The following is a 144,179-nucleotide window of genomic DNA, read 5'->3' on the forward strand; positions in this document are numbered from 1 at the left end:
TTTGATGAATGATCCTTTTAAGAATATAATAAACCACAGCACTCCCAATTTATAGCTACCACTTGAAGTGAGACTCATGGTGGATTGATGTATGTGACGTAACTACTAATAGATTATAATTAAAGGTTAATCATAGGCTATTAATTTTAATATTCAGTAATTATTTTATTTAATTGATCATAATTTGGGGTTTAATAAGAGAAAGTGCTGCTGAAGCTGTGGAAGGAAAAGAATTAACCATTAAAGACACAATAGTCTCTAGTAAGGACTAATCAGACACAATGTGCTGTTTACACTGCTGACAAAAATAACTGAAGAAAATGAATAAATGTGACTTTGGACATTTTGATATGGATCCTGCTGCTCTTTGATGCTGCTGTGTTTGCAAACAAGCCTAAAGGAAAGACTTCTTAAACAGCTGGAAGCAACTTATATATCAGCTGCAGTTCAAGGTGACTCTTGTTCATTTAACCTGTTACAGTGTTTTTTAAATGCAGTCAGTTTTCAGTTTCTACCTAATAATTTTAAGATTAATCAATGCGGAAAAGCCTAACATGCAAGAATAAAAAGGAGAACCTTGTTTGAAATGATGCTGAAATGTGCAGAAAGTCATATTTCTAGCCTCTCTCCTGTGTACAGAATGTGTGCACAAAATATTTATTTTTAGGGTTTGAATTATTTCAATCACTATTTTAAACTGAAGAAGAGTCAAATTTGATTAGTAAGACTAATTTCCTAGTGTTAGCATATCTTTGCACAAAGTTGGGGAATAACATGAAAGAGCAGAATAGCTTTGTCTATAAAATATCACACTTTCAGTTAAATAAAATTTATACGGTAATCATAAAGAATTATATGAGAACTTAAGAATCACTCACTGCCCACTGCCTAGGAGAAGACTGAACAATGTTAAGTCAATTAAGCTACTTAGCTTAATCTGGCTTTAGCATCATACTTGGCACAGATGTGGACATGGCACCAAAACGTAAAACTATTTCTTAGCGTATTATTATTTATTTTAGTGATCTTAGATAATCTAGTGAGAATTAAGAGTTGAATCAAACAAATAAAAAAAACCCCAAAGAAAACAGTTCAATGTTCCTGTGACTATCAATTTTAATTCAAGACCTCACATTCTCCTTTTATAATGTTCCAACCAGCTCTAAAAGCTATGGCAGATAGCATGTAACCTAATTCTCTCTTTAAGTCCATAAACTGTCTCAAAGCTACATTCTTAGAGATCGTTTGACTTTTTCTGAAATATGTGAATTCTGTTTTAGGGTGGATTTAGATGGCACCCTCATTAATAATTAATACTCATCACAGTGAACCAATGATTTCAGTCATACCCACATTAGAAAGCGTAACTTTGCTAATGCTGAGAGACAGTCATCCGTGTTAATATCACATGGCAACTTTTAAAGTTGAGGTTTTAAGGTGCATTTTAAAGGGTTTCATTATCCTCTTTGTTTTCTAAGACTGTGAAGGAACATGGGATCATTCAGTTAAATACAATACAGGACAAAGTTAAAAGATTCTCTATGAACATAGTCACAACATTTTTGTCTGAAATAATACAGTGAATAAGACTAAAGATTATTCCAGTGGAAACCCAGCCCACGTCATCCCCTAATAACCGCATATGTTTGACAGTTTCTGTTTGGATCCCAAAGCCAATTAAAAGGTGTAAGATGCCTCCATCACTTCAGCTCTTTTAGATGTCGCTGTCAAACTGGTCAGCAGGGAAGACATCGGCCCCCAAACCACATCCCAAATTAATTGCACACTGGAACATTCACGTAACTGACACTTAACTCCATTACACGTTGAATACCCCAACCCCCACCCACAACAGTACGACTACATTCACACACACATATATATATAGCACATCTACACCACCAGTCTCATTACATAGATGGCCACTGATTCCCAGCAGGTATGATACACATAAAGTATGTGCTACTTACTTTTTTCGTTTGTTTGGGGGGGGGTAGGATACACAAACTGTAAACATCAGATGAGACTCCAAAGTGACATAATTAAGGGTTGTGAAGAGTAAAAAAGAAAAGTGCATAGAGCACATTACAATATGTTTTACCTTGCTGGAAAACCTTGGCCTATGTGAAGATTTGCACTGCAAAAATACACAATGTTTTTGGTTCATGGATTTTGACATAAATTGAGGTTACATTTTGACATTTAAAAAAAGAGGCATAATCTTAATGCTGTTTCTTAGAAAATGGCTCAAATTTCACGCAGAAAAAGGTGCACATAGTTCTCCCACGAAACCCTTCAAGTCATTTGAGCCTCTCCTTCATCAGATGGCCCTCCCTTTCACCTACAAAGCCTTTCTTTCCTGACAGAGCAGGAAGCTCCTCAACTGCCGGTGGAAGGAAAATCTTGCTTTCAAACATAAATTGCATGCTATTATCAAATTGCACCTCCAAAACAGAAATTGTACTCATTATTGCAGCCTGTGACAATGCTGGCACTCCCATTCTCCTCACTATTAATCCCCATCCTCCCCCCTCCCAGCTTCCTCTCTGATAATAAGCCACTGATTCGGGATCAGCTGCAGCCGCTTGGCACTGTGTGTTTGGCACTGAGGAAGATGTTCCTGCTGTTCTGTAATCAGACTGAGCTGTAACGGCACTGAGTGAAAAGGACCACCAAACGCTGCTCACATCGTCTCTAACCAAGGCCCTCCTGACATCTCTCTGACTCAAACTGAACAATCTGTATTCTCCTTAGAGCACCAATAAGAGGTCAGAAAAAAAACACGCATTTTAAAGGGAAGGTAGGAAACCCAGAAAGTACTGATCTGGTGAGCTGATGTTCAAAACAAGTGCTGATATGAAAATAAACATTCCTTTCATTGATTTATTTCAGATTTAGTGGTAAGTAAGAATGAAGCCTGTTGACACCTTTTTGAATAGTTTTCCCTTATATTTAATTTGACTAAAAACAGGCAATCCATTGTTGTGTAAGTTTCCTTAGAGCTGACCTATGTGGACAGTTCTCAAGCAGTAACTCATTTCTCTTTGTAATTGTAAATTTCATTTATACAAACAGTACCTGAAACTGTAAGCTTTGTTTATATATTTGCAGTGTCAGCTGACTTCTGCTACACTGTCTCAAGCAATGAAGTAAATAACAGCGTTCCACTTATTCATGGTCTGTATTTTGACTCTAATTAGAATCACATGGCAGAATTCTTTGAAATCGCTCATTAAAATCTGAGACCTATAAAATAAAGTTTTTAGACATTTTGTTCTAAACGTATATGAATGACTTCATTTCCATGTGAAAGCATGTCAGTGCTGCTGAAACACTAATTCAAGTGACTAGAATTGAGTACTGAATCTACTGTTGCTTTTGTTCCTAAATGAATAATCTCTTATTAAATCAAATACGTTTGTATTTTTTATGTTAGTAATGAAAATGTGCCTGTCCCCTGTTTGTTGGTTGTCTGCTGTGTAATGCAATAAAGTTACTTTTTACCACATTTACGTCCTTTGTTATAGCCATGGTCTGTAGCGCTCTGCTGAATATTTGAAGACAAAACAGCTCTAACACAAGTTTTACATCAATAAATTTGAATAAAACTGTGATTAAAAATTAAAAATGTAATCTTTGGTTTTAAACCAGTTATGACTTTTATATTTGTTAGGCTTGAGAATTCACCAGTAAAAATAAACATTAAATCAAATCAGAATAATTTGTTTTACTTTTGTTTATCTACCATTTGTTAATAGTTAATTTATTCAGAAATATAAAGTCTCACTATTTTTTTGTGCACTTTCACTTTGAAACATAAATATTGTCTTCTTTTTTAAAATAAATTTAGGTCACTTTAAACTCACATGTCAGATATTCTTTTGACATGAAACTCACCAAATCAGTGTTTACTGGAAAACGTCCACATGCACTTCTGTGTTTTGTCAGATTACCTGACCCTGAAACAGATTTAGCACCAGTGTATGAACTGAACATTAAATCTGCGTTTGGCTCAGCAGATCCTGATTCAGTGGCTGTGTTGACAAAACTTAAGGGAGCCATTCATTTCTTCTCTGCGCATACTGCATGTTACATGAATGAGAGATAGAACAGACGTATAAGAATAAAATCCTAAAAACTAACTTACCAGTCCAACAAAAAGTGGATGAGAAGGAGCCAAAGAGTAATAAAATTAAAGGAAAAATTAAACACCTCAAACCAAGGGGGTAGTGTTGGGAGGATGATTCTGGTACTGGGGCACTGTGGGTGATGTAGTCCACGTCACATGGCCAGAGCTCGGGCCTTGGCAGCTGCCGCCTGCGCCCGCTGCACAGCTCCCTGGCTGTTCTCTCTCTTCATCAGCTGGCTGGTCTCAAACAGACCCTCGTGGGTGCCTCCTCCGGGGCCTCCGTCCACAAACGCCAGCACTCCTGCACCACACAAAATTCTCATCATGCATTTTATCAAAGCAAACAGGTACGGAGGAAACTGACTAACAGCCATACTCGAGACACAACTCACTTCATCAAACAAGTGACACATGGCCAGAAGTGTCAGATCTGGCTGCCTTTATGGACTGTTTTGAATTTTCTGTCTCTGAAAATAACTGTCTGCTTTAGCAGGAAATGTAATTGCTGCCTGGATTAATGTTCACTGGCAGTGTGTCATGTTCTTATGCTTCACAGAAGTCAGAAGGAGGGGGTTCAAAGGGTGGATGGTCCATGTACACAGCACAGACTTTGACTCTGAAGGCTGCTTTCGCATCTTTGGGACAAGTTGCCTGGCAACTACTGGGGAGTCCAGCAGGTTATTTGTAGCCTGTCACATAACAGCCCCTAAAATGACAGACTGTCATCTTTACTCTTGAGCTTTGTACAGATGTAACAAACAAGAAACAAAGTGTTAGCTTTGGCTTGAAATAATGTGGTAGAAAGTTGTTTTTTGCTACCTTTGCACGAGGCCAGGAGAGCAGTGTTTATGCTAAGCTAAGCTAACCAACTACTGGCTTCATCCAACAAGCAAGAGATTAAATCAGTTTAGTTCCCAACATGTTAAAATATTGCCTCAGTGTTTAGGAGATCACATGACAAAAACAACGAAAGTGGATACAATACCAAAAAATTGCTAACAAAATTTAAAGCAGCAAAGAAAACGTATTAAAAGCCTTCATCAAATGAATTTATACAAGAAATGTCCGCTTTCCCTCCTTCTTCATATTTTAAATGTTCTTCCCTACATTACTTGTGCCTGACTAAAATAAAACAATCACACCGACACAATAATTCTGAACAAAAAAATGAAAACTTGTATATCATTTGTATTGTAGTTCATTCATTCAAAAGTCTTTAAATTTGCTTAGTAAGCATGTTCATTTAACTGTTATACAACCTTACGTCTGTTCAGCTTCTCGTTAACGCAAACATCTAATCAGCCTATCACTGAGCATCAGACACCGAGCGACAGAATGGGGAAGAAATGTGATTAAAGTGACTTTGAATGTGGCACAGTTGTTGATGACACAAAGAATTAAAGGAGTTCTGAAGGCAAAAAGGGTTCCAATTGGCAAGGTGTACCTAATAACATATCCATTGAATGTATATCATGTAGTCAAAATATCTCAACTTTATTCTCAACCCCTTTTTTTTGCCAGTGTTGGGGGGGTGGGGGGTGTTCAGGGTAGCTGAACACCTTTTGTATTGTGGCAGAGCACCCCACCCAAGTATCTGATGTATCATGTTAAGCTGTTAGAACTCAGCAGTGTAGCCAGGAGTTTGAGCAGTCACATGACCTTTGCTCTTTGAATTGGTTCAAGGCTGGTTAGGAACAGGAAAATATGTGACACTGATGTTTGGTGTGCTACTTACACCAAACACAGTATAGAACTGCTACTCAGACTCACAACAACTAAATTCTGGTCCTAAATGTGGCTATAAGAAACCATGGCAATAACTTCAAGTTAATTTTACATTAACTTTTAAATTTTAAGTTAATTTCTTCATTTGAAATACATCATCACCTCAGCTGAGAGTTGGGAACTCGGGATAATAACAATCAACAAAAAATTACATTTAAACCACCGCTCGAACCAGCTCTGATTTCTGGTCTTCAACTGTCAGGAAACTGGAGGAATCTTTATGTTCCATCTCTTTTTTTTACAAGCACAAACAAATCACCACTTGTCACACTGACACACTGATCCGCCCTCTCCACACAACAGCCTTCAAATAAAAAATGTGTTGATTACCTACAGAGACTCTGTGCCCAGACACACGGTAGCTTCAGACCAGACAATTAGCACCTTTCACTGTTTAATATAATTAAAAACACTTAAAGTAGTTGGAACCACAGACAGATAAACCACTGAGACTGGAGGGTTAGTTGAAAACATACATCTGAATTACTACCTTAATTTAATAACTTAAACAATCAAAAAAAAGCATAAACATTAAAGTCCAGCAAGCAACACAAGCCAGAGGTTTCCAAATTTAGATACTTTTAAGCTTTTCAAAATGTTTTTTCATAGACAGCATTGCAATAAAGCAGGCTTCCCTTTTAACTCACATAATACTGAAGAATTCCTCCAAATGAAATCCAAATTACCTGATACATCATATTTAAAGGTAGTAATAGAGTATGCAAAAACTAAGATGCTAGCAATGTCAATCTCATCCAAAATCTCTAAATAATCTAATAGTGAGTATCAGAATATAAGGTCTTACCATAGCCATCCACACAGCCACTTTTAAATTCGCCCTCAAACTTCATGCCATCAAAGCGAGTGAAGACGCCGACACCTTGAAACTTCCCCTGCACAAATTCTCCTTCATACCTAAAAAACATTCACATAAAAATGCATTTACATGAAAGACAGGGGCAAATTCCAGGACTGCAGAAGAGAAAAGGAACAAGTAGGTGAGTAAAGAAGGACATTTTTTTTAAAGTATGATTTTAAACTTACAAAAAATACAAAAGCTTTATTGACTCACTAATTCTGTCCTTGAGCATTTAAATTATGAGCGGTACAGAAGCACAAAAAGCTTTTGGACTAAAATGTAAAGCTGCACTAAAGTACCAAAGCTTTCCGTAAGCGTGTCATCTAAAGTTCATAGAGGCAGTGGAAAAATGTAGTTTTTCAGGGTTTCTTTTAAGAATTTAAAATATGAAATGGGTTTTTTTTTGTGGTTTTTAAAAAGCCAAATGTTGGAATCTCAACATTTCTTCCTATGGCAAAAAGAATGTTTTGATTAGAAATTACAACCAAAATAACTCCAGAGAAAAGAAATATGTGAAGGAACACAACAAAATCATGTAGGAAGCAATATGGATCTGTCACTATTGCCTGATGGTGTTGGGCGTAAGGCATTGGAAAGTGATTAGGGATAAGGAGACAGCATTAAATACTTTTTAAAAAATAAAAAACTATAATATGTAACATAAAGGATTAGTTTTACATTTCAGGTAATCAGTTATTCATGCAGTAACCTTTTTCCAATAGGCAGCTTGTTACTTCATTTCTCTTTGCCATTTGCTGTTATGAAAAAATAAATAAATAAATACAAAGATAAATCAAGACTTTTGCTTTTGTCTCTGTTTATCTCCTTGTTACACAGCTAGCTAGCAAGAGCAGAAAGTACAGCTAAAAAGAAAGCTAGTTTATTTTTCCCTATAGATTGAAGTAAATTCAATAATGTACAGTAATCTACACACTCATTTCTCTCTATGGGAAATAGAACTAACACGAACAAGCCAAATGCAGTTGCTACATAATGTAATCTGAAGACATGTGAAAGACTTCAAAATTAATGGTTGAATATACGACACCCCGAGGCAGCTGCTGTTGTCATTTGGCGCTATATAAATAGAAATGAACTGATTTCAATGACAAATTATACCATAACACAGACACAACCACCAAAATGTGAAAATATATATATTAGTGCTGTCGAAATTAACGCGTTAACGCAAATTAATCCGACATCAAGGTCAGCACAATTAAAATTTTTAATACAATTAACGCATCTGGAGTGTAGAATGACTCAGAATCCCCGAAAAGTTTCTGTCAACGCATTTCGGGCAGTTTGTCCAAGTAAAGTTGCCTTCGCACATGTGCAAATGGGCAGTTGATCTGGTAGTGACCAGAACCAATGAACCAATATGGAAGATGATAAAGGCACATTTGCCCTCTCGATGGGAAATTTGAGTATTAAAAAAGTAACAAGATGGAACAGTCGACCCACATAAAGTATTACGCACATTGTGCAAGAAGGAATTTTGTTTTCCCTGAGGCACTTCCAGGTTAAAATATCACATTGACACAAAGCTTACGTTAGTCGCGAATGCTGCTAGGACTTTGGCTAATACGTCGCCCAGCTTGCGACAAACCACTCACGGAGCATCGGGGACTCAATAAATCAAGTTTTTTGTTTTTTAGCCTCATAAACAGACCATGCGAAGTGTGATGTGGAGGACCCAAATGAGACAGATTAATCTTAATAAAAGGTGATTCATTTATTGAGCTAATAATCCACCACCATAAAAGCTAAACATGAAAAAAAAAAAAAACTAAAAACATCGAATTACATGAACTAATCCTGGAATGACAATAGGAGGTACAAGAAACTGGGAAATACACACAGAAAGGTGATGAGGGAGTGGAAACAGCTGGGAAACACAGCAGGGAAAAATCAGGCATAACAGGACAGGGAAGGCAATGCTGAACATGAAGCACAGGAGACACGGGATTATCAAAGGAAACGAGGAAGCACAAACACTGAGAGACTAAGCCACATGAGCTTGACACAGACAAAACATAAACTAAAATGGAGACACGACAGACTTGACATGGAAGATACTAAAAGACAAAATAGTAAGTAGACAGGAGGGGGACGATAAAGGGAACTAATAACCTTGAAAACAATATAGTTTTTATGTTAGATGTCAGATATTTTTCATCTTTTTTTAAAAACTGATTGCAAACCTTTTTACGACATATAGTCTATTACTACTAACCCACCCTGTTTAACTAAACCAGACAGTATTTCAGTGAAGGAGCCAGAATCAGATCCATGGCGTATTGTAGTCACTGCTGTACAATAAGCTTAGCATGAATCTAAGTGTAGAGTGTCAGCCTTTTTAACACACAGCATGAACACAATTACTTCAGTGTCAAACAGGCACAAATTAACAAAAGGCTGAACTGCAAGAGAGCAAAGTAGGGTTAAAAAAATCAACAGGATAAGAGGGATGACAATAAAAAGCTGCATGTGAAATCCGTCTCTAACAGTCTCTTGAGCGTTTTTCCTCTGCATTGTTTCTTTAAAGTAATTGCAACGTAGTGCGCAAAACACCGGCAGTGCAACAGGAGATTTGCTCCTTTTTCAAACAACACTGGGCTTCTAATTAAACTTATTGTAACTTCTGTGAATTCAAGCTGAGTACAAAGTTCATCTAAACTAAAAGGCTTCTCAGAACTCGACAGGCAGTAACTGAAAAGATATATGTTCTCTTTATTATTCATGTAACCTTTAAATATTATTCACTTAGCCTGAAATACATGTTTTAGTGTTTCCAAAGGACTTTGAAGGATTAATCAGTTGTTTTTTGTGCAAACAAAAATACAACAGATGGCATTGAACAGGCAATACGTTGCTTCTTTATCCTATGCCGTGCTCTACTTGAACACTTCACCTTCTCTTGAATTAACTGAATCTTTATTGGGCTGACATCTTTTTTTATAAATATCTTGGGTGACAAAGCCAACAGAGAGATACAGATAAAATTCATGTATGAGGAATAAATAAAAGGAAGCAGCCAACAATAAAATACTCAACATATTGAGGCCATGAAAGCACTCAAAGTATTCTGAGGTTAAAAACTTTTTTCTTTCTGGTTTTTCTTTTTCAACTGCACAGCTCATTGTGCTACAATCTGCTTTGTATTTTTTTTCTCTGCTTATTTCTCTTTTTTTCGAGACTGGGAAACTAAATATTCAAATTGTGCATTGACTTATTCATTGTATGTAAGGACACAAAAAAGACTGACCCCTTCAGCCACCTTCCTGCCGTTAATTTTAGTGTCTGAATTTTACAATTTGTGTTGGTGATAAAAGGTATGTGAAGGATAATTTGCAAACAGTCAACAGATCCTTATTAATAAAAAAACACCTCCTTACATACTCTAATTTTAGATGAATTGTTATTCAATCTGCAATAATTTATATTATTCAGTATTGCTCTATTTGGACCTCTCCATGGAAATTCTAAGAGGCAACACGAATAACATGACATAACATATATATATATGTATATATATATATATATATGTATATATATATATATATATATATATATATATATATATATATATATATATATATATATCTGCAGACAGTTGCTGACGCACACAACCCGCCGCCACCCCAGCTCCTCTATGTCATGTTATTCGTGTTGCCTCTTAGAATTTCCATGGAGAGGTAACATAGTACAGAGTAGGTCTGCACTAGAATATCTTCTCATTGATTTTTCACCTCAGCTTTTGTGTGTGACAGTCCTTTCCTCACAGCAGTGCTCATCATGCTTCATTTAGCTGCATTGTTCTCGATGTCTTTATGATTGGATATTTTTAATCAACAGAAGCAGAGAAAGAAACAAAATCTATCCTTCTTTCAGCTCTGTGCAGAAGCTTTTTCAGTCACATGTACCACCAAAGTTAGACTGTTGAGATACTGTTGTACTCTTCTACTGTTGTATAAATTTCTCACATTGATTATTTCGTATGGAAATAAAGCTGAAAACCAGCACAAGCATTATGTACATTATTTACATGACAGAAGTAATGAAGGAACAAATCAGACAGGTTTCATTCAGGAGGAGGCTGGGGTTGTATCTTCTGTACGACATACTTATTTGCAGGTTTTAAATTTTCAGGTGCAGAGTTTCAAGGTTTAACAACCAGAGTGTGCAAAAAGTGACTGACAAACCTGGAGCCGTCAGCAAAGACCAGCACCCCACAACCATTGAAGAGGCCATTTTCAAACTGTCCAGTGTAGCACGTCCCATCGCTGAAGGTCAACTGACCCAGGCCATGACGAAGACCTGCAAGAGGATAAAAATCACCTCACCAATCACTTCCAGCAAAATAAAAATCTAAGACACGAGCAGAGAGGGTTTTTTTTAGTTTTTTTTTTTACAAAATCACATAAACCACACAAAAAAACCCCAAACAAAAAAACCCCAAAAAACAGCTAGAAGTATTTGAAATGCCCACTGATTACTACACACTTTTGCACACATTTCGCCCCTTACATCTCCTACTTGAAGTTAAATATACTAACAAGACTCTCTCGGGATTAACTCTTTGCACCACCAGGAGGCTCATGGTCATGAGCTATGGTATTAGCTTTGTTAAAAAAGAACCAAACAGGGCTCATGGATGCCCTCTTCCAACCTCACAACTAAAATGCATTTAGGAAGGCTTAACTAAGCGTCTATGAATTAAAACAGAATGGAAAACTGAAAGCTTTTTCATAAATGAGTGAGTTTGTTGGTCTTCTAAGAGCTTCCAATTTGTTTATGAATGAATGCTACAATGTATGAAATGGCACACAAACCTTCAGGCCATGCTTCCTTCCTCAAGGATAGAAAACAAAATCAGTGTGAAAGGATGTTACTAAGAGGTCACAGACACAGATATTGAAAGGTCCTTTTATCCCTGAAAACAGGACAATTAAGGGCTCATACCACCTACATGAGATGATTGTATCGCGTGTGTTTATATCATCCTGTATTCTCTCTTATAAATGAGAGAAGATGACATTTCTTTAACTAAAGAAATGAATAAGTGGAACCATGACAGACAGGATTAAAGGAAAAGCATGACCATGAACTTCCACCGTGGAACAAAAACAGCATAGTTTCACTCATATCTTCACAGTTCTGGCTGTTAAACATAGTGGCCTTAACAGGATATTGGTTCATTTGTAAAACACTGGTTTGACTTCTGCACATGAAGACCCAGGTCAAGACGAATGTTTTGTTTCCTCTAAAGAAAGACCTAAATTAAATTTCATATTTTCAAATGAGTAGACATAGATATTTAACATTTTCTATCACACATTCCACAATAATCTCTTCTTGAATGAAAATAAGCGGTGATGGGAAATGGGGGACCTCATGACCTGGCACATGGATGCTGTTCTGATACCTGTAGCTAGAATTTCTCAGTGTTGTGTTTGTCTGTTCAAATATTGTTCAAATATTGTTGCAAAAAATCCATATCAAACTTCAAAAGTTGCTGCCCTAATGTAATATGGTTTTATGCATATCCTTATGTATCAATTTTAAATATAAGATTTATATAAGATTTTTACATTTACACCTGCTTCAAATTTCTTTAATAAAATGCAAAAACATTTTGTGGTGATCGTGGCTCAAGAGTTGGGAGTTCGTCTTGGAATCGGAAGGTTGCCGGTTCGAGCCCCGGCTCCGACAGTCTCGGTCGTTGTGTCCTTGGGCAAGACACTTTACCCGTTGCCTACTGGTGGTGGTCAGAGGGCCCGGTGGCGCCAGTGTTCAGCAGCCTCGCCTCTGTCAGTGCGCCCCAGGGTGGCTGTGGCTACAATGTAGCTTGCCATCACCAATGGGTGGATGACTGGATGTGTAAAGCACTTTGGGGTCCTTAGGGACTAGTAAAGCGCTATACAAATACAGGCCATTTACCATTTACTGATTTTCTCTGCTGTGTGTAAAAAGAGGAAGATTTTAGAAGGTTAAACATCATTGCCTTGTTGCACATAGTTAATCTCATCCAAATATGGTCACTTCTCAAAGAAAAAAAAGCAAAAAAATGCCCGGAATGCACTGAACCTTGAAAAGAGAGTGCAGAAACCAAATGGTAATCTCATAGTGGCTGTGCCCATCTTTTAGATCTATGGCATTTACTTTAAATCCAAAAGTTAATGAAAGAAATTAGATTGATAGAACTGTCATGTCTATACACTAATCAAAACACTATGTATCCAATTTGTTTAAATAAATGCAACAACAAAAATGTAGTTCATTTTTTTTCCTAAATTAAAATGCTGAGGCAGCATCTCAGCAAATAGTACTGCATTTGTTCACAACTACTGTTTTAAAACTGTTTATAGAACAACATGAAACTCCTCTGATTTTTTGGCACAGTCGCTGCTTTATATTCACTGTTTTCTTTAAGTATTTATGCACTTGGTCTGAATTATCTTGCACAAAACAAAAATATGTATTAAAAGCATTCAGACCCTTTGCACTATGCAACACTGAGGACTCAAAACCTGACTGGTACCTGTATAGTTTTCAGTAGAAGTCACTGAGTGAAGAAAAGAGAGAGAGCGCGAGAGAGATGGCAGATGTGTTATTATACTTTAATTAGATTTTGGAGTTAGCAGATTGGGAGATTCATAATTGGTGCGAGCAGACAAAAAGGTGAGCTGCTAGCTTTCATTTTTCACCTCTTAAAATGTTCCCTGAGAGGTGAGACCCAATTTTCCCTCTAATTCTCAGACTAATTTCCAGCATCAGGAGGATGGCAGTCGATGAAGAAATGGAGGGAAAAGGAGTGAGCATTTCTCCCTGCCAACCTCTATTAGCAAGCACAGTGGGAATTAGCAGAATAACTGGATGCGAGGCACAGTTGGACACGGGCAGAGGAGGTCCCGGTATGCTCATGGCAGAGGAAGAGGATTTAATGGGAGCTCAAGTGGTAAGAAACTGGTGGAGTGGAGAGAAGAGTGGAAGATTGGGGGCTTCATATATTGAAGGGGAAACGAACTGTTGGCAGGGGTGGGGCTAGTGAGTGTTGTCCCTTATTCACAGCTCATGGGTAAATTGGGCAGTCCATCTGTCAGGCCTGCTTAAAGTGCTGCTCTCTGCCTAATCTTAGCAGGGTTTTCATGGGAGATTTGGATGAAACTAAATCTGGAGCTCTGCATTCGATTTTCAAAAACATCCAGAAAGATCCAGAATCCATATATATATGTTGGTGTGTGTGTGCGTGTATTAGCTGGAGATCATAAAGCAAACAGTATGAATACAGAAGACGGCCAGCAGTAGTTTAAATCCAACTCTTCAGCCTCCATGAACCTTGACAAGCGAGTGAGACCCTGAGGCAGAAATTTCACAGACTAGCCGCTGAAATATAACAATCTGTTAGGTGTCAAAGAGGCTGCGGTGTGCCAACAGCAGCATCTCCCACCAAGAATTTCAACAGCTGTGTTATAGAATGAAATTGAGTGGTAGCAGTGTCAGTGTTTTGCTGACCACTATGAAGGTTTCTTTTCTTTCTTTCTTTTTAAATGAAGGTACAGATTATCAGCTGCGGCAAGGGACAGTAATTTCCTCTGTCTCCTCCAATTTGATCCCTCCAGACTCTAATCTGCTGTTCAGCTTCTTTGTAACGCCTTTCTCCAATCTTATGTTGGGTCATGGTCTCCAGCTAATTACGGTTTAGCTGAATTTGTCCGGCTTTTATGTCAATCAATAGCGGTAATGCATAGATGTTAAATGACCACATGGTCAAAGTACAGTAGTAAATGGCTTCTGGCTGTGCCTTGGCTGTTGTGTTGTGGATGCACCCAACCTACTTCCTGTAACCTGATAGCTCCCGGGCCTATGTTCAACCAGCGCACCGCTGAATTATTCATGTGACACCGTAGACCTCTGTCTGACACACGCCTACATGTTTGTGTGCAAACAGTGACTTTGCATGCATGGACGCAGAGACAGGATGCGCAACGTGCATCAGTCTGTGTTTATGACAACACGGCGATCAAAACCCAATTGCATCCTATTGCATCAATTCAGCAGGGTTAATAGAAATTTTCGAGTTAAAATAAATAGAATGCGCAAAGTGTATATGAAGTCTGTTTATGTAACATTGGTAAAGGTACTATCTTCATCTGGCTTATGCTGAAGATAAGAACGAGATGCTTTGGGTATAGTAGAAATATCAATAAAAACAAGGTGCAAGGTAATATTTTACTACAGATAAGGGGTCGAAAGGTCAAGGGTGACCATTCCTCTTATATTTTGCAATATGTTTTTGAATCTGAAGCTAAAAAAGAATGTGGACCTTGTGACCATGACTACATGATTTTCATCACAATCTGTGTTGTAAATATTAACTTTAATATTAACTATATTTTTAAAAGTGACCAGAAACTGAAGTGATTTAACACTCGCGAAGTTCTAAGAAGAACAAACTAGCTTGGGCAAAAATTAAATATTTTTTCAATTCTTGCCTTCCAGTAGAGTAGATTTTCAGGATTTACAGCTCAGATAATCCTTATTTATCCTATACTGGGCCTTGGTGCAGCCCTACATTTCATTCACTGTCTATTTATCTAAACTGTTTTAGCTCCTCCCATTTAGACAACTTTATTCGCATTGGCTGGCACTCACAGATAGAAAGTTTCAACAGCAGCTAGATGGCCCTCCTGTGCTTACAGTTTTAGCTGAGTTGACCATATTAGGAATATCCTCTCTGTGACATCATATATATTAAATAGTAGAAAAAAAATGTCTGAAATTGTAGTGTTTTGAGTTGTCTGGAGCCTGAGCTTTGGGCTCACACATTAATTATGGATGCAACTTTCTATAATGCAGTAATGTAACATATTGCTATACTAAATTCAGTAATTACATTACTACTTGCATTATAATGGTTCTTCAATTATCTGCACATTAGGCAAATAGAAAAAAAGTCATAACACATGCCTTTTTTTTCCTGCATGCTGGCGCTACAATCAACTAAATTTAGTTTCTGCGGTGGAAGAAGGAAAATTCATCTACAATGTATATAATCTCAAAAATGGACACCTGAATTTGTGTTACATGAAAAGACAAATGAAATGTGATAATAAACAGCAAACTGCGCCCAGGACAGCTGCTAATAACAGGTCAGTTGCATAGACTGTGTGCCAAACCAGTGATTTTAAAGCTGAGTGGATGCTGACACCGGCCAAGGAGCCAGAGCCTGATTTTCAACAGGTAACCAAAGCAGAGCTGGCTTGTAGAATTGTAATCCTACAAACCTGTTTCCACAGTAGAAACAGCGATCTCTATGCTGATCGCTGCGGAGTGCTCTTTTGGGCTGGTTTTCAGCTTTGCTTTCAACTTTGTGTTTGTACTTAAACATTAAAAGGAAGATCTCATTGATGTGTTATTCACTAGGATAGGGACATTTCTTCAAAGAAAGGAAAAATAATGTGTAATACATTAACTTATTTTGGTAACAAACCCCAAACCGTATATAACACATACGAGGTCCCTGCTCCAAAGGAGTAGAACTTTTTTGGTTTTTTTTACAGAATCAGCTGCTGCTGCCCTCTTTTTGAAGATTCATATTGAATATATACTTAGATATACATGTAAATAAAATGTCTGGAAGAAATCCGAGCAGTTCTTGCCAACGCAGCACTCCGTCTATTAGTGAACTAATTTTTTCTCACTTTGAAATGTCTGAGCTAAAAAAATTTTTTTAATCCACCCCTGCTGTTTACTAAAACCCGAGCATATCAGTGCATCACAGCCAAAACCAGTTTAACAGTTTATTGCTAATCATACGGAGAACATATGTTTCCTCCCGCAGCCTCATGCACACTTCAGTGCCAAACTTTTGTTCTTTGTTTAACCTTGCCCTAAAGGTTGTCTGACTGTTTTTGTTATAGTACAAGTGCTGGTTTAGGTAGTGTGATATCCTGTCTCTGCAGGCTCACTGGCACCAGATGGTCCATATGTGCATATGTGTGTAGATTACTTACTGACTTTAGCTTGACACCTTTTTCTGTGTTTTTCCCCTATTAGATACAATCTGTTTGGGTGAGAGTGCAGGTTCATTTCAAAAGTACTTTTGCTGTTGTGACTCACTTACAGTACACCCACTTCTTTCCAGACTCTCCATTCTGACATGAAATCCCACATTAATTAAAAGCTGCTGGAGTTAACTTTCTTTTATCATATTTTACTGACATCCCTATTATCCATTTAAGCTAATAGGTATTCTCAGGGGGGGATTCAAACTGAAAACAACAATGCATTAGAACAGCACATGGGGCTGTGGTGGTGGCGGTGGGGTGTTGTTTAAGAAGCCAGTGAGACGATAAAATGCAATGCAGGAAATCCAGAAGGAGTATAGGAGATTAATGCATTTATGAGCTTATTGAACACCCAAACTCAATGAACACCTGCTCTGTAGCTACACGTTTCATTTGTTCATCCATTACTGTAATGACTGTAAGGTAGTAGTACCCATTCTAGCGGGGCGATCGTGGCTCAAGAGTTAGCAGCTCATCTTGTAATCGGAAGGTTGCCGATTCGAGCCCCGGCTCCAACAGTCTTGGTCGTTGTGTCCTTGGGCAAGACACTTCACCCGTTGCCTACTGGTGGTGGTCAGAGGGCCCGGTGGCGCCGGTAATCGGCTCTGTCAGTGCGCCTCAGGGCAGCTGTGGCTACAACGTAGCTTGCTGTCACCAGTGTGTGAATGGGTGGATGACTGAATGTAGTGTAAAGTGCTTTGGGGTCCTTAGGGACTAAGTAAATACAAATACAGGCCATTTACCATTCTGTTTTTATGTCACACTGGGAACTTTTTAGATGGACAGCTAGGGTGATAGCCCAGATCAGAGTCTTATTTAGGATACAAGCCTGGAAAGGGAGTTTTTCTTTAAATAAGATACTCATGGGGCCTAGGTATGACTAAACTCAAATATGTGAGGAAAGGCATAAACAATTATGACACCTGAACTTGAAGCAGTTTCAGAACAATCGGGGGTTGGATATTGTCTACTTTGTTCTTTTTCCCATATAGCACACAGCATGAGATGGTTCACTTCCCCAAAAGGAACCGGCCCAATGAGCTGAATGACTTCCGACCGGTGGCACTGACGTCACATCTTATGAAGACTCTTCCTCAACCTCCTCCGACCACAGGTACAACATGCCCAGGACCCACTACAGTTCGCATACAAGGCGGATGTCGGAGTGGAGGATGCCATCCTGTACCTCCTACACAGAGCCCACTCACACCTGGATGGGGGAAAAGGCACGGTCAGGATCCTGTTTCTTGACTTTCCAGTGCCTTTAATACCATCCGGCCCTGTCTGCTTCAGGAAAAACTGAACAGGATGGAGGTGGACCCCTGCCTGGTCGCTTGGATCTCCGACTACCTCACCGACAGGCCACAGTACGTCAGGCTGAAGGACATCACGTCTGACACTGTGGTCAGCAGCACAGGAGCACCACAGGGAACTGTGCTGTCCCCTCTTCTCTTCACCCTGTACACCTCTGACTTCTGCTACAACTCTGAATTATTCCACATTCAGAAGTTTGCAGATGACACAGCCATCATGGGGTATATCTGGGATGATCAGGAAGACGAGTACAGAAGTCTGGTGAGGAACTTTGTCGCATGGAGTCACACAAACCACCTGCAACTCAACACCTCAAAGACTAAGGAACTGGTTGGGGTCCAGAGAAGGTCCACTGCCGGTTCAGATAGAGGGGGAGGAGGTGGAGGTGGTCAACAAGTACAAGTACCTTGGGCTGTGGGTGGACAATAAACTGGACTGGTCATGCAACACAGAGCACCTGTATAAAAAAGCCCAAAGCCGACTGTACTTCCTCAGGAGGCTGAGGTCTTTTAACATCTGCAGGAAGCTCCTGAGGATGTTTTACCAGTCAGTGGTTGCTGGAGTACTTTTCTATGCTGTGGTGTGCTGGGGGAGCAGCACAGCAAAGAAGGACTCATGCAGGCTGGAAAAACTGATCAGGAAGGCTGGCTCTGTGGTCGGCATGAAGCTGGACACTCTGGTGACAGTGGCAGAGAAAAGGACACTAAAGAAACTGCTGGACATTATGGACAATGCTGGGCATCCTCTGCACACGGCCATAAACAACCAGAAGAGTCTGTTCAGTGACAGGTTGTTTCTCCCAAAGACAAGAACTAACAGACTTAAAAACTCCTTTGTCCCACACGCCATCAGACTGTTTAACTCCTCTCTGGAGGGGAGAGGGAGGGGAAACAGGAGGACAAAGGAGGGGGGAACAACTAAGCTGTAGTGCCTCTTCAACTCACTGTGCAATACCTTTTGTGCAATACTTTTGTTAATAGTCAACGGTGCAATAGACTTCCATACTTGAAATGTGCAATTTCACTTGTATTTTTATTTTTATTCCTATTTATTCTATTTATCCCCTTTGTATATTTTATTTATATATGTCTCTGTATTTATATATGTGTGTATATATATATATATAATATTCTGTAACTCTGTAACTTCTGTCGGTGCTGTGCTTTTTTGGAAACCGAATTTCCCAGAGGAACCCACCCGAGGGATTAATAAAGTTTTATCTTATCTTATCTTACTTCAATCGTGTTCTTGCTACTGAAAATACTGTTTTGACCAGGGGCGTGCGAGAGGCCTGACATGTGATGCCCACTCAGAGGCTAAGAATTTACCTGAAAGCTATCTGGGCTTACTGTCACATGGCTATAAATCATGTGGACTTTGTATTTGGAGCATTCCAGGTACAAGTTTTGGGCTGCAGTTCATATGTAAACACACTTATACAGTACTGTAACTACGAAGGTAACACTATAAGGTTCAAAGTGCTGTAAGATTTTTAAACAAAAATTCAAAACTGAATATTTGGTGTGATTTAATTTACCTTTAACATAACACTAACTATAGATAAAACTTTGCACAGTTTATAATGTAAGTTGTTTAAAGCATCTTTTAAAAACTTGCCACATTTGTAGATGCTGAAATATCACTGCAGATACTTAGCATGCTTGTAAACCATCAAAGTTGTGTTAACAGCATAATGCATTTCTTTCAGTTCTGGGTGCAGTTTTCACTTTACCATCAAGCTCTCGTACTTTTGTGCAATAAAAATAAAAAATTATGTTCATATAGGTGGTGTAGACTGCAACACCTTTTTCCTCCTCTGGCACACGAACTAAAATCAGCTAATTGTAGAGCAAGTGCAAGTGGAACCGATAAACGAGATCGATAGGCAAGCAGACCAACAATTCCAAAGGAACTGAACTGGTTCTTTACAAGAACCAGTACTCATTCCCCATTCCTACCAGCATGGTGGTGGAGAGATGATGATTTGAGTTTTTTTTGCAGCTACACGACTTTTCAGTCATTGACTCAAAATCCACACAATGATGTGACAGCCTCATAAAGTTATACAGAAAATGATTACCTCAAGTTATTGGAGGTAAGGGGAGTTCTATAAGCTACTGAATCATGGAGCGTACCTAAGGTTTCCATACACTGCTTCTGCATTGTGGCTTAGTTTTTTACAGAAATGGTGTCACAGTAAAATATGGTATGTTTTGTAGTTCATTCACCGAAGAACCAGATGACTTTCATTATGTCCTGATATGTAAAATCTTAGAAATGAAAGAGGGTGTACTTTCTTTTTATCATGACTATAAATATCTAAAGAGGCTTAAACCTTTGTGCAGCACTGTGCCTCCACAGGACATCACTTAGACAGTAAAATGCTTCACAGTGGTAAGGCACAGGGGTTGGAAAGTTACCCTGAACTGCTGAAGGCTCTGGTTATTGTTGGGTTGTCATGGTTTCTTTGATGGTGCAGTGCTTTACAGTTTAAAAAGTGAACTGGAGGGAGTGCTCGATTATGTCACACTGTTCAGCCTTTCTACAAGCACATGAATGCTGGAGTGGAGGCTCCAACTGATTATCAAACTAGAGACACATTTTCTTTCTTTCTTTCTGTTTTTTCTGTTTCCTTACCACCACAAGATTTTCACTTTTAAGTCGTGTGCTACTTTTTTTCAACACGCTAGTTCTATAATTTACTTTTTTTTCTTGAATTACTATATTTTGAATTCTGTTCTTGTATTCTAATTAGATTAGATTAGATAGAACTTTATTAATCCCTCGGGTGGGTTCCTCTGGGAAATTCGATTTCCAAAAAAGCACAGCACCGACAGAAGTTACAGAGTTACAGAATATTATATATATATATATATATATACACACACACACACACACACACACACACACACACACACACCACACACACACACACACACACACACACACATATATATATATATAAATACAGAGACAATATAAATAAAATATACGAAGGGGATAAATAGAATAAATAGGAATAAAAATAAAAATACAAGTGAATTGCACATTTCAAGTATTGAGTCTATTGCACCGTTGACTATTTACAAAAGTATTGCACAAAAGGTATTGCACAGTGAGGTGAAGAGGCACTACAGCTTAGTTGTTCCCCCCTCCTTTGTCCTCCTGTTTCCCCTCCCTCTCCCCTCCAGAGAGGAGTTAAACAGTCTGATGGCGTGTGGGACAAAGGAGTTTTTAAGTCTGTTAGTTCTTGTCTTTGGGAGAAGCAACCTGTCACTGAACAGACTCTTCTGGTTGTTAATGGCCGTGTGCAGAGGATGTCTGGCATTGTCCATAATGTCCATCAGTTTCTTTAATGTCCTTTTCTCTGCCACTGTCACCAGAGTGTCCAGCTTCATGCCGACCACAGAGCTAGCCCTCCTGATCAGTTTCTCCAGCCTGGATGAGTCCTTCTTTGCTGTGCTGCTCCCCCAGCACACCACAGCATAGAAAAGTACTCCAGCAACCACCGACTGGTAAAACATCCTCAGGAGCTTCCTGCAGATGTTAAAAGACCTCAGCCTCCTGAGGAAGTACAGTCGGCTTTGGGCTTTTTTATACAGGTGCTCTGTGTTGCATGACCAGTCCAGTTTATTGTCCACCCACAGCCCGAGGTACTTGTACTTGTTGACCACCTCCACCTCCTCCCCCTCTATCTGAACCGGCAGTGGACCTGCTCTAGACCTCCCGAAGTCCACAACCAGTTCCTTAGTCTTTGAGGTGTTGAGTTGCAGGTGGTTTGTGTGACTCCATGCGACAAAGTTCCTCACCAGACTTCTGTACTCCTCTTCCTGATCAACCCAGATATACCCCATGATGGCTGTGTCGTCTGCAAACTTCTGAATGTGGCATAATTCAGAGTTGTAGCAGAAGTCAAAGGTGTACAGGGTGGAGAGAAGAGGGGACAGCACAGTTCCCTGTGGTGCTCCTGTGCTGCTGACCACTGTGTCAGACGTGATGTCCTTCAGCCTGACGTACTGTGGCCTGTCGGTGAGGTAGTCGGAGATCCAAGCCACCAGGCAGGGGTCCACCTCCATCCTGTTCAGTTTTTCTTGAAGCATACAGGGCCGGATGGTATTAAAGGCACTGGAAAAGTCAAGAAACAGGATCCTGACTGTGCCTTTTCCCCCATCCAGGTGTGAGTGGGCTCTGTGTAGGAGGTATTTTGTTTTTTCTACCAACAAAATAAAGTTTCTATACATCCCACTGAAGTACTTTTGATGCTATTGTATATAAATATAATGTGATTTAACAAATAACACATGCATTTTAAGTTATTACCATAATTTTGATTTAGAAAATAGCATATCATTCACATTAAAAAAATAATTACATTCATACCTTTATCATTCATTGAGATGCATAACATTTGCATCAGGCAATGTTAACAACCTCCTTAGGGACAGACAAGTGAAACCTGTGTAATTTAAACTTCTTGCATCTTCAGCCTGCTGTTCCTTTGACATTCAGAAAAAGGGTGTGAATGCATTTTTTAAAAAACTGCTCTAAATTAAATAAATTCCGCTGTAAGAAAAATATGCTGTGGATCCTATCGAAATGGTGTGTGTGTGTGTGTGTGTGGGGGGGGGGGGGGGGGGGTGAAACAGGCAGTGCATGCAATAAAAGCCTCAAGCATCTTCCAACTGAAGGAATTTTACGCTGAGGAATGGTCAAATATTTCAGCAAGCTGATGTCAGAGACTGATGTACTATTATGCAAAACGCCTACAAGAAGTTATTTCTGCTAAAGGGAGCCAGATAAGCTTCTGAGGCTAAAGGTGTACTTACTTTCCCCACGGAAGCATGTAACATCTGTTAATATTTTTATTGATTAAATGATTGAAAAAGGTAATGTTCCTCCTTTACCTGACAGCAGTGTTTCACTTAGAAACAAAAGCTAGCAATTTCCAAGGGATGTTTTCAAGATATCCACACGTGGGAAAATTGGTCCCCTTGATTTTGGACTCTCTTAAAATTGATGGTAGCGATATCACTGTACAACTGTACAGTGTGTAGAATCAAGAAATGTCCCTGTGCTGGTAAGATGTCAGAATAGATGTCTGTTATTCTGAATAGGGCATAAGTCAAGCACGCCACATATGTTACTGCAGATTATGTATATAATTATTACGAGCATTATCATATTATTATTTGGTTCTTCCCCTGCCTGAGCATCAGTCTTAATCACATTATAACAACACTTGTGCTGTTCATGAAATGTAGTCAGTGGTGGAGGATGGGTGGGTGACTGAGCAGGTGGGTCTTGCCTTCTTTCCATTCCCCGTGGTACTCCTCGCCGTTGGAGTAAGTAAAGGATCCTCGTATCAGGGTCATGGGTCCTGCTGCCACACATGACACAAGGAAACATTATCAGGAGCTTTGCAACTGTAGTTTTGGCATTCTGATACACACTGAGCTGGGAGTTTATTAAATAATACTACCACCTCTCAGTCTACCATGGGTTAATTGCTAGCATTTGAATACTGCAGCCAGCCTGCAGGGTAATCAAACTCAGATTATGCAGGCAGGAAAACTACACATGCACAACTGCCCCCACTATTAGAAACCTGCTCAATGCTCAATCACTGCTGGCTAAAAATCTGTGGAAACCTTAACTTTACACTCTTATGTAAATAATGAACATCTGATTTCAACCCCCCCCCCCCCCCCCCCCCCCCCCCCCCCCCTCCCGTATTAATCTGCTACCATAAGAGCCTTTGTTATTCTGGCATCATGTTTTCCATCAGACTTTGGAATTTGATTACAGGATTTACAGAAGTTAATTAGTTTTACTAAAATCTCACATTCTTTGAATGTCACGTATATCTCATATAGTTTCTAAAGTTGAGGCTGGGGTAAACCAGACCATCTTTTCTACACCATGTTTCTCTTTTTGGGACACACAGCTGTTTGAAAGCAGACAGTTTCTGCATGTTTTTCTTCAATCTATAACAACAAAAAATCTTTATTGCACTTACCTGCCTTAAGGTTTTATAAGAAACAATGGTTGCAACTGGTTTCACAAGATCATACATGCCACAAGTGTTTTTCTCTCTATACATTCTAAATACTTGGGGGTCAGGTGGTCACCATGTGGAAAGAGGTGTCCACTGTCTTCATCTCAAACAACTTGGTACAGGATGTTTCCTTAAATATGAGATTTCCATGCGAGATGACAAAAGTGTTATTTTTGCTAAACATGTTTGATACATTAACTCACACTGCACATTTTGTGGCTTCTCTGCTTACACTGTGTGGGTTAACTGATGGTTACCGCTTAGAGATCTAAAGTAAATGTAAGTTCCGAAATCCTGAACAAGACTATAGTTGTACAATAGGCTAATTTGCTGTTAAAAGTGACCGGTTATATCAGCTGTTATACTCTGTTACCTGTTATATACCTGTTATATTTTTGGATTTCTTTGCTGTGATAAGAGGTATTATTTGTCTACTGGTAGTGTTTAATGTAGCTATATTATTATAACTCTAATTTTACTCAAACACTACTACACGGCTGTGTTTATTGTGGTTCTCAGTGGCATGCTATTTTCTTTTTGCTGTTTCAAAATGAGTATGTAGACAAACGGCCGCTGAAAGGAGCATCAAAGAAACATTTGGGCGACTCCATAAAAGAGAAAACACCCAAGGTCCGTTTATTAAGCAAAACAGGCTAATTGTTCAATGCCAACAGGCAGCTGTCAGCAGGCGGGAGGAGGTGTGCGTATCCCTCCATCTAATGTTGCCACAGTAACGGCGCCCTAATCCCTTTCATCCTGCCGGCATGACGCTGTCAGCCTCCAAAACACACACGCATTCACACGGGGAGCGGGCCTGGAGACAAAAAAAATAAAATTTTTACCTGTTTTACTTAAGAGTAGCTCAGCCTCTTTTCTCTACATCGCTGAAAACAAGAGAGCAGTAGGAGGATAGCGACTATTTAGCCTTTTTTTCGTAGCTGTTTGTTTCCTGGTAGAGCTGCCTCAGCGTCGCTCTAAAGCACCGCTATACGATTGGCTACCTTTGTGTCACCTCGACTCAACGTGTCCTTTTATTGGTTGCTCTTCTGCTCCGGCCAGCCCTCAGCAGGAGACATCTTTGTCGAGGGCAACGGGTTCAACGACTTAATTAGCCGGAGTGCTGCTCCGTTAAAGCATTTGCCCTTGTCGGTTTTTTATGTGCTGCCCGGCGTCTCTGTAGGATTATAAAACGGCAGCGGGGTTCTCCTTAATGATACCCTGTCATTTCATGTTTCAATTTGGTTATTAGACCCGCGTTTTGGCAAGTTTTATGGGACTTGATTTATTGTTTTCTTTATGCCTTAAAACAGCTGCGCTAGGTGACGAGGGTTTGCTAAATGAGGTGATGTAGATTCAAAGCTAATAATAAGAAGAAAAGAAAAACAATCAAGGTGACCCAAATGAAGCAAAACTCCGCTAACCTCATTTTCGATTCCCTGAGGGGAAACCGGGGCTAGGATTAACCCGCTATTGAATATTAATTAGTCATGGCCAACAATGAAGCACGTGTGATTAGAAACTGATTATCATTTATCAATATTAGCCTAATAGAATAAAGAATACAATTATCAAGCCTTCAAACTCTAGACAAATAATGTAGAGCCAAACATGTGTTTTGGGTATATGAAGCTGTTATGGCTATAGAAGGGAAATGGAAGAGCCCAATTTATATTCTGCACAAAGTGTGAGATGAAATTTGTTCTGAAATTTTGGTCAATTTCTGCACAATTTAGACAAGTTAGAGAGACAGGGCAATAGACTTGCCTTAATCTCAGAAGCATGAAGTACACAGTGCCTGTTAAGATACAGACTAATTCAAACTGTGCATAAACAAGGTGCACACGTATATCTTATTTGCATTAATAGGATACCGTGTATTTAATGTAGTAAACCTGACTGTGAATTTTTTTAATTCCCTTCACTGACCACTTACTGGTTTTCTGACATTATAAATTAATACATTACATTCTTTTTTTCTTCAGAGTGACACAAAAAGTGGTGGACAAGATTTTTGAATCTTCTGCTATTTCTATCAGCTTTTGTTTTGGAGATGAAGACAGGCGTTAAGTGTCTAAGTTAGAGAAATAAATGATGTGAGTGAAAAATGAATGCATTTGTCATAAGGACAACAAGATAGAAAGCGTAATGAGCCTGTGGAAAATTACATAAATGCTTAAATCAAATTGTGCCTTGAAAAAAAAGATCATATTAACTTTGGATCATTGACTCAGCTCTTACAAATTCAGCAAGAAAGACTGAGCATGGCCAAGTGTTTGGCAGTATGTGTATGGTTTGTATTTTGTGTGTTTTTTTCCCCTGTCATACAGCATCGGTCCAAAATGCAGCTAACAAAGCGATATTTTGACTCATTTTTGCCTCTGAGCTCGGGTGTTTTGGTGGGAAATAAGCTTTCATTTAAATGAGATTAGTCAGATTTTCAAAATAGTACTGATATCAACATTTTAATACATGTAACTTTCTAATATCCCACAGTTCTTTGCATAATTTACTGCAGTCTGGTAGTTGTCAATTAATTAATTAATTAATATTTATATCTTGAAACAATTATGATACATTTTTTGGGGCCCAGGGAACTTTTAGACTCATTAGTAGATCTGAAGTCTTTGCTCCATCTTACAGAGAACATGAAAAATGCGCTCAAGTTGCAGTAGATGGGTAGGAATAGGCTAATGGTTGAGCCTTTATTAATTTAAGACCACTTAGTAGACTAACAAAAGGCAATACTATCCTTTAAAAGAGAAGTTATAGTAATGAATTAATTAGCTGTATCCTATGAACGTTTAATGTGTAACCTCAATGTTTGACTTGGCGCTGGATGGCCTGAAAGTTCCTTACAGGCACTTTACGGTCTCGTCCCACCAATGCGCTTATAGATGCCTTCAAAAAATAATACTGTATAAGTTTGTTTTTTCCTAAATAACTTCTCTTCTTACCCGTGATAACCCCGTTCCCCGTGTACCGGGGCAGCTGTACGTGTCTCACATCTGTTGATTGAAACAATGCGCATTTTGAAACCCTTTGACACACGTCGCTGTAAGCTATGGCAAATTTGGAGCGCAGGCGCCATGTGCTATGGGCTACTCCACACATTTCATTAAACGGCCAGTGCCAGCAGCACACCCTCGCGCAGAGAGATGCTGGGAGGGATGGGAGGGGGCGCTTTTGGTGGGTGGGACATATGAGCGCTATAGAAAGGGGGATGCTGCAGCCCCGTCCCCCTCATATCGCTCTCCACCCAGCCCTAGAATAAAAACCACCGGTGACGTGCGCGCAGGGAAGCACCCAGCAGTATGTGCGCGCCCACGGGAGGGGCCGATAGAAAATGGCGAGTCTGTGCAAAAGGCAGCAATGCACGATAGAGAGGCGCGGCTTTCGGCAGGAACTTGACTCTTGGAGGCACAAACTCATTCACTGTGTAGGTAAGCTCGCTTGGCATTGTGTGTGTGCGTGTGTGTGCCGCGGTCCGGACGCCCGGCGGGTGCCGGGAACTGTATGTTTTCGTTTTGGCTGAAGTGTGAGGAGCAAAGTGCCGGGTATGTAGGGCCTAATGTCCACTAGTAAGCCTATAGGGTCTCCATGAAGCTGTCATTTTTTTCTTTGCGCACGGCTGTTGCCTGGCGCTGCCCGCCTCCCACCGGACATATCCAAAAACGATTCAGCTCCAACTTTGAGCCGTGTTGTGGGGCCCTCTGTTCCACCTGCAAACTTGTGTGTGCGGATACTTTGCCTGTTATGAGTCTCTTTAACCGGGCTGTGAGCGCTCCGGGGCCATTTGGAGTCGTTTGAAGTATTATTCTATAGCTGTTTATTTATTGTAAGCAGAAGAAGTCACGTGCGCAGATGGAGCTGCTCTTCGGCCAATCGGCTGCCCCGCTATAGGTTGGCCCGTGCCCGAGTGCGCGGCGCCGGATGAGCTTTTTAATAGGGGAGGGTGGCGCGCGCCCTCAGCCTTCAAACATGACACCCCCCACCCCCACCCCCTCAACTGCCCTGGAAATCGGCTTTTGGGAGCGCGCTTTGCTGCATTGAGGGAAATGTCAGTGCGCATAATTTTGTTTTTAGGGGGGAGGAAATCTATAGGCGCGGGGGGGGGGGTCGACAGGGACAAACGCCTTAGTGTCCGCCTGTAAATCGGGTTTGAGACTTGTTGAAACGGCGCTCCTGGATGTGGTGGTGGTGGAGAAAGCTCTGTGCTTCAGGTTCGCTGTTTACATTAATAGTTACATTAACATTTTTTTAAATCGTATGATCGCATGTTGTCGCTCCTGCTGGGACAGCGGCAAAATTTAGATCTTATCTTATTGAAGAGCCGATAAAAATCAGTTTGAACCTATTCCCTTCTTTGACTTCGTTTCTTCTTTTATTTTGGATTTCATCGTCTATACATCTCTCCCACCCACCATCCCCTCTCCTGCCCCAGTCGTCCATTTGTGGTGTATTTCATTAGCTCCGTTTAATCCGGTTACATCAACCTTTCCCGATGTTACGGCAAGATTATCATCCCCCTCTTCGCCTCTGATCTTCTAACCTCCGCGGGTTTCCTCGAGTCTCTCTGGTTCCCAATCCGGCTTTTATTGGCGATTTATTAAAAAGAAGAAGAAGAAGAAGAATAAGCATCACGCACAGCGGCAGCGGAGGAGTCGGGGTGTTGCTGCTCCAGTTGTTTTTGGATGCGTTTCGGTGTCCAGATGTTGAGCGTTGACCTGTCACCTACTTACCCGTTCGAGCGCTTTTTAATAGCCTGGCCTGATTCCGAGCAGGCTCTTGGTGCCTTTTAGTGAGAAAAGGTCAAACCGAAGGAGTGCAGCTAGCGGTAAATTAAAAGGCTGGCTAATCTCTGACCTTCAGCTGATGTGTTCGGCGTAAAGCCATAAAGTATCACAGTAAACAGCAGGAAAGAAAAAGCAGAAACAAGACTTGGTTTGCTTTCCATTTGAACTTGGATTTCTCACTGACTTCATGTGTAGCTTTTACTCACAAACTGACTTTCAAAGTTCACACAGTAGGACTGGATTTTATTTATTTGGTTTTGGTGGCCCTTTTACTTTGTATAATGTATAACATTACTGGTTCTGTGGGTTTGGGGATGGTTTTGTCCCCACCCACTAAGTGTAACACAGTTTTTTTTTGGGGGGGGGGGGGGGGGGGGTGCTTGCAGTTACTTATAATGAAAAGATTTGTGTAACCTATAAAAAACTGGAAAAAAGGCAGTGCAGATAATTCAGTAAGGATTATATAAGGCGCTGTAGGAATTCTGTAATGATACTACATTTGATAGGGATACCTTAAGTATGATAAACACCCTGCAAGCTCCTGTGCATCTAGAATCTGTGTAGTAATATCACAGTGATACCACAGGGGACACAGATACCACAAAGCTCAATAATGAACTCACAGCTGGATATTACAGCATGCTTTAGCTCTGTATGGGGTGCTGTATGTGTGTGTATGTAAGTTCCATATTTCTTCATTTCTGCTTGTTGACATTCACTGGTTTGCAGTGCGTGGTGAGTCGTAGGGCTGGGCCAAGAGGCAGCAGCGGCTTCTCAGCGCTCACATTGAAATCTGCCATGTTCTTATCCATTTTTGAACTATGGGAGGCTGAGAATTAGTTTCAGAAAAATGTGTAAAAGAAAAAAATTAAATCGGGCTACTTTAAATTTATAGCTCGTTAACATTTGGGAGTTGGCACTGTTATTATATTGTGTTTGGATATTAAAATGTTACAGAAAGTGTGAGGTTTTCACACTTTCTGTTTGTCTTAGCAACAGTAAAACTGAAAGGTGCCAAACACTAAATGAAAAGCAGTGACTTTAGTGACTTACGGCAGGGTTTTCCAGCACAGAGGAATGTGCTGATAGAAACAGAAGAAAAAAAATCAGTAGTGTTGTAATAAAAATCGTTAAACTTGAGTTTCATGTACCCAAGCGTAATCATCAGAAACAACAAGACAAATGCCCAGATTCATAATGTAACACACACTCACTGACTTTACTGTACAACGAACTGCCATGCTTATTGTCATTAAGCCTCTAAGGTGTCATTCTGAACCTGAAAACAAAATCCCAGCTTAAAGGAAACTCAGAACTCTCAACTTGACACCTGAGAAGCCTCCAGGCGTCAGCCTTGTTATAAGGAACGTTTGCCGGCCTGAGAATTTGTACCTTTACGAGGCAGCCTTATTATTAACATATTGTTAACGGTGGCGGGGACATTTGGTTGAAGAGGGTCAGCCAAGAAAGATGGACACCTTACAGTTTATTACATTGCACTGCGACGTGCATGGATGCAACTTGTCGACACAACGAGCCTCATCTTTTTACCCTGTGCTGCACTGATAATAAATTAGGGCCTATATGCCACAGAAAGGTTAACATTATGAGTTGGGAGCAAATATAGCCCAACTGCTGATTCCTTTGACACATATTCTGGGGAAGGGAGTGTAGCTAATTTGATTGCTGAAAGGTTGTGCCAGTGCTGGAGAGAGACAGACTGTGTCGGAGATAGAGAGAGAGGTGTGAGTGTGAGTGGCAGATTGCTTTTTCCCCCCTTAAATCTTCCAACATTTCTAAGCGCGGTACTGATGGCAGCAGAGCAGTTAGTCAGCATAGTTGGTAGTGGTGTACCGATTGTGTCGTTCTGAGCCATTACTGAGGTTCCAAATAACAATTTGGCCAGCACTATTTTTTTGTGGTCATTTTTGATGTAATGTTTTTTCTATATCCTCCTTTCTAATCTACCGATATTGATAATTGATTGCTTTCTTAATTGCTCATACTGATATCAGTCATCAGGGCCAATATTTGTGCATCACTAATATCTAGTTTTTAAACAGTGGCCATTAAAGTAAAAAAAGAATGAGTGATTTCAGACAGGCTTACAACAGGCTTACAGATATACTGTATAAGGAGCACACTTCAGTGAGAGAGTTTGCCTCCTAATATGAACTTTATCAATGCAAAATGTAAGAAAAACTCAAAAAGAGTAAGAGACAACTCAAGGGTGATGTCTGAGTAACCTTTATTTAACCAAGTAAAACCCAATCAAGAGAGGATTGCAGTATAAAACACAAGGCAATCCAAAAGAAACAAGACCAAAAATATTGGTAAAGTATGGAGTAATGTTTGGCAATTTTAAGCTCAAAACAGAAATATTGACAATATTAAGGAAACAAAAAGTTACAGTTCAGCTTTTCCTTTAGGTGAAACCATTGCTGGTTAACATTCTGTGGGTATCTCAGTAGTTCACAGGTCTTTTCCACCTTTAAGTGCTCATCTCTGTCACATGATTCGTAGTCCTTTGAGCTGAGTGTTTCCGGGTAATTTCCTTTTGTTTACTGCTGATTAATGAATGAGTTTGAGGCGAATCGTGCTGATTTTGCAAGAGGATTTGGCAGCATGTGCTATAAAGACAGCAAATGTCTCCTGCAATTACAGTTAAATTGTGATGGGCAAGTTTATCCGTTTTGGTTTAGTGTGTCAATACATGAATAAATCCCAGTGATTTCTATTTATCTATCGTTCTATCACTCTATCTCTCTGCCTTTCCCTTGATTACCCACTGCGCTCCGTCCTTGTCTTATCAAGTCAACAAAATCCCTCCATCCCTCAATCACGCCTCCTTCTTCGAGTGGACAGCTTTTATTTCAGTAATGGACAGATGGACGCCCCAAGAGATCTGCCTGCTACTTTCTCATCTTGCTAATTCTTTTCATGGGCTTCCTGAAAAGGAAAACAAAACATGGCACATTTATCCAGAGCTGTTGGGGGAGAGTGGCAGCGGTCCACACGTTTGACCGGACCGGATGCCAACACTGTAAATCTCTACATGCACTCTTCATTATACATGCGTGCGCGCACACACACACACAAACACACACACACACCCTCTGCCACTGTAGTATATATGTGGAGCTGCCTTAGGGGCTGATCCATGCCAATCAGGAGTCCCGTGGGAGGAGGGCTGCTCTCTTTGGTGGGGGGTTACCATCGGTGGAAAAACAAAATGCTCCACTGGCACTAAAGAGAGTGTCGACAGAAGGTGCGTATGTGCGTGAGAACCTTTATTTATCCAGAAAACGGTTCAGCGAGCGACGCGCTCTTTTTACAGCGGCGTCCTGCCTCTCGTTCATACACGCCGAACTACCTGAAAGATCCCAGCCACCATCCTTTCTCTTACACGCCTGCGTCTTTTATCCCAGTTTGAGTTTGTTTCCAAGCACCAAAAGTATTTCATCTTGTTGTTGCGGTCTGTTGGAAAGTATGGCAGCTTTCAAGGACAAATTCATTTCACTTCTCAAGAGAGGAGGATGGCAGGTGACTTCCTAAAAAAAAGCCATTTTGCATGGCTGTTGTTGTTGTTGTTATTCTGTTTTTTTTTTTTTTTAGTCACTTCTTTGTTGTTTTCCTCCCCTGGGATCTTTGGCACAGAAACATAAAGCGATGGGGAGAGACTAATTATTATCTGTGAGTACTGGACCATCTTCAGCAGAAGTGTTGGTTACTTTGAAAACCACATAAGAGACTGGAATGCTTGTTACTGTAGTCTGTAAGCAGGGCTGGACACTCTGAGCAATTAGATAAAGCTACTGAGGCCATCATATGAACTTTATTTTATTCAGAGCGGTCCTGGTTACATTTAGAGGTTAAACAGTCAATTAATACATGAAGTGAATTTAGCTAATAGTTTAAGCAATGTTTCAATTAAGAAAACAAAACAAATTACCTGCTTTATGCATCTAAACTGTTGTTATGCTAGTTGTTACATCTAGTTCAAGCTGTTTCTTCTTGGTCATGTTAGCCTTCATCCATGGGTGATTAAATGTAGATACTTTTTTCTTTTGTTGTTTCATTATGGAAAAACTGAGCCTGCTGCGGGTTCGGGAGGTTTACACTTATGAACCTCTCTGGAGTTCTGTATATGCTTGAGTTATATCTGAAGCCTCTCAAAAGCACGTTTTCTTTTATTGTCTGCCCTTAATTATATATTGTTTTACTTTCTTAATTTCTTCAAGCTTGCAGATGAAGGTCAGTGTGACAATCCTAAGCTGGAGAGAAAGGAAGCAGCAATTTTGTTCTCTGTCTTTCTCTCTCTTTGTTTTTTCTTCCCTTTCCATCTTAGCAGAGGCCAAAGTCCTCTGCTTCCTTAAACTTTGTACACGGCGTTCGTTACTCAATCCAAAAATTTATGTAAGTGTTCCATTGTGTGTGTTAATGCATGTGAGTTTGTCTTATGTGAACTACCTGACCTCCCTGGTACAGTTCTTTGGATCTCCATGTGGGCTCATGCACTGTTTGGAGCATGTGTTTGGAATACACACACGCACACACACACACGCACACACACAGAGCGCTGGCGAGAGGTGCTGAGGCTTTAAAGCAGCAGGAATGTTTACCCGGACCCGCCTTTAGTGAATTCCTTCTGGTGCTTCAATAGTGGCTGCTTTTGTGCGGAAGGTCATATTTGAGCAATGTGTTTTTCAGAGTATTTGATTAATGGTGCGGAGTAGCTTAGGTGTGTGTGCTGTACTTCTGCCTTTGTAAAGGCAACTAAAGACCTTAAAATTGAGGCTATATTTGGGAATTGAGGACATTCTGTTTGTTTCTCACCTCTAAGAAGTGTGTGAGAGTTAAAACCTGCGCTAAATCATACAACTGTGATGATTAACCTTAAGAAATACTTTAATTGTTTTAAATCTCCTCTTCTTTGTAGGAATTCAGCATTAATGGAATGGAAGTGTGTGCCATTCAGACTGTCATTAACAATTAATTAATACAAAGTAGCACCTTGGTATTCCGGAACAAGAGGAACCAGCTAATGAGCTAATAAGTGGGGTGAACAGTCGGTTAAGCAGTAGTAAGCTGCCATGGTTCACAGTTAAAGGGACAGTGCACAGGTAACTGCATGTGCAAGAAAAATCTGCACTTTTTGTCATTTCATTCACAGACTAATATGAAAGAAGATCTTTGTCAAAAACCCTGCAGCAGCAGGATGTCATGTTTATATAATCAACAGTAGAATGTATTTACGGTAAAAAGAAGTGTTAACTCACTTTATGAAGGTTTTTTTAAGTACAGGAAGTTTACGTTTGTTATGGCCCATTAATAAAGGTGACACCACAATCTACAAACCTTAGAGATTATCGCTTATTTTATTTGTCAGTGACATTGAAATGTACAGCACCTAATGATCAAGTATATTAATCAGTAACCGCGGTAAAGTGATAACATATAACGTGGTCTTTTTTTTGCCACATACATTTTTATTGTTAAAAAATGATTTACCTGCCGTACTAACTGAAATACTGCAAAATGAAAGCAAAAGGAGTCCTCCACCTTTACATTTGTGCAGTCACCGCTAAGAACTATAATCAGCTGCTGTCTACCATGTACCACTATGTACTTTGTGTCAGTTTCAGTGTGACGAAGCCAACGTTTTCTGCAGAAGTGGATAAAATGGTGGAGGCAACAGTCAGTCGTCAAACGGCCCTGTTTCAGAATTGTTGAATATATAAATAAAAGCCCTAATGTCTATGATTTGGGACTCAAATTAGCACAGAGACGAAACGTCCGACGCGGGGAGGTACGGCAGTTTAGCATGCAAACTATTTTACAAACATGGCGTTTTGTTTTTTATTGTATAGTTTTGCATTTTCTTCGAGGAAAAAAACAAGATAGTTTTCCATTTGCTTCTGTTTATCTTAAACAAGGTCATACACAGGCAAGGTGGCTGACAAAACAACCAAGAATACATTTTAGTATTTAGTAGAGGTTAGCTGTAGCCCCTCTATAAATTATCTGCTACATGAAATAGTCGGCTACAGCAATGTTTTCTTTTTAAAAGACATTGTTAAAAGTATATATCTTTCTTTCTTTTTCTTTTTTTGTTTGTTTTTGGAATTTAATTTAATTTTAGAATGAACTTTAATTTAGAATGTAATTGCAAAGCCAGTATTGTCAATATGTATTTATTTATTTTCCTTTACCTTGTAATTTTAGTTCTTAAAATTTTTATTTTTATTTTTGCTGGTTTAATACCTTCTGCTCTTAAATGTTTTTGAGATTTAAATTCTTTGCCTTTTTTCATTTTTTTTTAAAGCACAAGTCTATACCTGTATTTATGTAATGTCCTATATAAATATTGCCTCATACAACATCCAACTGTAGCCTATTAGACAGTGATACTGTTATTGCAACTTCTAGTACTGCTAACAATATGAAGATAATAATGGTAGCATGATCGAACAAATTCTGATTTAAGGAAACATTGTAACATTTTTCTGTATGATAATGTAAAGTAATTGTTATAATAAATAATAGTTATTAAATATTACATTACATTATATTATATTATATTATATTATATTATATTATATTGTTGGCTTAAGTGAGCAATAATACATTTTATAACTTAAAAAGTTTTAATTAGGAAAAAGTTGGAACGGGTACAGAAAGATTTAATCACTGCAAACTGAAAAGATGATCATTTGAACTGAACTGCTTCTTGTATGTTTGCTTTCTATACATTGCTTTTAGTACATTGAAGTCAGCACACTGTGTGTGTGGTGTGTGTTTGTTGGGTTTAATCTTGCATGTTTGTTTAAAGACTCTTTACCCACCAGGCATGGCAGCATGCCCAGTGAGGAGAGTGTGCCGCTGCCGTGCACGGTTGCATCCTGGGAAATGTAGTTCTTGGTAGAGAGAACAAATGGGAGAGTACGAGAGACACTGAGGGAGAAGGTATGCAGAGGGAGTGTTGCTATGCTATGTCGCTTTTATACAACAAATCCTAGGAGGAGACATGATGGATGAGGTTTGCACAGCAAATGACACAGAAACAATGAGCAGTTATTTGCAATTCAAAGACTGAAAAGGACTTCATTATGATTTTGCGTTGGACATGAGATTGGTCATGGAGACAGACACAGGAAAATCTTCCACTCCTGAAAAGAAAGTGTTGAAGCACAGGGTTTCTTTTCAGGACATCCTCATGAATATGAATCAAAGTGATGTAATCATTCTTAACTTAAACATAAATTTATGCTTAGGATGAGCACCGTTTGGCATTTGGTAGTACTGATATAATAAATAACCTTAGATTTTCACAAAAAAGGCACTCTTTTTATTCTTTTTCAACTTTGACAAAAAAAACAAGTCAAATTTAATCAAAATTAAATTTTAAAAAAGTTTGATTTGGACAGTTTAAACAAAAACAGCTGAATTTCTACACTTGTGTGCATTCCTCGACCAAAACTAACATGCTGGACAACAAAACTGCTTCATTAATATTAGTTGCTTTGTGTTAGATACAAATGATTAACACACAGTCTCTCACCTCAGAACAAAGAAACATTTACAAAGAAAGTCAAGCTACACCATTTAAAAATATATGGATTGAATTCAACATGCAACAATTAGTGAGCAGGGACTGAAATAAGCCAGTTTCCAACGCTATATGCAGATATGTGCTGGTTTGTTTCATGCATGTTCAACACGTGCATGGTTGTGCATGGAAATAGTGGCACGCACTCGAACACAGACACACACGCCAACATGTCATTAGCGTGGAAGCTTTTTGATTTTAGATTGAAAGAAAAAAAATTCACTCAGTGGAGAAATAAGAACTAAAAGTGAAACAAAATAGCATTATTGTAACTTAATGGACACACGCATGCTTCTGTAACACACAAGTCACATGCTGGACCCTGAGAAGGTGCGTTTGTGTGCTAGTGAGCTCAGTTCCTGCTCAGTGTCTGTGAGCAGCAGACAATGTCTCAGAGTCTCAACATAACTGCTTCCATGTGCTTTTGTTACTGTAATACTTTTGTGGGAGTGTGTTTTTGTCAAGACAAACACGGGGGACAAAGGCTGGAGAAAAAGTGACTAAACCAACCTGAAGCCACGGTGCCACTCTTATTTTTGAACTCTTTTTTTGTCTGCATAGCTCACCATTTTTATTCTTACTTAATTGCCGATGCTAATAGGCTTAACCTTTGTGCCGTAATCAAGTGATGACACAGTCCCTGTGTCCTCATCTTCAGAGCTGTCATTGACCACTTTCATCAACCGTGGATGGAGTCTTGGCAATGTCATCGTCATTAAAAGTACATACCAGTCATTGTATGTAAAGCTGAACAGAGGGTCATCCCCTGCAATGGCATCTGAAGCCAGGGGTTTTAGGGTCTGACTCACATTGCTCAAGAAAGTCTGACCTCACTGTCATTCTGTCACACAAAGTGGTAATAGCTGAAGCTTCTCGTACAGGTGACCTTCTGTTTGGAACAAGGCATTTGGTGTTCTTGTCTGTTGAGCTAACGATGCCGAAGATGAAATGAGATTGTTCTTTGTCCTAAGGGGATTCATTCCATTTTTTAAAGTTTTTTTTAAATTTATTTTTATTTTTATTTTTTTTTTTTTTGGGGGGGGGGGGTAGATCTTTCTTATCCATAATGTGAAAACTTAAATTTATAAAGAAGATGTCAGATTTCGAGCCATATTAAATGTTAAATGGCTTAGCCCACTTCCATGTGTTCTCACTTCATTGTAGTACTCAGCACAACCCACGACCCTGTAAACAGCTCAAACTTTTCTTAAAGTTTAATTTAAAATAAAAATATTTGTAGGAAATTACTTACTCACTAATATCACTATTAATACTAATATTCTTTGGCTTCAAAATCTCTAAGCAGCAACAACACTAAAGTACACAATAGCATTATAACTACCTAACTCTTTCCTTTATTTAGTGTCTATAACAATAGGAATGAGCTCTGTGTAGTTTAGATTTATGCATGTTTGTTAAATGTATTGTTTGAGCCGTTAGACCTACGTGATAATTTTGTGAGGATTTTATTGGATAATAAGATTACTTTATAAGCACATTCATAATGTTTAGGGCTGTAGAGCAATTTGAAATAAAAAAAACAAAAAACATGACCTTTCACATACTTAAAGAAACTTGAGATATTTAGTACATTTTTAGCCTGTTACTAAGGAAAGTTAAAGTATTTTCTTTGTTCTGTCAATAGTCTCTGTGCTGTCAGTTGTAATGAGCATTTCAGCCTTTCTCTACTTGTGGGACCATAATTATTATTTTTAATTTTATTTATTTATTTTTTAATTTGAAGCTCACAGTTTTGATGATCATGGTCAGACATGTCTGGGAATCTGAAGGTTCAGAGATTCATTGGGAAACAAACAAAATACTGATAAAGCTATGTTAAAGCTTTATTGCGATAGTTAAGAAAAAACAAAAATATTAGTTGGAAAAAGAAGAAGACACAACAACAAAACACATCAATTTAAAAAAAAAAACCACACACACAAAAAGCAAAACAGTGTCTCCACAGCCTGAAGGAATTTGTCAGCATCACATAAAATAATGTAAATCTACCAGGAATACAGATGTGGGAGTAATGTTATGTACATGTGGAAGCTTGTCAGCAGTTTCTGGCAGGATGACAAAATTTACATTTTTGTGGCCCAGATGCGAGTTATGAAGAAACAACAAAGCAATGTTATTATTCAAAGGTCAGACTGGTGCTAGTCTATTTTTTATCCAATACTTTGAATAGTAAATCACTGTTAAATCACCAGAACCAACAACACATTAACTGTCTTTCAGTACAGTCTGTCTCCCTGATGCTCCAAGACCATTGGTTCCCAATTTTTAATCTTAAACAATGCAAAAACATTTTTTAAGACTCAGTAATCCCACGAAAACATTTGGACATTAGATTTTTCTGAGCAAATATTACTCCGACAGGAGGAAATGGTGCATTTATTTGGGATTATTTCAGTGGTGGATTAATCCACATTTGGTGCTTTAGTAAGTCTTTTTACAAGCAGCATCTTGTATGTTGGTGTTGTTTATGGAAAGAAAAATAATGTAACCCAATGCAACAGTGTGGAACAATAGTGTGCATAATACTATTGTATATATTCGATATTTGATTTACAGTACCTGTTTTGTAGCTTAAGGTATCTTTAAAAAAACTAATCAGATTTGTTGTTGTTGTTGCTTAAAGCTCGGTCTAGGAATGTATTTGCTCTGTAAATTCTTAACCTGTTCCTAAACTACTCAGATCACTTATTATCTTTCTGGTTAATTATTGATTACGTGGACTCTACAAAATCTGCGAGTTGTAAAAGTACGTTTTAAAGCTTCATTGCAGGGAGCAGGTAATCTTTCCTGTGAATTGATGAACCACTACGCTGATTTTCTGAGACTTGAGTCATTTCTTCAGCAATGCCTTAACTCTCACTTTTATTTGTCTATAGTTTACAGTAACTCGCCCAGTTTTCCCTCCTCTGTTCTCACATGGAGGTGTGCTCTCATGTATGTTTCTCGTTGTTTTTCAGACATGGTTACGTATAGGATGTATTGAGTTATTCATTTCTTTGTGATATTTTCTGGTCAACTGAAAAAAACATGTAGGGTTGGGGAACTGAATATCTTGGCTAAAACAGTTACAATAACACCTTGGACAGTAGCCACTAACAGATTTTTTTAATGTTTATTTTGTTGTTCTTCTATGCCAGCGACACAATAGAATCAACAGAAAGAAGAAGACTTTGCTTTTTTGCCTTTTTGCTGTAAAAAGCAGGAAGAATAGAAAGAGAAATGAATTAAGTGCTGTGTATATGGTATTATAAATGGCACTGCTTAATTTAGCTTTATTTGAGTTCTATGTAGCATGTCTAGTGGTTAAGTCGAGGACACAGATTATTCTCAGGAACTGCTAATGGCTGTTTTGGGGGGACTGGGGTTCAGCAGAAGAGCATAAGTATAAGCAGTGTTAGTTAATGGCCTGGAAGTGGGAAATGTATTATAAAAGTGTTACTGCTTCAGCCACCAATGTGTGAAAAGCATGAATGCATGCAGTCTGTGTTTTAAGCTGTGTAAAAACACAGAAAAATATGAGTTCAAAAGGCTTAATTAGCATTAGCAGGTTAATGTAAAAGCAGATGAAAAATACAGAGATGCGTTTTGTTTTTCTAAAATCAAGTTGTTTTCAAGAATATTAAGTTCTGGCTCTAAAAAGGTTTATTATGTTTTCCCATCACTTTTTCCATTTTTCATATCGAGTTCCACAAAGATAGAAATGGTCAATTATTAGATTTAGATTATTATCGCCTCCAAAAATAGCATCTTGCAGGTTTAAGTAAAAATATGTAATTTTTTCATGAAAAAAACTTGTGTTTTGTATTTGCTCTCTGATACTATTTGTCACATAACGCCCATTCATTCATGCATTAATTGCATCCGTTTGGTTGTCTTTACTAAACAAGTAATCCTAATATATTAATTTAGAATTACAATAAAAGTTGCAGTGAATTATTATTGTACGCCAGTCTACCTGCTTAGGTAGTCTAACTAACAACCTATTCAGATAACACTCAGTTGGAAAGCTTTCATATGAATCCATGAATTGAGTGCTCATAATTTATGAAATGATATTAAACCACAGTCCATGTTGCAAGTTCTGATGCTTTGCATAATGATCAGTGTTAAAGCTGCCATCTCAGCTAAAAGTTTAAAAAGATGTCACAGCTTCCCTTCTTGCTTGAACTCCAGCAGCAGCCAGCCTAGTAACCCTGGCTGAAAATGTACAGACACTGTTTCTTTATGGTTGCAGATTACAGGGGGAGAGCAAAAAATCATTTTGTGCACCTTAAAGCGCACAAGCTTTTGCATCTGGCTTTTACTCAGCACTGTACCGGACACACTGACACACAGCCACAGTGTTACTGTACACGTGAACTTGGAGCCTGGCAGGATAAGTGAAAGTGACAGAGCCAGCTGTGCCGTGCGACGACCGGGCAGGCTTGGAGAACTGGGGGCTGTAAGCTCCCCTCTGTGTGACCGTGTCACCCTCAGTTAGGCGTCGAGCCCACCAGGCTGCATAAACACACACACACGCACACACACACACACACACACACACACACACACACACACACACACACACACACACACACACACACACACACACTCCAATAAAGCTGAAGGTCAGGCAGAGAACACCACCGCCGTCGCTCCCGTCACCGTCAAGAGAAATGTCACTTGTATTTTTATCTGCTGCTCTCTCTGCATCATCAGCATCATCTCCTCTTTCTCACCACTCAGTACATTTTTGCTTTTGCTCCTTAACTCACATGGTTACTTTGTTTTCTTCTGCTTTGTTCATAGATGTTTTTTCCTCTGCTTCTCTTCAGGCATCATAGCGTACCAGCTTCTCTCTCCTTGCTTTATCTGTCTTTTCAGCTCCTTCCTTCTCTGCATCAGTCTCATTTTCTTTCTCACAATCACTCCTTTGCATTTTCAAACATGTTTTCCCAAGTCTAGCCTGATTTTTATTCTGCCTTCAGTATTTTGACATTTTATCAAGATTATGTCACAAACTGTTGCTACAGGCTGCGCTTTTTCAGAGGTGGGAATAAAGAAATCAGTCATCCATCTGTGCGTCTGCAGCTAGCTGAAGGAGCTCTCATATTCTTTTTTTTTTTTTCATTTCTGCCAAGAGGCACTTATATTCAGCAACTTTTTATTCTGGTAGATTTTCTGACACCCACCCTCAGAATGAGTGCGTGTCTAGACAAACAGTATTAATTGAGGCGTAGGCAGGTGGTTTTTTTTTTCCCTGCATATTTCTTCTTTGTTGGTGTATCTTTTAATGTATCGACGTTATTTTTTCTAATGATGTTTTACTTCTTATTACACGTACACACGGATATCATGGCACTGTGGTCCGTTCATGTAAATGTTTAGATCTCTGTAATATAAATGGGACTGAAGGCTACGCGCTGTTATAAATGTGCACAGAGACGCTCCACAAACATGTGGTTTCATTAGCTAGATGTAAAGTTGCACAATAGAGACAAAAAAAAGTGCAATTTCTTTGCATTTTATATTCTGCTTGGGAGATAAATTGTCATCCGTGTGGAAAAAGTATTTCCAAAGTAATCGCATTTTCATCGCTTAAAAAAAGATACAGAATCTGTTGTGATCAGATTTGAAGCACATGAATGAAGTAAATCTATTTTTTTTTTCACCGTGACTCTAATTTTTGGTTATTTTGCATGCTTTACTCAAATGACTGCATAAAACATATTTCGCTCTGGTTAATTAACTGTGCAGGCTCATTAGATTTCAGCTGCCAGTGTCGCAGTTTTTGACACAACAATAAAAGCGCTGTGACGTGCATCGCTGAGAAACCCAAAGTAATATAGTAATGAATGTAAGGGTCAAAACCAGAAGGACACATTCCTTTCAAAGTTCATCTAAGAGAAAAATGGGGTAGGGGAAGGTGGGATTGTCACAGCCTTTTGCGGCGTAGGCTACGGTTTATCTGAGAACTGTGTTCCCCAATAAGAAACTGAGGCCTGTATAGTTGGTGTAAGAGATCAAAACCACAAGGACAAACTCAGGTGAATCATATGAAAAGAAAAATGTTTATAAAAAGAGGATGCGATTAGTACCTAAGGACTAGTTCTTGTCTGTGACTTTGTGAAGTCTTGAATTTGAACTATCTTTTCCTTGGAGAATTAAACTATCAGCAACAAAAGAAAATACGTGTATTTAATTAAATTACTCTGTTAGCTATTAAGTGGAATAGATAAGCCAATAAAACTTAGGTTATGCAAAAATATGAAAGAATGATGTGATTTCTGATATTTATAAAATCCATTTGGGTGAAATTACTTCTGCAAGTTTAGAAGATACAACAAATTCTGCTGCAAATATCTTGAGACTGTTTTAACAGAAAAGCTTTGTGTGAGAAGAAAAAAAGAAATGAAGGCAAGTTAAAAGTATTTGTAATAGTTTTCTGGTGCTTTTCAGTTTGTGCTGGTTGGGGGGAGAAAAACAGCCTGTTCAGATAAGTGAACTTTATCTCGGTCACATTGTTTTGCAATGTGCCAGTTTTGGATATGGTTAATGAGTCGTGAACATTTTTAAACTAAGGTGTGTCGCAGCGTATCAGCAGCTCTTTGGACTGTCCACGTTTAGACTGCGAGTGTAAATTGGGCAAAAAGCTCTTTAAGGAACAGTTCAAGGATAGATATGGCTATAAAACCGTGACAAGGATAACTTCCTGTGTGTCTGTGTGTATGACTTTGTGTGTGTTGATATTCCTCATGTTATTAGGATCTGAATTGATTCACACAGTCAAGATATGGAGACCTGTCCTTTCTTTAAAGGGATAAAAAACAAAACAAAGGTCTTTATTATGTCGGTCAGGACAGATAAGGGTAAGGGGTAACCGTGGTTATGATTACAGGACGTTACAACAAATTATATGTAAGTCAGTGTTATATTCTCTGAAGTCATGAAAACATGAAATCGAGAGGAAGTGTGTGTGTGTGTGTGCTGTATGTAGAGCAAAAGAAGACAACATTCCTCCATATTAGAGATAATATCATCTAATATTAATGTGAGGAGGCTCCATTGCTGCTGTGTCAATATTGAACTGCTGCTCCCCTCTCCTCTCCCTCTTTTCTCTGACTGTGTCACTTACAATCTTACACACACACACACACACACACACACACACACACACACACACACACACACACACACACACACACACACACAGGCAAACTAACAGAGTCCACCAGACCTTTGATTTGCAAAAAGGGAAATATTTATGGCCAGTTGTTAAAGCCCTCCTGAGTACAGCGATGTGTGTGTGTGTGTGTGTGTGTGTGTGTGTGTGTGTGTGTGTGTGTGTGTGTGTGTGTGTGTGTGTGTGTGCGCTCAATGTGCGCCAGCAGTGACAGACGCATATTTCCATATGCGTCTGTCACTTCGGCGCACTCACAAATGGTAAAATCTCTGTATCTCTGTGCGACAAGTCGACTTAAAAGCAGACATATGGTCATATCGGTGTATGTGTGCATTGAAAAGTCGGTACGTATGTGTGTCAGCAATTATGTGTGTGCGCGTCACGTGGTCGCCCCCTATTAAACTCACTATAGCACTTAGCATCGGCTCCAAATGGCTGCAGTTATCAAGCTCTCAACACGGGGTGCTCCTGTAATGATGGTGTGTGTGTGTGTGTGTGTGTGTGTGTGTGTGTGTGTGTGTGTGTGTGTGTGTGTGTGTGTGTGTGTGTGCATGTAGGCAGTGCAGGTGAGGAGTTTTAGCTCTTGCTGTCTGTCTCTCGCTCTCTTTCAGAGGAAATAATGTTTTTGCTTGGCTGCTCTCTCAGGTCTGTTGTGCTTTCAGCTTGCAAAGCCTCGATGAGAGCAAATTAAAACTGTTGTACTCACAGCAGTGCTCCATGTATGTTATGGAAAAATGGACCTTCCTTTTTATCGGCAAAGGGCGAGTGATTTTGCTAAGTGACAATATTTTGAAAAACTTTTTTTTTTTCACACATTGAAACTTACTGCATATCACACTTTTGACTTGTGCAAATGTCAAATTCTTAATAAATGCTTCTCACGTGGAAACAAATAGGAGGAAAAAAACATGCAATCTCAACCACTCTGAAGTGAAATTGAAGATGAGAATTTAGGCTTTAACATAATGCATCACTGATGTTGACTGGATCATGTGAAGCACTGAGGTACTAAAAATGTGATTTCATGCCCCAGGCTTGACCTGTGTATACAGCCAAACATGCATTAGTAGTTTTGAGCCTGCCAAAAAGGGTTCAGCTTTCCTATTGTTACAATTTACATAAATGAAAACTCCAACTGTAGCAGTGATCTTTTTTCATTTAAAGTGTAATGTAATACGACGCTGAGCAGCTGGGTGTGGTCCAAAGCATTTCTGTTGCACCTGTAGCCACACCCAGCAGTGATATCACAGTGCGCTGAGACAGGTATGCTTTGGGGAGACTTCTGACTTTGAAAACATGCTGTTCAAACAGAAACCCCTCTAAACTTACAAACCAAGTTGCTCCTTTGTTTGCATGTTTTTTGATACTCAAGCAGATGGTTGATCTTTGGTATTTTAGAAAGGCTAATTATGACAGCAGACAACTGTCTTTGTGCGTGTGTGTGTGTGTGTGTGTGTGTGTGTGTGTGTGTGTGTGTGCATTTAGGGGAATTTCCTCTAATAAATGCAGACATTTGCCTTTATTTGTCCTCCTGTCTGTGAATTCTTTCCTTTATCTGTAAAACTGTAAGCATCTCAATGTCATGTGAAAATATAACAAGAAGCCCACACACAACATAGACCACAGACACACAGTTAGCTGTAACAGTTTTTTTTAGTTCCATCAGTTTAATCAGATTTCAGTCACATCTGGCCAAAGTTGAAGTCTTTATTTTTGTGTGTGGGTGTGTGTTTGCAGGCAGCCGAATGCTTGTTCGTGAGCAAACAGCTGTTGTTTGCTATAAATCCATTGATTTTTGCATTGCTGAAATTGAATGCTTGAAGGTGTTACTCGACCGTGCACCTGAGCACATCTGTGTTTTGCTGTAGGTTTAGTAGTTGCGTGCTTCAGCTCAACTTTGAAGCTTAATGATGTTCAGATGAACTGATACATTAAACTCCAGATTATTATCAAGGTGGTGCTTTTCTGTCAAATTAGCAAATTTCAACATGTCTCAGAAATAATTTTCGTTCCGCTTTCATGAAATTTCCCTCAGCATCATTTTTTTTTAATGAGAAAATAGCAATTTCTTTGTAACACATGGATAGTAACACATTTGTTCCTGCTTTATTTTGTCCCGGTGTTACTTCCAGTTGTGTCTTGTTATTTTCCCAGTTTTAAGATGTTCAGTATTAAAATAATTATACCTTTGATAAAGAAAGGAATAAGCAGTTTCACAATAATTTAATGTACCCCCCAAAACGTGTGTGCTAATTCTAGACATTTCTAATGCCCTGGGTAAGATTAGGATGTAGTGACCCCTCCACTGTCTGCAGCTGGGGGCGATTTTAGTTATTTAGTTTAATTGGACGTTAAACATTAGAGAAGGTAACATATTGCAAATCATTTACACAGTTCTGCAACCAAAAAACCTGCATAGGATTTTTTGACTGTTTCTAATAGATTTTACTCACTGAAACCAGGAAAGATATTAAAAAATTCCATCTCGTCAGGTTTTCTTGCAAAACCCATGTTTTTAGCTTAATGAAGCGTACAATTACCCTTTTTAATCTGAAATCTGGTATCCTATACTTGAGTCAAAAAGCCATATCCAATAATGAATTCTTACATGAAGTTAATATTTCTACGAGCACGAAAATGCGAGTAATTGAGGGGGGTCAGTGGGGGGGGGGGGGGGGGGGGGGGGTGAGGAGCTGAGGTGATCATGTGATCAAGAATTATACATAGTTATTTGTAATAAAATATATATTTTTATTATCGCTGTTATTCTTTTTTTAATGTAAACTTCTCATGTTTTACGTGATGGAGGGAAATGGAGATCATTTTTGGATTCAGCACCCTAAAAAACATCAAATTAACCAAAAATATCCCATGCAGCTGAAAAATCTTTTCTTTGCAGACCTGTGTAATTATTATCCCAGTAGTATCATCAATGTTGCTCACAAAATCCTTTCATTGGGTTGTTTAAAGTTTCAGAAACGCTTCAGAATCATTCTGTTTGGTGACCAGTTATTTAACAAGAGGAACAATAAAACAATATGTTGCCTGTATTTCACTGTATTTCAGTACAGTGACCATTGCTTTCAAACACTGACACTGAATTTAAGCAGAAAACTGAAGAAAATGAAATCACATTTACTATCCTAGTTCCAGACTGGGGCTCATTTTTCATTTTTAGTTAATCTGTCCTCTTCCTCTTTTGATTTTCTTCTGATGGTCTATTTCAGTGGCTCATTTGACTAATTGTTAACTGGAGAGAAGCTGGTGGATGGTGCACTCCTTGAAGAGACGGGCATATGTGCTCACCATGTACTCGTGCACTGGGGACACTGCTGATGTGTGGAACCTGTCAGCCCATTTCTGTTTGCTATATTACTCTTTTCATCGTGGGTGCTCCCGACGGGCAGTCTGCCACTTCTGACAATACAATAAAAATGTCCTGACAGTTGTGATTGACTTCCTGACTTTTATTGCAAACCTGTAACTGTGTTTGATAATTCAGTGCAGAGAAAGAGACACAGTTATATAAGAATACAACCAGTATCGTGTCTTAATGCGGAGAGTTATTGACAGTGCTGCCACACAGCTCTGTTATGCTGGACGTGACGCGACAGGTGTTTGATAAACTCTGCACACAAGCAGCAAACAAAACTTTATGTCCCTGCACAGTTTATCGAGGCCCAGATTACAGTAATTACATATAACAGTGTGTTGCATTAACAGATTATCAGATAGGTCTTTGCCTTCTCTGCACCGACGTCTCGTGTGCCGGGGTTGCTATTTCTGAGTATTCCTGAAAAACTGCTGGGTGGGGCTTGATGCAAATTTGTGAAACCCGATAAGTTCCAGCAATAAAAATTATTATACGCAAGACCGATAGCAGCCGCTCAAAGAGAAGGAGCAGTCAAGATACGCGCACACACACACTCATCAGCTCCTTCCTGTTGACTGATCGTAAAGTACAATTCATATTCAGCCTTCTCCTCTACTGTGAAATGCTGTTGATAAAAGGCTCAGATAAAGGTGTAATTGAAGCCATTAGAATCTTTTTCTTGTATCCATAAAAGAGCTCACACAGTGTCATGGGATCAGTTCTTGGGGCTGACAGGGCCGCTGCTTTCCAGTTGAGTCAAGCTGCTGTAAAGTGTTTGGGTCTGACCTCAGCGCTGCGTTAAAGTCAAGGACGATTTCCGTACAAATGAGGAGCTCTTTGTTAGATCTGTGCGCAGCGTAGTGGTTTTATTTCCTCCTAGTGTTTATGTGTTCATGCACAAGTCCAGTGTTTGGCTTTTAAAAAGCTAAACAGTAACTGTGAACATGAAACAGCAGCTACATGATGTTGTTCCGACCAACACCAAACAGGGCCGGGGGCAGAATTTGTATCAATGAGATGATGATGTCGTTTTCAATATGAAACCTTACTATAAAAATGTTTTTTTGTTTTCCTTTAATGTTTCATGTTCTCTTCACCTGCACATTCTTGTTCAGGCAAGCTTACCATCGCTACTTAAATACATAAAGACCTTAAATAAGATTTAGAGTTGCGCAGAGTGTACATAAAGCCAGAGTCGGAGATCTGATTCTGTCTATTGAATCAGTGCGGCCTGTGGGCTGTAACGACTCAGTAATAAACTACTGTTTCATATGTGATTATCTCAGACTTTCTAATCTGATTAATTTATTTCCACTTAAGTTATGAAACCTTTATGTGCAAAAAAACATTACTGCATATAGAGTTACATCCAAGAACTCCAGTTTATTTTCTTTTCATGGGAGAGACTCAGTCACCGTCAGAAAATCAACAGATAACTGCAGAACTCCATGTTTTGTTTCTTCTCTTTTTGGCATTAAAAAATATATACAAGGGATTATATAATGACATTTATTTTAAGATTTCATTATTTAAGATTGTAATACTAGATTAGGTTAGGTTAAAAAAGGTCAAATAAAATGAAAAAAAGGATAATTTCAACAAAATTGGGGGGGGGGGGGGCAGAAAGAGGGTTTTCTAAATGTAAATGTTAAGCTGGGCAACTGTGGTGTATTTTTAATGTATCAATCTTTTAAAATTATAGAATACACAAAAACGCAAGTACAAAAATGTTAGAAATTATTTAAAGCCAGCAAAGTTCTTTTTTTTTTTTTAGGTCCAAGATATAATCTGTGAGTCTGGATTACAGAATCTCACAAAATGATTAATTTAAGTGGATCTGAATTCTGTTAAGGACTTTGCTCTGTTTTATACAATTAGAGCAATTATGCTCTAATTAATATTAAATTCATGTGAATCACTGGTTATTTTACCTTCGTCTGATAAAAAGGGTTTTTGCTCGTAGCATGTGCAACAGCTTTATTCTGTGTGGCACAGCTTCAAGTTTTGTTTTCTCTTTAAAACATGAAATGATTTTAATGCTTAAACTGCTCAATTTTTGCTAATTTTTTAATACATAAAAATAGGGCTTTCCCCCCCCTCCATCTACAATTATACACAATTATAGTCATGTAGCTGATCATGTGGCTGTTTATGTTAGAAATATTAATCTAATCTCTTGTTCAGGTGGTTTTTTTTATAAAGAGAAATACCTGGTTTGTTTTTATTTTGAAATCAAAGTCAAGGGCATGTGCTGCTTAGACTTGTAGCTGGCAAATGTCTGAACACATCTTTTCAGCTTTTTGGGTGGAAGGGCATCTTTTACGTAGCGTTAGCTTAGTGGGACATGGATGACTGCATTAATCAGCCTCTTTGTAGGTTGGGCAAGTTTTTAAGATTTAACTCCATAATGGCTTCAGTGAGTTCCGCTCTTATCCCGGTCCGTCAATAGAGGCACATAAAAATAGAGATAGTCAATCAGCCAGTCAGCATGAGCCCCCAGTAAAAGGCTCCACTGTGTGTTTATGGCGAGCGGGGGAGGAGACCTCGCAGCGGGCAGCTTTTCTCTCTGTGTCTCGCTCCCTCTAGGCTCATGGAGGATCGCTGCTGCTCCGCCAGATCCTTTGTGTCTTATTAAAGAAAGAAGGCTTCTTTTCCCAAATATGTAATGAAATAATTGAATTCGCACTTACCTTATTAAACTGTGAATGTGAAACATGCAGCCGATTGTGCGACTAGAAGCTCGGACTCCATGGACTCTGAGCTCATAGACTATTACGGCATAGGTTTCCACTATAAGTAGCCGTTCCACGTTGGTATTTCAGCAGCAGTTTATTCTGTCACCCAAAGGAGACGAGCAAGACGGCGCTTAAGACTGAAGAAAATATCCTGACATTTATGTTATGTGTTGTTTATATCAACAGGTATAAAGAGTGGCTTTTAACAGAATTTTCACAAGGTCATCTTTACTCTACCTGAGCTTCCTCTATCTCTTCACCACAAATTAATGCCTTTGTTAAAATTTAATTATGTTTACAAATGTTCTTATATTACTTTGAGCTGTGTTATCATTCTTTGTTAACATTATTTTTTTTTAGAGCTTAAGCAATTACACAGTTCATTATTATTGTTGCTATTATTATTGGTAGTAAAAGTAGTAATATTAATTATTGCCATACATGGCTCCCATCTGTGCAGGTTTTCGAAATTACCATCTTATACTTCAACAATAGAAATTGTAATATGAAACAGAATGAAGTGAAATATAAACCACAACTTTAAGAATGTATTTTAAGAAAACTTAACAAAGGAAAAAAAAAACATCCAGTAGAGCGATTCGTCCACACTGTCAGAGACAACAAAGACACGATCACATCTTATCTTTGGTCAGCTAACAGGAACAAGAGGCCTCAGCCAGACGATCTCGTGGTGCTCATAAAACATAGAGCCTCTTTCTCTGTCTTTGGGAATCCCCACGAGGCGCTTTATAAGTAATCAATAACATTATCACTCTACAAAATTTCAGTCAGCGTTTTTTTAGTTTTCAAACATTTTATGGCCTAAATTTGTCATTCATTGTTTTCGCGCAAAGAAAATGTTAAACACCTACATTGAGAGCTTGAGATGAGCTGTTCTGTTATAAAAAACATTATTTTTAATTTGATTAAAAAATATGTAGAGGAGAATAAAAGTCTAAAGCATAGCAGAGAAAGAAGGCAAAAGTTAAAGAACTTCAAATAAATGACGAATATTAAAGCTAAAAGCAGAGTCTGGGAGAAAAATGCACATTCCTACTTCTTACTTTTAGTTTGTCAGTTTTGTGGATTTTGTACTGAACTGAATTTTGGATCACTGGTTCAGACATTTTATTGAGCAAATATGAATTATGATTACATTAAGGATGAAAAGAAATTGTTATCAGTCTCATTTATTTATTTTTTGTTACTTAAAGAAGCTCTGCGCCCTGCTCATCCCTCTCAGCTCTCAGATTCTCACCCCCTGTGTGTGCGTGGCCTTTGTGTGAGCTAAGTAGGTGTATTGTTGGAGGCAGAATGTCTTGTCTAGTCTCTCATGGCAGATAGAAGAACCAGGGACTCTACAACATGAATAATGAAGGACAGGAGAAACACGACTGTTTTATTGGAGAGAACAAAGAAATAATGAGGGAATAAAATGAGTAAAACCTTTAAGTGAGGGATTAAAACTATAGCACGTTAAAGGAGTTAACAAACGGCAAAAGGTGTGGACGTCTGAAGTGAGGGCTAAAAATGAATAAAGGTTTATTTAGGTTTTAGGTTGTCAAGAAACTGAACAGGAAGCAGGAGGGATGCAACGAAAGAAAATAAATAAATTGAAATAAAGATGAAATTGTGCAAGAGAAGATGAATTTATTTTTTTTTAAATGAAGCGAGATTAAACCAGCCTGGAAATAGAAAATGAGAACAAAACCAGCTTAAAAAATGTAATGGAATGAATTGGAATAAAAAGGTGAGGGACACAGACACAGACAGTAAGCTAATTATAAAGAAGAATAGAAAATATGAGTAAATCGAAGGAAAAAAAAACGAGAACGTGTTTTTCTCCACTTGAGTTATTGCCCATGTTTTGGGGCCTTTGCTGTCTCCAGCTGAAGGTCGCGTTCAATCCATCCCCCTCAGTGTGTTATTGTCTGTGTAAGACTCACACATAGTCAACAAAAATAACACTACAGTGATCACATAAGCCCCGTGTTAGAGCGTGTGTATGTGTGGCCCTCTCGATTTCTTTTCTCTCATTCAATCTTTAAATCTCATAAGGAATTTACCCACGTGCCCCAGTGGGTCAAGAGGAGAGGGCAGGGGTTGGGGCTGCCTAAAGAAATTTAGTCAAACCCAGCAGAAAGTGGGGCAAAATGTTTTAAAGCCATGGGAAATTTGAAAAAAAAAAAGGTTTCTTGGGTTGTGGATTTTTTTCAATTTTTAAATAAAGAAAGAGTAGACAAAACAGAAACGAGGCATCCCGATGGCTCAGCAGGCAAACGCTGGCCACACACTACACAGCAAGACAATACAATAGGCGATGGGGCACTGTAGTAGTGTTAAACAATGACGCACACACAGGAAGGGTCGGTTCACTCATTAAGATCCACCGCTCTGTTTGGCTTTTAGGACTGTTGATACCCCGCTGTGTTACCAAAACAAACTGTAAGGACTTTTTGTTTCCCTAGCTTTTATTTTGGCGAGTTTCCTTCACTATAAGAAATTAAATGAAAATGGTGATTGCAAAAGCAAGCAGAGGCTAAAGAAATAAGAAGATCTCAAATTCTACGGCTTTAAGTCCTTTCAAAAGTTCATGTGTTAAATATTATCCTTTTATTTAAATCTAAGTGCATAGATAAAGATAAGATTTAAAAAACGTAAAATGATTTGGCTCTATAGGACACCCAATATGTTCTTTTTCAGCTCTGAGTTTTTAGATTTGGATTCTGCTAGAGTTGTTTTGCATAACACAAAGTTCAAAATAATCCTCTTTTCATACAGGGCCTTGGAACTTAGTGCTCACAGCTGGAGCTATGTGCCTGAGATGACCATATTAGGAACATCCTCTCTCCAGCATCATACGGTTCACAAAACTGTCTGAAAATGAGCATTTGGACTACTTGCTTATATACTCATACTTATATATATATATTTATACACTTATACTGAATTCATTATTTGAAACTTTGGTCATGTTTTAGACCAGTGTGCACAATTGCAATATGAGAAAACATGAGAAAAGTCTTCTTTAATGCATGAACTAGTAAAGGTACGACTAAATTAAATGCATTAAAATTAAATTATATGGTGCCAATACTGCCAGGGATCAATAAAGTTTAATTGTAGCCACTGATAATACACCATCATTTATTTGTGTTAGTAATCCAAAGCTGGAAAATAATTGGTATGTTACTCCCTTGTATTGTAGTTAAATAAGTGGATCTTGTTACACTTCACTACGTTTAGCAGCAGTGTGCGCATACAAGTCTAGGCATGCATTGTACAGTAGATCTTGTCATGTTGTCTGTACTGTTAAAAGACTAGATGAACAAAAGCACCACACATCAGCAGCAACGACAGATACTTCTATTTTTGATTGCACCCTTGTCTTGTTTCTTTTGAGTTTTGAGAGGACAAAAGCCAGAAGAATGTAATTGTGTATAATGAAAAAAAAAAACGTGTATAGGGAGAAAAAAAAGCTTTGGCTTTACTAAAACACAGAAGCTGGTACAAAAGAAGATTTTGTATAATAAACACTGCTGGGGGAAAAAACAGTTATTGGAAAGAATGAGTAATTATTGCTGCGGGTACCTGACCTGGTGCAGGGGAATGATAAACGCATATTTTGTTTTTCATTGGCAGAAAGCATGTCAGTTTAAGCTTTCCGTCAGTGTAGCCTAGGGCACAGTTTTCAGACACCTTCTGGTGTCAGCAGTCAGACAGGTCCGAGCATTCCCTGGAAGGAGTGAACGCTCCAAAGATGCTTTGTCCAATTGTGAGTGAATAATTCAAGCCGCCCATTAATATGAGGTATAAACAGGTTTGTGCTGTTTACACTGCGCTTTACCACTATAGTTTCTTTTGTTTGTTTTTAATAGAACCCAACCAGTATAAGAACAGAGACACATTTCTATGATGTTTGTTATGTGTCGTTTTTTATTTACTCGTTTCTAATCTACCCAACTCATCCCAGATCAGCTGGTAGTTGTGCTTGTGACGTTCCAACTCCTCAGTTCCTCCCGTCTCTTCTCTTCTCTACACTTTTAAAATTTTCATCCATCATCCGTTATTAATGCTGATACCAATCAATAGCTGACATCAGCTAAAAATATCAGCCCGCTGATAACTTGTGCAGATGCTCTTTAGCACCACTGTTCAATAATCACACCATTTAAAGTGCAGTAACAATAATACCCTTACCCATTCTGATGTACCTGCAGAAGCACAAAAATAAATAAGTGGAGTAACTTATTTGATTAAAAGACCCCACAGGGGCTCCACACTGTGTTAGTTTTCTACCAGATCTCAATGAAACTTTCCGGGCAGCAAGAGCAGCTTGAAGTCAAGCTGAGTGTTCAGGATCTGTGAAACCAAAGTGGGTTTGATGCTGCCTTTTCTGGGGGCTTTGTTTCATCCTCAACAATGTATGACGTAGAACAAATGTTATATAAAATTATTCGACATGTTTAGGAGGACGCCAGCACTAAGTTGCATTCAGCAGAGATTAAACGTGATGACAGCTGCTCCCGGCATCTGTCCCCTCATCTACGCTCTGCCTTAAAAAGAAAAATCCACACATTGATTTGGTGCTTAGTAAGGAACCTCAAACCTTGCCTCTGGCTTTAATCACTTGTATTAACAGCTTTTAAAATAAATAAATATATCTAACCCGCCCCTCTACTGCTGTGTTTGGATAAGGAAGGTGGAGAAGGGGGAGGGTCAAAGCACGGCGGCAGTCGTTGGAGCTGAAAAGCCCCCTCGGTGTGTTCGCTGGCTGAGGTGCTGCCTGCACAAATGGGATTTTCTACTCTCCAGTAGCTCAGCTGTTTGCTAAGCATGATGTCACTCCAAATCTGCCTGTCTTTCTCCCTTTCTCTCTTTCACCCCCCCACCTCCACCCGATCGTCCTGCCTCAGGTCAGAATGAGTTTTAATTCAAGTGAAATGCGGGTCAAGTGGGAACCAGATGAGATTATTTAACATCCTTTTGCTGCACAAAAAAAGAGAGAAATGAAAACAAATAGTATTTAACGCAGCTTGTGTACCCATTTGAGCGCGTGTGTGCTCGTGTGTGGCATGCTTGTGCGTTGAAGTGGAGCTTCTTTACTCTGTTGCCTGCCATGGTACAGTGAGTCACCGAATCTCATTAGAGATCTCCGCGTGAGTGAGTCTGTGTCACAGTTACAGTACAGTGAACATTGGTTAAAATTATGAGGTTTTCATGAATGTTTTAAAACGAAACTCAAATTTTTTCTCTGATTTTTTAAAGTATTTACTGAAAAATGAGATCAGTTGTTTAACCTGTGCACTGCCCAGCATTAAAGGAGAATGACCCTTTCCGTCTATTACTGGTTCTGAAACCACTGGATCGTTGTGTAATGAGAAACAGGTGTGTAGGCTTTAGAGCTTAGTGCAACCTGTTCATATGACATGGTACATGTTGCCTTTTATTTGGCTTTGTAGAAACCTGCTCTGTGTTTGTTTTGTTTTCACCAGTGGAGGAGACTTTATGTTACTTTGGAAACATAAAAATCCATGACAACATATCCTGGGACTGTAGCATGTGGTGAAAATGAATTTGCCTGTGTCCATTCTGGGTATTGGATTAGTTACTGGCGTATAGCGTGAGCGTGGAAGACTTGTGACCAGAATATGTTCTGGTCTGCATTGCTAATTTGAAATTCAGAGGAAAATCTGAGTGGGAAGACTCAAAAAGATGAACTTTTCCAGCTCCCTCAGAAGAATGTTTATGAGGAAGAAAAGGTGAGTGATGCATGTACTGAAAAATCTTGTGGAACACTAAACTCAATATTTCTGGGTTCGGGAATGTTTTCAAACATTGATGGCATTTACTAAATTTCGAGAAAAATCTGATTTTCTTTTTTTTTCTCCCCAAATGATGGTTTTTATGAGGAGTTTTAAGATTTAAGATTCGTGGAACAACAACATCTTTACATTTCTATCCTTGTCCAGCACCTCTAGCATGGCTACTGCTTTTAGATCCAGAAAGTGGGTGAAGTTGCAGGCAAATCTGACAGGATGGGTGGGAAGCTAAGAAAGATGGGGTTGGTGTAGCCTAAAAAGCTCCTGCCTTTTCAGTGCTCTGTGAGCAGCTCACAGTGGCAAGCTTCACAAATATTTCCCCTCAGACACGGCAGGATCTTACAGTGGAACTTGCCGCTGCCAGGCCAACCCTGGGGGAGGACTTCCCAGTGCAAAAAAATGGGGCACGGGCTCTTGGTTCTGTTTCTTCACTGCTGACTATTTCAGGATAAAAACTGCTGTTAACTCTCAGGGCCATAGCTAAAGATGATGCTCTTAAGAGTCAGCTCAGTTTGACACAACAATGAACAGATGAGAAGATTGTCCAGATTTAAGTAAGCTTGTTTTTGGTGCTTTCTCTTCTAATTTATCTGTTTCCACTTTCATTACTGGTAGCTTTGAACAAAAGCACTCCTGAGAAGCTCAGACCAGTGAACCTGCAGGTGATTATGTTTGTTCTGCTGGTCCTGCTAGCCCCAAAAAGTGTCTCATCTGTGAGAAGCTGGTGACAGATGTCATAATGAGGCTGAAGTTATGAATGCTGCAGGACACAGCAGCACACATGGCCAACTACAGCACAGCTAACAAGATTAGATGTCACCCTTGTTTGCTTTCCATTTGAGGCCGGATGTTTCTCATTTGGTAGAACAACTCATTTGTGCTGTTTCTTTTTTTTAAAATTATTATTATTTTTTGTTACACAGCTGAGCTATTACGCTTTTCTCTCTGGAAGAAAAAAACCCATCAAATCACCACCTCCCTTTGCAAAGAACTTGATAGTAATTACCAGTGGAAGATTGGGCTCAGAGGCTTCGTACAAGGAGATAATGAAGCAGACAAAGACCTCAGTTTCACAGCTCTTTGATGCTAACGAGGAGGCACAGCATGTGATTGTTGACTCGTGTGCCACAGCGACAGAACTTTCCCACAGTGCCGCTTTCAGTGCTGAAACTTTGCCACGTGCCAGAACAAACACTTCTCAAACAAAGCTTACGGACCGTCTGCCAAGCTGCCTGAAACCATCGTCTCATCTGCTCTTAGGCTAAAAACCCTTCTGTGACCTACTCTCAGAGCATTAGTGCCAGCATATCTCTTTGAAAGTGATGCATACCATTATATGGTATAAGACATTAAAACATGTGCTTGTTAGAAGCACCAGCGATATTTGTTTTCATACTTAGTTTTAGATTAAATTTTAGTTTTGTTTGTTCCAAAGATTTGAGTTGAGGGTAATCCAACCTGATCCAAAGCATGAACAGTAAGCATGAATAGCGACAGCAACTTGGTGCTTCGCCAATTAACAGGATGGTGCAAAAAGAAAAGTAGGAACACATCATTTTTCCTGCTCTTTAAAGGCCACATAGTGATAATAAAGCACCATTTTATCAGAGCTGTCAGCTGCTTGCTCGCATCCTTTCATTTATAGACAAACTGACACACATGTAAAGCACGTCATATCAAATCTCTGCAAATCACATTTGCAAGGAAATTCCCTTTGCATCTTTTTTAATAGGTTAAAAGAAGAAAAATCACAAAGAAGATGAAATTAAATCTTGCATGGTTGGCATTAATTATAAAGTAAGCAAGTATGTTGTCCTTTGGTTGGACCAATCAGGTTTTAAAAAACAGTAAATCAAATAAAAATAGAGGAAATGTCCCTGTCTTGAAAAGGTTTTAGCTAATAGGTCCTCTCTACATCACTGTTCACTGGACTGCGCTGACCCATATAAAAAAATTATACACCAAGCAGTAAATGTCACCAATTAAGCCAAATTACCAAAGGTATAATTATTTTCTGTTGTTGTTGGTTGAGGCTGGTCTCCAGCTCATGGGGGGAAATAATTAGTCAACTTTATTTCTTTGTACAAGTTCTTGTTTTTTGTTGGGTATTTTTTCTTTGCGATGGAAAAAAAAGTCCAGCTCAAGACAGTTACTGAATACCAACTTATATCTTCAAAATGGGGCTCGACTCATAAATAGGCTGGTTTTAGTTTTATACATTTCTTATGGCCCATAAATGAAAATGAACAAAGTAACGAAGAAACGGCCAATTTACGTCTAGTATTGGAGGGTTTGTCCATCAGAGGGCAATTTCCCAACCCAATGAAAACAACTAGACTGATCCAAGCAGTCGGCCAAAGCCTAAACAAGCAGCCCCTCTCAAACAAATGTCGAGGAATTTTTAAATCACAAAATGTTGATCTTAAAAATGAAGTTATAAAAGTAGGTCTTCACAGTGTACACTTTTATACATGTAAATACGAAGAAACACTTAGTCTTTTATTCCTGCGTAAACACTTTTATACACGCATATTGGAGAAAGAAAAGGCCGCAGATACCGGGCAAAAACTAACCTTTAGAAATACTGGTCCTGCTCTATTTCAGAGAGGTGATAGAATATAGAAATAGACCAATATAAAGGGTCTTTGGGAGGAATTGGGCCCCTACTTGCAGCCTTAGTAGCTTCAGTGCCTCTTAGCATTGATTTTTCAAGTCTCTGTTTCTCATTTGGTTGAATGGCTCATTTGTGCTGTTGTTGTTGTTTTTTTTGTTTTCAGCTGTTATGCTTTGCTGTCCTGGAAGGGGAAAATGTCATTTAGATCATCAAATCCCAGAAACACCAAACTTCCAAAAAATGCCATTCAGATTTTTTCATTTGCTCCTTGTATGTTGAGAGTGAAGAGCGAACTAACGGGGTCCCAAAATCTCCCAGTAGGTTGGATTCAGATCTGGTGACAGTAAAGGTCGTATCATATGAAACTAGTTGAACTTCACACTCACCAAACCATTCAGTCAGCATTGGTGTCCTTGTACTCGGTGAGACCACTCTGAAAAGTTTTGCATAGATATATAATAGTGGTGTTAATTGTTCAAATTCTAAAATGTAAATGATCAGAAATATTAAAAAGTCACACCTTCCTGTCTGGCATCAGTCGACTCTGTTTTTCCTGAGTCCACTCATCTTCTGCTCCTTCACACCCTCCACAGCATGCGAAACACTCACTGAGCTGTCTTATTTAGCTTTGCGGTCTTCTTTTCCGTGCCGGCGTCTTCCTCTGCTGAGATCTTTGCTTCTGTTCCTGCCTTCCTTCTGGGCCTCGGCACATCACTGATATAGAGGGAGTGATTACTCCAGGCTACAGGTGTGCCACTCATCTCACCTGGGACTAGCCCCCGAGACCATCCAGCCCCACCTCTCCTGTCTGCAGCCGAGGAAAGGTCACATCCCACCACCACCACCGTCGCTCTCTTCTGTTTCCAGCTGATTACTAATAGCTGTCATTTGAAAATTATTTTGAGCACTTGTTTGGGGGCTTTGAGATGACCTTTAAAGGCAAGGTCTCTGTCTCAGTAACAGTTGGAAACATTCTTGTTTCTTCGTCATTCTTTTCCCCACCCAGCTGCAAGCTAACAATTTAGATTATTTTCATTTCTGCTGTAAATAATTGCTCTGAGAGAGGTTGATAAGCAAGAAAAATGTTACCCATCTCTCCATGCATCACAAAACTAGCTGCATTTCATTTATTTTCATTTTTTTATTGTAGCCACTCTGTGACATTCATTTTCCGTTAGTCCCCCACCTATTCTTTTATGCGACCTTGTACTGTAATGAAAGATACAGTTATAGGAAGAGGAACATGGTATTGGCCATAGAAATGAGAAACTCTTGTCCTTTTCATTGGGAAGGAGAGAAGGATTGCACGTTTGTAGTGTCAGCAGAGTCGATCAAAGGTCTTAAAGTACTTCAGAAATTAATAGGAATTAAATGACTTTCTTTAAAGAAAGCTGAAAGAAGGATCCAGCAGAATGTGGTGAAGGTTTTCATCATTATTTAAGCTTTTGGCTGTATATTGACACAGTTCATGTGTCAGTGTGTTGTTCTTGTGCAGCAGCATTACCAGAGACCACGGTGAAGCGAACTGAGACATTGACCTATTTTACACTTCATCTAGTCACGTCTATAACATTTATTTATTTAGTGCTTTGAGGTGTTTTTTTCTTCACAAAGTGCTTCACATTGCAAGGACATGAGAACATATTAAGAAGACAAAGCAGTGATGAAAAATATGAGCCTCTAAATCCAAAAAGTTGTGAAGAGAAGTTTGTTTAAGATGGCAATAGATTTTTAAATGACTGCACTTCACTGACTTCACAGAATAAAAATACATAAACAAGTTTGAAAATGTTTCTTTTAACCTCCTAGGACCTGGCGTCCACATATGTGGACATCACATTTTGGGTTGTCTAGACCAAAATACTAAATTTTGCTCTACAAGAGCCTGATATCCACTTACGAGGACATTATACTGCCTCTGTTTTATCACAATTTAAAATAAATATCCTCATATATGGATCTCATTTTTCTTAGAAACAAAAATTGGGTAAAAAAAAATCTGGTGATTCTTTGTTTTTACATTCATCAGGTCCCAATCAGCCCAAATATCAAAGAGAAATTAAAAATACATGCCGTGGAAGAGTTCGGGTCTTAGGAGGTTAAAGGAGAGTCTGCTAAATGGAGCTGGAGTGGTAAGCTGTTCCAGAGCCTTGTTGTCAAAGACTGTGAAAGGCTGTGTTCCCACTAGGTTTCAATCTTGTACCAGGGACAACTAATTGATTTTGAGCTTGTGAGTAAAAACGGCAGCATTTGATTTAACAAGAAGATGAGGTATATGTACCGTAATTGTCGGGCTATAAGCCGCTACTTTTTGCACAAGCTTTGAACCCTGCGGCTTTTAGTCAGGTGCGGCTTTTCTATGGATTTTCCATGATTTTTGTGATATCGTAAGACGATTTGTTTTGTTTGTTCCGCTGTTGTACGGCACTACGTTGCCTGGCGGAAGGATCGGGGTTCAAGAGTGGTATGTTAGTCACATGTCCGTCCGCAAGGCAACGTAGTGCCGTACGAAGTAGCGCGAAAAACAAACTTCAAAGTAGCGCTACGCATTCAGCGGGAGGCGTGGATGACGAGCGGCGATAAACTTGCGAAAAGCAAGTTATGCTCAACTCCACCGGTGGATTCTGACAGCGTGGAAAAGTGCGAAAACATCCACGATCACCAACGGATTTTGAAGGGCTGGACTGCTGCATGATGGAGAGGAGGACACCGCCACGGCCCTTCTGAGGGTGTTCGACTCTGACACTGACAACGAGGATTTCTTTGGTTTTGAAAGTGACAACGAAGGAGAGAAGCGGAGAGTGGATGACGAAGCCATCCTGAGCCTGTTCGTTTCCGACATTGGAGAAGAGGACTTTGGTGGTTTTAGAGCGCAGGAAGAAGAGAAAGATGGTGAATGACTGACTTTTCTTCTTGTTAAAGCCGTGTCACTGCACCTGAGCCTAAAAGGTAGTCCGAATCTATTTTTCTGGTGTGCTGTAGGTTACTGTTATGTACTACATGTGCAAATATGTACCCATAACTTGTTTTTCAAAATATTAATAAAAGGGGTGTGTCTCCAAACAGCCATCTCTTTCCTGACAATTCCCTTTGTGCATATTCTCTTACATATGATAAGTCAACATTGAAACACCTGCGGCTTTTAGTCAGGTGCGGCTAATGTATGTACAAAACAGGATTTTCCCCTGATTTTAGCTTGTGCGGCTAATATTCAGGTGCGCTTTGTAGTCCGGGAAATACGGTATTCAATCTGATTCTGTAGTTTTCCATAGAGTCAAACTGGCCAAGTGTGAATGCACTGACTACAATCACGTGGAAAAGAAAACTTTGAAGGATTTTATAAAGTCTTGTGAAAAATTAAGTATCCTCTTACTGCTCATCAAATGATCAGCTGATGGTCTCACCAGAAATGGACACTTCAAATTCACCCCAAGGTCAGTGCAATGAGTCTGCATCTCACAGTCAGGCCTCAGTTAGCATTTAAAAGCTAAAGTTCATAACATTCGAATTACAAAAAGACTGTACAAAGAGCTGGAAGGGCTGCTGTTAGTAAGATGTTTTCTTTGAGAAAGAAGATGGCACTATGTAAAGCGGTTGCAAACAGATAAACTAAAAGACTTCTGGAGCAAAGTCCATGGCTGGAGGTTTCTGTTAAGACTATTTCTTTCCCACTGTTGCCAGGCTCTTGCTCACAGAGTATGTTTCTCTAGGGGTTAAATCTAAGATATATAATAGTGGTGTTAATTGTTCAAATTCTAAAATGTAAATGATCAGAAATATTAAAAACTCACACCTTCCTGTTCGGCATCAGTCGACTCTGTTTTTCCTCAGAGTCCACTCATCTTCTGCTCCTTCACACCCTCCACAGTTTATCACGTTAGCAGACAAAGTAATTGGCAGAAAACAAAAGAAAACACACAGTACCAGTCCCATTCTTTAATACATCAGTAATCACCACTATCTGCTTGCCCCCAAGAGGCCCTGCCTTACATAGTCCATAAATTCCCCATTTCTTCTTTAATTGTTTTCAATTAGCTTCTTGTTAGCACTTTCATATGTGGCATCATACGCCTGCACTTCCCTTTCTTCTCACTTTTTTCGCACTCTCGGGGCACACATGCAAAGCCAGAAGAGCTAAAATTCAAGAAGTGTTGAATGTTTGTGTTGGAGGTCAAGAAAACTGAAGATGACAAAAGTGGCTATAAATACTTGACAGCGTGACTAGAAACCATAGCAGAGGGACTGGGCACAGAGGTAATAGTTTCAGGTGTCATCAGCTGAAGATGAAAGGAAACACAGAGAGACATCTTCATCCTCCTTCCTGCTCACCACCACATAATGAAATAATTAGATAGTTAGAGAAGTAATTGGAATTTTTCTTTCCTCCCACTGAGACGTTCGCTCAGCGGCAGAAATGAGCAAAGAGAACAAAAAAGGGAGCACAGATTTGGAGCAGCCTCACCACACCCATCTGAGCCCAAGCCTGCCCCACTGCATTGTGGGGAGACAGGGAGCCAAATTTGCCTTGACCAATCGTTTGCATGTTCAGAGTCAGCTGTGCATATGCACTCGGCATATTTGTCTGTGCATTAGGGGAGGAGACTAATTTCACTGCTCTTGTTCGGTCGTTTGTTGTTTTGCGGCAGGGGGTGATTTGTCAACCAATCCGAGAGCTCGACCTAGTTTTTGTTCTCCTTTCTTTCCCAAAGCTGTGGGCACATTCAGAGGATACAGTCAAAGCACCGAAGCCAAAGTATGGTTCATGTTGTGGTACAGTGCATTGTTGTGTTGAGTCACCTTCTTATGAGACACCAGCGGACTTAAGTTGCTTTTGTAGCGTTCCTGCTGCGTTAACAAGCGTGTGTACGTGTGTGCAGTAGTTCTGGTGTGTTAGTCACAAAAATAGCTGCCAGCGCACATCAGCCTCCTTTCAGCTCATCACCGGATACTTCAGAGAAATGAGATGAGATGAGATTAGGGATTTAGTTTGCTGAGAAGCCGTCAGATTGAATCGGCACACTATGTTTAGGCTGCGTTCTTCCTTGTTTTCTCTAACAGTTTGTTTGACACTCTGTTTGACCACGCCTTTGGCCAGTCGTTGCTCATATTTGCTTTATTCATACTCGTCTTCAGTCTCCTGCACACACACCCACACATGCGCAAACATGCATGCACACGCTGCATGTATATGCATATACATACAACGTGCCGGCGGTGGTTGTGACTCTTAGTAAACACGCTTTTATATTTCTATTTGTTCTCGCACAGAGAAGCACTAAACGCTTCAATTGTTCCGCTGAAATTAGTTCTCCTGCAGAGAAGAAAGGATTTCATGTTTTTTTCCCCTCTGCTGTGATATTTTGTCTCACAGTTCTTTTTGTCATTAGATTTTCCATGTTTCAAAAGACTTCTCACTTTGCAAGAATGTTTAATTTGTGAACAGCAATCCAGCGCTGGTCTTTTTTTTAAAACCATGAGTTTATGATCTAAAATGATTTCTTTTAAAAATCTTCACATTCTTATGACTCGTTGATCTTATATTTTCTTCTCCCTTTGACACCATATTTGTAAAAGATTTTGCCATGCTCACTGACTCTTTTTTTTAAAAAACCAGATATTGCAAAATTTGCATACTAATGGTATTTAAATCCTAAAATACAAAAAAGTAAGACTATTTTCGTAAGACTGAGCATATACAGTGAAGCCCCTTCAGTAAGTGAACAGTTGAAAGTCAGCTGACCTGGTTCTAACTACCACTAATCCTACATTAACATTTCTACATCCTCAGGTTTGCTTTCAATTTACAAAACGTCATCCTCTACATATGTAATCAAACACACTAAACAGTCTGAGCATGCTAAAGCAGCTGCACAGCCGTGCTGGTGACAGTGATATTAATCCAAATTTTTTCTTTTTGTTAGAGAGGAAAACTATAATATAGTGCCTCATTAAAGCATCCTTTCTTACTTGTGTGTCATCTGCAGCCTTGAAATCAGATGCTCAGTCTTCATTTAGACTCTGTGGCAAGGTCAAACAGAAATGTATTTCTTTGGAGCAGTCATTCAGGCATCATCCAGTCAAAGTAGATAGCTGATCCTAGGGGTGACATTGCTGTGAAGCTCATATTAAAAAACAAAAGACAGAAAAGCTTTTATTTTCTTTTAAATTTCAATAGCTACCAAGGCCAAAACTGTACATTTTATATGAGCGCACAAAGAAAAACACCAACAGTAGCAAAACGCAGGAAAGTTTTCATACTAATTACTTACAGCTACATCCTAATAGCTCCTATATATTTTAATTATTCTTGTGGCCACCAGTTTAATTTCAAAATAAAATACTTTTATGGTATATTTGACTGCACAGCAGCAACTACACTCTTCTTTTTTTATTGCTAATTTTTGTTTTGTTTTATTTTTCAGTCTCTCTTTATTTTGTTTTGGCTTATCAAGCTGTAGTATGTTAGAAAACTGTGCGTTCAGTATAGAATAGAACAAGAACAAATCCCTTTCAAGCTGTGGTTGTTACTACCTGATAAATGTAAGTGTAGAATTAGTGCTTTTAGAATTAGACCTTTTTATTTTAGACTGGCTAGTGAACTTATCCTAGTGCTTCTAATCTGAAACAGAAAGCAAATGTGTAAAATCAACTGAAAACTGAAATAATAAATGTCTAAAATCTCGGATTTGATGTTTTGAATCTTTTGGGGTGGTGTGTGAAAAATGGCCACCTGTTGTTCCAGATTTCTCACCTATGTGAGATAGGTGAGAAATCTGGAACAACAGGTTATTCTTGCAGTAAATTCAGAGGTTCTGCTCGTTAACTTATAATGTGATGCTCCTGTGTCATTCCAAATCCGTGCGTCCTCACATTATCGCTGGCAGATGATATGTTTTAATCAGGGTCAAAGTGCAAAGAATGACAGAGAATAATGTCACAGAGAATGATGTTATTTTTACCGTTAAACACCAGTCTCTGTTTAAATTGCTGCTGCTATTTAGAACAGCTATATTCAAGAGGGCAGAGATCATAAACACCAGAGCTCTGCTGCACTGCGCTGATCAGACAAAGCTTTTTTTCTTCATTTTTTCAAGACATTTTTGTAATCATTATTGCAACTTTATTTTTTAACAAAATAATAATATCTAACTTAAATAGGCATGCCAATCACCATCCGCCCAATGTGGACAGTTGCGTTCTGGCTAGCTGTCTTGTCCACTAACTAATACTCAGGTTTTGCTGAACTAAAAAAGATGATTGTAACAGCTCTGTGTAGTAGTTACTGCTTTACTTAAACTTGCTTCTTAGGACCTTGAACAACACTTTAAACTGACAGTTTGTGGCTGTAATGGCCACTGTGGGCCCTGATTTCATAGGTAACCTTCTGTAATGTATTTACCACCTCATGATATTTAAAGTAATTCAGGATTTTCTTTTACTACTAATGGTAGTCACTTCTGTTTCTTGCCTTAGAGGTCTGAAATAATGCTGGCTGCTTATAACAAATAGAGAAAAGTGCCCGGTGTTTGGTGCGTCTCAGAGAGTACTGGGTTAGCCACACTTCATGTTGTTTTTAATAACACTTTGCATTTCCATCAGCTATATGTGGAATAGAAATTGTATTTATATATCACCTTTTATTATCTGTAAAGTAAGACTGATTTACAGTGAAAAAAATTGAAAATATAGGCATAAACAGAAAAAGAAACAAATATGAGGCAACATAAAAATAGGCGTGAGTGAAAAGTAAAATCTGAATTAATAAAGCAGAATACGTCAAACATGTTACACGGCAATAAAAGCCACAAAGAAATGCAGTACGTGTCTGCATACAGCGACGCACACACACGCACACACACGCACACACACACACACACGCACGCACGCACACACACACACACACACACACACACACACAGCGATTAGCTACAGGTGTGTGAGAATATGGAAGTTTTTGAGAGTAACAGTTGTCATGGACTTTGAATCATCAAGCAGCTTGTTCCAGAGAACAGGATCAGCGTGACTGAAGACGGCCTCGTCAGAATAATTCTCACAGATTGACTTCTGTACGTTTATTTTACAGGTGTCAACAGGTTATCATCAAAGAGTGTTGGATATGTATTTAGAGGCCAAAAATTAAAGCCAAGCATATTTAATACATGCGTTTTTATGAGTTTTTGAGACTTCTCTTTTACCCTCAAAAAACGATATAAATTGCATGATAGATTTTTAATGACTAAATTGTAAATGTGATACAAATTAAAACTCATATATGCAGATTAAAAATAATATATCTTTTATATATTTTGCTTAAAGGTTCAACAAACACTCCATTATCAAATAATTAAAGATTTCTGGCAGTTATTTCATGTTGCAGGTTTTAAAGGGTTAATAAATACTGAAGGTCCAAGTCAAAACAACTGAAATGGTTTAAAATATGTGTCAGTTAGAAAGATTGTTTTCCTTGTTCTTGTTCTTGCTAAGATTTAAGGGGGAAAAGGACATATTCTGATTTTATAGGGTTAAGGTTTGGATGTAATGACCTTGCAGGGATAAAAAAAACTGTAAAGAAATTGAAACCCTAGCTTATTAGAGTGTTAGGAGGAGTAAATGATGCTCAGTTATTCCCTCCAGTTTGCACTCCCATGTATTGTCTCATTTTCATGACCCTGGATTTATTCGACTTGGATTAAGGATTTCTACCAGGACCGTTTTTTTGTAACTTTTGTAAATGTCAACCCTACAACACCACAATTAATGTCTCCTGGAAAGATTGTCTGAAACTGTGTGATATTATTCATGTTTCCTTTTTTTATTCAACCATATCCATCTCTCCTCCTCCCTAACCCTCTCTATTACAGCCAGGCTTTCAGCTATAAACAGTTCTAGGAGACCACATACCTGCACTCCTTACTGCTGTTAGGGTTAATTAGGTATTGATTTGATCAGGACCAGGCAAGGGGCCTTATTCTAAAGGCTTTGGTCACAATGAATTATTAATGTTCATACAGAACTATATATAGTGTGCATCCAGTGGTCACAAGAAAGTCAAGCGTTGGTTCCTCTGTGCTGCTTAACCCAATCCCTGTTTGCTCCCCTCTCTGCTTCCTGCTCAGATTGATTGCACTACTTCCTTCAGGGTCATGTTCATTTTTTTTCCTTTTGGCTGTTGGAAATTTGAGAGATGTTGTTTCTTTACACGTTTGGGTGTGCTTTGATTTGACAAGCACACCCTGAGTGAATTTTTTAGTTGCTTCATTGCTTCATTGCTCTTGACAAATACAAAGCAGCGCTGTGAGAGCACCGAGAGGCAGACTTTTACCAATCTGATGTTGATGGTGTTTTCCTAAGAGATATATCCACACAATTTTTTTTTTAAAAAAGGTCCAAATCTGGTTAACGCCAAGCAGAAACATCAGTGAATGAATGCCAAAACTGCAGTTCATCTAATAACCCAAAGTGAGCCTCCTTTCAGCCTTGAGGAAGTCTGTCTGTTACGAACAAAAGCTTTGGTCTCTGCAGAGTTTCCAGCCTTCATAATAACTTGCAGCTAACGAAGCTTGCTAGCATTAGTTGATTAGCATCTTCTAGTCTAAATATGGCAGCTTTTAGCTCCAAGATTCCAAAATGGTGGCAGGCATTATGTGGCTACATCCATCTATTATATAGAGTGTGGGGTTATCATATTTTCTGTCCGCTTTCATTAACTCGTAAACATACCATAAAATGCCAAAGCTTTAATTAAAAAAATAATGGCTCCTAGTGTAAAGTTGCTGAGCATGTATGTCTACATCATCCACTTCTTCTTTATCGTTAAAGTGCTGTGTGTGTTATACCCTGCATGTGCAGCAGCTTCACCGTGATTCACTGCATCGGTCATTTGTTCACATATTTGCCACAATTGCTCGTCATGTGCACCGAAATGCACACCGTTCAGCTTGATGTCTGCTGATTCTGTGCATGTGTGCATTTTTGTGTATGTGCCTCAGTTTTGGTCATGCTCCTCTCAGCTGTGCTGCTGTACAGTGAAGTGAAATGAAGTGGCACAGTGGAGATTTTAAAGATTTGTGTGCGAGAGAAAGAGGAAGAGAGTTTATATTCACATGTATTTTTGCATAACACAATGACACAGTCCCGGATGCCATAGTGTGTGTGTGTGTGTCTGTGTGTGTGGTCTCTTTCTACTAAGTCATGTGTGACTGCTTTTGGACCAGCAGTGTGTGTGTTCACTAACTGACCTACATTTCTGGAGCTTTTTGCCAGTGGCTCAAGAGACTTTGTCACCGTTATCTCATCTAGCCAATCACAGCCCCTAATCTCATTTTGCCCAATCGCATCCCCAATCTCATGTGTCCAATCATGGCTTTGGCCTTCGGGGGAGTCATCTTCTACTCTACCCGGGCTTCTGTCAGAGAAGCGTTTGCAGCTGACTGTACCTTTTAAACACTCACCATCTTATGGGCCAAATAGAGCAGCAGCTCAGTAATTTTGACTTTCAGCGCTGATTTCTCATGCAGCGCTGCAACCCTAATTATATCCCCCCAGCTTGAAAGGAGAGCTGTGTTTCTGCACACATTGCCAGCTGGAGAGGAAGGAGAAAAAATTGAAGCTTTTGAAAATTCTTTGAAGCTTCTGTTTTTTTGTTATCAAAGCCGTCTTTGTTGGTTGCATGAATTTTGCATGTGCAGGTTTAAGGGAACTGTGATGTGCGGGTGTATGGTAAGCTGGGTAGGTGGATGTGTTTTCATACAACATGTTTTGCAAAATATAAAAAAGTGCCCATCACAATAGGTTTAATCAATACCATCCATGTGAATAGCAACTATAAAATACTAACTTCATTAAAAATATTAACTTAAAAATTTAACACATTTGGTTTGATGCTACTTGAATTGTTTCTAATCTAGTGCTGTAATCTATATAGATTATATAAAGTAGCTGTGTATTTATCGATAAGGGAGGACCTGTTAAATAGATGATGCTGGAGTTGTTGCAGTAGTTATCATGTTATTTAATTTTAAACTCAACCTGAGCTGGATTTTGCCAGACAAACGTCCTGAGTAATATTTCTGTATGTGTTGTTGTGTCACCACATGGCAGATGTTTCTGGAAATTAAAACATACGCACAAGTTCATTTGTATCTGGCTGTAGGCCAACACAAGCCTGGAGAGTAAGGGACAGATAATGAGGGATTTCTTTCTGTATCTCTTTCACAAACACACACCATTTCACATACTTTTTTCAGTGTTCCTGCACGTCTAAGCGCATAATCAGTAATGTGCTCATTGTTTTAAAACCAAGCGTATAAAGTCAAATTTTCATGGTGAAAATGAAAAAAAAAAGGGACTTGAAAAGCATCTGGAAATAAATACAGTGTTTGATAGATACACCGTCAGATTAAAGCTGACCGCTATTGTTGCGGTCACAGTTTGAAACCAGTGTGCTCAGATAGTCTAGAAGTTGAAAACCAGCTGTCTCGTGTCGTGTATTAATTACGGCAAAACAAAAATAAGAGCAAAATCAAACCAGATCCATTCCAACTGCGTTTCTTCCACATTGGATTGAAACCTATAAAATGCAGCTGCAATCCTTGAATCTTTGACCTCTTTCCTATATTGGTTGCTTATAGTGTTGGTGCTGTGGGAGCTGAAGTGTTGCTGCTGACTGTAATGATTTTATAACAGAAATACATTTCCATGCAGGCTCTGGTTTTTCAGTCTCTGCTATTCCTGCGAGTAAAGAAGCATGGCCTCACACTGTCATCTTCAGCACCGAGCGAAGTGCCCACACTTGAACTGTGTTCGTGTGTGAGTGCATGCAGCGTCCTGCACGCACCCCTCCAACCCTTCCATCCCCTGCTCAAAATGCACACACATTTAAACACACATATGTCTTTGTCTCCGTTTCTCTCCGTCTGCCTCTGTTTCCATTTAGTGGAGGATGGGTTGGGGGGAGGAAAGAGAGAAGAAAGGTGGAGGTGGTGGTGGGGGGTGGTCAGGTTGAAAATTACAATACGTATTTATGGGTTTTTTTGTGTGCTGTTGCTTGGCAACACCACATCGGGGGTATTTACAGTTAATAAAAAGTGAGTGACATTAGCTTGGTGTATTAGAGGTAAATCGCTCATTTGCTTTAAGAGCTAGAAAGAAAGTGTGTGTGTTTGAGTGTGTGTGTCTTTTCTTTTTATTGTGTGTGTATATGTAATAAGTGCTCACTGAGCCTTATCTTTGTAGATATTTAACTCTTTGTGTGACCGAAAGGCCTTTGTTTTTGTGCTCTAACATCATTCTGTGTGTGTGCGTATACAAATATATTTTCATATTTGTGTGCACACATAAAATAATATATTGCTAAATCTTTACATTTTCATTTAAATAGTTTTTTTCCCCCACATTTATTATTATATCGCTTTTTCTTTCTTTTGTGCATCAGCAGAAATCTATCCCAGGAGAAAAGCACGTTGTCATCACATTTCCTCCTTAAAAGAACGATTGTTTTATTCCACGCAGCTGTATTTTTGGTCGCTGCCATTAGTTGTTTCGATGGGAACTGTGTCAGCTGGCATTAACGTCACATCTTGTCTGTCTTTCACAGGCTTTGAAAGCATCTTGGAAGGCTTGTTTGGGCCGGGACTAGTCAAAGACATCACCCTTTTCCAAGGTAAACATGCAAAACAAACAAATCAGCATTTGCAAATACAACTGTATACAAACGCACCGACCATAGTTAGCAACGCAAATGGCAGTCTGTCCTACCGAGTCTTTGGCAGCTGACGTACCAAGTAACACACACGTGATGAAACTGTGAGGGGAAAAAATGGGAACTTTAATAAAATGAAATAAACAAAACAACAAAATGGATATTTATTGAGAGAAAAATAAAATAAATCTTTTTTATCAGTGACAATGTTGTTTGGAAGGACTAAAGTCATTTTCATCTTGTGCTCTGGAGAGCTTTTATATATTTCTGTTTTTAAAAAAAACAATAGACATGTACATACAGCAGGAGCTCAGCTCTCAATTTAGCTTAGTGTTATTCAGCGTGAGAGACACTGTGGACCTTCAATAAATATATACTGACATGACAATGAGCGACACAGCATCTCCCCATTGATCTGACTTTAAAACATTTATTGCCTACAGAAGTGACGCTGCTGCAGAAAGCATTTAGAATACAAAACAATATGATTAATTCATACAATAGCCTTTAATTTATACAGGCCAGATGTCACTAAACAGAGCTGGAGAAGGACAAAAACTGGCAGCCTGGACCAGCTGAGCTTGATGGTTTCTCTGGTAATGAGGCTCTCACTGCTCTCTAATGGTCTGATGCTAGAAGAGCTGGTAAACGGCTAAATACAGTGCAAAAAAATAGTGACTTAAATGCATCTGCTACGACTGCATTCACGGTGAGAGCACGAGCAGCAGAAACAGGGCTCGGACTGAATCACACAGCTGATGTCACAGATCAGCACCACCCTGCAGATGTGTCTTCATGCTGACTTGAATGTGGATCTGCACATCTGTATTAAAATATAAAAATAATATTATGGTGTATGCAGTCATTCCTCTTTTTCATAAAATCCAACATGCCAGGTCTTTTGACCTTTACTTGAACCTTTATGAGATTTTTCTTCTGTCATCTTAGATGCTTTTAGTTGTAGAATATTCAAATATTCGCCTCTTCAAATTTTGTTAGAAGATTTAGCTATTGTTTATATCCCTTCGGCACAATCTCTTTTTCCCAAATGAATCCATCAAAAAAAAGGAGAGTAGAAAAACTACAGACACAAGAACAGCCCTCCCTCTTTGCTGTGCTTATTTGGTGAGTGATTAGCAAGGCCTCAGAGAGTTCCAGAGAGCAGCGCAGCATCTTCTGTTGCTTTTTCCCTGAGTGATCACTTTGCATATAAATATAGCCCAAGTTACAGCAGAGCCATTGTCTTTATCTCTTATGTATGTTGATTTTTTTATTCACATGTATTACTACCAGCTGGGCATCATTTAAAGGCCACAGTCTACATGAATGTATTTCTCACCATGTCTGTCCCTTTATGTCCTGATGTCTGCTTATAATAATAAAGCACCATGTCACATAGCTCACATAATCTAAAACCAGTTACTTGAATGATCAGAACTACAGTAGAGCCCCTTTGGGATCTGGTAATATTGGATATTTGCATCACGGATGAGCAACCAATAGATCTGCAGATCTGTGTCATGCTGTCAAGTCAAGGTGGACCAAAACATCTGAGGAATCTTTCCGGCACCTTGTTGAATCTATGCCACAAAGAATTAGATGCCATTTTATTAGGTATGCTTTACTAGCACTAGGTTTGACCACCTTTTTCCTTCAGACCTGCCTTGAGTGTACAGGTGTTGAACTCCAGGCCTCGAGGGCCGGTGTCCTGCAGCCTTTAGATGTGTCCTTGATCAATCACAGCTGATTTAAATGGCTAAATTACCTCCTCAACATGTCTTGAAGTTCTCCAGAGGCCTGGTAATGAACTAATCATTTGATTCAGGTCTGTTGACCCAGGGTGATATCTAAAACCTGCAGGCCACCGGCCCTCGAGGCCTGGAGTTTGACACCCCTGCTTTAGTGGAAGAAGCGTTAAACAATCACAGTGTACACATTTTCCAGCGCTCAATCATATGCTGGTTCCCCAGTCTGTCATCCAAACTGGTGAACCCCAGTGCATATGTAAATTTATGAAGTATATTTGTGGTTGCACAGCATTGTCTGTGTGATGACTGCTTTCATTCACATTCTGAAACTCAGGATGCCATAAACACAGGTGGTGTGTTTGCATTCAGGTATTCTATCATCTGTGCCTCTTCCCCCATGCACAACACTCACAGTACTTATAGGAATTACAAAATTAGTTTTTACATCAGCAAAACCCAATTGTTACATGTTCTCATAAATATCACGTGACTAAAGCGAAGGAAGGCTGCCCGGCTCACTCTCTCACATGCACTCTCAGAAAAAACAAGGTCAACATGGCGTTCTGGTGTCATGTGACCCATCCCCCACCAACTTAGAGCATTTTTGGAATATTTCGGGCATGTCATTTTCAATCATGCGTTACACTCGTGCGCAGACATACACACATATATACATTGTCTCCCAAGTAAAGGTGGCACATGAGGCAGCAGTGAAGCCTCCCTCACGTAAAAACACAAACGCCTAGCAAAAGTTAATCTTTGTGACTTGAAGAGGAAAAAAAACTCAAACAAAATGCTGTCTCATGAATTCTTTTCCCTCAAAGGGCCCTCACCCTCCTTTGTGTTTCCCAGACTTTCTGTTTAAAGCTGAAGTCAGCCAGCTCTCAATTTAGAGTTATATATTTACTGATTTGAGTCCTGTGGGCGCAGAAAACTTTCTCAGCCTGCGATCAAAATGTCAGAAATGTTAAAGGTCTGTTTAAGAAAGAAGGCGCTGCTACGTGATTCAGAGCAAGTGAAGCTGAAGTCTGATGATTGCAATAGTTGCCGGTAGCTTCCATGTTTTTTTCCTGTTTTTTGGTCAGTGGTTCGCTGTAATCTTGTCCACAAAACCAAACATATAAACATAATTATGCAGGGTGCTGAGGGGCATACACTAAGATATGCAAAGATATACAAGCTCACGTTAAACAGCATAGATGTACATTACAGAGAAATCACATCTGCGGTAGCTTGGAAACCGTGTATCTCTTAATCTCAAAGAAACCTGCATTTTCTCAGTTGTCACGTTTACGAAAGCAGGCTGCTCAGGCTCAGGTATGCTGAGCTGATTATGTGCATGTAAACAAGCCGAGAGCTGAGCAGGGCCCCACACACACACACACACACACACACACACACACACACACACACACACACACACACACACACACACACACACACACACACACACTGAAAGCTTCCTCTAAACTGTGCCAGTATCGCCTTTGTGTTTACTACTTGCACACACTCACAAATACCTTGAATACTGTTAGGGTGGGGTGGGGGTTAAGCTAGCTGTGGGACTGGAGCTTAATTGGCGCATTCCCAGGGATACTGTAAGTGGCACAACCATGGGGTTCAAGCACAGCTCACCTTTGACCTTATTCATTCCCGTCCCGGAGACAGAGATGCACAAAGAAAACGAAAGAGTAGTAACTGAATCGTCTGCACGTCTCGCAGGAAAATGATGGGAAGCTGGAGATTTCAGGCACATATCTGCACACACACTTTAAAAAAGGGGAAAACTAGCAGACCCTATTTATAGGATTTGAACAGGTTCTTCTTAAAGAAGCATGCTGGTGTTCCTCCTGACCGGATCTTACTTGTGTGTCTTACTCTGCTGTAGGGTGTGATCGCGAGGTGAAGCAGATTAAACTGTTAGCCAGAGGGGACAGAAAAGCAGCGGTTGGGATTTAGTTACTCTTTAACTCCAAATCCTATTGGTTATATTTTCATCTTCAGATATTTCATTTTTGGCAGCCTGTTGTCTTGTTCAGTACAGCGCAGCGTGAAAATCCATTTTTAAACCTTCTTTGTAATCGATTACACCGAGGCATCAAGTGCAAAGGGAGTGCTTTGCGTCGCCTCAAAACAAATAATATAGCTTTTACAAAACTGATTGCAGACTTGATGTTCACTGTAAGGGATTATACAACTCAAACAAATTGGATTATTGATTTTCTAATCTTACAAAGTAATGGAAGGTCATGGTATGGCACAAAGAAACAAACAAAAACTCCTGGAATGTCATCTGCTTGTCACTTGCCATTGCCCGCCTGCCCTCGTGTGCTCTGTTTTGCCCTGCTTTGTTTTTCAGTTATTGTCAAACTATAAATGTGAAAAAAATACAAGTTAATAATATATTCACATTTATAGCTCAAATATTATTGTTTTTCATGTTTGGGATTATTAAATTCCTTGTTCAGAACAAAGGTATCCTGTAAATATCCATATAAATATAAAGATTTTCCTTTCTTTCTTTTATTATTCTTTTCATGCTCATAAATGGCAAACAAGGAAAAAGAAAAAAAAAAGATAGAAAGTTAAAGGCATGGATGGACACAGTTGCCGATATTAGTTTGTTGCAGAAACATCTATTCCCAGCACGTATGCCAGCTCACAGTCGACACAAAGAAGGAAATTGAAATAAATACGATTCCTTTAATCAAATTGACCTTACTGTGAATAAAATGTAGATTATCTGTATCAGCAGTGTAAAGAGTGCAAGGATGAGTGGAAATGCATGCAAGCCATAAACCCAACAAATGGAGAAGAGAGATGGATTGTGCAAACCCGGCCCTCTGATAAAGCAGTCACTGGAGCGGTGCCAGGTGTGGCTCCCCTATGGACCCACCTCTGCTACTCTGCCCTCCTCCCACACAGAAACACGAACAAACAGAGTGGGGAGGGGTCATCACAGTAACAAGACGGGACAGGGTAGAATTGCTGAACATGGCTTCAGGTCATGTACAAATGGTTTCTTTATTATGTCAGAGTGGACTGTATATATTTACATTTCTGTATGTGTTAAATGCAGCAGTAAAGATGAGCATCAACATATTTTTTTAATATTCTACTGTTTTTTGATTTGTTTTTGTTTTTAAATGTTGCTCTTCATTTGGACCTAAATAAATCAGGTGGTTCAATCCTGCTATTTTTCTAAAATTGCAAAAGATGAAGGTTTTTTTCTTTCTTTAAGGACAATACTGCACAATAAAGGAAATTACATAAAAACAGAGATTTTACTGCTTTATGTCTTGAAATGACTGGGTAATAGTGACGCGAGAAGAAAAAACCCCAAATGAATCAAGAACAAGAAATATCGAGTTGTTTGATGAGACCGAGGGCATTCCTATACATATGGAAACAAATGCATTAAAGCAAAGCAGTTTGTGCTACAGATATATCACAGCAGAACTGCAGGCATCCCTGTGTGATGTTAAAATGAACATCATACACCTTACATTTATCAGATTTTCACAGTTTAAGGAATAAATTCTCACGGCGTAACACTTTGTGAAGCACTTTCACCTGAGATTCAGCGTGTTTGCTTAGTTGCTGAAAAGGTGTCATTTTGGAGATGGGAAGTTTTGAATTGGCACACACTTCATGTTCACAGGATGTTCTGATATTGTTCTGTCTCTCTGTGGAGCTGACTCGTCCCTCCTTTTCCCTCCTATATATATATATTGTTTTAAATGGAGGTGTAATACCATGGCAACAGCTCAGCTGTAGCCAGTGTCCTCAGCTCAGAAGGTGCTATGTTGGTAAAAATGTATTTCTGCTGCTGACATCATCTAAATCAATCATCATTTAATCATAAGAGGACAATCACAGGATTATTATTGATATGAGAAACCACTGATCAGAGGTTGTTGTTGTTTTTAATTGGATTATATGGAGCTTTTATGGTTTATGTCATACATGTTTAAAATTACAAAACTTGATATTTTGATTTCAGCTTCCACCTCTCCATCAGCCTGAGATGAGATCAGAACCACACACCCAGTAATATCTGCCCATTCTGTGCACAGAACAACAAAACAACAACAACAAAAAGTAAAACTAGTCAAGCCTCCAACAGAAAATAATTAATTATAAATGTTAAGTGAAAAGTAATAGTAACATGCAGCTAATTTGTTCTGTATAAATATAAGAGTGTTTACACACGTCGCCATTTTTGCAACCAGAATTTTCTGTAAACATAAATTTTTGTGCTGACACATTTGCATTTATAGTAGAGAAATGCATTATATTTCTATACAAGTGTAGAAATATATCTTTAGCTGCTCAGATTTGCTTTAAATGTGATTTTGTGGTTCTCTTAATTGCCCACAATGCTCGTGTGTATTTGATCAGTTACATTCTCTTTTGAAATGTGAATTTAGAGCAGAGTAAAACACCTGCAGAGGCAGAGAGTCTGTCAGGATTTTTGGCTTAATGATTGGAAGCTCATAAAACTACAGGGAGACACCAGTGAACTTTGTCATCCAGAAAAACACATTTAAGAGAAATCAGTTTTGGAAATTGGACATTCTTTGTGAAGACGGCTTCAGGGCGTGAATCTCTCAAACTGACCCAGATATATGCACAAAGACGTCCACGCTGCTTTTGGAGGTTTAAGGCAATAATGTGCCTGATACCTGATTGAGCTTATCTGTCAGTCACAGGTGTGGTTCATTTTTACACGGCATGCTTGTGGACTGAATCGCTGGAATTTAGTCAGTCACTGTAATTAAAAGTGAATCACTTTATTGCTGTTGTTGATCTGGGTGGTGGTCCCTGAGCTGTCAGTCTCTCTCGGCTTATCAGTCTGGATTTCTCCCTCGATTCATATACACCTCGCTAATGATCTGCACCTGGATATTCAAACTGAATAATTGTAGTAGCGCCTCGCAAATCAAGTAAAACACACATTAAACCTTCACCACGTTGTTTTGCTCTTTGTTTCTACTGTTACACTAACAGATTCTGCTCCCGGGTAGCACATCAGTCAACTTATGAGATCCTGAGCATTATGGGAGTTTGAGTTAGTCATTAATTGCATACTTTCTGTCATGCAGACTGCGAGCCAGAGGAGGTGTCTGACTGGTCCTTTGATGAAAACTGTCTCTTCTGCTGCTTAAGACGTGAGAAAGTCAAGGTAGGTGCAGTTCAGTCTCCCTTTTAGATAAGACCCTCTCATTCTAATTACATGGCTGTGATTTCACAACTCTTCAGAAGCTGCTGGGTGGTATCACTTTTACCTCACAACACGAAGGTGCCTGATGTAAATGGAGCAGGGTTTTTTTTTATATAATATGGAGTTACATTAGGTTTTGTTTTCACCTGAATAAACTAATGTTAGCTTTTTAGCAGCACACTCGATTGAACAATTTGTTTCAAAGAATAAGCAGACTACAGAATATGGGGGTGATGGGTGGGGGCTACATTTTATAATGTGTAACTGTGTAATTGTGCTGTGGCATAGCTGGGTTTATTTATTTCATACTTTGAGTGCAAAGGAAAACATTTTTTTAAGTTTTTATTTGTTTTCATAGATGTGGTTACTGGGAATTAACCACATTAATTATTAGTTAGGAGAGCAAGATACAAATAGATAACTTAATACCCACCCTTTCTCTTCCACATATCCAGTTAAGAGTCAAAGGGATGCTGGAGACTATCCCAGCAGTCATAGTGTGAGAGGCAGGATACATCCTGGACAGGTGTTATAGAGCTAGACGGCTACATTTACACATGGGGTTAGGTCACCAAGTAACCTAACCCCATGCATTTCTTCGGACTGTGGGAGGAAGCCAGAGTACCTGTAGAGAACCCCAACTCACTGGGTTTCAACCCAGGGTCTTCTTGCTGTGAGGCAAACCACACCACCATCCCTGCACCCAACTTAATAATTGCAGCTTTTGTCCAAAGGAAAAAAACGTTTACATTTTTAAACGGCCCTCAATATAAGATGTGTATTAGAACACACTTTTATTATCTAAGGCTTACAAATAAGATGTAAAGGCCTTGAATAATGTATAACAACATGTTCCACTGAATGCGTGCTGTGAGTGTGGAGAAGGGGAATGTTTCACTGCAGTGTTGTACAAATTTAAAAAAAATAAAACATGATGTGCGTTTCAATTAGCTATTTCCTCGCTAACATTGTCGCTAACAGAGGTGAATACTGCTCTCTGCCTGATACAGCACTTATGTTACTTTCATGAAGCAGCTCATTTTCTTTGTCCACGTGTTCTGTATTTTAGTTCACTGCCAGTTTTAAGTTTTCTATTGAAAAATACCACATCTTTGTCTCTCTCCTCCTCCTGGTGCACTACTTGTTATTTGTGTTGTTTAACCATCCGTGGTCTTGACCCCAATTTAGCCTATAAAAGGACTGTGACATAATGATTTGGAGGTGAGTGAGTGAGTGTGTGTGTGTGTGGAAGGAGGAGGAGGATGCTGACATGATTGTAAATTAGTTGGTCTCCCACAGTAGCCTAGATGCTGGTACACCCTCACAGTTTCTTAGCCCAACAAAAAGCATCCTGAACAGAATAATAATGAGTTTATTGGACAAGCTTCTATTTAATATATACAAATGCAAGCATGTGTTCATCGTGCTTCTGCTCATTCTGCTGTGCAGAAGGCCTTCGTGTTTTGCGGCCATTCATTGTTACCGCCCTCCGCTGCACTTAAAAATGAGGAACAAAAAGAGCAAGGATGCTACGGGGCCCTCAACAGTCTCTGGATGATTCCAAATGGGCTCCCTTGTTGCATGTGGCCTCCGCTCTCTTATCACCACAGTCGCCATTATAAACACCGTAGGGGGTGATGTGGATGAAAAGAAAAATTCTTTTTTAAATATCAGAAGAAAGTAGAAACGACTTGTTAGTCTGGAGGCTGTAATAAGAGATGAGTCACATATGTTGTGTTAATTAACATATCAATATTATCATATGCTTTTGAATGCATTTCTATGAGGGCAGTTGATTGGGGGAGGGACACTGAAGCCTAAAATATGCACAATAATTTATAAGAAATCATCTTATAGCTTTAATGCCTGTCACAGTGTTCATTAGCAGACTTTTTGTCTTTTCATTTGTTTTTGTTCGTTTTATTTTATTTTTTTTGTTCCTATTTAGCTCAGGGTAAGTACTTTTTGGGATGTTGACCTAATGTATATGTGGACACATGTATGAAAGAAAGGTATGTGAGAATAAACAAGGAAGGGAAGGAAGTTAGGAGGGGGCGTCCTTCTGTCAGACATACATTGTTGCTTGTTTTTCAACTTGACCCTGGTCCGACCCCCAGGGTCGACCATCTGTCTGCTAAAAACATCCCCATTTTTCCACCACTCACTACCATCTCCGAGCCCCCATTGGCCTCTGCCTTTCTCTGCGCATGAAGCCATGTAGCAGTAGCTAACAGTAGCTGTGTTGCCAGAGCTCACTTGTGCATGTAATAGCATAATCACAGATAAGATATGAATAAAAAAACTGAAGCAGTTATCGGAGTAAAATCAATTACACAAAACCTTGCAGGGTTTCCAGAAGGTTTATTTTTTCCACCATATTTTCTAAATACTCAATAACTGTTAGCCGCTCACATAATGCAAACCATGGCACCTCAATTACATTCGTCTTCTACGCTCAAATACAGGTTTTTATTAATATGTTAGGGTTTCAAGTGCTCTCCCTGTCTCGCCATTATTACCCTCTGCTTGTTTGCAAGATGCCAGAGGAGCTTCAGTGGGCGGGAACCATCGATTCATTGATCTGAAGCCATGCAAACCACCAGCAGAAAGAGAGCTGAGGGGTTAAAATAAAGAGAACAGAGACTGGAGAAAGCTTTTCTCATCTAAGTTCCTTTGTTTCCTACCACTCATGCACACAGACGCATACATGCACTCAAATTTCCTCTCTATTGTACTGTAAGGATCTAAAGGCCTCGATATCCTGGAAAAGTTAGTGGTTTGGATTAAAGAGAGCCTCCCTTCAGTCAGACTGGGGAAAACAGTGTTTGTAGATCACATGCAAGATTAGAAATTAGTTTGCTCTCAGTTACAACTAAATGGGGTCAAGCACATGTGATCTGTTTGTGAGAATACACCAATTAACTGATAAATTCTGAAGCAACAGTCACCTCAAGGTGCTTTATATTGTAAGGTAGACCCTACAATAATACATAAAGACAAAAACCCAACAATCATACGACCCCCTATGAGCAAGCACTTTGGCAAGAGTGGGAAGGAAAAACTCCCTTTTAATAGGAAGAAACCTCCAGCAGAACCAGGCTGAGGGAGGGGCGGGGCCATCTGCTGGGACCGGTTGGGGTGAGAGAAGGAAGACAGGATGAAGACATGCTGTGGAAGAGAGACCGAGACTAATAACAAGTATGATTCAAGGGAGAGAGGTCTATTAACACACAGTGAGTGAGAAAGGTGACTGAAGAAGAAATACTCAGTGCGATGTAGATGCTACATGATGGTGATTTAACAGCCACACAGTAACATAGCCACTCTTAAATTAAAGCAAAATTATTTGCAAACATGTTGTAATCTGAGAGTGACGACAGTCACTCCCAAGTCAACCACGGTTGTTTGTTGTTTCGATTGCCTTGGTCACCCAGCATTTAAAGCTACCACACGCTCAACCACTTGCAGTCATTTGTCAAATAAGAAAAATTTGATGCAATCACCCGGCAACCACTGAATTTTTAAATCCTAATTTTACTCCACAGCGGCTGAGCCATTAGTAGTAGTAGTGAGTGAGTGAGTGGGGAAGTGAAGACGTGTCCTGCCACCACTTCTCCCTGTAGTGTTATGTTATTGTCATCTTAATAAAAACGTGTGTGTGTGTGTGTGTGTGTGTGTGTGTGTGTGTGTGTGTGTGTGTGTGTGTGTGTGTGTGTGTGTATGGCTTGCCCTGCAATATTTTCAGTAGTCAATAAGACTAGGAAAATGCAATATAAATGCATACTATGCTTGCCAAGATAAATAAAAAAGGCCAACGTATGGAGAAGTCTGCTTGTCCCCGCTGTGCAACCCATCTTCTGTTGACACAGAACTGTCGGAGAATTGTCGACATTGAGAGCTGGACATGTTTAAACAATCATAATGAAAAAATGCTAGTGGCATAATGTGGTGGTAGTGTGAGGGTATTAGTTTCTTTCACACCAAACCTTTACTCACTCGTTGGTCTCTGCGTGTTTGTCTGTGTAGGAGCACAGCGTGGAGAACGGTGGAGGCAGCCACGTGCTGTCGGAGTGTGAAGACTTCAAACAGGAGCAGTCTCGGATCAGCCGACTGGAGAGACAGGCTCAAGACTTCCTCAATGCTGTGTTCCACAGAAAAGGTACGACATACATACCCTTCATTAGTCATTTCTTCATCAGTCATTATTCATTTATTAAATTCAGTCTAGACATGGATATCCAGAGTAATTTAACATGGGTCTATTTTAGAATTAATATGATACTTTTCCTATATATTTTTATTTAAATTTTCTTTTTTCTGTCATCAATATATGTTACATTGCTGGTTGTTTGTATTAAACATGTTTCAAATAATGATGTTTTAGCTTATATGAAAGTAGTCCATAAATGCATGCTTTAAAACTCTATTTTAGATCATTTTATTCTACTTTTGAGTCGTCATGATGTAATTGATGCCCTTAGTATTGTCCTCTCAAATTCATAAGTTTTGCTGTGAGAACATAAGCTTTAACTGCATGCTTTTTAAACATATTTCTAAGGGGTAGCCAATCAGAGTAAAGTTGGCTTAAATGACAAACTGAGAGTCTGCATCAAGGCCCAGTGTAGTAGAAAAATAAAGAATGTTTGCGTGATGGTTCAAGGCAATGTTAGTCTTTACCCTGTAACACAGAAAGTTGGTCAGTTACCCACTGGTTGCAATACCAAGTTGTATGTAACTCTTTTCCTCAAATGGAAAATAATTTATTCATAAATAGCTAAACTATGTCTTTTGCATTCTGTAGCTCAGCTTTGGGAACTAAAATAAATAGCTCTTGTAGAAATTATCCATCATGCTCAGCATTAGGACTTGAATTGGAGAGGACACAAGTCTATGTTTGGGAGCAATGTGTAATGCCTGAGTGTCATTGATGACATGACAGTACAGCTGGAATAAAAAGGGGCCAGGGATTGATCCCAGAGGGATCCCAGATGTAACTTTGTCAGAGTTTCACATTTGGGACAAAGACATTTCTGCCTTGCAGGTAGACCCTAAACCGGTTGAGAAATGGGCCAGAGAGGCTGACCCACTTTTTCGACCTGTGCTAACAGTGCCATGGTTATTGTGAGAGGCCATGCAGGAAGCTCTGTACAGTGTTACTTTACACATTGGTGTTACAGTGAGAAACTAGTACTGAATTTAGGACGTTGGATACTTTCAAAATAAGATAGGTGAACTCATTAGTGCTGATTGCCACATACATACACCCCTAAGAAAAAGTATCACTATAACAGTCATAACAAAAATGCATGAATTTAGCAATGGACTTTTCACATGGACTTTTGGGGATTCATCTGAATTTGATGTGGTTTTACAATACAGTAGTCCTTCGCTATAACGCGGTTCACCTTTCGCGGCTTCGCTGTTTCTATTAGTTTTTTTGTGCAATTTTGCATGCTTTTTTTTGTTTGTTTGGGTTTTTTACATCACATTGTGTTCTGCGTCCTGATTGGCTGTAGACCACTGTCAATCAGTCTCCTTCGTGCCGTGTCTCCTGTACAGTACAGAATGCGTTCAGCTTGTCTAATCGATCACTAGCAGTGTGACTCTGAAGTACTGTACTGTATGTTTGTAAGTTTTCTCCCAACAAACACAACAATGGCCACGAAATGTTTTGCACCGTCAAAGGCACCTGCGGTAGCACCCAAAAGGCAGAGGAAGATGCTAACCATCGCACACAAAAAGTTGTTCTTCTGGACATGCTAAAGGAAGGTAGAAGTTAACATATTTTTTGGATTATAAGGCGCATTAAGCGAAACAAAACAGTCAGATAAATCAAACTTTACTCAACTCATTCTTCTTGCTTCCTCTGCTTCCGTACCATTGATTCATTAATGTTAAATTCTCTGGCAGCTGCTCTATTCCCATGTTCTTGACCCGAAAACAGGGTTTGATCTTTGGTTTCATTCTACAAGAGAAAAGTGTGAAAATGTTCATGCCTGTCTGAGAAAAGTGTATACAGTGTATAGTGAGAGGTTTGACAGCCTTAAAATATCTATACAGTGGTCCCTTGTTTATCATGGTAGCTACGTTCTAAAAGTAACATGCCCGTGTTACAGCAAAATGCCAGAGTAACGAAATAAGCTGGCTCTGATTGGCTGAGCCTACAATGCCTTCCAAATCATGTGACAACCCCTTAGCTTCCGTACTTGCGCTTTGCTGTTCCACTTGAACGACGTATTGTTGTTCTAGTTAGCAGCCTATAGCCTATCGTTCAGCATCGCCTCAGTCAAAACGCGCGATGGGTGCTTCGACTTACGAAAATTTTCGACTTGCAAAAGACCCTCGGGAACGAATTAATTTCGTAAGTCGGGGTTCCACTGTATTATAGATCCTGAGACTGATTATTCTTTAGGCCATTTAGGATTCATCTCTGTCGTCCATGACACTGATTATTAAGCATGGGAGGAGTTCATATAGTCTTTATCACTTTTTTTATTGCACATCTGTTGTATAGTAGCCATATAACAAATGTGAGTAAATTAGTTTTGAATGTAAGTCTGTGTCAAATAAGCTTTTTGAATCACCCAATAATAACAGTAGTTTGCATGATATCAACCATCATAGCCGGTAACACTTGGGATAAAAGTGCAAGATTAAATCCAATTTTTCTTGTGACGTTTAAAATAATTCGTTTCACTCAAAGGGTAATGAAAAGGAAAGAACCCTACGTGTCAAAAAGGTTCAAAAGTAACACTGATGTTTGTTTGGGAGAACTGCTCAGACTGCTGACTTTGCTAAAATGTAAGAATCCACTTGATGACCTTTACACTAAGGCAGATGCAGTGGGATGAAAAACTATCCAAAATGTCGAGGTGCTCGATAGTTGAGGAGTTCAAGCGCTTCGGTTAATCTCAGAAAAGTCACAGCGCAAACTTTCACGTACAAAGAACACAGCTTTATGAGGAGTGAATATGTATTTTTTCTAAAAACAGATCTCAAGTATTTAGCATTTAAAAGGTTAAATATTCTTTGTTCACACTTCAAAGGAGACAGCGCAGATCATATTTTTCACAGATAATAAAATTAATGCAGCCTTTTTGTTGTCAAATCTTTGTCAACACGATGCCAAATATTTGAGGTGTGACACTTGATACTGCAGTGTGAACGCAGAGTTGCTGCTGCTTAAATAGAATATCTGTTAAAATGTTTTGTGCTTTTTGTTACCTTTGAGAGCTTCTATTCTCCATTATCTGACACATGTTAAGCCGGACTCCTCTGTCATTTCCTGTAAAAGGCACTGTTGCAAGAATCCCTGTTTCTTACATTTTCAATTTGACTCTTTCCTCACATCTGATTTAAGTCACTTATTATGCATTAGGGCATATCTGGCATTATGTATGCGCTATTATTCCCCTGTTCCCATTGAGCTAAATGTTCGCCCCAGCACCAGTCTTACAGGTTTAATGTCAAACCAGAAGTGGACATGATTTCATCAATACTTGGACTACCTCCATCAAATTAACTGATCCATATCTGCGGAGCGCTTTGGTCACGCAGTTAGTCTCTCAGTCCAATCAGAGACTTTCTTATTTCTTCACTCTTTCTCTCTCTCTCTACAAAACAGGAATTACTGCTGTAGTGCTGTTGTCTTACACTTTCTTTAAACTCTGTTCACTGCCCGGTGCTATTGTGTCTTCAGTTGTGAATGGAGTCACGCTGAATGATCTGCTAATAATTAACTGAAGCATCGAGCCATTGGATAAACAATTTGGACCCACATCACATGGCCAAAAATTCCTTCAGCACTTCCTAGTTTGACTCCCAGCTGGCCGGCCCTTTGCTCCACGTTTTCCCTCTGCTGCAGCTGTCAGAAATAATAATATCTATATTCAATTGTAACTTAAATTTTTTTTAGTTGACCAAAAATTCTTAAAACAAGTTGAACCAAGCATTGAAGTCGAGCCGTGATTTTACATTTAAGTTGGCTGTTCACCTGTCAGGGACTCCAGATGACCGTTACTATATAGCCGGTATATTTCTATGATGGACTTAAGTGCTCGTTTTAATTAATGTGCATTTCCCCTATAACATAAAAAAACATGAAGAAACTGTAGACAACAAGCTTCAAGCTTGCCTCAACCTGCTTAGTATTGTAAGGTAAAGACCCTAAAATGATCAGCTTTCAGTCAGTACAATCACCTTCTACTGAATATCTGCATATTTGCTGAATTGCCATAAATCCCCTTTTTATTAAGAAGACATCATGTTCTGTCCTGAGGCAGGTGGATGCTTTGTGACGGAGGTGAACTGAGTCTGGTGGAGACTGTAGCTGTTGTATTTTTAATTTTTTTTCCAGGAGGAAGGAAACAGATGTTTGTCAAGTCAGTGCCCAGCCTCAATCAATCTGGCTTCACTCACACAGGGAGAGATGCCTGTGGAGCTGCTATATTTAGACAGAAAAACAGTCCCACAGGCATAGGCATGATGTGGCGCACACACACACACACACACACACACACACACACACACACACACACACACACACACACACACACACAGTCATTCATACAGTAACAGATCCACAAGCACGGTTAGGCACAGAATCACTGATCTGACAGCGCCTGTGGTCATTTTGTATCATGAGAGAAAATGATGTTTAGCAACAACATGCAGCGCTCTGAGAGTGCAAACCTCCACCCGAGTAGCTTGCTCTCAGGGCAGTATGTACCTTTAAGGGATTAGTGTTGTGTTTGTAGATAGTTTCTTCTTTTTAAATGTACTTTAAGGAGTTTGTAGTGCAGGAAGGTTTTTTTTTAAGTTTTTTTATTTGCTCTGTTGAAATCAATGTAATACACTTAACCTAATTTTGTCTGTAATTATTGTTGTTATTTAAGTCTTTAGTCACAAAAATGTATTTTAAAAAAGTAATATAGTGTATACCATATAGTGTATACCTCTGTATACCATTATTATCACTTTGACCTTCAGATCAATCTGTTGATGTTGAAGGAGAGGTCAGAGGTCAGATGTGACATGATGTTTTAAGTCCTTATGCAGTACTTAATCTACGTTGACCATATACACCGCACACTAACTTCTAAAGCTTTTTGTCAACCAATCAAGAAGTTGACCTTGAAGCTCTTGGTGGATGTAAATGTTCACGGATCGTTACCATGAACCCACTCTCATGCCACTCCAACAATGTTTAGCATTTGCACTCCAAACTAGAACTTACACAGCAGAGCTGTATGTAAGAATGAAAATATGTTGAGTTAATTGACCTGGGCATTAGTCACGTTTAGGTAAACAGCTGTACAGTGGCTTCACTTATAAAGCCTTGCAGCTTGTATCAATATAAAAACCTAAGAATTAAAATGTAAGATCAAAGTGTTTACCAGAATGTTTGTTCTGTCAAAAACTGTTTTTAAAAAGCTAATATGGGTGTATCATCCTTTGCACTGAAGTAGTGGAGCCATGTTTGTAGTCTTTAGTGTATCAACAGCTGATAACCTCAGCTCACTGATATCTTTTACCAGAGCCCAACCAAGATGTCAGGGTGCAGCAATTGCTGCTCTTTTATTTGGATCACACAGTGCAGGGAGTTCAAAATCATCTTGTACAAATTAGGGTTAGATTTTGAAAAAGCAAATATCTGATGAATGGATGGCAATGGCTAGCAGCTGTTGTATACTGGTGCCTTTCTCAATAGGCAGGATTAGTAGTTGTGTATCTTGTATGTACGGTGCATGTGATTTCTGGATTATTTCAGCACAGCTTCAGGATTACATTTTTTGGGCTAATGTATTGTTTGAAGGATTTGGGCTCTGACTCAGTGGCATGCGTGAATTTATCTGCATAATAATATATACTTTTTGCTTATAAGGAGTAAGTAGAGCTGACTCATCTGGGACAATGCCAGATTAATGGATTTAATAACAAACGAGTGTTGTCATTGTCACTGCTTTGTTGAGTGTGTATTAACCAGCGAGATCAGTGACCAGTGTTTGATGTGGATTTGTTTGGTCACAGCAGGAGGTCACAGAAAGTTGGATTATGAAATCGTTGGGTTTTTTCCCCCTAATTGCTCTTCTGATATTTGCTGGACTTTGAAACTGTCATTTTTCTTAATCAGTTTAATTTCATATAAAGTGTCAATTTACAGTGAAACTGCCCTCAAGATGCTTTATATTGAAACATAAAGACCCTGCAATATTAGAAAGAAACCGCTAGGCAATCAAATTAACCCCCTATGAGCAAGCATTGGGCGACAGTAGGGAAGAACTCCCTTTTAACAGAAGTCAGGACTTCTGACATGACCAGGCAGTAGCCGCCTTCCCTGGCTTGGTGTGGGGAAAAGCAAGATAGAAGAGGGCAAAGAGAAACAAGTGCAAAAACAAAACCTATGATAGAAACAAGACAAAATTTAATAATAAGCAGTACTGACATAAAAGTGGACAAGGAATGCCCAGTGCACCATGGGAAGTCCCCAGCACAACTAAGGGCCAATGAGCATTATCAAAAAGGAAAGTTTGAAGCCTAATCCCAAAAGTATCCAGGCTGCCAGGAGAGGAGGGAGAAGTGCTGTGTTGGGATAATGTGGTACTATTTGTTCTTTAAGATGTGACGGGACTGATCTCTCAGGACATTCAGTTCTAAATTTAACATGGAGCCAATGATGAGAAACTAATATGGTAGAAATATGACTTCTGTTTCTAGTTTCTTTCATTACCTGGATTTTTTTATTTATTTATTTTTTACTCGTGTCTCAAGTATTTTTGTATTTTTAAAAAATGTGGAAGCCAAAATGCCCTTATTTATGAAACAAAAAGAAACTCAAGCAGATGATTTAGTTTGCTTTAGTGTTGCTTAATCTTACAGAAACCAGTAACAGGAGGTGAAACCCAAGCATGTAATAATTTCGACTACCCTTAAGTACAATTTGACTAATTTTTGTCAAACACAGTTGTAAAGTTGTAGATGATAGGAGTTGTTGTCTGGGGGATAAATGTTGCTTCAGATTTTCAGAATATTAAATCATTCCTCCTATTTGCCAAACCTGGAACATTTGCAGAATACTTTGTAGTAAGTAAAGTAAAAACTTGTCATGCTGATTGGGATGGGGTCAATTTTTTTTTCATTTTAATAAATGAACTAATAATTTAAACACTGCATTTTGTATTTTCACACATTATGTTTGAAGATTATTATTATGTATAAAGATTGTAGGAGCTCCAACCAATATCTTCAGATTGCTAATTTTATCTAAAATCAGAAAACGCAAAAATATTCAGTTTTGATCTAAAATGGAGAAAAAGAGCAAATGTTAAACGATGCTGAAAATCCAAATCATTCAAAATATGGGTTTGATGAAAAACTACACAAAAAATAAAAACTGCTGATTTTATGTTGTTGTCAAAGTGACAGATCAAATACTTGTTGGTATTGTGAATAGAGAGGCTGTGGTGTCTGCACCATGTGGGCTGTTTGCCTGCGCAAATATATTCAAGTGAACACACTGCTGCAAGATCAAATCCTGGACAAACTGCTCTGAAATACAGTGTTTAGAGATGACATAGTGTGGAGCGTAAGACTGAAAACAAGAAGGAATCCTGGGGAAGGGAATTGTTATGGAAGCCCCAGCTGAATAATGGCAAGCAGTAATCTGTTGCACAAACTGATATCATGGTGTTTCCAACATCGATAGGCAGGTTTAAGCCCTTATTCCAAGTGATTATTTGAGCAAAGCATCAGGATTACATTTTCGGATGAAATGGTATAAATAAGCTGCTGAGAGCAGCATCGGCTGAGCAGACTCCTGGAGGACGGGACGCTAACATGTTTGCTCTCCTGTTTTGTTCCTCTCCAGACCTCCCAAGTTTCTCAGACCCTCACATTCCTCTAGTGGCTCGTGAGATCATGCAGCGAATGATCCGCCAGTTCGCTGCTGAATATACCTCAAAAACTACTCAGGACGACCCGCCCCTGCCCAACGGCACCATGAAGGACCAAAGCCTGCCAAAAGCGGTGTCTCTGGCCCCGGCCCCCAGCTCTCCGCCCGGGCCACTGGCTGCGCCAAACTCTCCTCCATCATCTGCCTCCTCCTCTCCATCCCCGACCCCGGGACAATGCTTCAGCCCCACCTCCGCTGCTGCTGCCTCAGCACTCGCCTGCACCCAGAGCAGCAACAGTACGGGAGCCAGTAATGGTGGGGGGGGAGGAGGAGGAGGTACGGCTGTTGCCTCTGCACAGAATCCCGTCCTCAGTAAGCTTCTCATGGCCGACCAGGACGGCCCGTTGGACCTCACCGTTAAGAAGAACCAGGCTGATCCAGAGCCCAGCCAGCAGGGTGAGAGCAACGCACACACACACACACACACACACACACACGTTTCTGACCAACATGTGGGCTTTTTTTTTTTTTGCGCCTTTTACCAACCAAAAATATGAAAGCCACAAATTTGGCTCAGTGTTTGTTTTAAACAGGCAGGTCTGCTGTGCAAAAATACTTCCTGCTCCATATTTAATACCAGTGTGCACAGACGACAAAAAGAATCAGACAAGAGTGTTTAAACAAAAATTGTAATTAATGTATAATTCTTTATTAGTGCACTGGTAATTCAAATTTAGAGTTGGCTGCCATTATTAAAATAATTAAAATGTAGATATATATAAAAAATGAAAATAGAGCGGAAATGTGAAAAAAATAAATGTAAAAACACATTTCAAATTTTAACTAATAAGTATGGCACTTTGTGTTTGTTCTAGTCTTTCCCAAAGTATTAACCACACACTGGGTTGATTGCCTGGCTCAGGTCCATGATTAATGTTCTCATTTCTCACACTGACAGCAAACATTTGAAGCAGACTTGCACATCAGATTCGCATCAATTCATTTTTAGTTGTCGTCACTTGCTGCGAATAATTGTTCATCTTCAACTTTAAAAGTGTGCACACGGTTTTCCTGACCGCGATCTCTGAAAAGACATGCTTCGAATCAAGCCTGCACGTGCAGTGCTTTACCAAGTCTGGAATTGTAGCTCAGGGCTCAATCTCTGTTTAATCAAACTGACCCAGCAGGGTGTCTGCAGTTTGATCAGCGAGCAGGCTGCTGGGGTGAACCAACAGCTCACTGCCTCAACCCTCACAGTGTGACCGATGATCCACTTTAATACCAGCTTTTTTAGAATCTGCTTACAGTAAGCTTACTTAATTTTTACAACAGAGAGACGTAGGCATTTAGATCCACCTCATGGTCACGAGCTATCTCTCTCCCACACGCACAAACAAGAAACGCCTTTTAAAGTGATTCTGACTCAATGTGGGCTCAGGAATCGTTTCAGTTACACAGCAAATGTAATTTCCGGAGAAGAAAAAGAGACACATTTTATTTGCTTCACTAATCAGTGTTATGTTACATCTGTGTGATGGCTGATTGTCAGCTGAAGCACACGGCAGGCATAAATTCTACAGAGAAAATCATGTTTTCATTTAAAGGTGCATCACTTTTTTTATCCATTAATATCTGTGCTAGCTAATTGTGCCGCTATTAGAGCATTACATGTCCACAGAACACGTTTTTACCCAATCTGCTGATTACGCACCAAATGTCATCAGCAAAATATCTTAATATTAAAATAGAAAATTGTCTCTAATACTTATCAAGGTATCATTATTGAAGAGCCCATACTACTACTAGTAATAAAGAAAAAAATGTCTTAGAGCAATCTTAACTTAAGCGCAGTCTTTTGGCTCACTTTGATTACTTTTAAATACACTGACAGCATCATTTGAAACTGTGTCCATGTTTATCGTGAGCATGCACATGTGTAATTAGGATTGCCATAATACTAGAATTTCAAACTCGGTGTAGACACCTAGGAAAACGTTGGTCGCTCCCTTCCATTGTTGATGCTTATTTCCTGTGCTTGTGGTGACTTGGCAACGTATGTCATTGCTAATCAAATAGAGTCGGTACATTATGCTGCGCTGTCTCTGTCTACTTGCTGGCAGACTTTTCTCAGTTTCAATCTGACAATCTGGCATAATACTATGTAGACTCAAAGAATTGTGTTATCCTGTTAAATCAAGACTGCCCATCATTGTTTCAGACTGGTAGGACAGCTCCAATGTTAACATCATGGTTTTATCATTGGGTGCAACCCACTACCTTAATCGTATCACCTAATGTGGTGATCAGGTGCTAATAGTTAAACTGCTAACAGGACAATGCACACCTCCCAGGTTAACAATTATGATAGCTGTGTTGTTGAAATGGGAGCTTTACTGCCCCCAGGAAACGTCTCATAAAGATCGCTGTCTCAGTCTTTAGGATGCTTCCGCAAGTTGTGCTGCTTGTCAGCTATTAGTGAGGGCAGGGCCTTTTGTGCCTGTCTGTCACCAGCAGTGCTGTGTGGGGTTGGGTGTCAGCTGAAGGAAGTGAAGACAGCACTGTTGGTATCAGTACTTCTGTGAATGGGTATTTAATTCAACACTAATTTTACTTATCAATAAATATCAGAACTTCTTTTCTTTTTAACAACCCTAAGTGTAATTTAACATTTGCTTAAAGGTTTGTCAGAAATTCATTATTGTACTGAATTTACTAGAAGCTTATGTTTTTGACCAGAATGTTAATGTAACAATTTAAATAAATGCAATGGCTATTAAATGCATTTAAGGGTGAAACATAGAAGAGAAATCTGAAGGGTTTGTAACCTTAGTCGTTTTAATGTCTTCCTATTTGTCAGCCCCAGCCCTACTCTGTCCATCTGACATTGAAACAAAGTACAGATTCTCAGCAGGATTTTTTGTTTTGATTCCCGACTAATTTAGACAACCTTCTGAGAGTCACTCAAACAAAAAAATCTGCCCGGCATTTGACGCTCGCTGGGTGTTAATATCATAACATACGAGTAACAGTTCGTAATCTGATTAGAACTGCTGCATAAATATTCATGTTGATGAGGTAACTTTTTTTGTCTTATGACAGTTTAATACAGGAACACGGGGGAGCTCGTAATACCACCATCAATGCATCCTGTAAAAACAAGGCATGCTAATGTAGAGGTCGATGATAATTAAAATGTTCATTAGCTTGGAGAAGGACCTCATTAGTGTTACTTGTTATGTGTAATTTATCATGGTTGTTATCCCTGGGCGTTTTCTTACTTCAGTGCATTTTCTTAAAGATTAATTTAGGAGCCAAAATGTGTACACATACAGAGTTTGCTTCCTTGTTAAAAACTTGTCATGCCAATGCTGTATAAAATATGCATATGCAAGAATTACAGTATGTGTGCATGTGTGCATACTGTAATTGTCACAGTCAGTCTGGACTCTTTTTATATATGGGTAGCACGGTGGCACGGTGATTGGGTGGCCGAGGCATTTCTTTTCCAGCTTCCCCACACAGTCCAGAAACATGCAGTTAGTGGGGTTAGGTTAATTGGTAGCTGTAAATTGGCCATAGGTGTGAATGTGAGTGTGAATGTTTGTCTGTCTGTATGTGCTAGCCCTGCGACAGACTGGAGACCTGTCCAGGGTGTACTCTGCTTCTCGCCCTGTGGTAGCTGGGATAGACTCCAGATCCCCCTCGACCCTGACAAGGCTCCCCTGGATGGATGGATATGTTTATAGATAGATAGATAGATAGATAGATAGATAGATAGATAGATAGATAGATAGATAGATAGATAGATCATGTAATCAGTCTGTCTTTGTCATTAAAAGGATCAGAATTACATATTTTTTTTTACCATTTTCTGCTTTGAAGATGAACAGATTTTCTTGAAAATAAAATAAAAAAATAACAGAATGTGCCAGCTTACACTTTTTTCTGCTTACTTTATGTCACTACATAGGATGATCAGTTTTTTCTCCACGTGTGTGTCAACTAAACATATTGACAAATAAACTGAGATTTCACACTCAGCATGTAGCCACAGTATTTCCAGGACTTCACTGCGAGTGTCACACAGATTCCACCTGTTCTGATGCACACAGAACATCTTTTTTTTTCTTTTTTTCTTTTTTTGGTATTTAACGAAAAAAATGGGGGAAAAACGGGTGGTTTTATATACAGACACAAGCAGATGCCAAAGCTTTTAACATTCATGCCGATCGATCAAACAGTGATGGAATATTTTATGAATGTATAAAATGCAAAACCGTGATATGCAGTGTGAAGAGGCTCATTTATAAGACACATCCAACCTTCCAAATAATGTTGGCTGTTTCATATATACATATATATATGTATATATATATACACACACGCACATAGCATATATACTTAGTGATTTCTCATATTCACTCTGGAATATGGTATGGTCGTCATGGCAACTGCCTTCCTGCTCAGGTTAATCAAATCTTGATTGCAATCCAAAACCTTCTATAGGAGGGCATTAAACATGTCTGATGAAAATCAAACTGGACTGAAGAGGAGAAAATATAAATGCATAGTATACTAAAAGAAAATGGATCGTGCAAGGTCTGAAAATATCACGATTTCATATGCAGGTAACAAATTTGTCCTGCTTTTTACATTTTCAAATGCTCGGTGGTTGTGTATGTGGGAATCCTAATAGATTCAATTTCAGTCACAGGTGGATTCCTTTCTTTGTTTTTACTTTGTGTTTTGCATTACAGACAAATTAATAATCGGAAATAGAGAAAATAATATAAAAAAACACTGTTGTCTCCCTCTGAAATAGTTTCTTCGAGGATGTAATTGTAGACATATACAGACATTTACAGTAAGGGTTACATCTCTTTCCAAAGAAAAGCAGTGTATTGAATAGAGCTGGAGGTCAGTTGTGTTTAATCTTTTTTTCTCTCCTCTTTGTTTATTCTCAGATGGCGTCCTAGACCTCTCCACAAAGAAGAACCACAGTGCAGGCAGCCCCAAAGCTTTGCTCAACTTCACCCCCAAACCTGGACTCAAAGGGTAAGAAAGCAAACTAGTCTATTTAACCAAAGCAGCTCAGTTATTTGCCTGAAACAGCACTGGTGAAAGAAATAAAGCAGTGTTGTAATTTTGCACTACACTTCACAGACAAAACTTGGCAGTCTCTTTATGGCTGTCAACCATATTGATTACCAAATACTTATTAATTAATGAATATTTGATTTAACTTAAATAACCCTATTAAACTCAATTACAGCTCCATATTTTTTCTTGATCTCTGCTAAAGTGGCTTTAGGCTCCAGTCACACATGCCTAGAGACTGGTTGCCAAACATCTGACAACCTCCAGGTGCTAAGGAAAAGTGCGGATTCTGTGACCGGTTGATGATCTCCAGCGTAGAAATTAGTGCAAATACCCACAAGCTATTCAACCAGCAGTGAAACAGCATCTTTTGAAATGTGTGGGTTGCAGTGATAAAGAAAAACGTTACTTTTAAAGCAAATGTTTCTGGTTTCCATTGTGATTTTTCAAGTTTCACTGCAGCTCCGAGGGTAAGTGGCGAGTGTTTCCAGACTGGTCAGTCTCTTCCATACAAACTATGAGCAATCGCAGCAAACGGCTGTCAACCAAAGTAATCACAGGGAAGTTTGTGGTGCAGTACCCTCTCTGTGGCAGATATAATGAGCTCTCATTTCACTTTATGTGAGATAAGAAATTTTAGCTCCTCTCCATGATGCCAGCTTTCTTCTGATTGGCTGCTACTGCAAACAGAAGGTTGGAAGATCAAATGCTTGGGAACGCTGCGGTCTCAGCCAAAGCTGTCTGGCTGAGATCAGAATATTAGGGAATTGACATCACACAGAGCCCAAAGACCCCAAACTGTCTGAAATTTAGAGAGACAAACTGAGCTCTTGGATCATAGAGATTATTTGTAAATAAACTGTACTGGCCTCATTATTCAACCTATAGCAATATTTAATATAGACCTTCACCACTATATGAAACACATCTAAATAAAAAGCATAATCTCTCCTCTGTTTTGTACAGTCAATATTTGCACCATCAGTATATACTGCATGCATTCACAATAGATTATTTTCGTGAAAAGGAGCTGCAGAGTAGATCTGTCAGTTTATGAACCTGTATTCACTTTGGGTTGAAAGTGGGGAGCTGTTAACAGGTAAATTATAGGTCATCAGATTTTGTTATGACTGCACTACTCTATCTTGTTATGCATACTCGATATGGCTGTCATCACTAAATAGTGCCTTTTTTAAATAAATAAAAAGTGACTGAGAAAGAGCTGTGTGATGCTCCCATACTGTTAGTTCAGCTAGGCCACAGAGTCAGGCTCAACCTTAAGCCTGGCAGATTCACTTTTCCTTGGCTGGCACTTAGCTGACACCCTTCCACTCATCAGCTGCCCACAGTTGCTGCACATCTGCAAGCCACTTTTCAACCCACATCCACCCCAAGCCCTCCTCCCTTCTGTGACATAACTGTTGTCATTGATTCCTGGTCTGTGTCTCTGTTGGGGTCTTGCTGCTCCCACCACCATTAAGTGTAATTCATGGAACCACGTATGTGTCAGTTTTGCGTAGGTTTTTTGGCTACGCAGGATTTTTGGGTATGCAACCAACACAGACGTGCTTGCATGCGGTACTTCAAAAAAGCAACGGCGTGTAGGCTGACAGTGATGATGCTCTGTGTAGGAAGAATGCTGACTGGTTGAAAAGTAGGTTTAAACAGGAAGGAGAAAAAGTGTGAAAAAATAATCAGAAATTTAAAGAAGCCCACAGAAGAAGCAAAGCAAATATTTTGCACAGTTTTTAACACTCAGTTTCAGTCCACTGCAAAAATCTCTGTCTGTTATGACTGCTGTGTTCTCCGTGGCAGGGGCTAAGCTAAAAGATTAACAGCAGCCCACAAACACTGATCTGTAGGCTACTTCGCAAGAGTAGTCCATAGTTGTTCCACATGTTTTGACACTGCCCCCAGGTGACAGTGCACAGCTACAACATGTAGATGATCAAGAAAGTGTGTTTCTTTCATCGAGAATCTAGTAAATCTTTCTCAGATGTTAAAGATTTTAAATCATGTAGACAATAAAAAGAGTTTGTGTTTATATTCGGTACTATGCTATTCGTTCATCCAGCCAAAGGATTCATAAGGGTATGTTGTGGCGAGGCATAATCTCTCTGTCTACAGTTCACAAAAATCACTCCACCTCCTGCAGTGTTGGTCAGAATTTAACCGAACTTCACCACAATGAAAGCCTAATGGGAAAAAGGTCACATTTGTTAATTTGTGGGCGAGAATTGCGATGGATCTTGAACTGGATGAATTATTACATTGTTCTGATGATAAATGTATTAATTAGTTATTATTAATCTCTGACTCTCTTTTAAACTGTGTTTTTTGTCCCTTGGTCATGGCAGATGTTTGCCACTTCCAGATCCTGGTTCTGTTCAAGCTTTCTTCCTATTAAAAGGGAGTTTTTCCTTCCCACTGTCGCCATTTGATTGTTCAAAGGGGGATGTTTGATTGTTATAATTTTCCTCCGTATATAAAGCGCCTTGAGGTGACTGCAGTTGGGATTTGACGCTATATAAATAAAACTGAATTCAGTTGAATTAAAGTCAGTTAGATTCTTGATTTTACAGAAAATACACTTTCTTTGTAAAGCTGAGCACAGGACTGCAGGTCTTGAAGAGATTGTGTCCATATTCAGTTTCTCCACATTTCTCCACTTTTATTCTTCACTTATTGATTTTACTCTAATGAACTATCATTAGTTTAATGGTAAGTTTATATAGATTTGTTTCATCAACCCAACAGTGTTACAATAGCAATATCAACATGACTTTGTCCTGCAGAAAAGAAGCCTTTGTCAGTGTCTTAGTGAACTTTCTTTGCATTGCATTCTGTTAACTATTGATGAACATAATTTTCCTTGAGGTTGTGTTAAGAATCATGTGTGTACATGTGTGCGTCAGGAGGGAATAAACAATTTATGCTAATTGCGGTGGTCATTTTCATGAAAACCTTTGATCTGTACTGTAGGTCAAATATGGATTGAAACAGGTTCGATTCAGAGAGCATATGCGACTGCAACTGCTGCACTGAGATGTTATGTTAAATTTGGGCATGATGTAGTGGTGTGCAGGTTTTAGTTTAGTTTACGGCTTCCTCATTTTACCCCAAATACTCTGTGATAGTCTTGGTTCCTGTCTGATCACCTGTGTTTGTTGCTAATATGAATGATATTGCGATCAAGGTTACCATAACAGAAAAATATTAGGTGAAAACTGACAGACACTCAGATGCTTTTTTTCTTACCCTAACATAGCAACAGATTTCCTGCTGACAAACAAGGCTATAGCCCAGCAGGTAAACCTTGGTGAAGTATTTGCACAACACGATTAAAACACAGTTAGAAACAGCACCTTAAGCCTATGAGGATAGGTCTTCCTTCTAAGGATTGAAATGTCTCAAAAGTCCTGAGGCACCAGGCCTATGAGCCTCACTACCAGTGGATTGCTGTTATCCTGAAATGTATCTGGACAAATCTTCTATTTGTGAATAGTGCTTCTAATTGATAACGCACTCATATGGACTTTGAAGTTTGATGACAACCAATGATTGTGGCTGATACCTGTAATATTCTTTGGCATCTGTTGGTGTTCTCCTACTCAAAAAGTGCAGTCACAGCCGTATCCTTTATTTGGGCACATCGTCCAGGTACGTTAACAACCAACCTAACATTGGGCAGCTCATTTTGGCATGTTTATTATTTTTAATTATTTCTTCATATATTTGAAACAATTTTGGAGGTCATGTTCAGGCCAGTCAGCCCTTCCTACCCCGTGTTTATCAGAAGGCTTAGCCTGTTTCTATTGTGACAGTCTTTGATATCATTCAACTTCCCCTCTAGAGAACCTCTTGCCCTGTGGTCCAGACTTACTCCACCTTCACTGCAGCTGGCAGTAATACTTAAATAATAATGATTAGAACAAGGATTTCCATCACAGCAACTATTTACCAACCCTGGCATCTGTTAGTTAACATCTGACTACCGTGTCTCATGCAAGGAGAGACTATGGAAGGCAACTGGTTATTGCTGTAGAAATATAAATACAATTCAGTTCTGTTGGTAACGGCAAAATTAAACCACCTTCATGCAGTGGGTTACATAAAAAAGCAGCAATTGAGATTTATTTAGACCAAAGAAAAAACTATAATGCCATGCATCCTTGTGCTACATTATATTAAATGCAGCTGCAGTAACTGCAAATAGCTAATTGATGCTCAGTAATAATGTGGGAAACAGCAAATGTTCTGCTTAAAAAGAAAACGTGTTGCATAAAAGATGTGAAAGATTTGTTTTATTAGGTTGTCAGTTTTAGCTTTAATTAATCACTCAATACTGTATGTATTAAAGCATCAGTTCATATAAGTGCAAGATACGGTCTGTTGCTCTTTTCTCTTTTTGTAATTACCTCAGTTGTTTCAAATCTACCCCTGTCTTAAAAATAACTTTGATCTTATATGAAGAACTGTGTTCCTGAAGTTCTTTTCTTCGTCTTCTTCTCCATCCAGACTTTCAATCAAAGCAGATCATACCCTGCCAGAGGCGGAAGAGGAGGATGGGCTGCTGCAGAAAAGTTTGCAGGACGCAATGAGGGAGAACTACGTCAACTCTAACTCCTTCAAGCCCCCACTGGCCCGCTCGCTGCGTATTAAGGAAGAGCTTCTCAGCCAGAAGCATCGCCTTCTGAGTCAACCTCCTGCTCTTTCACTGTCTAATCTAGAGTCAGCTGGCTTGCTCAGTCATAGCCAGTCCCATTCCTTGCTTGGCCAAAAGGGTTCTTCTTCATTTTGGGGGAGTAAGGCTCACCTTGAAAGCCTAATGAAGCTGAAGCAGGCCAGTGGAGCTTTGAGCGACCTCAAAGACCTGCCTACATTCCTGGAGCATCAACACCACAACCACCACGGAGCCTTCACCTTTAAGAGTTCCCTTCATCATCACCACCACAATCAGGTTTCCAAGGCCCAACATCATCACATTGAAGGAAAGAGAGACCAAGGCCACTCTCCGCCTGTTGACCTGAAAATCCCCCAGGTTCGGGGCATGGATCTTTCCTGGGATTCCCATTCCTCTGAGCTTTATGGCTACGGTGCAATGGGGGTCGGGGGTGGTGGCCATGGGGACAACACTCTGAGCCGGAAGCTAAGAGCCATTCTGCCAAAGCAGAACCGCCGAGGAGGAAGCCTTGGGAGCCTCTTGGATGGGGCTGCTGAATATTGGAACTCAGACTTGGACCACTCAAGTTCTGGGCCGGCGTACTCCATCTCAGATGTGGAAGGGGACCCAAGCTCCAAGCAGCCAAGGAAGAAGAGAGGCCGATATCGCCAGTACAACAGTGAGATTCTGGAGGAGGCCATAGCTGTAGTGATGAGCGGGAAGATGAGCGTGTCCAAGGCACAGAACATGTATGGGATCCCACACAGCACCCTGGAGTACAAGGTCAAGGAGCGCATGGGGACCCTGAAGAACCCCCCAAAGAAGAAGCTCAAGCTGATGATGAAGATGGAAGCAGGAAGCCAGGAGTTTCCCAACGAGTCAGAGAACACGCCCACTGCAACCCCACGAGGCGACGGTGCATCGCTAGCAGCTGCCGAGCTCAAGGACAATGTAAAAGAAGAAATCGATGATGATTTCAAACCGATCGACTAAACGACTTACACATGTAAACCTCAACTGACTTAAGTAATTTGAAAATGGATGGGGCTTTATTTGTGCCAATTTACTTTGCAGTATCTGGGTGAGCACAAATGCAGGGATTATATGAGGAGGATTCTTAAACTGGAGAGACACAACTAATCGGATGGTTCTTAACTAGTGTCATTTGAGCGATGCTATAGAAGCATTTGTTCAGCTTTTCTATTCAGGGGCTTAACAAATGCAGCTAAAGACATTAGGTAAATGACAATTATTTACGCATGCTGATAATCCCCAACCCCCAAAAATTCTCTCCCGTCTTTTATGAACTTGATACACTGAAGCATTGCTGCTTATAAATGCAGTCTGCTTTGGATTAATATGATAATGATGGGGAAAAATAAGGGGAAGGTTGAAAATTAACTCCTTAGAAGAAGTGACAAATTGGTCCCTTTATCACTCCCCTCTTGCTCATCAAGTACTAGCTCAAAATTGCAACTGTAAGGTTTAATTGTACCATTGATATTCCTCAGTTAGGGTTCGGAATCAAACCCACTCTCTTATTGCCAGGTAGCCATGACGCTTTAACTGAAAATCCTTTTCTTTCCTCCTTCAAATATTCTGCTAATTTCCGTGCGGACGAAAAGCAAGAATAACCCATCCTTTTTATGAACGAGAAGACACAAAAGTCATTCAGGGATGCATGTTTGTGAGTTTCGTGGACACTACTGACTTCTGTAATCGAATTCTTTTCCTCTATCTTTTCGTTTGATTTGTTTTGCTTTCTTTTGCACTACATTTTGAGTCTGGCGCTTACAGACCAGGTTACCTCGGCATTGTTGCCCATGCATCATGCACTTATTATGGTCTGTCGCTGAAGCCCAGTCACAACTTTGCAAAGGGTCAGAGGTGCACATCGCCTGCATACGCTGATTCATATTCAGATGCAGGAGGCTTCTTTAACCCTCTTTTTTGCCAAGGGACAATTTAAGGGGTGATCTGCTTATGGATCAGCGGGGGGGGTTTAAGGCGGAATGCTACCTCACGGACCTCCATCAGTCTCTCACTGCTGATCCTGGAAAGCCGGAGCCACCCGCAAACGGTGACTAAAGTGAGCTCACCCTCTCATGAAGATCGTTACTGGACAAATGCCTTTTAGGATCAGAATGTGAAACTGTGCTGCTACCCAGTTCATTATCCAGTTCCTATAGAGGCTTTAGTTAACCTAAGCTAATGGATTTTGGCTTCTTAGCTAATGACACCATATTGCTGATGTTGTTTTTTCTTTCCTTTTTCTAATCAAAACCAAGCAGAAGCAACTCACATGAGTTTTAAAAGAAATTCTTCTCCCTAAAACTTCAAAGATGGTTTTAAAGGCAGTTTACTACAACAATGTGCATTTATTGTGGGGTGTTCAGTTTGGGGTGGTGGGTGGGTAATATGCAGTGGGCAGGGGTAGTTGGTAGGTGGGGGAAAGGCAGATTTTAATATATTATAACTTATTATGACTGAATATGTAAAAGCCAATCCATGATTCTGGGTGTTTTTTCTCTCTCCTCATTTTTAACTCAGGGTAACTGAGACAGATGTGGATTACAAATATGGTAATTTCCTGTTGGACCTAATAGTAGATGAAAAGAGGACACGGCAAGCTTCTCACCAGTGCTTTGACTCTGGGAGGGCCATATGGATAATATGGCGGTGCCATAGCAGCAGATAGACCTTTGTGGATTTGTGGATTTATGGCGCTGAACCTCTAAGATAGCACTTTTTAAACACAAGAAGAAAAACAAAGGAGAAAGAAAGTTTAAGGTTATGCATGCAGTGTAGCTCTTTTCTGAGGAATACAACAGAGGAGGCAATGAGGAGGTCAGAGAGATGGCATAAAAAAAGCTTTAGTGTTTCTGAAAGGTGCAGCTTGGATCCAAACCACTTATTTTCCTCTCAATTACCTCCACCATTTAAAAAGAAAAGAAAAAAAGTTTGACAGCTTGAACAAGTTCAGTTTTGTGTAGTGTTGTCTCGTTGTTTTCCCCTCCCCTTCGTCGCTAAATGGCGCTCTTCGCTCCTGACACTGCCTGGTGCTCACCCAGTCTGTGAGATTTTTGACATGAGAATTGTAACTCTCTGCTCAGATGAAATGACGATGATTCACTCCTTTTGAAATGTATTGTACATTTTATTTATTTGATTTGATTTTGTTTATTCTCTTTTAACAAATGGCATGCACCACTATTTTTGGCTGATTTTGGGTTTGGGCCAATTCAGAATATTAATCTTGAGAGTAATAATAATCCAACACAGTTAAGTATTGAATCAATCACAATCTAGTTATGATTAGAATCATTTACTACCTGTTGCAATCTTCTCCCACCCCTGGGGTTACTGGTTGTCCACTTTGTGTGACTGCCAGGCATGCAAAGCTAACTGAAGTAACTAAAAAAAACAACAACAACAACAACAATAAAAAGTAGTAATCCTGGGACAACATAGCCAGGAATCAATATGCATGAAATGCGTCCAACACTTTGCCAATGCTGAGCATTTGAAGTGTCTAAAAGGTTGCCGCGTGCATCAAGTTGGACCCAGCGAAGGACAATGCACTGATCTGATAGTTAAAACAGGATCAAAGCCTGAGTGGTGATAGTAAAGCACTTGTTATGAACCTGCCTTCACACCAAAGCTGTGAATGAAAGTAGGAACAAAACACATCTCACATTGTGTTCTCTCACACCAATCTCCCTGGTCATGTAATATGTTTTTTTTAAAAAAAAAAAAACAACCCATTTATGCACTATGTAATTGGCGTCATGTGTGCATAAATTAACTCAATTGGCACTTTGACTGAAATCCCCTGAGAGAGGCGATTCCTTGAGGGCCAAACAATATCTGCTGTATAATTTATTCAAGTGACTAAATCATCTACAAAACTTTCCTCTCGACCTTTCTTGAACCTGTTATGTTACAGCTGGCTTTGGCTCTGTATTTGTCATTGCTTTCTAAAAGTACAAGTCCCATTTTCAGCCTGAACTTATCTACTGAGGTGCATGCCATTTATATATACACATATATTTATTTTGTTTCTTTTTCTCTTGGGTTTCGTTGATTGTTTATAGTCATGTGGTTAACCGCTCCCCCTGTCCGAAAATGTCCTCCTCCTTGCAACCGAGTCTCACTTACGTGTCTATCTATTTATATTCTGACAGAATAACAAACACTCAAGTTAATGAATGTAGTGACATGAATCCGTCGAACAGCAGTCTGCAGATGCTTGATTTTTTTTTTTTAACAGACTGTTGCTTTCTCTCCTTTTGCTTTCTGCTGCTGTCATTGGAAACACAGTCGTTTTCAGTAGCCTTTAATACCGCAAATGTCTCAGGATCGAGCCAGTGGGATGGGCAGCAATATTTGTCAGTCGGAAAATGGCGCATGACTTAACTACCTGTACTGAATTAGTAGACGTGTGTACGCACGCACGCGCTCACATACAACATGCTAACTTGGTCAGTAGAGACCAAGTGCTATACCTCATTCTCAGAACTCCTTTCCGTGCCTCGTACTTTCACGTATCCCTTACCTGGGAGCTTGGCAAAGGTGTAGTTGATACTCTGGGAAATACAGTATCCTCCACTGTTTCTGCGCTTTTATAAGCTTTTCTTCTTTGTTTTGCCTTCACATTGCAAAAAAAGACACGTCAAGTGTCTGACTGACCAATACTTGCCACCCACCGCTTTTAAGGTATTTTTTTATTTGCGAAAAAACATTATAGCATAGGGGACTATACAGCTATCCCAGGTTTAGGTTGGTCTTATATGGGGAGAGTGAAACCCTCTTCCTACTAAAATTCTAAACATTTACAGATTCAGTCATCTGGTTTCACCCTGGAGGCAGTGAGTCAGGTTGGTTCCACCCTGGTTTGAGAAGGAATACGTGTTTTTAAATATACATATGTTTGTTTCCAAGTGTAACAGAACTCCAGGATGAAACCTGACCAGGGTACATTTTGTCCTTTTTCTTTCTCAAACCCAGAGAAATCAGAGACCCAGCAGTGGAGATTGGGGGACAGGTGGACAAGTTAACCTTCCTTTATGAGCTGTGATTTTTTTCCTAAACATTTGACACTGTATTCCCAAACAAAACAAAAAAAACGCAGCACGCACAGGAAAATGTCCTTAATGATGTTCAAAATGAAAAAAAGCTATATCTTATGAATATGTATGTATTTATTTTTACTGTTTTTTGCATCTTCATGTGAGCTAATCAGTTTCTCTTTGTTTGTTTTTTTTAGGTCGGTTGTAATTCAATTTGGGTTTTTTTTCTTCTGAGAGAAAGACTGACAAAGATATAAAAAAGAGAAAAAAATGTCAAAAAAACAAACAAAACAACTACTGTAACCTCACTTATTAGACGACACGGGATGCGCCGTTCTGTCACTGGGCGGTGCACGATGTGGTGGGATACCAGGAAGGAAAGAATTGTATACGATTGCCGTGCACCTCTCCGCAGAGAAGTTGCGTCTGTTTCTTATTCTGTCACGCTGCATATCTGGTTGTCATTTATACCTCAGGTCTGACCACTTCAAAGCAGCTGATTGTATATTAGAAACACACAAACCAGAAGAATCAGGATTTTTAGTGCGGCTCGTTTCCAGATTTTTAGATGTAACTGACATACGCAGATTTTGAAATTTTTTTTCTTGTGATTGTTTGTACTGTTGTTCTTCAAATGGCATATTTGTTTGTTAAACAAAAAAGAAAAATGAATTCTTTAAAAGCCAGAAGCCAGGTTTCCATGAATACAGTTCTGTATTCTTGTTAGCACAGAGCGCGCGCACGCACACAAACCAATAGAGACGTGACGCACCCACAGCAACACACATTCTCGCTCCTCATCAGGTAGCCACACTTTGTGTGGGCGGATTATATGTATAATTATGAAGCTGGAGTCTGCCGTGTCTCTTTTAGAAGCAGGTGGGTGTGTTTTGTCCACAGCCTGCAGAACATCAGCCCTGCTGGCTGATTTTGATCTGGCACACTGGGGCACTGCAGGCACTGCCTCTGTGAAAATCACTTTGTTTGTTTCTTGCCTTTCAACAAAGACTCCTTTTCCTTTTTTCTGGTAAAGGAAAAATCCTCCCTACAGTTGTTCTCTTCTAAGTGGCCAGTCTGTGGTGCTTTGTGCATTCCTGCAGTCTTTTTTAGAACATTTCCTTCAAGCTACCTAGTCTATTTTTGCTGCTGTAAGTGACAACCCTCAATTCCCAGGACTTCTTTTCACGGGGCCTGGAGGATGGGGATGAATTTATTGGGTGGTGAGGCAATAGAAATGGAACAATTTAGAGTCGAGGGCTGCATTTGGTTTTGGTTGGATGTGGGGAAATCAATAGCAGAATGTGCTGTTTATTTGATATAGAAAGAACGTAAAGCGTTGTATCTGCTTGCCAAAAAGCACAAACATGAAGGATGACTTCTCGTCAATAAATCATTCAAGTCTTATTTAGAAGGCATGTTCGAAGGAGCATTTTCTTTATCTGTTTTTAAATAAAATCCCACATTTGACCTATAGCGAGACACTTCAAATCATATAAAGGTAAAGTAAGCATTGCTCCTCGACTGTCTCTTGCAGGATTGCACGCTGGTCTCTTGAGACAATTTGAGCTTTAGGCTTGGATTTATCTACTTAAAGACAAAAATGATTCTGGAGTCTAAGAACCAGCTGCAGGAATGCACAACATATCACCAGTAGTTAAAATGATGGATTAAGTCCCCAGTCCACAATTAATCCCAGTTTTGGACACATGTCTGAGAAAAATATGCCCAGTGTGCTTTGGGATGGATTTTTCTTTTAACCACATATCCAACTGCATATCCAAGAATCATTTTGCTCTCTTGCAACAGAATCTACTGCACTCGGAACGCAGTTTTCCAAAGTAAGAATCGGCATCAACTAACAGTTACAGTTCTCCTCGTCCATCGTAAGCTGTGCTGTTTCTTCTCGACACATTTGTACAAGCGCTGCTAAGAGGTCTGTTGAAATGTGCATTTCCTCTGACGTGGAGCGTGATGCCAAGTTTTTTAAATGTCAAAGTGTTTGTGACAAGCAGTCACTCAGGAGCAGGTTGGCTTTGAAAGCAGAGCTGAGTACAGGTCTTAAAGGCCAGACACGCCTCTGGAATGATGCTGATCTGCAGCAATCAACACAACAGACTCCTTCACTCGCTGCTGTTTAACAGCATTAAAGAAATGTGGACGTGCCAGGGTATTTTGGCACAAATCACAAACTAATAATGCCCTCCAAGGATAAAAAGTTATTTGAACATTTTTCCAGTAGGCTTTGATTATTTTTACGGGGCCGAATAAGTGATTACATAAAGTTGTTCAATCAGTGGAATCAAGAGTGCCTTTTTGAAGACTCTAATCTTGAATTTGAAGACACAATCTCAAATCTAGTGCTCAAGGGTTGGTTTCTTAATCAAGTATAATCTAACAACCTGGTTGAAATTACAAAGTAGCTTGAAGAGTGGCATTTTTCCTTCAAAGAAAACGTTGTGAGATTCGGGTCAAATTTGTAGGTTTAAAATTCACAGCCCCACCCTCCTGTTACCTTGCTTGATTAGGTTACACCGTGAGAGGCACACAGGCACACGTTTTTTTATTTTCCTTACCCAGCAGGCCCTCTTTGCTGGTGTGCATCTCAGCCCTCCTTACAGACAGATAGATGCAGTGGTCTGAGGAGGTGGATGGGAGTGCAACGGTGAAATCTAAGTGAAGTGGAGAAGAATAAAGGCCGCCGAAGGTCGCCTTCCCCACCCCCACGATACGGTTAAACATGAGGCTTTTATTGAGATGATGCTGAAATTCACTTCAGAACTCTACATTACTTTACTGCTGATCTGAAGCTTTTAGGTACAATTGGGGGGGTATGAAAATGCAATTTCGGGCTTTGTGAAGGAACTCTGAGGTGCTCTTGTGTGTTGCCATGACAATCTTGCAGCATCGTTCCCGTGTGGAGGTGTGTCTGGCCCTTTACAGCCACTTACATGGACCAGCTGGTCTCTGTTCCTCTGAACTCAGAACCAACTCTGCTGACACCTGTTCACAAAGATTTAGGGTCTAATTTGGATATTTTAGTAGAACTTAAGCAGTGCGGCAGATTCATTTGCTTTTGTCTAGTGTACTTTGTGTTGAGGGAAATGCTACTGGACTAAGACACGATGCTACAGACCACAAAGATTGAAATTGTTGCTACCTCAGTCTGTCATGTCTGTAGCAAACTATTCAGATGCAGAGAAGTCTGCTGCACAAGGCTGACTTGAAAACTGAAGCGTATTTCCTCTTAGGTAGTTAAACTCATTTTTCATTTGTTCCCAGGCTGTACATCCATGTGAATCTTCATCAGCCCTTTTCAGGGACCTCTGGTGAAGTTAAATGCTGCATAGAGGATTTTATCAGGCTGTTGGTTTTTTCCTTACAGAAAATGTGTCAGATTTTGACTTTCCTATCTATAAAAAGTTTCCAGTGATGCTCTGTCATGCCGGCGCGTCTCTTTACACACTTCTCAGAAGACTAATCATCAACTTCTTGATACCGTCACTTTTTGTCCCGTGGTTATGTGTCATTCTCACAGCATCTTTGGTCATTGGAGCGTGAGCGGTGCAGGGCTGACAGGGCCTCATTTGTTCCCAGAGAGATGGGGCGTTCCTGGGCCACTGCAGGTCTGTCACCTTTCTTCAGGCCTTTTCATAAACGTCATTTCCTTCTTCTTCTTCTGGTGTTCTGTTTTTATTCTGGTAACTCTTCACAGAAGCTTTTCTTTTCTTGGGTTAACTGTGTACATATTTGTTTTTAAAGACAGGGCTTGAGGCTCTTTTAGCAACAAGGAGATCACTATCCTCTGGAATACTGAGTCTTTCTAGAAGGAAAGAAAACCCACTGAAATTCTACGTATGGGATGTGGTTAACATTTCAGCTGTAGTGTAAATTTTATGAACTCTCCCCAAAATATACTCCGTGTTTTAAAGGTTTGATCTCTTGTTTTGATGGTTCAGGGTAATGAGCTCGGGCTTGGCTTTTGGTTTCTACGTTTAAAAAAGAGAGAGAGAGAGAGGGAGCAAGAAAAACAAGAAAAAAAAGTGAGCAGGTGTTGTGTTTTGTTGAAATCGCCCGTGTGTTTTCCGTGATCCTCTTGTAGCTTGTTTTTGCCGTCCTTCACGTTATGACGTTCGCTTAATTTGCCGTCTTTGACAGCCACGTACCTCCTCTGTTACTTTCGAGTTATGAAGTCTACACTACATGCAGATAACCACTGCATTTTTAGTCAAGCTGAAGAACAACACTGGCTCATGAGATCGATTGTCAGGTCAGACAGACTGGCACTTGCTGAGTGGATATTGGAGGTCAGTCGTCAGACAGGAAGTTTGGTGGGTGAGATACAAATTCCCAAACTGTAAAGAAGATTAAATGTCACGAGACCTCACACTCATCTGGAAGCAAGAACATCACTTGAAAGGGTAATTTATTGTTTTTGATGAATTCTGTACTTTGTTTTTTAGCCAAATACTTTTCCAGTGCTTTATAAACAGCAAGGATTGTAAATCTGAATAACTCATAGCAGGGGAGGCTCATGCAGAGCTCGTTTAACAGCCCAGCTCGTTGGTTCTCTGGAGATCTAACAAGACTCAGGCTGTTGCCTTCCCAAATGTAAAAATTACAGGACGCTGCTCCATTAAAAACAAGAAGAGAAAAAAATAAAACCGAACGAGCGCTTTGAATCCACGTGCGGGAAAAAATAACGCTGTGTTTGTTCTTTCAGTCTTTGATGATGCTCTTTTTTTTCATCTTGGTGTTTTTGGTGAGCAAAAATGTAAAAAAGAAAAAAACTTACAACACAGAATACCTCAGACAAGAAATCCATGTAACCTTGACGACCTCCTTATATTGTCAGACCCTGTCCATCAACACTCATCTCTGGACACTTTCATCTCCATTTTTGTCATTTTTCTTTGTTCCTCCTGCCAAATGTAGTGCGTCGTAGCCGGTAAAGGTTCCACAACTTTGCTTTGTCTATTTTTTTAAACACTAATTTAGCTTCACATTCCCACATGTTCTATTTTCTAATTTGTCGACATTCTTGGTCTTAATCCTTTCACAGCCCACACTGCATTGAGCTGTTGTTTTCAAGACGATTTTAAACACTGCTATTTCCCAGTGGTTCAGAAAGATTCACAGAAGACATTCTTTGAATCCCCGTAAAAGATGGAAGTTTAAAAAAACAGACTCTCCAGTCTTTTGTTTCTCCAAGTGGGTTTGCTGATAGAATGAAGGCCAATGCTGTATGTGAAACACTTGAAACCACACATTCCCCACCTTGTTCCCTTTGCATACCTCTTTATCAACTTTTTATTGTTGTTAAAACTGAATGTAAGAAAAAAAACACAAACACAACAAACCTCTAATTTAACTATACATATTTAAGAATAAAAGAATACTCTATATGTGCACATAGATATACCTATACAAGCCCCACACAGACATAAACACAAATGCATATGTATATAAAAATCTCTAATGTCATATACTTTTATCTTGAAAAGGAAGAGGATGAGCCTTTTCCATTGATGATTCAGGGAAACAATACAGAAGTCCAGTGCAGTATGTTAGGTGAAATCGCTCCCACTCTGTCGCTTTTGGTGTTTGTTTTCTTACTCTGTTCTTGCTTGCTATTTTCCCATGATGTAGCATAGGGCAAAGGGGCAGGGCGGCTCGAGGTTGTTTTTGGTTTTTTTGTTAACAGACAATGTAGTGAAACTAGGATCTTGTGTAGTTGTAGTCTTTTTAGGCCTGATTCTGTGAAATGGGGGGATGGGTGGGTAAGCGGATGGGTCTCTTTTTTCTTTTTTTCCTGAAGCGGACACTGTAAAGACAGTATATGTATGAAGATGACTTAGATATGAAGTCACACTGGGTGGGTTGAAGGGCTGCAGGGAGGGTGATGGCTTATCTCCAGGATGGTCGTGTATATAGATCGGCTTTACCCATCAGTCCTCGCCTGGTTTTTCACAGGTGGGTTGGAATTGTATACTGAAGGCACTGAGAATGAACGCTTTTGCGTGTTTTTATGTCTAGAAAAGAAAAGACTGTTTTAAATGAAGGAAGTGGAGGGGTGATGAACCCTGTTCAGGTTCTCCACAGAAGCCAACAGACAGCGAAGTTGTTAGAAAAAGCGGCTCCCTCGAAACACCGCTTTGCTGGGAGTGACGGATGATTTCGTGGACGTTGACGCTCTTGATATTTTTGCATGCTGGTGTACATACCCCTCAGTCCTTTTGTTTGAAGAGGCTGGTTAATCCAAAAGCTCTCCTTTTCCTTTGGATGTTGTCCGCAGGACAGATTCGGATGTTTTGAATATAAAATATAGCCCCCCGAGGGAAAAAAAAATCGCCTTTCATAAGAAGGTGCACCTAAGGTGTTTGTTTGTCACTGCAACAGCTTTCGTAGTAGTTTTTGGCTAAAGCTCTTTTGCAATCATTCTGTTTTCCTTGTGTAAAGTAATTTTTTTCAAGTGTATGAGTGTGAATGTGTGTGCCTATGTAAGAAACGATGTGCAAAGCTTGCTTCTTTCGATTTCTTTTTTCCCCCTCAGTTCAACCATGTTTTCGTCTCAGAGTTGTTTTTAAGGAACATTAATCTTTTTGTGCTCTTATGGAAACTCAATGAAACAGTGTGCAAGTTTGAAGAACTGCATCTCTGTCTGTAAAAGATGCTTCTCTCTGGGCACCTTACAGACCTAAATTGCATTACCCAGACACCCTCAGGGACCCTTGACAACACTGCTCTCACTCTTATTCAGGTACTTAATCTATATCGAGGCCTAGCAGTGATCAACTTTAACTATAGTTTATTTCATTAGCCTGTTCCTATGAAAACGAATTACAGCCAAAATTTGATCCGAAACAGTCTGTCTTGCCCTCTACTCATGGAATTACATCTCGTTTTCTAGCCTTACATGTCTCTTTTTGTAACCTCTGGATAGGTTTAGTATGTTCTGAATGTTAGCTGTCTTCTCAGTTCATAACTACTGAGTCTTTGTAAGCACCCTGTTCTCTCTCTGACTTGCGTTAAGTGTCATGGCTTTTGCTCTGTGCAGTAATCAGGAATTGATTATTGTGTTGCTACGAAGCACCAACCTAACAGTGACTTACACCAAGCTAACCTCTTAAAATAAACACGTCAGACAAGTGCACACAACAGTGGTTTGGCTTTAAAATTGTCTTTAAAGCCGTCCACGGTCCTTTACAAATGCTGGTTTAAAAACCAGAGAAGATACAGTAAGCCATCTTCAGGTATCCCTCTGGTTTAAGTGCTAACTTTGTTTTTTTTCTCCACCAACTGTGGAGCCACACACAACAGAGAAATGTGATGGATCTGCCTTCAGTTCTTCTAAAGCTTCAGGGAAAACCTAGTAACCCTCTCTACAAAGCTAAGCTGACTCTTATGTCACCAAACCTGCGGCTGTGTTCAGGAACGAGGCGAGTCTAACTTGGGTACAAATATCTGCTGGGCAGTTTTCAGTGATGTTGTGCACATTTGTTCTGTGATTTTGTTTTTTAATTTCTGGGTTTTTTTAAGACAGCCACTCATCTCTGCTGTGATTGGTTGATGCCTCTGCTGGATGTTAAGTGTTTGTGTTGCTTCGCACAGCTTGGCAGATTCCAATGTCTGTTTTATGCTAAGAACTAGTCATGCAAAGCAGTTATTTATTGGCCTGGTCTTGATGACAGGAGTGTAGTATACATATTGCCTAAATTTTGTACCTCTTACAACAATCACATCACTGATGTTTGGTGAGAACTATGTAAAGCTGTATTTCATGTTAGAGCTCTTGCAATTACTTTCTACATTCCTAATGTTGGTTTTGGTAGTAACCTGATTTTGTTGTGATAGAAATAAATCTGATTGGTTTGGAAAAAGGCTTGTAATATTTGGTAGATGCAAGAAGTGTTGTCCAGGGGTTTAGACTTTAGTTTGGAGAGAACAAAAAACCTCTTTTCTTGTTCTTGGTTTTTGTCCTGCTGAGGTTTCTAAGATTTCGTAATCTCACCTCGCTTCTTAACGGGTGGCTGGACGCCCCGAGACGGGGTCTGCTGGGCTTCTTTTTTTGTTTTCCTCTTTTCCACTGAGATTTTGTTTTTTGGTTTGACGATATACCTCATTCCTTCAGTCCAGCGGGCCCTCGGGGGGGGGCGCTGTGCCGATGCTCAGGACGCTCAAGCCCCCTTTCACGGTTTGGTCCCACCTGGACTGTACCTCTCATAAACACACATACACACATGCATGCACACTTACATACAGGTTCTCCAAATACCCCGATGGACCTCATTTTTCAATATCTACTGTTTACAGTTTGACTAAGAAACTAATTTAAAATATTTTCTCATATTGTAGTTTAATTTATGTACAATGTACAATTTGTTTTTCATTTGTTTTCATTCTATTTTGTACGTTGTGAGTTGGACTTTTATTCTTCTAGATTTCTGTTATTAATGTCCATGTAAATGAGCACTTAACAAGGATCACAATAATCGGTTTTAGTTTGACTGACACTTTTATTTCCCCCCTTTCTTCCTGTTTTGAATTCAAAATCTGATTTTTTGTTTGGGCTAATGAATAAAAAATCATCTCATAATGTCTGTGATTTTTTTTTATATAAAAAGATTAAAGATGATGATTTGAGTTCCTTTGTTTTTTTGTTTGTTTTTTTACTTTATTTTGCATTGAATATCAGGCGACGCTGATTATATCTGTCTTTGTGCATGTGTAAAATATTTTACTGGTTATGTTATATTCAATTTGGTAAAAAAGGAAGAAAAAAAAAGAAAAAAGAAAATTGCCATTTTTGCCACACATTTCAGCTGTAATGTTGTGTAAGGTAGTATTCACTGGATGCTAGAACCTTCTTTTCAAAACCACTATTCTTCTAATAAATTTTGTTGTGAAAATACCTCGAGTCTTGTCTGAGTTTGTGTTTTGTTTCATAGGAACACCATAACCTGCCCGTATGCAAAGTACTGATTCGATGCAACAAGTACCAAGGCTGAGCTTTGATCAATGGACTGTCTTTAAAAATTGCATCACTCTTTTTACAGTTTCAGTATCACAAGTCAGCATCATGCAAATACTGGGAACCACCGTAACCTGCTAGTGACAAAATCCAACACAAGGTTTTCAATGTAGCATCTCATTTCTTTGAAATCAGTTTCACGACTGTCAACAACTTCCAGCGACCACTCACCAACTGGTAGCAGAACACACACTTTTCCCTAGTGATGAGTGATTGCCAGGGGCCCACTGACCAGTCTCTAGCCCTGCACGAATGGGGCTTTAGCATTCGAGAGCAAGCGTTCACCAACCAGTCAGGAAAACACAGTTTTCCCTCATGACCGGTGGTTACCACAGGTAACTGAAAGGTTTGTAGGCCAGATACTTGAAACGAGCAACTGGGGACATAAATACATCAGGAAACTCGAATAAAGACAAAACAATTTTCTCATAGGCTTTTGTACAACCTGGATTACTTTTGCAACCCCAGGGAGGAGAGTCTGACCCCTCATCCCTTCCTGGGTTTCAAAGATATTAAAGGTCAAGCACTGCCCCAATGAGAGGAACATTGAGGCACTTGAACATTGGGGTGTAGATATTACTATACACCATTCATCAGGATGTAATATCAGGATGTATGGCAATAAAAAAAAAAGAATAAAGTCATGGAGCCATGCATTTTAAGTTTGTCCAACGAAACAAACGTAGGATTTGCAGATGCAAAATTATATAATGGGGGCTCATCTGGGGCATAATTTGGTCCCGTTGGCACTTCATTTCAATTTGTATTTATACAGTGCCAAATCACAACAACAGTCACCTCAAGGTGCTTTATATTGTAAGGTAGACCCTACAATCACATGACCCCCTATGAGCAAACACTTTGGCAACAGTGGGAAGGAAAAACTCCCTATTAACAGGAAGAAACCTCCAGCAGAACCAGGCTTAGGGAGGGGCACTCTCTCATAATGTACACAGGCAATGTGTCTGTAAGTTATCAAATGTCAACTTTAAACACATCTTACAAAAAAAACATAACCTGCATGATATCAAGTAAAACTCCAGCATACTATTAGACATATTTTCTGATTACTCTCACACTTGATATATCTACTTGAGGGTTTTACATCAGTGTTATTTTGTTGTATTAGCCAGCAGCCCTGAAGTAGTGAGATGTTAATTCAACCAATAACATTACTTGTATGAATGGGCTCTCTAGCTGCCTCCAGCAGCTGAACAATTACCACCTCTCCGCTTCACATCTTAATCTGCTCTCTAATTCTTTGGCCATGCCCACCTCTTTCTCCTTTTCTACTTTCATTTCAAATGTGACTATCCCCATCTTTATCTCTGGCCTTCTCTGCTGCAGGGCCTAAGAATAGAGGCCTTAGAGGTGGTGGGAGGCAGGAAAAGACAAATAACTTTTCAGGGCACATGAAGTAGGTCACTCTCCTATCAAATATTTATTTCTCACACTATGCCTAAGGCTCCAAAAAGACTCCCTCTTTAAATACTTTATCTGTGTGTGCAAGTGTGTTTTCCTATTTCACTCATGAACACATATATGCCAGCCCTTTATCTGTGGCTCACTGAATCAATATTGTGAAAATTTGGAGGTTCCACTCACTTTAGGAGGTCTGACCTCGTTTTGTTTTGTTCCAGCCTTTATTAAATAGATATTGAAAAATCTTTTCGCCACAGCACCATGCATTGATCAATTTTGGTGTATTTTGCAGTGCACAGGAACTAGGTGTTCAAAATAGGAATAATGAAATAGAAAATAGGGGTAAAATTTTAATAAAACCCCTAACCTCAAGACCGAGTTTATAGCCCTCTATGGATTATTATTCAGATCTTCCAATAAAAGCATTTTGTGTGACCTTCTATCATGAAAATATATAACACATACTTTCAGCTCAAATTACCGCATGCATTGCCTCCATCAATAAGTCAAGCTGAAATTTACACCCATGGTTTTCAAACAGCAGTGACTTTACAGGTGGGTGCCAAAGATTCATGTCACCAAATCATATGTTCACTTCTTTTCATTGAGCAATGCTGCTGTGTAACGGACAGAAATGTGTTGTTGTAGAACATCATGATGTCACAGTTAGTTTATTTTTGATATACTGGCGATGTGGTACTGTGCAAAAGTCTTGTGCGAGCACCCAGACTTACTTGTGATTGTAAAAAAGTGAAAATCTTTCAGAAGGTCTTTTTCTGTAAGATTGGATCCCTTTTCACTCATATTCAGTCCAGTCCTTGTAGCTGACCATTTTTGGTTATTACATTACGTAACACCAAACATTCAGGCAAAAAAAGACAATCAAGGAATGAACTAGTGTGGTGTCTGCACATACCAGACAACGTAGAGGAGAAGACACTTTTCTATGTATATGTAACAGTGACAGTTGTGTGGTGTCTCTTGAAGACAACCTAAGTTAATATTTAGTGATGTCACAAGTATGCGCCACTCAGGCCTCATATCTTTACCTCCTTAATTCAAGGTAACGTTACGGGTTGTATGAACACTGCTCGCTTCATGTATACTAAGACAGCAGCCGTTCAAATGAGCCTGGTAAGGTATTCAAGATATTCAAGAAATATTCCATTAATGAAAATGGGACAGACCGACGGCCAACCTGACAACAACTGCTGCAGGGAAATAGAAAGATCAGCTTGAAGATGTTTTTCCCCTTATAGTAGGCACTGTCATTTGTGTGTATATATATAGTAGAGAGAGAGAGAGGATTTATAGAATGATAGATTTTTGCTTACAGTTGATTAATTTGCGGGAAAGCAGCCTCAGTTTGAAAACTTGTATCATGAACTGAGTGACTAACTTTATTTCACCTATTTTCCTTCATTCAAACCTCAGCAAATTCCCAGACTAAGCTGTTAGCAAATGAAGAAGATGAATACAAAGACAAATGTTCTTATTCAGATTAACACAAAAGTCTGTCTAGAAGAAAAGGTCAGAAAGTTTTCAACCCAAACTAGTTCAGTCTAAAGATATCTATATATCTTAGACACCTCTTAGAATGTGTATGCAAAGGATACGGTTTTGGGTACTAGAAGCTTCCAGATTTCTGATTAGCATCTACGTTGGTACTACATGGGTTAGGGTACTACTGACTGATCACAATAAAGGAGGTTTTACCATCATTACTTAAAACCCCAACTACACGCAGCTAAAGAGTCCATGAGAGGGATGAAATTTGATGAAGTCATTGAGAAGCTTGAAGCCATTAGCAATCATGATGCTTTTTGAATTTATCTGCAGTTGACAACAATGGCCTGCAAATAGACATGGAAGTCTTGACCAGGTTATCTGCCAGCTACACTATAAGGCTTGAAAATAACTGAACAGTTCACTCATTTCATCCCTACATTGTTAGTATTAAGGTTGTCCAAGAGTCCCAAGTTTACGTGTAGTTCACTGCAAAACATTATAAAGTAGGGATTAAAAGAAAAAAATGTGGATAAAAATAAATGTTTCGGTTCCTTTGCACAGCTTGGATGATACTAATGTCTTTTTGACATGAGGAACTAGTCATGCAAAGCAGTTTTTTTTATTATTATGTACTTCTTACACCAATGAAACCAACCAGATGTTTGGTGAAAACTATGTAAATATATATTTTGTGCCATATAAGTTCTTCAAATTACTTTCTACATTCCGGTTGTTGGTTTTGTTGTGATAAAAATAGATGTGATTGGTTTTCTGCCTCTGGTTAGCATTGTCACGTGCTTGGAGCTTACGTGTTCTCCGCGTACCTGCATGATTTCTCTGCCAGTACTACAGTTTCCTTCCACTGTTCAACGACACGTTTGGTCATTCTAAACTGGCCGTAGCTGTGAGTGTGAGTGGTTGTTCCCCTCTATTGGTTAGTTTTTTAACTCCGGATCCGAGCTGGCCGAGTGAGATCTCGAGGGAGAACAAAGGGAAGCGGCGGCGGCCTAGAGGGAAGCGAGCCGGCGTCAGGAACAGGCTGAGAGCTCGTGCACACCGCACACCTCTGCCTAGCATCCTGCTCGCCAACGTCCAGTCACTGGAGAACAAGCTTGACGACCTCAGGGCCAGGATAAAGTTCCAGAGAGACATTCGGGACTGCAATCTCCTCTGCTTCACCGAGACATGGCTGAACCCAGCGGTGCCGGACCACGCCATCCAGCCGGCCGAGTTCTTCTCGGTTCACCGCATGGACAGGACACGGGACTCGGGGAAGTCAAGGGGAGGCGGCGTGTGTTTAATGGTGAACAACAACTGGTGCAACAGTGCGAACGTTGTTCCTCTCACACGCTCCTGCACACCAAATCTGGAACTACTGTCCATCATGTGTCGTCCTTTTTATCTACCTCGGGAATTTACATCGGTCATTGTAAGTGCCGTTTATATTCCACCACAAGCGGACACGGTCACCGCCTTATGCGAGCTGCATGAGGCACTCACACAGCACCAGACACAACACCGGGACGCTGCTCTTATTGTGACGGGGGACTTTAATAGCGCCAACCTCAAACGCGCAGCGCCGAACTTTTATCAACACATCACCTGCCCCACCAGGGGTGAAAGGACACTGGACCACTGCTACACTACGGTCAAGGACGGCTACAAGGCACAATCCCGCCCCCCGTTTGGCAAATCTGATCACGCCGCCATCTTCCTCATGCCAAAATACAAACAAAGGCTGAAACAGGAAGTTCCGGTTCAGAGGAAGGTCGCGCGCTGGACGGATCAATCGGTGGCCGCGTTACAGGACGCACTCAATGACGCAGACTGGGGCATGTTCAGAAACAGCTCCGACGATGACGTCAACGTGTTTACGGAAGCGGTTGTGGGATTCATCGGGAAACTAGCGGATGATACCGTGGAGACAAAGACTATCACAACGTTTCCCAACCAGAAGCCGTGGGTGGATAAAACCATCCGCGACGCTCTGAGATCCCGCACCGCTGCCTACAACACGGGACTCATGACGGGGGACATGGACCCGTACAAAGCCGCGTCATATAACGTGCGGAGGGCGGTGAAAGAGGCGAAGCAGCGCTACGGGAGGAAACTAGAGTCACAACTCCAACAGAGTGACTCTAGGAGCCTGTGGCGGGGACTAAGGACAATAACGGACTATAAAGCACCAACAACCGGTATGACGAACGCGGCCGTGACTCTGGCAGACGAGCTGAACACTTTCTATGCTCGCTTCGAGGCTGCAGCTAAGGTCTCCAACAATGCTAGTGTTAGCGGCGCTAACGGCTGCAGACAGGAAGATACTGCCAGCACCGGAAACGTGCTCGTCATCTCCGAGCATGAAGTAAGGAGAGCCTTCAAGAGAGTGAACACCAGGAAAGCAGCAGGACCAGACGGCATCCCAGGTCATATCCTCAGAGACCAGCTAGCTCCTGTGTTCACTGAGATATTCAACATCTCTTTATCTCAGTCGGTGATCCCCACATGCTTCAAAGAGTCCATCATTGTTCCTGTCCCGAAGAAACCCCACCCTGCTTCTCTCAATGACTATCGCCCTGTAGCCCTCACCTCAGTAGTGATGAAGTGCTTTGAACGCCTGGTCAGAGACTTCATCATTTCTTCACTACCAGACACACTGGACCCACTACAGTTCGCTTACCGTCCAAATCGTTCCACAGACGATGCCATCTCTCATCTCCTCCACACATCACTCACTCACTTGGACACTAGAAGGGGGAATTATGTTAAAATGCTCTTCATAGACTACAGCTCTGCATTTAACACCATAATTCCCTCCACACTCACCACCAAGCTGGAGCATCTGGGACTCAGCTCATCTATGTGTCAGTGGATCTCCAACTTCCTAACTGGCAGACCACAGGCAGTAAGGATGGGCGGACATGTCTCAGCCTCCACCACTCTCAGCACTGGAGCCCCCCAGGGGTGTGTTCTGAGCCCCCTGCTGTACTCTTTGTACACATATGACTGTGTGGCCACTACCAGCTCCACCACCATCATCAAGTTTGCTGACGACACCGTCGTGGTGGGCCTGATCTCTGATAACAACGAGACGGCCTACCTGAAGGAGATTTGGAATCTGGAGAACTGGTGCCAGAGGAACAACCTCCTTCTAAACGTCAGTAAGACAAAGGAGCTGATAGTGGACTTCAGCACTAAGCAGGAGAGGAACTACCAGACCCCCGTCATCAACGAGTGCCCAGTGGAGAGAGTGGACAGCTTCAAATACCTCGGAGTTCACATCACGCAGGACCTGTCATGGTCCTGTCACATCAACACTGTGGTGAAAAAGGCCCGACAGCGTCTCTACCACCTCAGACGCTTGAGAGACTTCCAACTGCCCTCCAAGGTGCTCAGGAACTTTTACTCGTGCACCATAGAGAGCATCCTGGCGGGAAACATCTTAACCTGGTTCGGGAACAGCACCATGCAGGACAGACGAGCTCTAGAGAGGGTTGTGCGGTCAGCTGAGCGCACCATCCGCTCCGAGCTCCCTGACCTGCACTCAATCTACAGCAGGCGGTGCTGGACCAAGGCCAGGAAGATCGTGAAAGACCTCAGCCATCCCAACAACAGACTGTTCTCTCTGCTGAGGTCAGGAAAGCGATTCCGCTCCCTGAAGACCAACACAGAGAGACTGAGGAGGAGCTTCTTCCCGCAGGCGATACGGTCTCTCAATCACACCACCACACAGTACTGACCCACACATATGGTTCTTACACACACACTGGACTTTCTGGACTTTGGTTTTGCACAACACTGGTCACTATATTCTTCATTTCCGGTTAATACTTGTACAGCTGCTGTTATTGTGTATATATTTATTTATATTTAGATTTCTTCATACATTCTTATATAGTTCTATATTGTGTATTTTGTTGTACAGTTATTTTATTTTCAACTTTAATTTATATATTTTATCTTATTCTTCCCAGTTAAATTTACCCTTCATTCTAATTTGTGTTGTACAGTTATTTCATTTTTAACCTTAATTTATATTTTATTCCTTCCTAGTTAAATTTACCCTTTTTAATTTTTCATATTTATTTCCTATCTTATTCATAGCCTTTTCCTTTTTTGTTTTCTTTAGGTCACGAGCAGTTGTCCAAGCATTTCACTACATATCGTACTGTGTATGACTGTGTACGTGACAAATAAAAATTTGAATTTGAATTTGAATTTGAATTTTCACGATAGACTGGTGACCTGGGTGCACCCTTCACCAGTGACAAACTGGAACAGGCTATGGCCAGGCTTGGGAAAAAGTGATGTCTTTGTTTTGTTTTTTTGCTTGTTTTCTTGTTTTTAAATTATTGTGTTCTTATAGACTAAAAATAAATAAATCAAGATTTATTTAACTGATTGGATCCTGATGAAATGACAATGTTCCTTGAATGTATTTAGGAAATTGCAAACATTTAGAAATAAAATCACTGATATATCTGTTGATTTATTTATTTTTAATTTAAGACAGTTAAAAATGTTAAGTTGCCCAGCCAGAGTTCTTTGCTTACATGTCTTGAATTTTTCTGGTTTCTCACTGACTCTAAGTTTGAAATGCCAACTATTTCATTTAGACTGATATGGCAAAGCAAATTCTGCAAATGATTACACTTGAGAAGCGAAAACTAAGAAAGCTTCTTTTCCAGCAACAAATTACTCGATTGCTAAGCTTGTCTGTTGATATACATACATGAAAAGAAGCACATATTTTATTTCGTACATTTAAACCAGCTGAACTGCCTGCTGTTGCTGGTCTTCCTATTATAAGATGATGGAGCAAAAGTGCAGCAGCAGCAACCTTGTAATAAAAAGCTTTAATGGTTCCTATTGTGTCCTTCACCTCAGAGCATGGCAGAAATGTTCGCTAAAGAAATGTACAAGTAGAAACATTTGATATAAAATATTCTCCTCATTCCGACCTTTACTCCTGAGACATGAACACATTTCCCTCCTCTCGGTCTGTTTTTCATATACACACTGACTGCTGTGAAAATGTCAGAGCCCCCATCAGAAGCCCCTCCTGCTGTGGTGTGTGGTGGCTGTGCCCAGCAAGGCTCCCCATTACTGATTAATGGAACCACATCAGCACCGTTCAATTAAGACTCAGCACCAGCCCCATGCGGTCGTCTCCCCAGGCCTGTCTGAGCCGCGTTTAGCTGTGACACACCAAGGATGGCGGCTCCTAACAAGCTCCATACAGAAACTGATGTGCAGCGGAGGGTGAAGAGCCATAACTTACATTACTGTTAACCTACTTTTCAAAATGTTGTTTTATGCCTGTGTGCAGTTCCTTGGCTTGTCTTTGTGTATGAAAGATGATATACAAATAAACTTGCCAGGTTTCCCACAAACCATACATGTGGCATGAATTATCGATATAAATTTCGGCTAGTCGTTGCAAAAACATCTGATCATGTGATCAAATAACTCATGTGACGGAAAATGTTTGTTGGCACCAGATGTAAGAAACTCGTCCTTTTCTGAGTCTTTAATGATAATTTGAATATGTTAGTGATTATTAGATACAATAGATTTAAACAATCATTATGACATCACCACTGGTTCAGGGGGACAGTGAGACAATGGTAATTTTGACTACAGTGACTGAGGGTTGATGCACTTAACTGGGGATAACATTTATTGGATAACCTCAGATCTAATTAATTAATTGTGCAACTGTCACAGCTTTATTCAAAAATTAAAATCTGTGCTGGATTATTTTGTGTTTCACAGACATGGCTTTTAGGTTTTGTTGATCTGCTGCAGCAATGTTTTCTCTGGCCTGCCACTTATGGTTTTGCTCAGTTCTTCAAACCTTTTAAAGACACAATGCACACCTGAGATATGCCAAGTTTTTGTCTAATAGCTCTTTGGGAATCACATTATTGGTGCAGAAATATAATTTGATATCTGTCAAACTGTGGTCTTTTCCTAGATTCAACTAAAGAAATGGAAACAAATTATGTTTTTTAACAAAGTGCTTAAAGGCACAATTTAACATTGTTTTTTTTTTTGCTAAACTGTCTGTTACGTGCTCCTCAGCTGTCTGTAAAAAAGAGGCCAGCCACCCTTTAGCAAAAGCTCATTTTCGCCTCTTGTATCCACGATCTCGTGTTTTTGGTCACTACCCAAAGCTTGTGGCTATAGGTGAGGGTAGAGAGGGTAGAAGTAGAGCTTTGCTTTTATGCTCAGCTCTCTCTTCACTATGATGGACCAGTACAGCATCTGCATGACTGCAGCCACTGCTAACCCTAACCATAGAGATAGCGTGAGGAGTTCAGTCATCTGAGAGAGGTGCAGAGCAGGGCCACTACTAGTTTTAGCATCTGACCAGGATGCCTCCTGGATATCTCCTGGGTGTTCTGGGCATGTCTTACTGGAAAGACCCAGGACCAAGGTCTTTCCTCATCCAGCTCATCTGGAGTTGGCTGGGGAGAGGGAGTCCTGAGCTATTCTGCTCTGGACCCGGAGCATGGATAAGGGCAGAAAATGGATGAATGGATGGTCTGTTATGTGTAGACAAAACACTGGTCCATCCCTTGATATAGGCAGATGTTTTATGCTTGAGTGATTCATAGTTGGTTAACACTGTTGCCTCATAGCAAGAAGGTTCTGGATTTGAATCCTCCATCTGGCCATGGCCTTTCTGTCTGGACTTTGCATGTTCTCCCACAGTCCAAAGACATTCAGTTGGTAGGGTTAGCTTAATTGGTCATTCTAAATTGCACATAGGTGGGAATGTGAGTGCGAAAGGTTGTCTGAATCTCTGTGTTAGACCTGGGGCTTGTCCAGGGTGTACCCCACCTGTTGCCCTATGGCAGCTGGGATAGACTCCAGCCATCCTGAGACTCTAAATTGGATAAGTAGAACAAAATGATAGGATGTGCGATTGATAAGGCAGTTTTAAATGGTTTAACAAACCAACAAAAAAAAGCCTAGAGAACCATTTGTTCTCCAAGACCACTTCAAAAAATATAAGAAATTCTGGCTTCCTGGAAGCAGATGGATATAAAGATATGAAGGCTCAGACATTCTCGGACAGAAGCTATTTTAACGTAAGTTATTTTAGACTGTGCTTGTGGCTTTCTTTATGCAGCTGTAAACAGTATAACTACATGAAAAAAGCAAAGCATCATAGATCAACTTTAATTAAGAGAAAAACACCAAACATCTTTCTATAAGTCACACAAAGACCAGACATAGAGGTTACTGCTTTCACGTGTGCTAGACACTTATTCATATTCACCCAGAAAGTACATCATTGTTTGCATGGCGTCTTTCAGCAGATTTCCTTGTCCTCCATAATAAACCTTTTTATGCAATTTGCCCGTTGCATTTACAGTATAACAGCACTTCAGCAACATGCAGGATAAGCTCACAAAGCTAACAACAGATAACAAAGCTCCCACAGGTCACACAAGGACTATAATTATAGTTGGTTTGTTTCTTTATTTATTTATTAATCAGCACAGCATAAGGATCATCTCCAACTGCAGTGAACCGATTATTTTTTTTCATTAAGTACTACTGCTCTATATTAATAAAAAATATGCTGATAAAAAAAGTCTGCTGTCCACCTCCTCTCAACATCGCGACAGTCTCTGTCAGCATAAAGATACAAAAAGAAGAAGCTCCCCGCCACAACAGAGGAGACCAGCCTTTACTGCTATTACGGTATCATACACTGTATAACCCATCAGACACAACAGCACAACACTTTGGCCTTGTAGATGGTTGCAATGGCTGTTGGCATATAAGTCTCAATACAGGATTTAATCAACCCAGTGAACACAGTGAAGTACAATTTAATCCTTCTTTGTACGGAAGGACAGATTTAAAACACACTGCAAAAGCAGCCCATGTGGTTTTAAAGGTAAAGGTATTCTGCAGAGGCTGAGATTTCAGTCTGACTGAAGCTCACATTTAATTTTTGAAAACCACAAAAGAAAAAAAATCGTGGGTAAAAAAACCTTCAAATGATTATTGAACAAGTATTTCAAAAGAAAGACAAAAAGTGTTTTCTGCATTTTCTGTATGATTATGTTCTTTCTCCAATCATATTCAAGCCCCTGAAAACAGGAGTTAGCTCTGTGTTAAGAAATGCACTCGTTCCTTTAAATGGGAGCAGGATTTAGTTTTTATGTCACAGTAAAAACGTGTTTATTTTGCTGCTGCTGACCATGTTTTAGTCATGTTTTCACTGTTTTATTCTGTGTTCATTAATGTAAGAATCAGTTCAAAATGATCAGGAAAGAAGAAGAAAATTGATCCGCATCCCACCCTAAACCCACACCTACATTCACACAGACAGTTTGCGTCAAAGTCATGCAAACAATAAAGTCCCCCCCCAACTCTAGCTAATTTCACATGCAGAGTTTGAATTTTTTTTTTTAACTCAAAGTGCTTTTTTTCAAATGAACTATAATGTATTTTAGTAAAAGTCTATTAATAGAAACAACATGAAAACACTTTAGGAATGTGAAGGTCTGAGTGAAGATCACTCTATTGATCAGTGCTTGGCTTTACACACTTTTCTAGTGAATTTCAGCTCATTGTTTAACTGTTTGGCCAAAACTTTTTTTTTCACCATTTCTTGACTTTTTATCAATAACAGTTTAAAAATCTTGTCCAACTTTTTAAATTTAATTTAGTTAAAAATGATGATTAGATGCTACTTGCTTCTGTCTCCAAATAACCAAATAAAGCAGATATAGCTTTTGTCAGATTTGCTCTTCTGTGAAACTTTATTCATTTTAGGATGCTAAAAAACATTTTCAAATCAGAAGTCATAAAATGTCTCACAGTCAAAGACAAAAAAATGACCAGACACAGAATGTAGGAAAAGAATGCACCGTGTGTTTCTTTGAGTTTTTTGAGCGTGAACTTTCTTGCTTCAGTATTGGAAGGCCACAGCTGAACCGAAGACAACGTAGCTGTCGTCTGCAGCTTTCGTGGATCTTTATATGTTGACAGAAAGACTGAAACACACGCAGAAACCCTTCACAACCTCCATTTGATTGGATTTACTACAGCTCCCCAACAATTTGGCCATGACACAAAAAAAATTTCTTTTCACTTCCAGAGAAAGAAATGAAAACATCTCAATCACAACTTAATTTGACACAGAAGAAAGAGCAAATGCTCAGCAAGGTCAAACCTAATTGAAAGTGATTGAAACCCTTTTCTATAGGGGACTGATAGCAACCTTTGCAGTTATTTCACTTTTCTTTCTCTTTCTGTTACAGGAGCTCCTCCCAGGTCACCTTGATAGTTTAGAAACCTTCTTTTAGCAGCTGCCTGAAATATTGGGATTGCCTCTGGCGCTCTCAACCCCCACCATATCCCTCTTTTATCTTCCCCTCAACCCCCCAACCTGCTTTAATTTCTCATTTCCTCCCACTTTCTCTTTTTCGCACATTTTTATTTTATTTTATATATATTTTTTGCTTTATCCTCAGTTTCCATTTCCTACTTAGTCATCTTCTCTCTTTCCTCTCTTTACTATGATTACACTCGCAGCATCTTAAAGATGCCATAGCCACAGGGTGCTTGTGTGTGTGTGTGTGTGTGTGTGTGTGTGTGTGTGTGTGTGTGTGTGTGTGTGTGTGTGTGTGTGTGTGTGTGTGTGTTTGTTTCAAGCTACTGGCTTCATGAGGTTATACAGCAGATCCAATGGGCACCTTGAGACCACTAACCATGATCATATCAATAAAAGGGCATCTGCTCTATGGCAAAAAGGCGAGTGAAAGAGAAGAGAAGGAAAAACAGAATGTGTGTGTGTGTGTGCGTGAGTGTGTGTGTGTGGATGGGGGAGGAAAAACACAAGGAGAAGAAGGGAGGAGGGGAGTGAACAAAGAAGAGAAGAGCATATGTAGAGAACAGAGAAAGGAAAGGAGCTGATGGGGGAGAAAGATGAACAAAAGGCAGCAGGACACAAGTGAAAAAAGAGTGATCATCAGAGTGTGTGTTGAGAAAAAGACCAGAGAAAGAGAGCATAGATGAAAACATAGAAGGATAAGGAAGAGGACAGAGAAAGTAAGAGGTGGACATACATGGTAGAAGCACTGAAGACAGTGAATAGAACTGAAAACAAAAGTGTGAATCGTAAATAAATGAATACAGGAGGACTCGGGAGAAGACAAATAGAAACTAAAAAACAGAAAACACAACATGTCGTGGTGAAAATAAGAAAAAAATAGAGAAATATAAAAATAACTTGAAAATATCTGGAGGAGTAATGATTAAAAAAACAACAAATGGGAGGATATAAATGAAAAAGAACGGACCAAAAATAAAAATGATATAAGTAAAGGGAAGAGTGGAAAGCAAAGAGAAACTAAAAGTGGGAGAAGATGAGAACAAGAAGAGGGATGAAGCGGAGACAAATAAAGAAGTTCATTCAATGGTAGTCAGAATGAGTGAGGAGGGGGAGAGAGAGGATGTAGTGATGTGAAAGATGAGGAGGAGAAATAAGAGAAGAGAGGAGCAAAAGAGCAAGGACATCAGAGAGGAGATAGAAAACAAAAACAAGGAGAGGTGGATGAAGAGTGGAGAGAAAAATGAAATGTACGTGTAAGAAGAGCTGAGAGGATGAATCAATAAGATGAGAGGAAACAAGAGACGGGAGGAGAAGAGAAGAAAAAAGGAGAGGATCCAAGAAGTGATGAAGGGAGGAGGCGAAATGAGGAGAGGAAATGAGAGAACAAGAGGCAAAATGAGATGACACGAGAAGAGAGGAGACAACAGTTGACAGAAAGAGAAAAGGAGATGAGGGCCCACAAGCGAAGAAAAGAGGAGAGGAAACAAGGACACGTCAGAGGAAAAGAAAGCAGAAAAGAGCAAAGCCAAACAAGAATGAAGGAAGGGAGGTGAGAGATGAAGGAAGCGAGAACCAGAGGAGGTAAAACATATGGGCTGAAAACAAGGGGAAAACAGGAAAAACAAGAGGAAAGGAAATCAGGACACACAGGGGCAAAGGAAACACCAGGGCAGAATTAAGGGCAGAAAAGGGGAAGTAAGCAAGGAAGAACAGGAAATGAGAAAAAAAATGAGAGGAGGGAAAGGAGGAGGGAAAAGCAGATAAGAGGAGACAAGAGGGTCCATCCGGAGAGTGTGTTACACACAGGTAGTCCTGTGCAGGTGAGAACAACTTACTGCCCCCTGCTGCTGTCGGGCAGCATTAAACAGGTTTCTTTGATTGCTTAAAGAGTCGATATTAACTTTCAAAATAAGTCAATGTGCTCATTTAAAAAGCCAGTGAATTTTAAAGCATGAAGGTTAAGATAAGCTAACACATGACAATAAGTACTTTAATGAATACATTATTACATTTTTGTCTTGTTCTGTTGTGTTTTCCTTTGTTGACTGCTAAAATTTCGTAAACTGCTACATTCATAAAAAAATAAAGATTCATGTATTTTGCATGTATTACAAAACACTGAAACAACATGTTAGTAAAATTCACCAACACCAACTTCAGTTTGAATTCTGATCAAACTTGCACTTTTGCACAAATTTGCAGTTTTCTTTCTAAACTGTCTAGTATTTGAATAAAAGCAGAAAAATGTCTATAAAAAAGTACATTCAAAGAAAGATGTTTCATGCTTCAATGTGAAAAGGTTGAAGAATACTAGCAGCTCATTCAGTTCTCAGACTTTGTCCTAGAATAATAATAACGATTTAAATGGAAACACAGTTACATTTTCAGTTAATTCAGAGTGCTCACAAAACAAAACAGGGATCAAACAAAAGAACGTTTCCTAAAGATGAAAAATGGCAAAAGTTATATATGATTAAAAAAAAATACTGCTCTATATTGGCTCTTTTTAAGTCCAATCATAGCTTGGTCGTCTGTCAAAAGTCTGTTAAAGTACTGTGAACAGGAAAGAACAGAAATGAACTTTCACACTCAACATAAAAGCAATAATTTTGCGATCACACATTCGCATAATAAAGAATTTGCAGTCAAGAAGCAACAGACAGGATTTAAATAAGTTATGCCAATGCCAAATGTCAGATATTCTTTGAGAAGTAACCTGATACTGTGTATCTGAGAACACAGCCCTGAGTGGCACGAACTGGACCACCGCCTACAGAGCTGATCAATATTTCAATCTATGTGTTCAGTCTTAATTCATTATTGAAACCCTCACACCAGGGCTGTGTTTACTCTCATTTCACAGCCCTTCACTTTTTGACTATATTAATTTGTTTAATTTCTGCATGCCTAGAGATGCTCTAAAGAAATTTCAGCTTAAAGGTAAAATTGAGGTTTATATTAAGACAGCATGAATCAAATGTTAATAAGGACAATTTAAGGTTTTTAGTAAAACACTTTGGTTACCTTGCTTTTGCTTTCTTGAAAAGCTGGCTATGGAAGAATTTATTCACTCGTTCTTTAAAATATGCAATGTGCAGTGTGCCTGTTTTCCAGAGGACCAGCACTACCGCCTTCTTTGTTTGTGCAAACTGCTTCCTTGATTTAATTTCCTTGAGAGATTGAATTAATTTTCATTTTTCCTTTGTGTTTTACCAACATGAATTCCTCTCTCTGGGAAAAGATGCAGGCGCTGTGAATTACTTTGCACAAAGATCCTCATACACGATGTAGTTTTGCTAATGCAACACCACCTCAGTTCTTCTTGATGTGATCAGCTGTATCTGACAATCATCCTACCGTCTGTTCGTTGCACCGCATGTGTCATTTTTGGCTCTTTGTGTGCAGCAGATTGGTGGTGTGAGAAGATGTGGAGGCTTTATTGGAATTGGGGGGTTGGGAAGGTGCTGCTGCTGCAGTGACTCAATCCTCCTATAAAGACCCAAAGAGCCAGAGGAGAATAGAGGAGTCAGTGGAGAGAAGAGGAGAGGGGGAAGGGTTAAAAATGGCAGTGACGAAAGGTTGAGAAGAGGGGGGCAGCTGGATGGTTTGCAGAGGTGGAGGTAGGGGCAACGGAGATATGCAGCAGGTTTCAGAGTGTGTGTATTTCTGCGTGTGTGCGCGCTGGGGGAGGAGAGGCTCTGTCAAAGCCGATGGGGGTATATATTATGTTTTATGGCTACGAAGGGATGCATAAATCACAGTTTCATTAAACGGCTTTGGTCTCCGAATGCTAACTCCTCCCCCAACTCCCACCCAAAGGGATATCCCTCTTCTGCGTCTATCCGTCATTCCTCAAAAGCAGCCACCCATCCTCCCTCGTCGCTCCATCTACCGTTCTTCTTCTTTTCCAACCCCTTTCGCTCTCAGCCTTTCCACCACTCTCTCATCCTCTCTTCCCCTGTCTCCATGAGCAGCCATCAACCATCCACTCAGTCTGAATGGAGGATAGCCATGGCACAGTGAGGTCAAAGGTCAAAACAACAAGAAGAAAAAGAAATGTGATAGCCAGTGTCAAGTTTAACGAGAATGGAAAAGAAGGAAGGAGAAACAACTCTTTATTTAAATAAATAGGAAAGAGACGCATTACTCGTTGTCTCTGTTTAGGCGAGACAACAGAAACCATAACATCAAAATTCCCATGAATCATGTGAGGTTGGTTTTCTTAAATGCAAACGTTTTTCTACAGGCTACAAATGATACAGACACAACATCCTCTCCAACATATAAAAATACTATGACAAAAACGAATGCATTATAAGATTATTATAATATATATTACAATCTGTTAGGTTGTTACTGTATGTAGATGTGCTACAGTTATAACAATAACGATAACAATAAAAGCTACATTAGTTCAATTCTGGACCTTTATGAACATTTTGAATCAAAGGCTAAAATTCAAACCATGTTAAAACTAATATAAGTTTTAGTTTCACATCTATATAAATAACATGACATCATATATAAAAGCTACATTGTCTGTGTGGCATTCCTATGGTACGTTCACTGGTTCGGACCAAATTGGAGAGGGAGTGTTTGATTCCAAAAAGCAGGCTGCATCGCTGGATAATGACGTTCATTACAACAGGACGACTTCTTCTTGTTGGAAGCATCTTCCAATGACAAGCACACACACATACAGGTTTTTGTACTTCTACACATGTAAGGATCCTCCTTCACACAATAACACCTTCTGTAACTCTCCACACGCCAAACATTTCCAGTCAACATGATATCAGGACAGATTCCACATGTCACGTATTTAACTTTTCGGGTGTCATTTTGCTTCACTAAATGACACGAGGAAGCGCCAGGGTTAAGGTCAGGGTGTGGTTGTCAATCATGGTGTGAACTGATGTGCGAAAAGCAAAAAATGCATAGTGATAACACATTAAATTATCATGGTATTTTATGACACCAAGCTGTTCCAGCTGGCTGGATATCATTTTAAATTTTTAAATACTTTTGCCAGTATAGGAGTATTCCACCTAAACAAAGACAATTTCCGAAAACAAATGTAATTGCTAATGTTTCAGTCCATGTATTAAAAACTATACACAACCAACCAAGTATTCCTTTCCTTTTTTGTTCAGTACAACATGTTGCTAAAGAATTTGGTTTTAATTGTCCAATTTGTTACAGTGAAGATCAAATCTAAAAATTACATTATTGCTGCAAGGAAAAGTAGAGGAAATTTCAGCAAAAATTGGAAATATTTTGTTGAGGAATTGATATGTTTCTTTGTTGGGCTATTATGACATTAGAAAGCAACACTTTGGGCTGTGGTGAATTCTGAAAGCCTTACTAAGCTGAGAAATTTAGGCAAATGATAATTCATCATTATTATTATTAAAAAATAATTATTATAGTAGTAGGTGCAATGCATCTTAGACTGCTCTAACTGCTTTAGCAGAAAAATAATCAACAATTACTTTCAAGTTTCACTGTCATGGATTATGTGACGGAAACAAATTATCAAAAATTTCAAAGAATTTTCATGTATTTTGTAAATTAATAGCCTGGGAATAGGAAGTTTGCTCAAATTAAGCATAAATTTAAGAGCAAAGTATTCTTTAATGCAGAGTTTCACAACTCTGAGATTTAATCCCCAGCTCTAACCTCAACCCTGCCTAACCCTAAATAAAGTCTTAACCTTCAATCAGCCCTTTAAATTCGCAAAGTGCAATGTCCTCACTTTAAAGAGATTTTAAGAGGTCCTCACAAATGAGAAGAACAAGAACACGAACACACACACACACACACACACACACACACACACACACACACACACACACACACACACACACACACACACATACTGCTGGTCTAAACTGTGAAAATGTGAGTCTGGTAAGCAGCAAAGTGAATACATCACACACTAACTAATGCCTCTGTCACCTTTAACCTCTAGTGTGTGTTCATGTCAAGAAATGGAGCAAGATGACCTTCGACATCATTGTGGATTTAAGATTGAAGACGACAGTTTCTTACCGGACTGCTTTCAAAAAGTAGGTGGGAACTTCGGATTATTTTATTTACCAATTTAAACAACAATGAGTTTGCTGCCATCTTTGCCATCTGCATTACCAACGGGACACATGTATCAACAGAAATGTTTGTTACTTTTTGGTGTGTTTGCACGTGTGAACACACACACACACACACACACACACACACACACACATATATATATATATATATATATATATATATTAGGGGTGCAACGATATTCGTATCGATATTGAACCGTTCGATACAGTGCTTTCGGTTCGGTACGCATATGTATCGAACAATACAAAATTTGTAATTTATTTTATCAACTTTCGTTCTGATGATGCTGTCTGTGTTGAGCGCTCAGTGAATCTGCGTTCGACTACTCCGCCTAGGGTCGACAGTGCAGCCTAGGCGGAGTAGTCGAACGCAGATTCACTGAGCACTCAACACAGACAGCATCGTCAGAAGGAAGAGCGCAGGGCAAGCTAGCGAGACAGAAGTTAAGCTCTCCTTACAACATGGACCTCCCCCACCCTCATTCAGATCTGGCGTTTGGAATTGTTTTGGTTTTCATGTGACGTATGACCCTGAAGGTAAGCGAGTCATGGACTAAAGTAAAACAGTATGTTGGATGTGCCATGCAATGCTCAATTACATGGGTGGGAACTAGTGTGTTAGCGCAGTTAGCTCGTTAACGTGTTGGCCGTCTAGCCCCATGCACGGGCGATCGGCGGTAGCTCGTTAACGGAGATTTGCCGTGTTGTGGCGTTAAGGTCATTTCAACGAGATTAACCTGAAAGCACTAGTGGGAACACAACGAATATGACTGCACATTTACGCCGACATCATCCTAGTGCAAAGACAAAAACAACAAGCATGCTACTAACTTTAGCCGAGTCATTTAGACAGCTGTTTAATATATGCTGCTGAGAATATAGCCCAGAAGAAGCGGATAGTATAGCAGTATATACAGAGGCAGAGACATTTCTCTGTAATAAACTCTCTTTTCCAAAGATGAGTGATTCCTCAATCAGATACAGGGCTTGCAATATCGCTAGCCCAACGTCCTGGAGCTAGCGATTTTTTTCAGTCGGGGTACCAAAATCTATCTCTGCCCTGCCCGTCGGGCTATTGTAGGAAGGAAAAATATATGTCAATGCTTTTGCATTCGTTCGGAAATGTAGCTGGGTAATTATGTCATTGGCATCGGTGAGCCACTGTCAATATGTGACATATTGAAATCGCGTTTGAATTTGCGCTTGTTTTTTTGCTTTCACTTTGCAATCGTGCGAACTGTGTATAGAGAGCGACAGCACTGATCTGTGAGTGATGATAATTTGCGCACCAATTCCTCTGACATCGTCTTATTAATTGTTAGCTTACTATCAAACATGACAAGTGAAATCTCCCGCAGCTTAAACATGTGAGAGGTTGATCGCGCAGAGAATCGCTGAGCTTATGTGAGTGCGCGTGTAAAAGCAGCAGGATTTATATTTGACTACGATGACCTGGATGACTGAGAACCTTCACAGACAGATATATATTTTAGTTCTGCTGAGCCAAATAAGACAGGTCAGGGTGAAGAAGTGACAGCCAAAGAAAAGCTTACCACAAAACGGAGAAGTTATGACAAATCAGACTATAAGGCAAAAAGAAAGTGCAGCTTTATGGTTTCATGGACAAAAGAATTTCTGTGGCTGCAATATGATGAGCTAAATAACCAGGGCTGCACATAAGTGGTCCGCAGGTGCGCATTCGCTGTCAAAATAAAAAACACGCACAAGGGTTAGGGTTAAATTTAAAAACTGTACTTTTGAGTTAAAATATATATTTATAATTTTAATAAATGACAAATTAAAAAGGCATGAACATTTTTTTTGTATCGAAAAAATATCGAACCGTGACACCAAAGTATCGAACCGAACCGTGAATTTTGTGTATCGTTGCACCCCTAATATATATATATATATATATATATATATATATATATATATATATATATATATATATATATATATATATATATATATATATATAGTGTGTTTGTTTTTTGTTCTTGAATTCGACATAGAAACGTGTTGTGATTAATCGTAATTTTTTGTGAAATGTAATTTTGTGAAATGAGAATGTTAGTATTGTGCAGTATTTCAAAAAAATTTTCTTGACAAGATAAATCTGAAGACCATATATTGAAGCACTATAGAGTTATATATCCAAAGCCACAAATAAACGCCTGTTTTATTAGCATTAGTGTTATTTAGTATTTTTTAAAAAGCTTTTGCTATAAAGTGTCTAGTGATCCTGTCAATCAATTGTTATAGGTGATATTATTCAGATGATTGACATTTGATAGTTTTGTAAATTTAGATGCCAGACTGAAGTGGAAATTTGCACAGCTCTTACATATAAATTAAATAACTGCACTTGACCATAAAAAGGTCAAATTTGTGCTTATTTTCCTAAATTGAGACTACTTTGAAAGGAAACAGATTGATATGACAGAAGACTGAGCTTTAGTGAAGAAATAACTGAGCATTTTTCTGAGTTTATGCTTGATGGCAGGTTGAGAATTTCAGTAGTAGATCATCGTAAAAAGTTCTGTAACAACACTGTTGAACGTGATATTGTAAGATAATTAAATCTGGTTTGGTAGATGTTTTGCATTGCTGAAAAAATGGAGTAATTCTCTCATCAATTTTGAATGTCAAAGCTTCTTTATTGTAAATGGGTCCTGAAATAATTAGCGCCTTTACTTCCTCCAACAAATCACTGTTTGCTGTTGCGATTTTTGGGGTAACAAAGAGAAGGCATACAGAGGCTTCTCACCACACAAGTATGACTAATGAGCTGGAGTTTGGTAGTTAGAGAAGGTTCTCCTACAGCAGGTGAAGAAAAGGAAGTTGATGATGATGAGGTCGACTCGTTGATTTCATGTCTCGAAAGGGAAGAAGTGTCTTATGTTACAAAACTGCATCTGAGCACAAAACACCAAAAAATGTCTGTTTTTCAGTGAAACAAATCCTACAGTGTGTGTACCTGTTTAGCTTGGTGTGTGTCTGCTGTGATTGAAACTATGTGTCTGGATGTGTGCGTGTGTGCACCACTGGTACTACACACACTCCTTGCAGCCACATTCCACAGGCTTCTCCACGTCCTGCGTAAACGAGGTGCCGTCGTCGCATTCGAAGGTGAGCCGCCGGCGTCGCACCCTCAGAGGAGCGCAGCAGGAGGTGGCGCTGATGTCCGGCTTCGCTGTCGTTTGGCAGCGACCTTGACATTCAACCCAGGAAAAAGGTTTTGACGTCTGGCAGAGGATGGTGCCACGCTGCAGCCGGTGGTAATCCCTGACTGGCTCGCCTCGACATGGGGACTCTGTGGGAGGTAGCACAGGCAGATGGATAAAAGAGGGTCCAACTGTGTTTCCATAAGGTAAAGATGAAAAATATTTGACCTTTTGCGTGATCAAACTTTTAAATTTGAACTTTTTCTTAAAGTGTGAGACACAAATAAAAAAATGAAAAATGCAAAAAACTGAAGAGTGGCCAAACTAACTATTAACAGAAATCATTTTTTTAGTGTTTCATAGTGTTTAACTCATCTGTCTTTGATTAAAAGAAACTACCGTCTTTCTACTGCACAGAAACTACCATCTGAGACCATAAACACAGTTTATGGTAGTTTGACGTGTGAGCGATTACACTATGTTATTCATTTAGTAAATTATGATTCACAGAATGAGTCAAGAGAAACAGTGGTAGAGAAATAGGTTATGCTTTGAACTGGGTCCACCCTGTAAAGGACAAGTTGCTACCTGTAAGCGTGCAGCATCCCTCAGTTTTTTCTCACCCAGCTCTCTTGTCAGGTCCAGTTTCTAATGACCACAGTCTCTGGGGTTCTTTCTTAAAATAAGCTCTATAACAAATTTGTTCTATAAATATCTTGCAGATTTCTGCGATGTTTAATTTTGAAGCTGTGAAATTTTATTTGTGAATCAGTATAATTGTCTTTAATTCTCATTTGAATCCTTTATTACGGTAAGACTTTCTAATTTGTGTTGTGACATCTGAAATCTTTTTAACTATTTATTTGTAACAGAGCAGCTGAGCAGACAGGCGAGCAAAGCGAGAGAGCCGGGGAAACAACATGCAGGAAAAACCTGGGATACTTCAGCATATGGTTGCATGCTCAGCCCGGTGAGCTATACTGGCCTTTTTATTTTGGAAGCACTTTGAGACTATGGCTGTCACATGAAATATATATAATGATAAGTAAAAACTTAACTTTTAAAATATCAAGTAGAGTATAATTTAATACCCATGAAATCATGATACATGTTTTAAAGGCTGGCATTATTTTCTTAAATACATAAACCTCTCAGCACCCTGTAACAATTTCAAATACCGACTGCTCATCCCGACTCACCTATATCACAGCTCTCTCCAGTGTACCCCTGCTCACAGATGCACCTTTCTCCATCCTCTGTCGTCTGACACTGGCCATGCAGACACTTCAGACCCCGGCATGAGCCCGTGGGCTCCTTCTGGAGGTTACACAGTGCACCGTAATATCCCTCCTCGCAGTCACAGCGGTATGTTTCTGCATCCAGCACCACGCACACACCTTTCACACACCTGGAATTAAAAGAAGCAGATGAGGAAAAGAATCAGTATTAAAAAAGGATTTTATAAATGTTACAAAAACCACTTTGAGTAATGAGTGAAGACATTTGGAAGCACACGTCCTGTACTAAGCACGTAACATGCCACGATAAGTGCTGCTCACTTGCTGCCTTCACAGGGGTTGGCACCAGCTGCTAGAGTGACAACATCCACTCTAGTAAGACCTCCTGTTACTGGCTGGTCACAGTGTTGTCCTGTCCAACCTTGCTGGCAGTGGCACTGAGGGCCCTGTGAGAGAGAAGACATCTGTGCTTTACTCGTTTTCTACGAAACTGCAGTTCTTTAATACACTATGTTGAGTTCGATACAATTTTATTCATACAGAATCACATCAGAACCACAGTTGCCTCAAGGCCTTTTATATTGTAAGGTAGAGACCCTACAATAACAGAGAAAACTCCAATGATTAAACAACCTCCTACAAACAAGGACTTGGCAACCGTGGGAAGGAAAAACTCCCTTCACAGTTCAGGGAGGGGCAGCCATCTGCAGCAACTCGTTGGGGATAATGGGAGGAAGACAGGACAAATAAAAAACTGTGTGTATAACCTAATTTATATTAGCTCAGTAATAGCTTGATTACACCCAGAAGCACTGAGCTAGCATTCATTCATTCAGGAAAACAGGAAATTTAAAAGTGATCTGGAAACTAGAGCTAAATTAAATCATAATCACACTGTGACACTTTGACAACATTCTTTGTAAATTACATGTTTGTCTCCTAATTTATGTAAAAAATATGCTTTAATTTAACATCTATGCCATTATTACGTTTGCAAGAGGTTTCACTGCTGACAGTGTGTTGCTACCTGTGGACCGTTGGGTTGGCAGATGCCGTGCAGGCAGTAGAGTTTGCGACAGGCTTTGCAGCCCGGCACCACCCCCAGCTTCATGTGGCTGCGAGTGAAGTCCTGCAGCTCGTGGTTGATATAAAGGTTCCTGATGCAGCCGTGGAAGCTTGACATGTTGAGGGTCTGAGAGGAGAGACCCAGAGAGGCTGGCATCACTTCCTCAGGCATACCTGGACAGACAGAAAATCAATTGGTTATGTCAGAATATTCCACAAAACTGTGGAGCATGAATACAAAGGTTCATGTCTGAACTGAGGTGTGAAGCCCTGGTCCTACCTCCCACATACAGACGGGCCTCCCCTGTTGCTGGACGACTTCCTCCCTGACTGTCCAGTGTTGTTGGCTCTCCTCCATCCACTGACAGGTTCACCATCCGATTAAAGGTCACCAGCTCTAGCGTGTGGAAATGCCCATCGTTGACAGTCTCTGTGCTATTATGGAGGAGGCAACAACATTGCATTATGTTTTAGGCACTATGTAAAAATGTAACTGAGCGGAAGGACAGTGGAGCAGCTACGTCTTTTTGTCAGTGACTGTTTCCACTTTGATTTTTGCTGGTATTATTCAAATGAATAACAACTTGTCTTTCTTTCTCTTTTAGATACTAATGATCAGTCTAACCTTTAATCCAGGAAGCTGGTGAACTAATGTACAGTGCCCTAAACTAAACATTTGCCTCGTGGAAGTGGGGCCTGTCCCTGCATTCGCTGGACGAGTAACTTCAAGACTTTTCCATTTGGATGTTCAAAAAGAGGAAAAGAGTTGTGTAATAATTTGTGCATATTAACCAAATCCAAAATCGGCCTGGTGACTGTTAAGAGCTTTAAACTCAAAGATGATTACTAGAGCAACTAAAAAAATATCAACAACAACTCTGGCCTCAGCCTATTCCCTGAACATTGATGATGACTAACATGCCAGTCAGTTTATAATGGCCATGAAAGGTTGCTATCATGCAGGCAGAGAAGAGGCCTGTCTTATCTGTAAAGGCAGATCGTTCCACAGTTTTGGAGCTGCTACAGCAAAAGTTTCCACTCAGTCCTGGGTACATTCAGGAATAGCCGATCAGCTGACCTGAGAGAGCGGTTGGGTGTATAAATCTGTAGCAGCTCAGAAAGATAAGATGGGGCTAGGCCATGGAGGGCTTTAAAAGCAAATAAAAGAAATTTCAAATGAATCCTTAAAGAAATGGGCAGCCAGTGAAGTGAAGCTAAAATAGGGGAGATGTGCGCAAACTTTCCAGTGCCAGTTAAAAGACGCGCTGCAGCATTTTGCACCCTCTGTAGATGAGTAATGTATGAAGCACTGATCCCTATATAAAGTGCATTACAGTAATCCAGCCGAGTGCTAACAAAGGCGTGGATTAATAAGGTAAACTTAACTCAAACCAGAACACGAATAGAAAACAAAATACAATGAAACTCAAACACTGGGTCACATGACCCAGTGTTAGACACTAACACTATCCCTATATCATTTTCTTTGTCTCTAATTTTAGTCACTTGTTACATTTTTTTCCAGTTTTCTCATCGCTCTTCTCTTCTCAAGTCTTTATCTGTTCGTTTCTTTTTTTACATCTTGGTCCCAAAGCCCTCTCGTCTGCAGCTGCACATCACACAGATTTGCCCAAAGCACGTGTGTGCGGGAGGCTGCCAGCTGGCCGTGCCTCCTCCTTCTTAACACTGAACCATGCAAACATTTAAGCACTTGATACCTGATCAAGTGGACTCTCAACTATAAAGTGTCCTCTGGCTGAATCTGTGATTAAATCAGAAAACCCACAGCGCTGATGTCATGTGTCCACATTCCCAAATAAAGCAGGACTGTCTCTGAGCAACGACACAGACCTAACGGGCGCTGAGCATGGTTGCTGAGCTACAGTGAGCTGAGAGGATGATGAGGGCCTGACAGGAGTCCAGTGGATTATTCAGCTCAACAAACTCTCAGCTTTTGAACTTCTGATGATCAGAATACAGTAATCAACATGCAGCAGTTTGCGTGAATCAGAGGGTTGAGTGTAATGTTAAACATGTTGAGCTGGTCAAATTCAGGTGCCAATCATGACCCTCACACGGTACAACTTCAGTGCTTAGTCTAAATGTAGTGCACATTTACTTCCTGTCTTTAGGAGAAATGAAGCATTTGATTGTTTATTTTACTGCATTAAAACAACTGAAACCCACATTTTTTTACCTTTAAATTTAACAAATGTCTGGTTCCATTTTTCCTGCTAACATATGAGATTAGTAAACTAGTGAATAAAGTTTAAGCATTCTTACTGGGAATGCAATATGAAATATGAACGATTCCTTCTTACCAAGAGGGAGTCATTCATATTTTTCAGAACTATACCATGGTTATTCTTAGATGTGCTTGATTGAATGCTTGGTTTTTAGTAAAGTGTTATGTCCTTAGTTCACAGCATGAACCCAAGCTTGCACATTCCCAGAAAATCAGCCTGATAATGTCTTCTTTGTCAAAATCCACTGTAGAAACAGGGTATTTATTTCAGATTTGCACTGCCTCATTGTTGGTCTCTCTGTGTCACCAGATTTAATAAAACGCAGCTTCTTCAAGGAAACATTATTTGTAGTATAAAATTCTCTCTTTATAATTCATTTGAAAGTGTTTCTGTGGTTCAGCTACAAATGAGAGACTGTAATACAAAAGGGGGATTTAGATAAAATAGATGGATGTTTTAGAACACTGAATCAAACTGTTCAACACAGTGTGGAGAATTCATAGTCATGATATGAAAAACCTTTAAGTAATGCGTTGCCAAGTTAACCAGCGTGCACCAGCCTGTGCAGTCACCTGATATCACTTTGTACCTCAAGATGTGGCAGTAAGTCACTTAGTCCAATTTGAGAGGAAGTAGCTGTGCTTAGTAAACTTCTTTTCTATAGACAGTCTATGATTCTGACCACTTCTCACTCATGCTGAAGGAGTCAGTGAATTAAACTGCGACAACAAACAAAAGACCAGCTGAAGCTTTTGGCAGGATGGAGATGAAAGCCTGCCAGCAAAGCACCTCTTTTCCCCATGCCCACCCCCTAGCCAGCTGCGTCAGGCAACACCAAGACCTGCAGGCACGGTCTGTCCAACAAGCTGAAATCAAGTAGCATCGAGAAGATCATTATTCAGGTTGTTCATTGGGTGATTTATATGCTGTAGCAAAGTTCAGCAATGGTAAATGCAAACACTGGTTACTCTATTGTCCGTGCACCCATAGAAATGACAGGCAGCCAAGTTAAAAAAACAAAAATGGCATTGCTTAAGATCCAGAACTGCTACTGAGCACTAAATGAGGGATGCTGCACATTGCAGCTTTAGAGTACTGTGAAACTGTCTTTCAGTTTGCCAGTTATACAGACATTTAATCTAATTTCAAGTTATACCCCTGATTACTACGGATATACTACAATATACTACTGATTTTGTTTCTGGAAATATTTTTGCGATTGTGTTGTGTGAGGAAATTGTGTGTGAGATTAACCTCTGACACTGTGCTTAGAACATATTACCCTGCTTTTCTAAATGTTTCCCTAATATGTCTATTTAAGCATATTCATGAGAATCAGAAGGACCACCCATCAGCCATGGGTGACGGGTGGTCCTTCTGACCACTGTGTGTGTGTGTTTACCTGTAGATAGCAGTGGCAGGTTGGTTCCCTGGGTCATATGTGACCCTGACATGACCCTGATGGAGCTCCACAGCGATTGGCTCATTGTCCCCGTTATAGAGCAAGATACCATTTTCCTCTGCTGTTGACACCTAACGCACAGACACGCACAAAAACACACCAATAAAGGTCTGTGTGTGTGTGTGCCTGAACTTGCTGCTGCTGAAATTGATTTCTGACACTCTTCCGTGTCTGTCACCTAACACGTGCTCTCGCTAGGTGTGGACTTGTGAGCATGTTCTCACCTGTAGCGTGATGTTCGTTTGAGGCCAGTTTTTGACATCTTGAAGCTGAACATAAGAATCCCTGTCAACAAAGTTGACGCTGACCAGCTTCTCACAGTTCTGACCCTCAAAGCCTGGCAGGCACTGACACACTGCAGTTCCCAGCTTTTCCTCACAGAGGGCACCGTTCTGACACTGAGCAAGCTGGCAAGGCAGCGGGGCAGGAAGGGCCACCTCACAAAACTCACCACTGAGGAGGAAAAAGAGGTCATAATAAAGGATATCAGACATGACATACAAAGAAATACAATGATCCCACTTCCTACCATGATAATCAAACCAGCACTATGGTCTTATGATGATAAAGGAAACTCACAGTACCCAGTTTCTTAGATTTGTATCTGCACAGTTCATAGTTTTTTAAGGTTGCCAGCACCTGTATCCCTGCGGACAAACACAACTGTAGCCATCCAGATGGTCAACACACTGGGCTCCATTCTGACATCGATGATCCACACACTCATTATAATCAATACCGCAGTCTGGCCCCACCCACCCTGGGATGCATACACACCTGGAACACAAACACACACAAATATGCATAAATACTAATTAACAAATGGTGTAGGATTTGGGGAAGTAAATAGAAACATTAGAAAAAATTAACTCTGTATATGTTTATCTGCATGTGTCTGTAATTTCTCTCTCATCTGGGATCCCAAACTTAGCCAAGTCTGAAGTAATTGTGTGTGTGCGTGTGTGCGCATTTTCACCTGGGGCCGTTTGGAGTGCTGACGCAGGTGGATTGATGCTGACAGGGGTTTCTACCAGGAGAGCAAACACCTTCCTCTTCTTCACACAGCAGACCTAAAACAGGTGTTACAGGAATCTGTCTGTGAAGGTTCTCAGTCATCCAGGTCATCGTAGTCAAAGGAGCTTGCAAAGAAAAGCGTCTGGACTTCTTTGCAAGCTCCTTTGACTGTTACAGGAATCCTCAATATGTTACTGTGATGGATCAGCTATGCAGCATTTTTCTAAGTGAACAGTTTGTAAAATGTAATAAATATTCAGATGCTGCTTTTGTACCCGTGTAGTTTGGAGGGCACAAGCAGGTGTAGTTGCCAACTCCGTCGACACAGGTGGCGCCACTCTCACAACCATGGTCCTCACAATCGTCCACGTTCACCTCGCAAAAAGTGCCATGGAAACCAAAAGCACATGCACAGCTTAAAAAAGAACAAAAGAAGAAACTTGACTATGAAGACGAAACATTTAGACAAATTCAAATATTTCCATGTGCTAAATGCATTAACGCGCTAATATCAAACGTTTATTAGCATGGTATATATTTTAGCATACTAATGTTTGAATCTTAGCAGGTGGGCTTGATTCTGCAACATGATGCCACATCCATCCACTAGACCAAATCTGTTGGTGGGGTTGGTAAAGAGGTTTTTTCTGCTACTTTCACCAAATTTTTGTTACCTGAATCCTCTAGTATGCTCATCACTCAGGCAGGTTCCTCCATTGGTGCAGGGATTGCTGACGCAGGCGTCGACTGGAGTCTCGCAGTGTTTGCCCTACACACCACATGCATGCAAACTGAATTGACAGCATATTTTTGATGAGCATAGACAAACAGATCAGGCCAAGCTGAGTAACCGGATGGGATTATCAGAGACAGATGTGATCTCAAAACAATCACAGACTACACACGAACACATAAAATATTGGATCAGTGGCTTTAAACATCAGATCTAGCTCTGTAAATATATTACTGTGGGACTGCCAGAGCTCATATTTTGATGATAAAGCTTAAGAAAACAATACAAACTCAAACTCAAACTGCAACAAGCAACACACACACACACATAGTTGCATACCGTGAAGCCAGACTTGCAGACACAGGTGTACTGTTGTGTGTGGTGGACTTTGCAGATGCCCTGGTTCTGGCAGGGGGAAGACACACACGGACTACATTTGGCCTGAACAGATGACTCCACCAGACCTGATTTTACACAAACATACACAGCTGTAAAATCTATACAAGTCATTTTAACACACATGTGAGGCACACATGACAAATACACAAATGTATCAATCACAGGCAAGACGCAATGACCAATCCTAAATTTAGAAACAAAACATTTATGTTTTATTTTTCTTTAATTTCCAGATATAATTATTTCTGGTGCACAGTCCAGTGCACAGTAAATGGATACATTTATTTATAATGAATTATTTTGCTGTTAGATGGAATCAATCAGAATGAAACACATGTATTTCTTTTTAAAGAAAAACATCTATTATGTTGTGTCTGTTTTTTGTTTTTTTTATTTAAACTGCTCTGCTTTGGCAAAAGCCTGAGGAACATTTGTATTCTGGTGTGTTGGTTGACATGACTCTGGTTTGAGCACACAGGCCAGAGTATCTGCATCTGATTTATAGCAAGTTTTACACATATGTGAGATACAGGGTTGGGTTGGACTGACTACGTGATCATTCTGCAACGCGGCAAAACTTGAGGTGCAGAACAGGTTTGTGTTATGTGAACCCTGTTGGGATTATAAGGCTGTGACACAGTGACTAATTGGGTTCAAAATAGATCCACTAACAGCTGTGACAGACGCATTAAT

At 39.8% G+C, this 144,179-nt stretch overlaps 3 protein-coding genes across 3 annotated transcripts in view; 1 reads left to right on the plus strand and 2 right to left on the minus strand.

The window, feature by feature from the left end:
- Positions 1-1,770: 1,770 nt before the first annotated feature.
- LOC146667481 (MORN repeat-containing protein 4-like) lies at positions 1,771-25,188 on the minus strand. The gene is made up of 5 exons (XM_085409170.1): positions 25,058-25,188; positions 23,466-23,540; positions 10,979-11,093; positions 6,720-6,829; positions 1,771-4,430 (listed from the first exon to the last, which is right to left on the minus strand). Exons 2-5 carry the CDS (start codon positions 23,530-23,532, stop codon positions 4,282-4,284), a joined length of 441 nt encoding a protein of 146 aa, XP_085265296.1. The 5' UTR covers positions 23,533-23,540; positions 25,058-25,188; the 3' UTR covers positions 1,771-4,281.
- Positions 25,189-27,460: 2,272 nt separating this feature from the next.
- On the plus strand, positions 27,461-102,049 carry lcor (ligand dependent nuclear receptor corepressor). The gene is made up of 7 exons (XM_085409171.1): positions 27,461-27,655; positions 70,940-71,005; positions 77,898-77,977; positions 82,043-82,175; positions 89,883-90,362; positions 94,871-94,961; positions 99,522-102,049. The coding sequence occupies exons 1-7, from the start codon at positions 27,559-27,561 to the stop codon at positions 100,657-100,659; spliced, it is 2,085 nt and encodes a 694-aa protein (XP_085265297.1). The 5' UTR covers positions 27,461-27,558; the 3' UTR covers positions 100,660-102,049.
- Positions 102,050-130,130: 28,081 nt separating this feature from the next.
- The window catches only part of slit1b (slit homolog 1b (Drosophila)), an 87,929-nt gene continuing 73,880 nt past the window's right edge, over positions 130,131-144,179 (minus strand). Inside the window, exons 27-38 of the mRNA XM_085409173.1 lie at positions 143,427-143,551; positions 143,029-143,123; positions 142,630-142,769; positions 142,317-142,410; positions 141,980-142,117; positions 141,565-141,793; positions 141,281-141,411; positions 137,913-138,067; positions 137,595-137,806; positions 136,889-137,013; positions 136,529-136,737; positions 130,131-135,478 (exon numbers count right to left, since the gene is read on the minus strand). Coding sequence (XP_085265299.1) covers positions 135,216-135,478; positions 136,529-136,737; positions 136,889-137,013; positions 137,595-137,806; positions 137,913-138,067; positions 141,281-141,411; positions 141,565-141,793; positions 141,980-142,117; positions 142,317-142,410; positions 142,630-142,769; positions 143,029-143,123; positions 143,427-143,551 — 1,916 coding nt within the window. The 3' untranslated portion in view covers positions 130,131-135,215. The remainder of the gene's footprint in view (positions 135,479-136,528; positions 136,738-136,888; positions 137,014-137,594; positions 137,807-137,912; positions 138,068-141,280; positions 141,412-141,564; positions 141,794-141,979; positions 142,118-142,316; positions 142,411-142,629; positions 142,770-143,028; positions 143,124-143,426; positions 143,552-144,179) is intronic.

This window comes from Rhamphochromis longiceps, linkage group LG6 (assembly GCF_057381845.1).
Source record: "Rhamphochromis longiceps isolate RC_006_pf linkage group LG6, R_longiceps_female_GT1.1, whole genome shotgun sequence".
NCBI classification, from domain to species: Eukaryota; Metazoa; Chordata; class Actinopteri; order Cichliformes; family Cichlidae; genus Rhamphochromis; species Rhamphochromis longiceps.

Bases quoted from the DNA above. Each gene is read 5' to 3' on its own strand.
- LOC146667481 (XM_085409170.1), bottom strand. From the start codon at position 23,532: ATGACCCTGATACGAGGATCCTTTACTTACTCCAACGGCGAGGAGTAC. The intron at 11,094-23,465 runs GCAAGACCCACC...ATCCTCTTGCAG, and splicing joins CCACGGGGAATGGAAAGAAG to GTCTTCGTCATGGCCTGGGT. The intron at 6,830-10,978 runs GTTTGTCAGTCA...AATGTTTTTTAG, and splicing joins GTCTTTGCTGACGGCTCCAG to GTATGAAGGAGAATTTGTGC.
- lcor (XM_085409171.1), top strand. From the start codon at position 27,559: ATGGCGAGTCTGTGCAAAAGGCAGCAATGCACGATAGAGAGGCGCGGC. The intron at 77,978-82,042 runs GTAGGTGCAGTT...TTGTCTGTGTAG, and splicing joins TAAGACGTGAGAAAGTCAAG to GAGCACAGCGTGGAGAACGG. The intron at 82,176-89,882 runs GTACGACATACA...GTTCCTCTCCAG, and splicing joins TGCTGTGTTCCACAGAAAAG to ACCTCCCAAGTTTCTCAGAC.